The sequence below is a fragment of the Hippocampus zosterae genome, chromosome 2, assembly GCF_025434085.1.
Source record: "Hippocampus zosterae strain Florida chromosome 2, ASM2543408v3, whole genome shotgun sequence".
Classification (NCBI taxonomy): Eukaryota; Metazoa; Chordata; class Actinopteri; order Syngnathiformes; family Syngnathidae; genus Hippocampus; species Hippocampus zosterae.
In genome coordinates this window covers 18,696,598-18,807,624 of record NC_067452.1, presented here as the reverse complement: position 1 = coordinate 18,807,624, position 111,027 = coordinate 18,696,598, and the positions used below count along the sequence as shown (strand labels likewise).

The window sequence follows — 111,027 nt, the reverse complement described above, 5'->3', positions numbered from 1 at the left end:
GCACATATGCACGTATTGAGTCCATATTTAACATAACATCTGGTTAGGAAGTGCCTGGTCCTACGTGGGCCGCCCAGTAGCACTGATGAAAAATGATGGCCCACTCCAGCATTCAAGCTGAATTAAATTGCAATTTTCATTCATTAATTCAGGGATGGGCAACTGAAATGCTGGAGGGGGCCACATTAAGTGTAAATATTTCCTCTATGAGAGTTCATAATTTGAACCCCCTTGAAATAAGTCAAAATGCTGGTGGTTAATGGAACAAGCTTCCGAAAGCGTCAGTTACCCCAAATGTTTAATATGCCAATGAAAAGAGAATATACGTGAGCCAAAAGCACACCAAAAGCAGAGTTGTATTATTCTGCTGCAATTTCATGATGACTGAGTGATTCCGGTGAGAACTAAAGGCACTTTCAAGTGGCATAAATGTTGCTGTTCATTCAACATGTTTTTCAGGTGTGACAATTATGGTTAAATGTCTGCAAGCTGCCAGAGGAACTTCATCATCATCACATACTGCTCTCGTATGTGTGTTTGATCAGGAAAAAGAAAAAGTGGATTTTAGTCCAATGCTCCATGGCCTTAATCTGCCGGATTAGTGCATCAGAAACTTCACTGTGGTGTTTTTATTGTCTTTATGCCACGGCATCTGTGTGAGTCAAAGAGCTTTTGCAGCTTCCTTAATGTAATTGTATGTGTGCACGTTGCACGTGTTGCAAATGCCTTTTCAACCAGCACAGGTGGGATTGATCGTATGAACAGCAACATCCTCGGCCACATGTGCACCAGACAAGATGAAGGGAGGTGCGCGCTGGTTAAGAGCTAAAGCGGCTTGGCCTAGATGAACAGGGGATCTCGGGCTCTCTGCCAATCAAAGCCCGAGCCAATAACTCACTCTTGCTGAAATACTGAGGACACCATGAGCTTGGCCGCACGCATAGTCAATGTACAGTGCCTGTCCAAATGTTTTCCCCCTATCAAACAGCTTTGGAGCGCAATATAACAAAATATATATATATATATATTTTTTTTTTCACGCAGCACAGAGGATGGCCGGTTAGCACATCTGCCTCACAGTCCGCAGGTCCATGTTTCGATTCCAGGCACTGGCCTTTCGGTGTTCTCCCCGTATTTTCCCCGTGGCTGTGTGGGTTTCCTTCCACATTCCAATGGGACATGGGAGAAACTGTTCGGACAATGGCTGGATGTTTTTTCACTCCACGTTCTTACGGGTGACGCAAAATTAATGAAACCAAACAAAAGAAACGTCGGCGGCTCGGTGGACCGGTGGGTAGCGCGCCAACTTCACAGTGCACAGGTTGTGGGCTCGATCCCGGCTCCGGCATTCCTGTGTGGAGTTTACATGTTCTCCCCGGGCCTGCGTGGGTTTTCTCTGGGGACTCCGGTTTCCTCCCACATTCCAAAAACATGCGCGGCAGGCTGATTCAACACTCAAAATTGTCCCTCGGTGTGAGTGTGAGCGCGGATGGTTGTTCGTCTCTGTGTGCCCTGCGATTGGCTGGCAACCGATTCAGGGTGTGCCCCGCCTACTGCCCGAAGACAGCAGGGATAGGCTCCAGCACGCCCCGCGACCCTTGTGAGGAGAAGCGGATCGGCAAATGGATAGATGGATAGCTGAAAGCTAAAAGACACAGCCCAAAGTCTTCCCATGGATGAATTGTTGGATTCAAGTGTCAAAAACATTTCATTTGTTCATCAGTGATAAAGTCTTTCCAGGAAATTAATCTTTCTCTGGCGAGTTGTTAAGATAAGCAGGAGTGAAAGAGAGAGAGAATGAAAGATTTTGACTGGATTGTTTGTACAGTTGCAAAGGAATGCTGCAAGATTCAAGTTGCTTCCTCCCAGGATGAGAATGATACATTGCACCTAACTGGAAGGCTTCAATAAATCTGTGCGTGGGTGGAACAAAGTGAAAAACAACCAAGTATGTGAAAGAGGAGATGAAAAGTTACAAATACGATGTTATGTTTCAATCGTGGCAAGTTGACGTTTGTTGTTCCACTCCGGTCCTGTAAGTGACAGCGGTGCTAATGCTCATTCGTGGGTGACATCTGCCAAAGAAACTCATGGCAAAGACTCTGTCTGCCATGAATTTTCCCAATGATACAGATCACAGGGACAATGATTCATTGATGAACGGACGACTCATCAGTTATCAAATAAATCGATAACTATTTTTGATCACAGATGAATCCTTTAGATACCTTTATTTTTGGTCAGATTGTCAGCTTCTCAGTAGAACTTTGTAAATATTAGCGTATTTCTCCATGAAAGGGGACTTTGTGTTTGATCAGAGGTTCTACTCTAAAACAATAATCGACTTTTTTGCCTACTTTCTCAGTTGATTTGGGCCAAAACTGTAACTGAATCATAATTTATTCATGTTTGCATTTCGTAAATTTGAAAAACTGTCATGTTTTTTAATAAAAGTGTGGAAATTAAAGCATTAACGTTCAAATGTTTTTTTTAATACAATTTATGTTTCTTACCCTGTCCAATGACCAATTTTAACCCGTTCCCCCTGCAGTTCTTCCCGTAAATCAGCTTTGTGTTAGTGCGGTTTGGTGTGTTCATGTTGTCACAGAGGAGCAATATTGTCGATAACATCAGGAAGGACCAAGGTGGGAGGTCATTGAGGATAATGTCAACATGGACAACTGCCAAAACTAAGAGATCATCTCACCACGCAGAAATTGCTGCACAGTTTACTGTGATGTAACACACAAATGCTAATGGCGAAAAGGCTTAGGGTTTCATCTTTCATCCATTTAATGTGCACTATGTTTTGGCCGTGCTATGTTGATCACGAGGCCTGTGGCTTAAAGGGCCACTTTTGATGATCAATGAACCACTATTACAAAAATGTGAAGTAAAAAAAAAAAAAGCAAACAAAAAACACCTGGACTTCACCATCGAGCTTCTCTAATCGGTCTTTTGTATTTTGACATTAATGGTGAGAAGACACATTTGTAGACAAGGTTTACAAAAAGCCCTACAAGCCATCATTCTGTCTTGTACGACCCCCTCCACCCCCACCTCCACCCACCCAGTTTTTTATTTCAAAGAGCATTTTTCTCCTCCATCTTCTTAGGAAGTGCGTGCTTCTTTGTGGCCCCGCAGTGGCACTGGTAAAAAGTTGTGGCCCCCACTACAGCATTTAAATTGTACTTTCCTGAATTAGATGATAGGTTTATATTTTGTTGTTTGGGAGACAATACTGAAGAAATTACATTTTCTTACGATGTAAAGTAAACAGCGTGTATACTGTAAGTGTTAATGTACTGTACCGTAAAAATATCTAAACTGTACATCCCCGCAGTAAAACATCCAAATTGGGACCAAAGTGGCAATACACAATTTTGTAAACCATTTTTCCCCCCACAATGTCTTTAACCGTCTTGGGCATGGAGTTCACCGCACTGGCACGTCATTCCACTAGAATCCTCTTCCACACCTTGTGCTCCTCCAGCTTCTATATGAATTTTCCCCACTGATGCTTTGTCGGGTTGAGGTCTGGAGACATGCTTGGCCAGTCCAACACCATTACTCCCAGCTTCTTTGGTGCACTACTCATACACACAAAAGGCACTGCCTGCAGCCCTTCTGACAGACAATCGCTCAAGGTCGTGCACAGAAATATGAAAAGGGAGACATGCAGTGGGGTCAAAATAACAATTGAAAAGGACGCATAGGTAATGGCAAAAATGAATGGAATCTTTTCTGCCCTTGGAAAAGAACATCAAACGAGAAGTCTAATCTCCGTCTGATACCTCTCTCTAAGCGTCCCGTCCCCATGATGATGACATGGAATATGGTGCATGAGGGAGCCAAAAGAGAGGACGGGAGGGAGAGGGATAATACCAGTTGTGAATGCATGAATGTAGTGCTTGGGCTTAAACTGACTCGAGGGCAAGTGGTGCGCAGGAACAGAGAGAGGGAGCGTATGTGTCATCAAGCTGGCCAACTCGCCCCACGTTGATCCCACTGCCCCTCAACCATCCTGCTGAACAGCAAGTAAAAGGGGATAGATACCTGATCGTCACCATAAAATTGTCGTGCCCGCAGCCGAGTTCACAGTTTGAAAAGGGGAGAGGATGCTTAACAACGTGACAACGGACTGCGAGGAAGGAGAGGGGAGCCCGAACAACCAGGGTGAGTGAGGGGGGTGAGAGTGTGAGGCTGATGAGAGTGCGCACATGTTCTAAGTTTGAAGGAGAAAGGATGCTGTCTGTGTGACTGGAGACCGACAGACAGCGGTGCAGAGTGGCAAACTTTCAGAGGGGGATGTGTTTTCTTTGCAACCGCACATTTTCCTCCTTGGTTATTTTCGGAGTCAGTTCAATCCAGCAGAGGTTAAGCTTTTCAATAAATCCACGTCAAAGGGAAAAAAAACATCATGGTGTCATTCATCTCAGCAGTAAAAATGTCTTGCCAGATGCCAAAGACATGCCTTTAATAACAAAGCGTTTCTAGCACTTAATGTCTTAGCAAACATCATGCTCAGTTTTAAATCACCGAATCAAACAATGTGTGGCAGGGTGGTTATCACAGATGTCTCACAGCTTTGAGGTTGTGATTTTAAATCTAGGCTCTGGCCTTCCTGTGTGGTGTTGACATGACCACCCCAAAACCTGTTGATCAGCTTTAACAGACAGCTGTGACACAGTTGTTTTTTGTTGTTGTTGATGTTGTTTTTCAAAATAGCTATACTTTATAAGCATAATGAAATGTCTTGGTGAAGCGGGTTGTCCCATATTTAGTCAATCAAAATTCCAACAAAGTCCCTACATGCTTGTATGTTTCTGTATGTATGTGGCCCACAGGAAGACATTTGGACTCCCCTCATGTTAACTGAAGCTGATAGACTCAAATCTGAGGAGGTGAAAGAGTAAATTGCTTGAAGCAGTATAAATGTGCACATTGGATTTTGTCAAGTGGCGAATGACCTGGTCATGAGTGGAAGCCCATCACACCAGGTGGAGTGACATGCAGTGGATTGTGATCGCTACGTAGGAGTCACGCATGATGAATCCCGGAAGGGAGAGATCACACTTGATTCTTGCATCCATTCTTGAGTAAAAGAAGCAGGCAAGATAACAAGTCTCGGTAGGTCCCACGAGAGACCTTGTGTTCACTGGTGAATAATGACTGCAAGGTTAAGTGAGCAATTTGGCATCGCCGAATCAACGGTGGCTCACCAATGTACTGTCCAACGTTCAAGTTCTTGTGATTGTGTCTTTCCCTTTAATTGCATTGCAATGCAATACCACATTGACCAAAGCATACACCCACCAGTTATACAAATCAACATTCCAATTTATCAATTTGAATGCTCGTAACAAGATACTTGTGGTACAGTGAATATCCAAAGTCTGTAAACCTTGTTCAAATAACTGTTTTGTGTGATTTGGAAGAAGAAGAAGAAGAAAAGACAAATATGAATCGTTTCAAAATGTTTTACACCATAAAGGGCAGTGTTGTGTCCAAGGACCGGCAACCCGAGGCCAAGGCCAAGGACCAAGGACTTGACTCCGAGGCCAAGGCCGAGGACCGAGGACCGGCCTTTGGTCCTCGAGCCGGTCCTCGAGGCCAAGGACCGGCTCGAGGAACACATCACTGATAAAGGGTAAATCAAAACAATTGCTGTCTTGATGATGCCTGAACGTTTTAGTGCTTACACTGACAGCTATTTGGAACTCTTCATCATTCCCTCCACTCCCACTTCCAACCGAGGAAAAATAGCTCCAATGCGTGCTCCTTGTCACCACCAGATCGAGTTTCCCATCGCAATCATTGTGTGCAGGAACATTCAGGCTTCTTACTACATGGTAAAAAAAAGGTCAGGAAAAGCCCCTAGAACAACTGTAATTCATTTGGGGTTAATCAAACGCACTTGAAATGGTGCCAGGTGTGCGCTAACGTCCATTTAGCATTTGATTGTTCAATCTGGACATTGCAGGTGTGCACAGAGATTTTAACGTCCCGTCTCTTAATTTTAATTCAACTGAGTTGGAATGTCAAAGTCTATATTAATGGTGGGACAGGTTTTTAAATGATTTATCTTGACCTCATTTTTTTTTACATCACATTACTTCCTATTTGGGGATTGTTCTGCAGTCTTCTGATCAGTACAAGTAGTGGTCAATTTTCCTGCCGAAGGTTCTTTTCCTTTCTTTCTTTCTTTCTTTCTTTCTTTCTTTCTTTCTTTCTTTCTTTCTTTCTTTCTTTCTTTCTTTCTTTCTTTCTTTCTTTCTTTCTTTCTTTCTTTCTTTTATTTATAAGTGTCATTCAATGGTTGTGTATTGGCCACTGGAGATGATTCACAACATAATTCATTAATGCATCAAGGTCGAACTAAGTTGAAATTCTTTTGTATTGATAAAAGCCATTGTCATGGATGAGTCATCGATCTGGATGCACTTGAATCAAGCGTTCAAGATTGTACGTGCTCATATTTTTCAAACCTAAAGAGCAACAATGAAAATGTTTTATGCTCAAGTATGACTTTTCAATGCAGCAAAGTACATCGTAATATCTTCAATGTTAACAAAGTGGCGGGATTCAAAACAGTATGGTGGAGGCCAAGGCAGGTGAACCAATAAAAAAATCTGAATGTTAACACAAAAGAAAAAGAAGTCCCAAACTGAACATCGCCACTGCAAAACCCACCCTTCAACAAAAGCACAGATCTGAACAAAACCAACCTCAGTGAAACATTTGTTGGAGCATGTTATTTCCCTAATAGTCCTGCAGTTGATTAACATTTTTACATTAAGTGGATTAGTGATTTTTCAAGAGGTTCAAAGTACTCCAAATCATCTGGAGCAGCTTGTGGAGGGGAGCAAAGATCATTTGCATGACAAATATTTGTCAGTGTTTATATAACAGCATAAAATGGCACAATGTGTGATTAATGTAGGGTCATTGGCGAGGCTTTGTGACCGTGTTATGCAAGTGAAGCACAGATACTACAAATGAAAAATGAATTGAAAATCTCAAAAAATACACAGACATGTCACACGTTCAAAGTTTTGATCAATTGAAACTTACTTGCGTGACACATGACAAGTGTACAGTATAGGATGAACAAATTTTCATACACACAGAAAAAGCAAATGTTGGGTGTTCCGTCACCTATGAGCTGGATGACAAAAATGATTACACAGAAGTGCTTGAGTGACCTTGATGGTCTTGAATCGTTCCCCTGGATTCAACTGTGATTGGCCCGAGAAGGGAAAAGCGTTGGTCCCTCTAAGAATTTAGGGAAAACTGTCAGTCTATGTCCAAAAATGCTGAGGGTTTTTTTTCCTTTGAAGGTTGTTTAAATATAAGCTGCTCCTGCCTGAACTTGAAACATACACAGGCAGCTGCGATGATCTAATCCACTTACCAGATGTCATAAGCCTATCCGCTGGCACGTGAAAAGGAGACCATTTCCCTGATTGCCCATACGTTAAAGGCAACCCAAAAAATGTCCTTCCAGTCATATGTTCTATGCGCCTCCATGTGTCTAAACACGGCATTCTGACTAATATTGCGTTTGTGAAATATGAGTTAAATAGCTTCAGAAAACAGGTGAGCTTTGATTTCTCGCTACCTGAGCCCTGAGCAACATTTTCAGTCGACATAAATTGGCATAAGATGGCTAAAAAAGGATGGATTTTACTTCTCAACTCATATCCCACCAATGCAATATTAATCAGAATGCCGTGTTTAGACTCGCAGGGCTACATATTATTGTTAAGACAATGTTGACTTCCCTTTTTGTGAAATATTGTTTATGAATGAGAAAAATTCATCTGAAATGGTCACTGAATGTGGCTTGGTGATGGACGGCTCCAAGGTTTTATATATATATAATCAAGAACACCTAATTTAATAAAACATTACGGTTCCCTTGTTTGTTGTTGTAATTCAAATGCATTTACAGTGTTGCCTTGAGATACAAATGAACCTTACTTACACAAGATATGAGCCATTGCTTGGCCACTCATATCACTTCACAACAAGCACTTTGATGAACAATGTCTTCAAAAAAAGAGGTTTCAAGCTCTTCGTCACAATCACAGTTCACGTTTACTGTCAAACAAAACATACAACAGGGAGAATTACATGTTATGTATTTGATACACCAACATAAATTTGCATGAGGAAAGTCAATTTTGCTTCATGCTAACTAACAATGCTAAAGGATAACAAATACTGTACAGGTAGCAACTGTGTGTGTGATAACGTTTAAGAAATGGATTTGAACCCTATGTGTGGATGTTGGGGAGAGTCAGCTTTTCGTTTGTTTCTTCCTCTCCTTGGACACAAGTCCTTTTATACCTCTGTAAGGCGGAATAAAGACCCACCACCACGTCGTAGTTTTTCAGTTTATCACAGCACAACACAAATCGATTTGGGCTTCTGAGAGTTTCAGATTTCTTTCGGAAGCCCCGAACAACTACAGTCCTACGTATATATAGGCATAATATGTAAATGAGGGGCGGGCAGTCCTTCCCCTTATGTAAAAAGCAGAGACAAAGAAGGTCAAGCATAGTTCGATCTTTGACATGATGACAAAGTACCGACCATATCTGCTGGCCACAAACCTTGTGATTAGGGTCCCTCTTCGAGGGCACATGACACCCTTCAGGGACTAATCACGAGGTGGTGGAGGCAATAAAACCCTCGGGGGCTGTTAATTGGTGAAGGAGAAAAAGGAAGAAAGCATAACACTACCCTTTTTGTTTTAAGTGCTACAGCAGACGTACAGGATAGGGATTAGTTTCAATAGTTCTCATGGTAAAGCGAAATTCCTCAATGTTCTACTACTACTTCTAGCGGAATAATTCCTTAACAGTGGACTAACACATGTAGACAGAAAATGTAATAATACTCAAAGGCATATTTTCTTTACTCGCGGCGATAAATGACTAAGATTACTGCTGCTTACTAAGTCGTTGTGACCGTCTCCATGTAAAAGTTTGTGTATGTCTGTTATTATAAAGTGCAATATCATATGGTGCTATTTCCAAGAAAACACATAACAGACTTTTTTTTCCTGAGGCTAAACGGGGGAAATATGGTGTAAGTTGTTTTGATTGTTTTTTTGTTTTGTTTTGTTTTTAGTTTCAAGCGTGGTCAAGGATTGAGTCAAACTCATATCTCAAGGCACCATCAAATGGCAAATTATGTCAACGTAATTTTTCATAAATATTAAGTTTGCACCACATTGATATAGATAGAGGGCGAGAGAGTGAGAGGTTTCTTTGGGCAAAAATGTATCAAGATGACAAATGTATAAGAGCTTTTTTTTCCCTTCCATCCTGGTATTTCGCCCTCAACGTTGTACCTCAGGAATGTGAAGGACAGCCAAGGTGGTGTTTCATCAGGGAGCGTGGAAAGGATAAATCCTGTCAGTGATGGTCAGTAATCCTCATAATGTGTTTTAGTGCCTCTTCAATGAGTCCACTTAAATGCAGAGTGCGTCACATCGTGATTTTAATCTATACACAGTGAGTATAGGTCAGAATGTCAAAATTGGATTACAGTGGTCTTGACATATTCTCCTCATTTATACAAATCCAATTCATTTTCGGGATTATGGATTAAAATGCGCATCATGATGGATATGTACTTAACACATTTCTTTTACAGTTCTGAGGTTCTGGGTTTGAATCTTTGCTCCAGTTTCCCTGTAACGGGAATTGGAAGTTTTCATTGTCTCCGGTTACTCATGTGCATTTGCTTCCCACATGCCAAAAACATTCATATTAGGTTAAGTTAAGGTTTTCAATTGTGCTCAGGTGCGAATGTGAGTGTGGTTTGTTGGTTTGATTTTCCTGTTCAAGTGATTGGCAGGTAACCGTCAGTATTTAGTGGACTACTGGGAAGGACTCTACCAGACCTTCACCAAGACAAAGCAATGCTCACTGAAATAGAGAAATGCTGAATATTTTGAGATTTCTCACAAGATTAAATGGTTCTACTGCTTTTTTTGCTTGACAGTCCATCTGCTTAGTGATGCTGCCCTAGCCTCTTGTTCACAGACATTTTTTCCCATCTGAGCTGTATCATTAACATAATAGAGGACTATAAAACATCAATTTTATTTTATTGAAACAATCAAATGGATTTATTTGAACATTTCCTGTAGATTTGCTTCAAATTAAGGCTGTATGTGGATATGGGCCATGGCCGTAAAAGAGTAAAAATTCACAGTGTTTACCTTGTCTTGTCTCTTGACTGGTACTCGTAAGAGGGACCATATAACTCCTACTCTGGCATCCCTTCACTGGCTCCCCATTCATTTTAGAGTTATTTTCAAGATCCTCCTCTTTGTTTTCAAATCTCTGAATAATCTCGCGCCACCTTACCTCTCTGAGCTCATCCGCCCCTACACACCTGCCCGGCACCTCAGGTCTGTGGACCAGTCTTTGTTAGAAGTACCAAGAACTAATCTGAGGCTCACAGGGGATCGAGCCTTTTCTGTTGCTGGTCCATCTCTCTGGAATGACCCCCCACCACTGAACATTCAGCAAGCCTCCTCGCTGCCCATCTTCAAAGCCCTCCTCAAAACTCACTTGTATTCTTTGGCGTTCGATTCAGCATGACTTATATTTGTTCTTGATTTTACTGTCTGGTGCTTTCTACCGCCTTTATTACCGATTTGTCTTACTGTTTATTGTGCATGTTAAATCGCTCCATGTACAGCACTTTGTATGCAGCGATGGCTGTTTGAAAGTGCTCTATAAATACTGTTGACTTGACTTGACTTGTCATTGTCAGTCAGAAATCATGTTCACTACTCTGTTGTCATTTGTGTTTCTGAGCCAGTATGTGTCACTCAAATGGAAGTATTGTAAACACACTTTGGAAATACATTTGCAGTCACAGCTTCCTCTTGCTCATATTACCGGTAATTACTAAGTCATTCACAAGTCATTGGGATCACCCAGATGAGAATGTTTGTCTGCGATCCAGAAGGAGAGCAATGAGCAGTGACAGAGATTTCATTTAATCCTTCGACTGAGCTACAACAACACCCAGTTCTCTTAGACGAGATAGTTGGAAATACGGTTTAGTGTGTATTGGATTCAAATTAGAATCTGGCATATCAGTGGTTTCCGTTGCAAAATAATATTGTCTCTATTGAAAAACCTCAGCACCTGCTTGTTGAAATGAATGTAGGAAATGAATTGTTTGTGAATAATTTCTCAACACCCTGTGGATGGAGTTTTCACTAACGATGCTCAGAAAACTTGGAAGGATTTGCGTTAGCTGTTGAATGTCACTGATGCTGTAATGGTAGACTCACATGACTTGAGCATGAGTTCAGTTCTTACTCAGTGAAGGGCAAGCTGTCAATATGTGTCCTGGGATTGACTGGCAGCCACTTTCGGGTGCAGCGCACCTTTTGCTTGAAGTCCTCTGCGATAACTCCAGCTCTGTCACTGGATAAATGGAGTAGATAATGGATGGATGGATAGTTGCTGGCGATTCTTTGTTTAATTTTTCAGGCAAATGCAATAGTTGCGGTCCAAGAGCTTCAAAAATTTGTTGATGTGTGTTATCATGAATGACAAGATCACATTGGGTACAGGCTGAGAAGATGATGGGATAAGGTTTTCTAAAACAGCAAAATGATACCATGTTTGGATTGATCTTAATGTCCAAAATACCGTATATGGCTCCATTATGTTGTTTCTTTATGACTTCATTCATTCATTTATCTGGACTGGGGATGTTGGTCGCAACTTGACAGCTGATATTATGACAGACAAAATGCCAGGGGTGAGCAATTTACAAACTTTTGCTGGTCCGTCATTTGTCTTTCGTCAGCGGCTTGGACACCCATCTGTCATTGTCAGTGCGTCATTATTTCATGCTAAATCAAACTAATTGTCAGTCGTTCAGTCCATTGTGTTACTTGAACCGAATTTCCATCATCGCTTCCGTCAGTAAATCTCACTGGTCCACCAGTCCGTCTATTGTCAGTTAGCTAATCTATTGAACTGTTAAGCACACTAGAGGCAGGCTGGTGGCTGCCTGCCACTGTTTTAACTCCTAAAACCTCAAAAAGTTTTACATTTGTTTGTCGTCAGCAAAACAGGCATCTCTTAGTGATGGCCTTGGAATGCCCAACCCCGCAAATTTTAATGTACCTGTATTGAAATAGTTTGAATTACTGGTATTCATTCATTCATTCATCTTCCGTACCGCTTGATCCTCACTAGGGTCGCGGGGGGTGCTGGAGCCCATCCCAGCCGTCTCCGGGCAGTAGGCGGGGGACACCCTGAATCGGTTGCCAGCCAATCGCAGGGCACACAGAAACAAACAACCATTCGCACTCACACTCACACCTAGGGACAATTTAGAGTGTTCAATCAGCCTGCCACGCATGTTTTTGGAATGTGGGAGGAAACCGGAGCACCCGGAGAAAACCCACGCAGGCCCGGGGGGAACATGCAAACTCCACACAGGGAGGCCGGAGCTGGAATCGAACCCGGTACCTCTGCACTGTGAAGCCGACGTGCTAACCACTGGACTACCGGGCCGCCCTGAATTACTGGTAATGTTACATTTATGTTTGGATCAATGAAGTGATAGCCAGAGGGCAAATTCGTGCACCAAATGTTTTCCATTCATCCGTTTTTCACGATGCTGTCAGCAGCTAAGGCCAAATTTGTAAATGGAGCTCTTCAGGGCTGAAACTGATCCCAGCTGAGGGTGAAATGCAGACACCATGTCCAAGTAGCCAGTCAGTTAAATCAGTCAGACCAATATTCGCCTACACCAGGGATCACCAGTTTGGTGCCTGGGGCGATTTGAAACCTCAGATAATTTGATCAAACGTGTCATTTCAGAAGTGTGTTTCAAACTGGGAGAACTTTGCATTAATCACTGCCGAAAGACATACTCTTGTGCTTAGTTTTAGACAGACGTTGGGTACCCCTGCCCTACACCATCAGTGATTTGGGCCAAATGTTTTGTTTTGTGTAATATAATGTGGTGTGTGTGAGTGTGTGTGTGTGTGTGTGTGTGTGTGTGTGTGTGTGTGTGTGTGTGTGTGTGTGTGTGTGTGTGTGTGTGTGTGTGTGCGTGTGGGTGCGTGCGTGTGTTAAATATGGTTTGACAAGAGACCTGAGAATGTCTTTTGGACGAAGTAACAGTCTACACAGAATATTAAAATCTTTCCATAAGTGTATATAATAATCAATTTTTTCTCGGTATAATTGACCACGACAGAAAGCCACATAAATCTGTGTCAACTCCGCTTAGAGGAGACCTCGGATGGTATTAATACAAATCTTCAATTACAGGAGGCAGGGTGAATAGAGGAGGTAATTGTGGGACTGATGTAATTGATGTAACTCGAGTTGACTCGCTCACTTATGCAGCTGATTGGTGCATTTTGCTCACATGCACAAGTTGAAGTTAGCCTTCGTCCAGCAGTTGTGGGATAATCCCCTTGAGCCTACGTACTATTAAGCTTTTAAAAGCTGGAATAAACTGTCCATTTTGTAATAACCGTGTCACATGGAGGGTACAAATCTGCCTCATATTTCAAGTTTCAGGATGCAGTATCATTTAACAGTGTTTTGGTGCTGTTTTTAAGTCCATCTTTTTTCATTTGAGGCAGCTGGCTAAAGTCAAACCTCTCCGTTCTCTTGAGCACCTTGAGACAGTAATTCATGCCTTCGTCACATCTCGGCTCGATTACTGAAATGCACTTTACTTTGGAGTCAGCCAATCCTCCATTAAGCAGCTGGTCCAGAATGCTGCTGCTCGCATCATGACTGGTATTCGTAAGAGGGAGCACATAACTCTTACTCTGGCATCTCTTCACTGGCTCCCTATACACTTTAGAGTTATTTTCAAGATTCTATTATTTGTTTTCAAATTTTGAAATGACCTTGCACCACCTTACGTCTCTGAGCTCATCCACCCCTACACACCTGCTCGGCGCCTCAGGTCTGCCTGGACCAGACATTATTAGAAGTACCAAGAACTAAACGGAGGCTCAGAGGGGGTCGAGCCTTTTCCGTTGCTGTTGCTGGTCCCTCTCTCTGGAATGACCTCCCACTGAACATTCGACAAGCCTCCTCGCTGCCCATCTTTAAAACCCGCCTCAAAACTCACTTGTATTCTTTGGCATTTGACTCAGCATGAATCAGACTAGTTTTCCTGTTTGGTACTTTCTACCGTCTTTGTTACTGATTTATTGCTTTATTGTTGTATATATGATAGTTGCTCCATGTACAGCACTTTGTATAAATCGATGGCTGTTTGAAAGTGCTCTATAAGTACAGTTGAGTTTTGTTAGTTGAGTTGAGAATGTTATTTATAAGATCTGTAACAGGTATTTTTTAGGATCAACTTTCAGGGCTTACAGTACAAGTACCACAGTGGGTACTTGAAGAAGGCACTTCAGGAGATACTTGAGATTAAAAAATAAATTAAATCAATCAATAAATCAATAAGGCGGCCCGGTAGTCCAGTGGTTAGCACGTCGGCTTCACAGTGCAGAGGTACCGGGTTCGATTCCAGCTCCGGCCTCCCTGTGTGGAGTTTGCATGTTCTCCCCGGGCCTGCGTGGGTTTTCTCCGGGTGCTCCGGTTTCCTCCCACATTCCAAAAATATGCATGGCAGGCTGATTGGACACTCTGAATTGTCCCTAGGTGTGAGTGTGAGCGTGGATGGTTGTTCGTCTATGTGTGCCCTGCGATTGGCTGGCGACCGATTCAGGGTGTCCCCCGCCTACTGCCCGGAGACAGCTGGGATCGGCTCCAGCACCCCCCGCGACCCTAGTGAGGATCAAGCGGTTAGGAAGATGAATGAATGAATGAATAAATCAATAAATAAATAAAGACGTTGGAAAAAGTTGCGTCAATGCGGAAAAAAAAATAGCACAAAAAATAACCTAGATTATTCTGTACAATAACATCCAGTCAGATTTCCACACTCATATATGATATAATTATAATTAGGTCAACCAGTGGCAAATAAAATCAACTTGAGTACTGCGAGGAGTGCCAGACTCTAAGCCAGCCAGACTCCTTCTTTCGCAGCCGACGAGTCACTTTATGTCACTCGACCTTTGCACCAGATGACAGGCTTCTAACCCCACAACTTGAGCAAAGTTGTACACTGACAGACAAAAATGATTAAAATTCCTACATTTAAACACATTTTTGGAACTTGATTGGTGCGTCAGGTGATGGAAACCCCAAGGAGAGCAGTCCTTTCATCAACAGCTGTGCCTCTAGTGATTTGGAGAAGAGCCAGCAGTATGATGGCAAGAACATGGCCCTGTTTGAGGTCAGTGTGAATTCTTTTTCCTCCTCAATGAGTACTCTGAGAACATAAAATGATAGCAATGCGTGTGTGTGTGTCTGCGTGTGCGTGTCTGTGTGTGCATATACGCTTGCAGGAGGAGATGGATACCAGTCCGATGGTGTCCTCTTTGCTCAGCAGCCTTGCCAACTACTCCAACCTGCCAACAGGGAGCAAAGAGCATGAGGAGGCTGAGAACAATGAGGAGGGTACACGTCCATCTAAAAAACCCATCAAGGTAGGGAAGTGAATGGGAACAACATTACATGAAAGACAAATCTCAAATTCCAAAATTGGAAGTCAAGAAAATCTTTGATATTTTATCATTATTAAATATTTACTTTTTACATTGTTCCCATTTTGTGTTTGTCAGGCTCCACAACTGGGAACACTGATGGGTGTTTACTTGCCATGTATTCAGAATATTTTTGGTGTGATCCTCTTCTTGCGTATGACCTGGATGGTCGGGATTGGAGGCGTCCTTGGGTCCTTCATTATTGTCTTCATGTGTTGTTCCACAGTGAGTAGACGTGCATATGGGTTAGGGTGAGGGCTTTGGTTAGGGTTAGGCCAGGTTAACCCACTCATTCCTAACCACTGTGCCAAAATCAGCCAACTTCACTGTATTTGTTAAAAATGTATTATTTATTGAGCTGAAAGAATGCTTTTTGTTTATTTATCAACAATGCCAGTGACTTACGATCAAAGGCAGAACAAGTCACACTTATCTTGTGTATCCACCTATTGCTATTCATCCAATAAAATAATAGCTTTGTTTATATATATATATATATATATATAATATATATATAATGTGTGTGTGTGTGTATATATGTGTGTGTGTATATATATATAAACACATGTACACACACACATACACACACACACTTGTATATACACTTTGTCACATTTTTGTTTGGTGGTTTGCTGCAAGATTTTTCAAATGTAAAACATGTGTCTTGTCTCAATACAGCTTGGGAAACACTGCTTGATGCAATGTTGTTAATACATGTTAACTTTGAAGATCTTTTTGAATTTATAGCAGTACCAAGTAGTCTGTACGAGATGATGTTTTAGGTGACTATTTAAAGCAATTATTTGCAGAAAAGAAAAAATGGTTAAGATACCAAAAAGAAAAGTTTTTTTGGGGGGGGGGGTTGTTTTTGGGCTCTACATTTTTTCAAGACTTGTATATACTAGCTGCACAATGTATTCTTGGCTTTTGACAAGTATTGTACAGTATGTATTCCAACAAAAACCCAGCCTAATACTGGTGGCAGCCGTGTAAACTGGCAAGCAATTCAAAGATTCTTGCCCACTTCAGTATGCCCACAAGCAGTCAGAAGGATGACTGTGTGTTTACTGAATCAGGTCACCACTGTGGCTCATTGGGTATTATGGCAATATAGCTGAGCATTTCCTGAAATTTCACTCAAATCCCGGCAACCCAATGAAACCGTCAGAAAAGAATGTCTCCCACAATGTCTGCTGTGGTTACAAATGGATTTACTAGGAATTACGAGAGCAAATTCAAGTCACATATTTTCTGTTATGAGTTACCAGTCAGCATGCAGTATTCTTATTCTATAAATGAACAGAGTAGGCTAGACGACAGATACTGTGTAGTTGGTGAATTGCAATTTCCCAAGCAGAGAAAATCACGCAGGAAAAAAAATCGATTAATTTAATAATTCAATATCAAATAGGACTGGGAAAGTTCAGCATAAAAAAACAGTTTGGTGCATTCCATGGGTAAATAGCCTAATTTGAAAGTGGTGAATATAATGATTGGGTTAAAAGGGAGTACCCTCAGTTATTCACAAGCACAGCTAGGGCAATGTTAACCACTTTGTGAACAAAGGCATGAGCAAATAGTCCAACGTACAATCGCAAGGAATTTAGGGGGTTCATCATATAAGGTCAAAATATTCAGACCATCTGTGGAAATGTTATCATGAAAGCAACAAAACTCACAACCATCATTGAAGTGTGGGTACAAGACTGGCCTGCCAGCAGTTCAGAACTGTCTCCCATTGAATATGTGTGGCGCAGTATGAAACGAATCTCACTTTTACAATACAATACAATACATACAATACATGCTGATTTATATAGCGCTTTCACAACAGCGGCAGCTGTAACAAAGCGCTTAACAAAACAGACTTGATCAAATATATTCATTTCCATAACAACTCTAAATGCAACGACTGAATGCTTTCATTGGTTGCAGTTATTTGTAATTGTAAATGACCATAATAATCAATTAATTTGCTTGCTAAGAATCTTGTACAATGCGTCGATGACTAATGGTTTAATTCTACGTAATGTACTTAATTATTTTATTACTGTTTGTTTTAGAAAAGGTACCACTGTACTATTACTCTTTAAAAACCAGACAAGATAAAGGATTCCTTCTTCTTCTTGTTTTAACCTCACTAGCCAAATGTTTTGGTATTGTTTGTAACCAGCCTAAAGGCAACAACCCATGATGGAGAATTCACCAAGTACGGTCGATGAATTCATTTGTTCTTCTTCCATGTACAGTACTCCCTTTTTTGTGGTTCACTAGTTAGACGTACAGTATTTCTTTTATGTTTTTCTTTTGTCAGACTATGCTCACGGCCATCTCCATGAGTGCCATTGCCACAAACGGAGTGGTCCCGGGTGAGTGGATGTCTGGAAGTGTTGAACAATACTGAGCTGACACTGACTTCTCTCTGACTGACTGACTGTTTCCTCTCCAAGCTGGGGGTTCCTACTACATGATCTCTCGCTCACTTGGGCCTGAGTTCGGTGGCGCTGTTGGGATTTGTTTCTACTTGGGCACAACCTTTGCTGGTGCCATGTACATACTTGGTTGTATTGAAATCCTCCTGGTAAGTCAGCAGTTATCCTGTTTATTGTGTGTTATGCAACACCGTTTATTTTAACGGCGGTGTTTGACTGTGTTGTGCATGTGTAAATGACCCACGACAGCACTGCTTCAGAGTTGCAATTTGTTTATTTTTAGTGGCGAAGTCAGCACAAAAACAGAAATCCTGTCCGATGTGATCATGTGCCTCTGCTGATAAAGTGAAACAGGAATATGTCAGTGTATTTCAAAAATAAACTTTGAACTCGCTAGCAAACTCGTAAATGTAAACAAACAATGGACATTTCTCTGACCTTAATTATAATTTCCCCTCCACTAGAGGACTGTAGTGAAAGGAGATTCCCTTTTTTCTGCATAGGGGCTACTGTCACAAATTTGAGTTTGGAATTAACAGTGGCTGCATTCCATTCAGGTGTCCTATTTATATCCAGTAGTTGGATACACAGTGCAAATTCTTAATTGTCATACATGTTCAGTCATGGTTGAGCATCTTCATTGTTAAAGTTTCAATTGAATTATACTTGAGATACCTGCAAAGGTTTCACAAAAATGTTTTGGGAGATGGAATATCACCAGGACAAGTAAATATTGGCATTTTGTAATGTTGATGATATTGCAATCTGGGCCAAATATTTTAATATATTGTCACCATGGAAAAACTACAAAAGCAGACAAAATATTCTAAACTGGCAACTACTTACTATAGCTGGGGTTGTATTCCCATATCTTTATTGAACTGTATCATAATGTATTGCGTATCATAGGAGAAGATGAACCGATGTATTCTGTTCTACCTTTCTCCTCCATTAACCTCCACATCTTGCCCATTCTTGCCTTGAACCATCTTCCCATCTGTCAGATTTATATTGTTCCTCAGGCAGCCATCTTCAAGATCGAGGGCTTGGAAGGGCTGGAAGCAGAGGCCGCCCTCCTAAATAATATGCGGGTATACGGCACCATAGTTCTCAGCTTCATGGCTCTGGTGGTGTTTGTCGGGGTGAAATATGTCAACAAGCTGGCGCTGGTCTTCCTCGCTTGTGTCATCCTCTCCATCCTGGCTGTCTATGTCGGAGTCATCAAGACCGCCTTTGACCCACCCGTCTTCCCGTCAGTTGAATCGATCTGATGATGGATTTTATTTTAGGTGTCACGAGTCTGTGACATTTATTCATTCTCCTTGACTTTGCCTGCAGTGTGTGCCTCCTGGGAAATAGAACCCTCGTCTCCAAGGGCTATGACGTCTGTGCAAAAGTCATTGAAATCGACAACGAGACAGTCACCACCCAACTGTGGCGCTCTTTCTGTGATTCTGACTACATCAACGCCACTTGCGATGACTACTTCCGTGACAACAACATCACAGAGATACAAGGCATTCCAGGAGTCACTAGTGGAATCCTGGCAGGTAATAGGTGCCTCAAATGTCCTTACCTGACTCAATTGAGCAAAAAATGAAACAAAAAAAATGCAAATGACCAGCTTGGTGGATTCCTCTTCCAGAAAACTTGTTCGGCAATTATTTGGAAAAAGGAGTGATTGTAGAGAAGAGAGGACTTGCATCCCAAGCCGACCCGGACAGTTCTGCTTCCAGCACTAACCGCTTTGTGCTCGCTGACATAACTAGCTTCTTCACTTTGCTGGTGGGAATATACTTCCCATCTGTCACAGGTAAGAGGCATGCTGGAGGTAGACACGACTGTTTTTGACATTGGGCAACATAGCTCTCAAAAACAGGAGTCATGGATACAGAAAATACACTACAGTACAGTACAGTACAGATCCATGCGCACCAAATCCAGTAGACACTTAAACAGCTTCTTCCCTCTAGCCATTAACTCCTTAAACAGTCACTGACATAGTCACTCTTCTTGCACCAATGATTTTGTTGTTTACGATGATACTAGTGCAGCGTGTTATACCGGAGACAAATTCCTTGTGTGTTCTACATACTTGGCCAATAAAGATGATTCTGATTCTGATTCTGATTCTGATGTATCCATTATCTATATAAATACAGTAAAAAGACTAAAGAGCTGGAGCGTTCTGATTAACACTGACACACAAAGCATATGTAAAAGAAAACTGTAGGCATTTGTGGGTACATAATGTACAGTATACCATAGGCTCTATTTTCGTAGACAGCAGCTCGGGTGTAAAATCTGGCGTATCTTGGGTTTTGTGCAGGTGTAAGCCTCGCCTAGTGTGTTTGGAACTTTGGCAGACCCCACCGTGCCGTGCTAGGTGCTCCGTTGGACCTCGGGCGTTTTTTATTTTTTATTTTTACACACGTATTCGATGCACGTTACAAGTTGGTGGCTCAAATTAGGTGATATTTTGCACCTGTGAAAGCAGGTTTGGGTTGTGGTGCATGTAGTATAATGCAGTTTTGGTGAATTTGATTGAGGTGCTAGCAGACAGATTCTGTGTTCATGTCCACAACACTAATTTTTTACTGCACATGTCTGCAAAAACAACAAAAAGAAAGAAAGCTCCATCTTTGCCCGCAGTTAGACCGTGCTCTGCTCTGGCGAGACTTGTGCTGGACATGAAAATAGGGCCCTATGTGTTTGGTCCATGAATGGCCCAGTTGATGTTGGTAACTAAACAGTGCCATTCATCGTGCCATTCATATTTTGGCATCAGGAGACACCTTGCAATTGGTCAACAGATTCTCCCCATTGCGACGTTTCAAACGGGAAGTGATCGTTTGTCACAAAGTGTCACACAATGTCATGAGCAGGTTGCAACAGAGGTACAGTGAGACTGGAAGAGTCACAGAAAGACACATAGAAAGAGATGTTTTGTTTTTCATTTCAGACCCTTGTTGGAGAAGACAAAGTTGTGCATAAACTATTAAAACATTAAAAGGTTGGACATAATATATTCAAGAGAAGCTCGGAATTAACTTGTAACAGACATAGTAAATTTGAGGATGATGCTGAAATTTTACCTGAAAGCTGAAGAGCCCTATTTTCGTGAGTAATTTAAAGTCCACATCCAGGCAGGCTGTTTAACCCGTCTCCTTTCACAGGTATCATGGCGGGTTCCAACCGCTCTGGAGACCTACGTGATGCTCAGAAATCCATCCCCATTGGCACCATTGCAGCCATCACAACCACATCTGCTGTGTGTATCCTTCACAGAGCAACCGTAGTCTATAAAACACAATCTGAATGGATTCCAACGAGCCAAGCATTTGTTTGTCATCGTTTTCTTGACATTTCCAATGATATATTCCTTAGGAGACTTTTTACTCAGATATGTCCTGTGTGGTGCTCTTTGGTGCTTGTATAGAGGGTGTGGTCCTCAGGGACAAGTAAGTCCCACTTTCGAGACAAATAACTAAACCTAGTAGTCCTCTAAAGTGTAAGTACAGTCTTATTTATTTCATTAAAGGTTTCTTATTCGTCTTCACCTTGCAGGTTTGGTGAAGGGGTGAACGGTAACCTGGTGATCGGGACTCTGGCATGGCCATCTCCGTGGGTCATTGTTTTTGGGTCATTTTTCTCCACCTGTGGAGCTGGGCTCCAGAGTCTTACCGGAGCGCCACGCCTTCTGCAGGCTATCTCAAGAGACGGTATCATTCCATTTCTTCGAGTGAGTTCACTAAGACCAGCTTTCAGCCCACTAAGAGAAATTAGTCCTCACGATAAATATCAGCTTAGTGTGACACTTCTATCCTACTCTAGCAATGTTTCTTCTGCAAGATGGTAATAAGATGTGGTTTACCAAAGCCCATTTGTTATCCCTGCAGGTCTTTGGACATGGTAAAGCCAATGGGGAGCCCACCTGGGCCCTCCTGCTCACAGCGAGCATTTGTGAGATTGGCATCATCATTGCTTCTTTAGATGCCGTTGCGCCCATCCTCTCCATGTGATCTTATTTTGTTGTCAAACCCAACATAGTGTACCTAGAGAGCATTCATGTTGAACAGGTCCTTTCTCTTTTTCTTCTTCAGGTTCTTCTTGATGTGCTACATGTTTGTTAACCTTGCCTGTGCGCTCCAAACCTTACTGAGGACTCCAAACTGGAGGCCACGTTTTAAGTTCTACCACTGGTGAGCTATATGTTTAACATTAATACAGAGCACTTCTAATTGTCATTTAAACGCTGAGAAGTAACTAGTTTAGCACTAGCAAAATGACAAGACTATTGAATTGCCCGGACGCGGGTCACTGGGGCCTCCCTCTGGAGCCAGGCCTGGAGGTGGGGCTCGTTGGCAAGTGCCTGGTGGCCGGGCCTACACCCATGGGGCCCGGCCGGGCACAGCCCGAAGAGGCAACGTGGGTCCCCCTTCCCATGGGCTCACCACCCATGAGAGGGGCCAAAGGGGTCGGGTGCAATGTGAGCTGGGCGGCAGCCAAAGGCGGGGACCCTGGCGGTCCGATCCTCGGCTGCAGAAGCTAGCTCTTGGGACATGGAATGTCACCTCTCTGGCAGGAAAGGAGCCCGAGCTGGTGTGTGAGGCAGAGAACTTCCGACTGGATATAGTCGGACTTGCCTCCACACACAGCCTGGGTTCTGGTACCAGTTCTCTCGAGAGGGGTTGGACTCTCTTCCACTCTGGAGTTGCTCATGGTGAAAGGCGCAGAGCAGGTGTGGGCATACTTATTGCCCCCCGGCTCAGTGCCTGTACATTGGGGTTCACACCGGTAGACGAGAGGGTTGCCTCCCTCCGCCTTCAGGTGGGTGGACGGGTCCTGACTGTTGTTTGTGCATATGCACCAAACAAAAGCTCAGCATACCCACCCTTTTTGGAGTCCTTGGAGGGTGTGCTGGAGAGTACTCCTGCTGGGGACTCCTTGTTCTGCTGGGGGACTTCAATGCTCACGTGGGCAATGACAGTGAGACCTGGAGGGGCGTGATTTGGAGGAACAGCCCCTCCGATCAGAACCCGAGTGGTGTTTTGTTATTGGACTTCTGTGCTCGTCACGGATTGTCCATAACGAACACCTTGTTCAAACATAAGGGTGTCCATATGTGCACTTGGCACCAGGACACCGTAGGCCGCAGTTCGATGATCGACTTTGTAGTTGTATCATCGGATTTGCGGCCGCATGTTCTGGACACTCGGGTGAAGAGAGGGGCGGAGCTGTCAACTGATCACCACCTGGTGGGGAGTAGGCTCCGATGGTGGGGGAAGATGCCAGTCCGTCCTGGCAGACCCAAACGTATTGTGAGGGTTTGTTGGGAGCGTCTGGCGGAATCTCCTGTCAGAAGAAGTTTCAAATCCCACCTCCGACAGAGCTTTTCCCATGTTCCGGGGGAGGCGGGGGACATTGAGCCTGAGTGGACCATGTTCTGTGCCTCTATTGTTGAGGACGCCAATCTGAGTTGTGACCGTAAGGTGGTTGGTGCCTGTCGTGGCGGCAACCCCCGTACTTGCTGGTGGACACCAGCAGTAAGGGATGCCGTCAAGCTGAAGAAGGAGTCCTATCGAGCCTTTATGGCCTGTGGGACCCCAGAGGCAGCTGACGGGTATCGACTGGCCAAGCGGAACGCACCTTCGGTGGTCGCCGAGGCAAAAACCAGAACGTGGGAAGAGTTCGGTGAGGCCATGGAAGCCGACTTCCGGACGGCTTCGAGGAAATTCTGGTCCACCATCCGACGTCTCAGAAGGGGGGAACAGTGCACCACTAACACTGTGTACAGTGGGGATGGGGCGCTGCTGACTTTGACTCTGGACGTTGTGAACTTGTGGGCAGAGTACTTCGAAGACCTCCTCAACTCCACCAACACGTCTTCCTTGGAGGAAGCAGAGCCTGGGCACTCTGAGGTGGGCTCTCCTATCTCTGTGGCTGAAGTCACCGATGTGGTTAAAAAGCTCCTCGGTGGCTAGGCCCCAGGGGTGGATGAGATCCGCCCAGAGTTCTTCAAGGCTCTGGATGTTGTGGGGCTGTCCTGGTTGACACGCCTCTGCAACATCGCGTGGTCAACAGGGAGAGTGCCCCTGGATTGGCAGACCGGGGTGGTAGTCCCTCTTTTTAAAAAGGGGGACCGGAGGGTGTGTTCCAACTACAGAGGGATCACACTCCTCAGCCTCCCTGGTAAGGTCTATTCAGGGGTGCTGAGAGGAGGGTCCGTCAGGAAGTCGAGCCTCAGATTGAGGAGGAGCAGTGTGGTTTTCGTCCCGGCCGTGGAACAGTGGACCAGCTCTACACCCTTAGCAGGGTCCTCGAGGGTATGTGGGAATTCGCCCAACCAGTCTACATGTGTTTTGTGGACTTGGAGAAGGCATTTGACTGTGTCTCTCGGGGAGTTCTGTGGGGGGTGCTTCGTGGGTATGGGGTACCGAACCCCCTGATACGGGCTGTTCGGTCACTATACCACCGATGTCAGAGTTTGGTTCGCATTGCCGGCAGTAAGTCGGAATCGTTTCCAGTGGGGGTAGGACTCTGCCAAGGCTGCCCTTTGTCGCCGATTCTGTTCATAAGCTTTATGGACAGAATTTCTCGGTGCAGCCGAAGCGTTGAGGGGGTCCGTTTTGGGGGCCTCAGTATTGCATCCCTGCTATTTGCAGATGATGTGGTGCTGTAGTCTCCTTCAAACGGGGCTCTCCAACTCTCACTGGAGCGTTTCGCAGCCGAGTGTGAAGCGGTTGGGATGAAAATCAGCACCTCCAAATCTGAAACCAGGGTCCTCAGTCGGAAAAGGGTGGAGTGCCCCTCCGGGTCGGGGAGGAGATCTTGCCCCAAGTGGAGGAGTTCAAGTATCTTGGGGTCTTGTTCACGAGTGGGGGCAGGAGGGAGCGGGAGATCGACAGGTGGGTCGGTGCAGGGTCTGCTGTGATGCGGACGTTGTATCGGTCTGTCGTGGTGAAGAAGGAGCTGAGCCAAAGGGCGAAGCTCTCAATTTACCGGTCGATCTACGTCCCAACCCTCATCTATGGTCACGAGCTATGGGTTGTGACCGAAAGAACGAGATCCCGGATACAAGCGGCCGAAATGAGTTTTCTCCGCAGGGTGTCCGGGCTCTCCCTTAGAGATAAGGTGAGAAGCTCGGTCATCCGGGAGGGGCTCAGAGTCGAGCCGCTTCTCCTCCACATCGAGAGGAGCCAGATGAGGTGGCTTGGGTATCTTATTCGGATGCCTCCTGAGCGCACCTGGTGAGGTGTTCCGGGCATGTCCCACCGGGAGGAGACCCCGAGGAAGACCCAGGACACGCTGGAGAGACTATGTCACCCAGCTGGCCTGGGAACGTCTCGGGAGAGCTGGAAGAAGTAGCTAGGGAGAGGGAAGTCTGGGCTTCCCTGCTCGAGCTGTTGCCCCCGTGACCCGGCCCCGGATAAGCGGTAGATGATGGATAGATGGATGGATGGAATCCAAGAGGCCTAGTGATGATATTGTGCATTTGCACCACCTACTGCATCGTTGCTGGTGCCCGTCAAAAGCATTAGAGGGGCGTGGAAATGACAATGGGATGGCCTTGGCTAATGCCCGCTTTGTGGCGTTGAAAGCACGTTGCTCAGCATTGTCACACTGCTATATCTCTGGTTTGCCAGTCAGGACCACATATAGCGGTGCGGTGACATTGTGATCGCTATGCTGGAAAGGAAATGGTGGTAGTAATTCACCATAACAATGAATTCCTATAGGCACTTCATGGTGGCCAGTGTTGGGAACTCACTAATATCAGCAACTTTTCTTGGGAGGGGGTGTACACCGGATGCCGAGATCTCGTATCCCAGGAAATCAATCTTTGACATGCGGAGGATGCACTTGTCTCGGCGCACAATCAGGCCGTTGTCCTCAAGCAGCTGCAGAATGCCGTGCACGTGGCCTTGGTGTTCCTCTTCACTTCTGGAGTAGACCAGGATGTCGTCAATGTAGACACCGCAGAAGGGAAGGTCGTCGAATATCTATTCTATCATCCATTGGTAGGTCAAGTCAAGTCAAGTCAATAGTATTTATAGAGCACTTTCAAACAGCCATCGCTGCATACAAAGTGCTGTACATGGAGCGATTTAACATGCACAATAAACAGTAAGACGAATCGGTAACAAAGGCGGTAGAAAGCGCCACGCAGTAAAATCAAGAACAAATCTAAGTCATGCTGAGTCGAACGCCAAAAAATACAAGTGAGTTTTGAGGAGGGCTTCAAAGATGGGCAGCGAGGAGGCTTACCGAATGTTCAGTGGGAGGTCATTCCAGAGAGAGGGACCAGCAACAGAAAAGGCTCGATCCCCTCTGAGCCTCAGTTTAGTTCATGGTACTTCTAACAAAGACTGGTCCACAGACCTGAGGCGCCGGGCAGGTGTGTAGGGGCGGATGAGCTCAGAGAGGTAAGGTTGCGTGAAATTATTCAGAGATTTGAAAACAAAGAGAAGGATCTTGAAAATAACTCTAAAATGAATGGGGAGCCAGTGAAGGGATGCCAGAGTAGGAGTTATATGCTCCCTCTTACGAGTACCAGTCAAGAGGTGAGCAGCGGCATTCTGGACCAGCTGAAGGCGCTTAATGGCGGACTGCTGACTCCAAAGTACAGGGCATTGCAGTAATCCAGCCGGGATGTGACAAAGGCATGAATTACTGTCTCAAAGTGTTCATGTGAAAGGAGAGGTTTTATTTTGGCCAGCTGTCTAAGGTGAAAGAAGCTTGATTTAACAACGGCACCAATTTGCCGATCGAGTTTGAAATCACTGTCCAGTTTAAGGCCCAAGTTTGAGACCGTTGATTTCAGATAAGGAGACAGGGGGCCCAAGTCTTCAGGATGGAATGTACAAGGGCCACTGGGACCAAACAATATCACCTCTGTCTTCTTTCCGTTGAATTTCAAGAAATTTTGTGCCATCCAGGTTTTGATTTCTTCCAGACAGGATAGAAGTGGCCTTAATGAGAAGGCGTCTTTCTTGTTCAGTGGGACATAGATCTGGCAGTCATCTGCATAGCAGTGGAAGGGAATACCATGTTTCCTTAAGATGGAACCCAATGGGAGCAGATACAGCGAGAACAGCAGAGGCCCCAGAATTGAGCCCTGTGGAACACCACATGACAGGGGAGCAGTGCGTGACTCAGAGCAGCCAAGGCTGACACAAAAGGTCCTGTCAGCTAGATACGACCTAAACCACTCAAGAGCACTGCCGCCAATGCCCACCAAGTGCTGCAAACGAGTCAGCAGAATACTGTGATCCACTGTATCAAATGCTGCAGTTAAGTCCAAAAAAAACAGACACACGTGGTCTCCAGAGTCATTTGCCAGGAGGATGTCATTAGAAACGCGTAACAGGGCTGACTCCGTGCTATGCATCGTCTTGAAACCTGACTGGAAGACCTCCAAGATGTTATGTTCATCCAAGAAAAGTTTCAACTACATGTGCACCACTTTTTCCAGAATTTTGGAAATGAAAGGCAGTTTGGAAATGGGCCTGTAACTTGACAGCACATCTGGATCAAGACCAGGTTTCTTGATCAAGGGTTGGACCACAGCATGTTTAAACTGTTGGGGAACTACACCAGAAGAAAGGCTGCTGTTGATGATATCCAAGACCGATGCACCAACACTCGGGAGAACCTCGTGAAAGAAACGTGGGGGAAGAGAGTCACAAGGGGAGCCAGATGGCTTCGTCTGGCGAACTACATCCTCCAAAAGCGCCAAGGACACAGTATCAAAAGAATTTAGTACAGCTGAACATGGAACATGAACAGAGGGGTCAGATGCGGTATTTGAGACCGGAGTCCTAGCTGTAGAGAACTTATCAATGAAAAACTGAAGGAATCTGTTGCACATCTCGGGTGAAGAATCCGAGCAAGTAGGCAGAGGGGGTTTGAGTACAGAATCTATCGTTTTAAATAGTGCGCGTGGGTTGTGACGGTTAGCTAGAATAAGGCCCGACAGATATTCTCTTTTGGCTTCTTTTACTGTGAGCTGGTAGTTACGCCAGCAGTCTTTCCAAATTTGATAAGAGACATGCAATTTGTCTTTTTTTCACTTGCGTTCAGCTTTGCGACACTCCTGCCTAGCTGCGCGGGTAATGTCGTTAAACCATGGCTCGGGTTCAGGCTTTGGGAGCACAATTTTTGAAGGAGCCACCAAATCCGGGATGGCACGGCATGACGAGTCGAACCAAGAGGCGAGTTCCTCTGTGTTAGACGAGGGTACGCAAAGGTTATTAAAGGCATCAGAGAAACCACTAGCAGTGCGAGGGTTAAAAAATCGGCGTTTACAACTAGGGGCGCCAGATTTCACAGCAGCATGCGATAAAACTACGTCAAATAAAACTGCCATGTGATCAGAAATCCCATTATCAAGGACTTCCAGATTTGACACCGGTAGACCATGAGCAAGGACAAGGCCTAAAATATGTCCTTGTTTATGTGTCGGGCTGGTCACATACTGCACAAAATTAAAAGAGTCAAGAAGTCTTTTGCTAGCGGTTTTTCCGGACAGCACACATGGATATTAAAATCCCCCATTAGGAGGATATGATCATATCTCAGCCTGATTTCCGCAAGAAAGGTTGAAAAATCGCTTTAAAAGTCTTTGTTGTATTTAGGAGGACGGTAAATGACAGCACAAAGCACCGGGAAAACACGACCAACTTCAAAGAAGGTTGCTTCAAAGCTGTTGGCCGATGTGGTGAATGTGCACCGTTTACATTTGAAATTGTTCCTAAAGATGCTTACCGTACCTCCACCATGTCCCGATGTCCTCGGGGTATCGAGGAAACCACAGTCAGGTTGTAACAATTCAATCAAAGCGTTGTACTCACCAGTACCTGCCCAAGTCTCCGTAAGACACAGAAAATCCAAGTCATTGGCAAGGAAATACTCCCTCAGAATATGGGTCTTGTTCGTCAGCGACCGGGCGTTTAACAACGCGATCCTTGTGGAAGTAACAACGGGAGGGATTGCCTCTGTCGATCGCCGAGCCCGGGGGAATTCCCTCAAAAGGTTTCGCTGGATTCCTCCCCGAGAAAGGCGCGCAGGGTAAAAATGCCGTGGCGCGATGGGAGAGCCAACGACCGTTAGCACGCACGAGGCGACGGGGTCCAGGGCACACCACGCCGGAGCGATCGAAGTTTGTCTCAGATTCCGTTTCAGCTTCACAAGCTGATGATGGAGGTCTTGGCTATTTCGTCTGGATGTACGGGAACATGGAAGTACCCTTTGAACAGGACCACCAAATTCTGGCACTGTTCAACTGAGATGTGAACTCAGCCATGTTGGGCAGCAGGTAATGGTGAGGCACTGTTTGGAGGTTCAGACACGAATAGTCTCCGGGATCCATGAGGATTCCTCACCATGTGTAAAGGAGATGCCCAGGCGCTGGACAACTTCTGGCACAGGCCCATCTGCTCCATCTCTGAGAAGGCCTGTTTGGCACATCCGAGCTTCTCGCCAGACAGGTGTCGGAAGCTGGAGGGGACCAGAAGTATGACTATGCTGGTAGATGCCTTGCTTGGCCGGGCTTTTGACGAAGTTCTGCCTTGAACACGTGAATGCCCACGTCAACCAGAAACTCGCATCCAGACGGGGCGTCAGTCAATCCGCCATGCTGCAGAACAGCATCCATGTGCATTAACAAATATTATAGAAAGTATATTTGCTGGATCAGTTGCAGGACCTTAATCATAGAAAGAATTTAAGAAGAGGGTCAGAGATTATTGGAAGCCTAAAAAGTTTAGCTGCGAAACCGCGAGCAAAATACCAACAATGATAACATCGTCAGGCTGGTGGAAAACACCAATTTGATGAAAAATGCAATTTATTGTCCCCCGCAGGGCTCTATCATTCCTGGGTATGAGCTTGTGTCTGTCACTTATGTTCATCTGCTCCTGGTATTATGCCATTGTTGCCATGGGAATTGCCAGCTGCATCTACAAATACATTGAATTCTGTGGGTAAGTATGTCCTCATAGGATAGAGACTTAAAAAAATAAATAAAGTTGTACTGAGACACATACACTACATCCAATATATGTATAAACGCATTCACATTCAATAAAACTGCTCTATGATTGTGTACTGCACACTCCCCAAAAGCCATTTTACATTTCATTTGACCAAGGTGGGAAATGGGAAAAAGATCAGCACAATTTATTTCAGGTGTATGCAGCACAACAGTTCGTTCATCATTCCTCTTCTTCCCAGAATGTCCCTATTTGGGATCAATGTTATAGAGGAGCCTTCTCCAAATACAGACATCCCTTTCATCCATTTAAGATATCCATCTAAATACAGTCTTTCCATCTGGTTCTTGGTTGTCCTCATATATATGTCGTCTGTACATCCTTTTGCATCACTTCTCTTCCTACCTGCGGTCCTTCAGTTCTCCTCATTAGATGTCCAAACCAACCCAGTCTAGCTACTTGTACTTTCTATGAAAGTTTTTTTTTTCCTTCACCAACCCCGTGTCGCATCTGTTCCTTATTCTGCCTTTTATAGTAACTTTGGACATCCGTCTAACTCATTTTTTTCTTACTTTCTTGCGTAGTGCTGCTTTTAATCTGTACATCATGGCCTCTCCGTGAGCCGTCACCTTACCGTGGTGGAGGGGTTTGTGTGTCCCAATGATTCTAGGAGCTAAGTTGTCTGGGGCTTTATGCCCCTGGCAGGGTCACCCATGGCAAACAGGTCCTAGGTGAGGGACCAGACAAAGCACGGCTCACAAAGCCCCTTATGAAAAATAAAATCGATGGTACTCAGTTTCCCTTGCCCGGACGCGGGTCACCGGGGCCCACCTCTGGAGCCAGGCCTGGAGGTGGGGCTCGTTGGCGAGCGCCTGGTGGCCGGGCCTACACCCATGGGGCCCGGCCGGGCTCAGCCCGAAGAGGCAACGTGGGTCCCCCTTCTCATGGTCTCACCACCCGTGGGAGGGGTCAAAGGGGTCGGGTGCAATGCGAGCTGGGCGGCAGCCAAAGGCGGGGGCCGTGGCGGTCCGATCCTCGGCTGCAGAAGCTAGCTCTTGGGACATGGAATGTCACCTCTCTGGCAGGGAAGGAGCCCGAACTGGTGTGTGAGGCAGAGAAGTTCCGACTGGATATAGTCGGACTTGCCTCCACACACAGCCTAGGTTCTGGTACGAGTCCTCTCGAGAGGGGTTGGACTCTCTTTCACTCTGGAGTTGCTCACGGTGAGAGGCGCAGAGCAGGTGTGGGCATACTTATTGCCCCCCGGCTCAGTGCCTGTACATTGGGGTTCACACCGGTGGACGAGAGGGTTGCATCCCTCCGCCTGCGGGTGGGGGGACGGGTCCTGACTGTTGTTTGTGCATATGCACCAAACAGCAGCTCAGCATACCCACCCTTTTTGGAGTCCTTGGAGGGTGTGCTGGAGAGTACTCCTGCTTGGGACTCCCTTGTTCTACTGGGGGACTTCAATGCTCACGTGGGCAATGACAGTGAGACCTGGAGGGGCGTGATTGGGAGGAACGGCCCCCCCCGATCAGAACTCGAGTGGTGTTTTGTTATTGGACTTCTGTGCTCGTCACTGACTGTCCATAACGAACACCTTGTTCAAACATAAGGGTGTCCACATTTGCACTTGGCACCAGGACACCCTAGGCCGTAGTTCGATGATCGACCTTGTGGTCGTGTCATCGGATTTGCGGCCGCATGTTCTGGACACTCGGGTGAAGAGAGGGGCGGAGCTGTCAACTGATCACCACCTGGTGGTGAGTAGGCTCCGATGGTGGGGGAAGATGCCGGTCCGTCCTGGCAGACCCAAACGTATTGTGAGGGTTTGTTGGGAGCGTCTGGCGGAATCCCCTGTCAGAAGGAGTTTCAACTCCCACCTCCGACAGAGCTTTTCCCATGTTCCGGGGGAGACGGGGGACATTGAGTCCGAGTGCACCATGTTCCGTGCCTCTATTGTTGAGGCGGCCAATCTGAGTTGTGGCCGTAAGGTGGTTGGTGCCTGTCGTGGCGGCAACCCTCGTACTCGCTGGTGGACACCAGCAGTAAGGGATGCCGTCAAGCTGAAGAAGGAGTCTTATCGAGCCTTTATGGCCTGTGGGACCCCAGAGGCAGCTGACGGGTACCGACTGGCCAAGCGGAACGCAGCTTTGGTGGTCGCCGAGGCAAAAACCAGAGCATGGGAAGAGTTCGGTGAGGCCATGGAAGCCGACTTCCAGACGGCTTCGAGGAAATTCTGGTCCACCATCCGACGTCTCAGGAGGGGGAAGCAGTGCACCACTAACACTGTGTACAGTGGGGATGGGACGCTGCTGACTTTGACTCGGGACGTTGTGAACCGGTGGGCAGAGTACTTCGAAGACCTCCTCAACTCCACCAACATGCCTTCCTTGGAGGAAGCAGAGCCTGGGGACTCTGAGGTGGGCTCTCCTATCTCTGTGGTTGAAGTCACCGATGTGGTTAAAAAGCTCCTCGGTGGCAAGGCCCCAGGGGTGGATGAGATCCACCCAGAGTTCCTCAAGGCTCTGGATGTTGTGGGGCTGTCCTGGTTGACACGCCTCTGCAACATCGCGTGGTCAACGGGGAGAGTGCCCCTGGATTGGCAGACCGGGGTGGTAGTCCCTCTTTTTAAAAAGGGGGACCGGAGGGTGTGTTCCAACTACAGAGGGATCACACTCCTCAGCCTCCCTGGTAAGGTCTATTCAGGGGTGCTGGAGAGGACGGTCCGTCAGGAAGTCGAGCCTCAGATTGAGGAGGAGCAGTGTGGTTTTCGTCCCAGCCGTGGAACAGTGGACCAGCTCTACACCCTTAGCAGGGTTCTCGAGGGTATGTGGGAATTCGCCCAACCAGTCTACATGCGTTTTGTGGACTTGGAGAAGGCGTTTGACCGTGTCCCTCGGGGAGTTCTGTGGGGGGTGCTTCGTGGGTATGGAGTACCGAACCCCCTGATACGGGCTGTTCGGTCACTATACCACCGATGTCAGAGTTTGGTTCGCATTGCCGGCAGTAAGTCGGAATTGTTTCCAGTGAGGGTAGGACTCCGCAAAGGCTGCCCTTTGTCACCGATTCTGTTCATAACCTTCATGGACAGAATCTCTAGGCGCAGCCGAAGCGTTGAGGGGGTCCGTTTTGGTGGCCTCAGTATTGCATCCCTGCTTTTTGCAGATGATGTGGTGCTGTTGGCTCCTTCAAACAGGGCTCTCCAACTCTCACTGGAGCGTTTCGCAGCCGAGTGTGAAGCGGTTGGGATGAAAATCAGCACCTCCAAATCTGAAACCATGGTCCTCAGTCGGAAAAGGGTGGAGTGCCCCCTCCGGGTCGGGGGGGAGATCTTGCCCCAAGAGGAGGAGTTTAAGTATCTTGGGGTCTTGTTCACGAGTGAGGACAGGAGGGAGCGAGAGATCGACAGGCTGATCGGTGCAGCGTCTGCTGTGATGCGGACGTTGTATCGGTCTGTCGTGGTGAAGAAGGAGCTGAGCCAAAGGGCGAAGCTCTCAATTTACCGGTCGATCTACGTTCCAACCCTCATCTATGGTCACGAGCTATGGGTCGTGACTGAAAGAACGAGATCCCGGATACAAGCGGCCGAAATGAGTTTTCTCCGCAGGGTGTCCGGGCTCTCCCTTAGAGATAAGGTGAGAAGCTCGGTCATCCGGGAGGAGCTCCGAGTCGAGCCGCTTCTCCTCCACATCGAGAGGAGCCAGATGAGGTGGCTTGGGCATCTGATTCGGATGCCTCCTGAACGCCTCCCTGGTGAGGTGTTCCGGGCATGTCCCACCGGGAGGAGACCCCGAGGAAGACCCAGGACACGCTGGAGAGACTATGTCACCCAGCTGGCCTGGGAACGCCTCGGGATCCCCCGGGGAGAGCTGGAAGAAGTAGCTAGGGAGAGGGAAGTCTGGGCTTTCCTGCTAAAACTGTTGCCCCCGCGACCCGGCCCCGGATAAGCGGTAGAAGATGGATGGATGGATCATGGCTGATTTCGCCACTTCTTCATCGCTTTTAATTTTATGGGGACTCATCTGTGACATATCAACCTTTCTCCAATTGTTCCAACTACAACTGATTCACAATGGTTAAGAAGGAAGCTCGTACGTTACCCCATTTGTCTCGATAATGTACAAGCTACACTGAATTACAGTCTGGGTTGGACATATTCTTTATGAGACCGACTTACAAACCGTACAAACAACTGTGTGACAGAGCTGAGAAAGAGTGGGGTGATGGGATACGTGGCATTTCCCTGAGCGCTGCTCGATTTGCTCTCATGAGGTTGGAGGAGGGACCACCACATACCAAGAACTGGAGGTCAGTCACAGTCAAGCTAAGTTGTGATCATTTAATGAAAATGATGCTCAATTTCTTCTCAAGCTGGCTGTGCTTTAGCTGTGTACTCATTTCGCTGCTCAGGCCTCAAATCCTGGTTCTTGTCAGTATGGATGCCGAGCAAAATGTCGAGCAGCCTCGTCTGATCTCGTTAACAAATCAGCTGAAAGCAGGGAAGGGTCTCACTATCGTTGGCACCGCTGTTCAAGGAAAATTCCTTGACAACTACACCGAGGCTCAAAGGGCAGACCAGGTCTCTGTTACACAGCACACATGCCACTAAGTAACCACACCGTTTGTGATCATGTCTAACAACTGCCGTTGATTCTTTGCCACATTCAAGTCTTTGCGGAAACTGATGGAGACAGAGAAGGTGAAGGGCTTCCCCCAAGTGGTCATATCCTCCAATTTAAGAGATGGGACATCACACTTGATCCAGGTTGGAGGGCTTGGAGGTTTGAAGCACAACACAGTGATGGTCAGTTGGCCACATAGCTGGAAACAGCCTGAGTCCCACCAACAATTCCGTGATTTTATTGGCAAGTTACTCCTGACTTAATCACTATCTTTTAATGTTTCGAATTTGGTATGACCATTGTCTACTCTACTGCACATTCTACTCCAGAAAGTATTTTACTTTTTCTCATTTTAAAAAAAAAGAGAGAGCCCCACTTTTGAGTGTAGAACTAGAGAACAGACGGAGCCATTTATCCAGTCACTTTTTGATTGCAAATATTTCCCTACTGTTCCCGTGTAGAGGTGGTCAGAGAGACCACGGCGGCCAGTTTGGCCTTGTTGGTTCCCAAAAACATCTCTAGCTACCCGTCCAATGGAGAGCGCTTCACTGAAGGACACATAGATGTGTGGTGGATAGTCCATGATGGAGGCATGCTGATGCTTCTTCCCTTCCTGCTGCGTCAGCATAAGGTGACAAATGCTATGCTGCAAAGTATGCTTTGGGTTAGGTACGTCATCATCTTGATCTGATGCTCTTCCTTTCCTGTAGGTGTGGAGGAAATGCAAGATGCGCATTTTCACTGTGGCTCAGTTGGATGACAACAGTATTCAGATGAAAAAGGATGTCATAACTTTCCTCTACCACCTGCGCATTGATGCTCAGGTGGAAGTTGTGGAGATGGTAAGATTGACACGTGCACTCACTGGCCACATTTATTTCCAATATGATAGGTAAATATTCTTCGTCATTTCATAAGTCTGCCAATAAAATTCCATACTGAACAGGGCAACGTGTCAAATATACGGCCGCGGGATGGAACTGGCCCTCAAGGAGGTTTGATCAGGCCCGCAGAATCATTGAAGAGTGAAAAAATATATAAAAGACGCGGAATGAGTATGTTTAATAAGGTGCAATTCATAGAGTGTCCGCTTCGGGGCCGACTGTTTTGATCATAGTATAAAATACCATTGTTTTGATCAGAAAAGAAGACCACAGCAGTCTCAGTCTGTCACTGAGACAGACGCAACACAGCAGACGCTATCAAGGACATGTGAATACTTTATTCTTTACACATTTAATAGAACTCTCCTATAGTACTCTCCTTAGGTGTAGGCAGGGATTAAATTTAGATTTTATATCATGGTTTAAAAATTCCTTTCTTTGTAAATCTCATTTAATCTTAAAATGCATGCATGTATTTTTCAATACCAATTACATGTTCAAGTTTTGTGAGTTTGGCACCCCTGGTATAGGGTATGCGCTCCAACTTGTTTGCTTGGGGAGTCAATATCACAATAAACCAAAATCACAATACTGTAGTTGCATGTCAGCTCACGTGTCATATGTAGTAAGCCAAAAGACTGATGAAAAGAAAGTAAAACTGCCTGTTAAAGGGTACTTGTTCAAAAGGGCTTGTTTTTTCCGTGGGAAATGTTTTCAGTTACATATAACAAGGGGGAGGTTTGTTTTTTGAAGTTGATTTTGATTTGTAAAGAAAAAAAAAAGCTGTGTGGAAGAAGCATAGTAAGTGAATGCTTTTGTCCATCAAATCAAGCTGCCTTTGTTCTTCATATTATTCACTGTCTGCCTTAATCTGCTGCATAACATAAATATTCACATAAAAGAAGACACGACCATCAGACACGGGAGACGAATGGCACGTCAAAAACTTTTCTTTCATCTTTGTGATACCTATCGCCCAGCACGACAGTGACATCTCAGCCTACACCTATGAAAAGACACTTGTAATGGAACAGCGCTCACAGATCCTCAAGCAGATGCATCTGACCAAGAATGAGATGGAGCGAGAGGTAAGCATGCATTTCACCTACTAAATCAAGGAACAAAGCATTATTTTGTGACGAACCAATGCTTTTGAAAAGTATGCTCTCTGATCATGAATTGAATTGGTTGAACAGCAAGGCAAATTACCAACTGGAAAATCATCCATTGCGTTCTTTTATTCCTCTACAGATTCAGAGCATAACAGATTCGTCTCGTGGGTCCATTCGGCGTAAAAAATCCTTTGCCTCACGCTCACAACACAGCACTGAGGAAGGAGCCAGAGTGGGCGAACATCCAGAAGAGGAGGTACAGGCCATCTTAACTGATTTTTCACTTGATCTTGGACGGCATCCCAAGCTCACACGACTGCACCAATTATCCAGCCTTTCCATTTCGAAGCTGACACTGAGCAAGAGGCAAAGTAAACTTCGGATTGGTCGACAGTCAATCACAGTGCTCAAAACAGACACACATGGGTGATTAAGTCTTCAAATGCATGTCTTTGGCCTGCGATTGGCTGTCTGGTACGTGGAGTCTTCTCCACATTCCTACATAGGTTTTCTCTAGGGACTACAGCTTGTCCCACATCCAAAAACATGCAGTCAATGGTTCATTGAAGACTGTCCTTAAGTGAGAATGCCGAGTGTGAATGCTTTTTTCTCCATATACTCTGTGATTGGTCCATCACCAGTTCCGCGTGGACCCTGCTGCTTGGTGAAAGTCAGTTTGGCTCCAGACGGCTGCGAGCAGCCCTGACGGCCAGGTCCGACCATTTGGGAAAATTAATATATTTTTCCGAAATTTCCTATGGCCACCTCGCCCCTGGCCGACCCTAACTTGACGCCTTTGCAGATGGGTCTGTCTGTTTGCTTTCTTTCTTTCACTCTGTTATTATGCCCCGTCTGTGGCTGTTTGCAACTCAAAACAGGTGCAGCTCATCCACAATAAGAACGCCTCAACACCTACCAGCCCTACCAGCCCCACTGCCCCTGCTGGGGTTGGAAGAACCTGGACAGACAATAAGGAAGTTCACAAGGGGAAGAATCTGGAGGCGGGCAAAGACCCCTTCAGCATGAAACCGTGAGTTGGCTACAAGCTTATTATTCAAAGTAAACTATCAACAAGCCACACATGTTGGATTTATACACGAGTCCTGTAACATGACAACTTTTTATCTTGGAAAAAATTGTGACTTGACTCTCACAACATTACCATTATTATTCAGTTTTAGTTTAAATCGAGGACAAAACCAAGCTCGGACATACGAATACGTAGGTTTGAATGAAACAACTGAATGTAAATAAACATTACTTGGTTAATTCAACCTTCATTTATCCAGTTCAGCAAGGAATCTCATTTGCAGTGCCAATCTAACAGCAGACCACAGAATAAAACGCAGCAAAATAAATACAACAAACAAAAAAAATATATCTAGGCACAAAACATATCATCATAAATAACCAAACAAAATCTCCACTCAAAATACATCATGCCTCCCATCACGTTGGCACTTCTCATATGGGAAGTGCAACGTTTAATTGCCTCTTGTTGTACATTGTTTGAAAGTGCTACAGATACAGATGAGAGAGGATCAAGATTGAAATCTCCTTTGACCAGTCTGAGAGCGCCAGGATCACTGATGTTATGATCACAGCCTGCATAACATCACTGACAATTGCGACAAGCAAAGTTTCAGAGTAAACATCCATCCATTTTCCGATCCACTTATCCTCACAAGGGTCGCGGGGGGTGCTAAAGCCTATCCCAGCCATCATCGAGCAGTAGGCGGGGGGACGCCCTGAACCGGTTGCCAGCCAATTGAAGGGCACACTTAAGACAAACAAACATCCGCGCTCACACTCAAACCTAGGGATAATTTTGAGTGTTCAGTCAGCCTGCCATGCATATTTTGGGAATGTGGGAGGAAACCAGAGTACCCGGAGAAAACCCACGCAGGCCCGGGTAGAGCATGCAAACTCCACACAGGAGCTGGAATTGCACTGTGAGGTCGACGCGCTAACCACTGGACCACTGGGCCGCCCAGAGTAAAGAAGCAAGTATAATTTTCAAACAACCAAACGCTCATCCATTGGCGAGTTACACACATACAGAAAGATCGATTCAACTCTCCAGCCCCATTTAGTCATCTCTCTCCCTTCACTTTACACTGTTACTTACACTTTACACTCGGAGCAGGAGGGAGCCCCAGAGGTGTTGAGTGCTGGGCCCACGGATGTGGATACGTCCCGATTATTCACCAATCCCTTCCCCAGCTATGGGTCAAACTGGTCCCGCTGCCTTGTGGGTACACTAAATGTGAAAGGCTAAGGGAGAAAACCCTAACAGAAAATCAACGGGCCAGGTGAGCTGGCCTCCTGAAGCGGACTGCGACAGACTGCAGACCCGGCAGCTCACTGCAACCACACAGCCCTCAGCCGTCTTGGACTCTTCCTTGCCGCTGACTCAAGGGTAGTGAGGTCAAGTCGTGGACTGGGCATTGTTCAGGCCCCCTCCACGTAAAACATCATCGAACACCATTTGCACCCCTCCCCTTCACCCCGCTTCATCACAACATTGACAAAGTCCTGCGGCGACGGGGAAGGTGGGCGACGGGGGCAGGTTATGACTAGACTGGAAGCCTTCAGCACACCCCCTGCACGCGGGCGGCTCGGGTCGGCGTCGTTGAGTTGCTGGAAAAATGGGGCAGCGGCGCTCTCCGGTGAGCATCCGAGTGACGAGGCAGCCCTTTTCAGGGTCCGCACTGCCTCCCTCACTCCGAGGAAGGGTCTAGAAAATGTGACCTGGAGAAATGTCTGCCCCAAGACTAAACCCGGGACGGGTAGCCGCACCCGTCGGGAGTCCCCTTTTTAGCGGCCGCAACAACAGGAAAAGTTCACATACCTCTCTCAAGGTAGCAACCTGGAACGTACGTACGCTCCTGGACAACGAAGATCGACCCTCCAGAAAAACCGCACTGGTAGCAGAAGAACTGCGCCGGTATAACATTGACATCGCGGCTCTGAGTGAGACCCGCTTCCATGAGGAGGGCTCTCTGTCGGAGCCTGGAGGTGGCTACACCTTCTTCTGGAAGGGTCTCCCCAATGACAACAGAAGACTATATGGGGTCGGCTTTGCTGTGAAGCAGAGCCTACTAAGATCAATCCCAACGTCTCCAATCGGTGTCTCCGAACGCCTTATGAGATGGCGAATTCCACTGGCCCAAGGACGCTTTGTCACCCTCCTTAGTGTATACGCCCCGACCCTCACATCCGACGAGGCTTCCAAGGACGCTTTTTATCTACTGCTGAGCCAACAGCTGAGTAACATAGACTCGAGGGACTCCATCCTCCTACTCGGGGATTTCAACGCCAGAGTTGGCAGAGACTGGATGACCTGGAACAGAGTCATCGGCAAACACGGTATCGGTTCATGCAACCCAAACGGAGAACGCCTACTAACTTTATGCACGGAGCATGAGCTAGCAATAACAAACACCATGTTCCAGCTCCGTGACATGCACAAGACCACCTGGATGCATCCTCGTTCCCGTCACTGGCATCTGCTTGACTATGTCATCGTCCGTCAAGTGGACCGGAAATTTGTCTCCCTCACGCGTGTCATGCGTGGAGCAGAAGCATCCACTGACCATCGGCTGGTTGTGAGCTCACTACGCATCCGCGTCCGTCCACCGGCAAGAAGAACTCCAGCTGTACCAACAATAAACATCAACAAGATCTTCGACCCAGGGTACAGAAACAAGTATTAGGGAGCTATTGCTCAATGGCTCCAACAACGAGACGACAGCAGTGACCCAGCATCAAACGAAGACCAGAGCCTCTCCGAAAGATGGGAGAACACCAGCAAAGGGATCCTCACAACAGCACGAGAGGTTCTTGGCGTAACTAGTCGCAAACATCGCGACTGGTTCTGCGAGAACAACACTTCCATCAAGAATCTCTTAAAGAAGAAAAACGAAGCACACGACCATGCATTGCGTTCGGGTTCCCTGCAGGCATGGAATAATTTCCGCACGCAACGCGCAGAGGCCCAGCGGCAATTAAGAACGCTGGAGAACACCTGGTGGACCTCCTACGCAAATCAGCTACAACAGCACGCCGACCAAAATCAGCTTCACCAATTCTATGACGGTCTGAACGCTGTCTGCGGCCCAATAAAGGGTTCTGTAAGCCCCGTGCGATCAGCCAACGATGATCAACTACTCACTGACCGCCCTTCTATACTCGCAAGGTGGGCTGAGTACTCTCGGGAACTCTTAAACAGGATCAACCCATCTGATCCCACGATTCTCGACGATATCCCTCCCCTCCCGCAGAGAGAAGAACTAAGCACACCACCAACGCTGGAAGAAACAAAATCTGCTCTCCATGGCCTGAAGACCAACAAAGCATCTGGTCCAGACGGGATTCCTGCCGAGCTATTGAAGTTTGGCGGGCAAGCCCTCCTGGACGATATCCACGGTTTCCTGCGGGAATGTTGGGAGGGGGAAGACGTGCCACAAGCTTGGAAAGATTCTAACATCATCTATATATACAAGCGGAAAGGCGACAAAGCAGCATGCGGAAATAGCAGGGGCATCTCTCTACTGGCAACGGCAGGGAAAGTCCTTGCCCGCATTATGCTCTTCAGACTTCTTTCCACCATAGTCGATGACGTGCTCCCCGAATCACAGTGCGGCTTTCGCAGAGACCGCTGCACTGCAGACATGATCTTCGTCTTGCGCCAGCTACAAGAAAAATGTAGAGAACAACATCGGAACCTCTACATCGCCTTCATAGATCTAGCTAAGGCTTTCGATACAATCTGCAGGGAGCTCCTATGGGGTGTGCTGGGACGCATTGGTTGCCCCCCAAAATTTGTTGCGGTGTTAAAGGCCCTTCACCATGGTATGCAAGGCCGGGTGGTGTGTGGAAGGGAAAAGTCCGACCCTTTCCCAGTGGCTGTGGGGGTCAAACAGGGATGTGTCCTTGCACCCATCCTGCTCAACATCTACCTTGCTGTCATGATGAAACATGTTTACAACAATACCGACCCAATACGAGACGGTATCTCGATCAATTACCGTCTCGATGGCAGCCTTTTTAACCTAAGAAGATTGAAAGCCAGAACGAAGATCAGTAACACGTCTGTGCTGGACTTGCAGTATGCCGATGACGCTGCAATGCTGAGTCACACGCCACCAGGACTGCAGCTGTCCCTTGACGTCCTCACGGAAACGTATACAAAGACAAAGACAGAGATTTTGCAGCAGACCACCGACGCTGACCCCTTTATCTTCCACTCTGGGGAAGATGCTCTGAAGAACACTGGCGACTTCGTCTACCTTGGCTCATCTGTCAACATGAAGCTCGACCTCACACCCGAGATCCAAAGGCGGATCGGGTCGTCAGCTGCAGCATTTGGACGGCTGTCCAAGCGATGCTTCCTCAACAAGAACTTAACTCTTACCACAAAAACTAAGGTCTTTAACGCTGTGTGTGTGTCTATCCTACTCTATGGTTCAGAAGCATGGGTGCCCTATGCTAAACATATTAAGCAACTGGAGCGCTTCTACATGAACTGCCTAATGAAGATCCTGGGCATTCACTGGTGGGACAGAATTCCGCACACGGTCGTCAGAAGCAGACTGCAAGTCCCACCGCTAACGACTCTCCTCCTCCAGCGTCAATTGAGATGGCTCGGCCACATTGTTCGCATGCCACCGGACAGACTCCCGAAGAAGGTGCTGTACGGTGAATTAAGTACTGGGGAGAGGAGCAGCGGCGGGCAGCTGAAGCGTTTTAAAGACAGCATAAAGGTCACTCTCAAGAAGTTCGCCATCGATCCGACCAACATGGAGGAAGCGGCATCGGATCGGGTGGAGTGGCGACGACGCACCCTGGAGGGCGCAGCGCATCACGACGCCTCATACAACCTGGCGGCCCAGCAGCGCAGGGAGAAGCGACATGCCGGACCGGTTATGGACGGCCACTATCGCTGCGACCTTTGCGGGCGCGGCTGCGCTACTCTGGCGGGTCTGAGGGCGCACCAACGTGCGCATCAGCGGCGTCAACAGCGCGGGGATCGAAGGATGGGGGAACGCAACGTCGTCTTCGGCTACGAAGGACTGGAATAAGCAACACTGTTACCACCGACTTTCCTCCGAAGCGCATGCGGCTATACATAGATGACACTCCTTGTGGCCGCGGCTCTCCTCAGCCGTACCATTGCACCACCAACTCTCCTCCAATGAACAGTCCACACGATGTACAATGCAGTCGATTTGGCATCGTTACATTACACATGCAGAAAAAAAGCAGTGGAAACATTTATATGAGAAGGGCAGTGTGAAAGGGCTTACTGCTTCTTGTATAATTTCTTATTTGTATGTCAAACATTATTTTCTCCCTCGTGACACGCTGCTGCAGGGAATGGGAAAACTTGTGAGTATGACGGTGTCTCACTGAGACCAAGTGTTTGATCCAAATAACTACATCCAGAGTTGTCCTATGTCTCCTGCACAAGGAACCAGACTGACGTGAGGCGCATGCACACGGCTTTGCGACTCAATGAGGTCATCATCAAAAAATCCAAGGAGGCTAAGCTCGTCCTGCTCAACATGCCTGGACCCCCCAAAAATCGGACAGGTGAAGAAAACTGTATCCTTGCGGTGTGTACCGTTCCGCTCCACAGTAGCGAAACTGGTGAGTATTGTAGATTAGAAAAGTACACGTAAGGAAGATCAAATTACAAGGGCGAAGCATCTCAAAACACTGCATGGTTTATGGTTGACCGTTAAATACATTCGATTATTTTGTAGCTCTGCCACCCCCCAAAAAAAAAATCGAGCAATTATCAGGATAAGCGGTACAAAATGAGTATTTCATAACATTTACAACAAAGCCTTCATCATGAAATGGGAACAACGTGGAGCAATTCCATCATTTGTATCGTTCATTCATGCGTTAGTCTTTGTTCCTCCTTCACTGAGGCCGCCTTCCAGACATGGAGTTCCTGGAGGTCCTCACAGAGGGTCTAAATCGGGTTCTCCTCGTCCGCGGAGGGGGACGTGAGGTCATTACCATCTACTCCTGAATCTATTTTAGCCAGAGGTTCTGCCCGTGACACCCAGCGAGTCTCACAAAACCTAACCCATGGATAAACCGTGCAGGCGGCTCGATCCTGATTCAACAGCATTTCAATAAGGCTTTTAGTCCCACTCCTTCGTGAGGAATGTTCCCGTCTTTTTCATATTCTCACGTGTTGTTTAAATGTTTGCAATATTTATTCAACTTAAAATGTATCTTTTTCTTTTTGTTGTCGTTGAATTGTTTCTATGGAGGCACACAGGTTAAGTGACATTGGACTCAACATCAACTTGATATGTATTTGTAACAGAGTGTTGACAAGCAGTCAGACTACATTGTAAATTTGGAGAGCTAAAACATGATACACTGGTTAAATATCAACAGTCAACGATTATAATGATCATGTGATATTACCTGAAGGAAGCTCATGTTTGATGAACAGCTCAAAAAAACGTTGAGCCTATGCGCACATCTTTTTTTTTTTACTACCACTTTTATCAGTAGTGATTGTTGAAGTTATTGAACCGCACTGCAGTTTGTTGCCTCAATTGCTTGAAAAATGTGCAAGTGAATGTTTGTGGATGATGGGAGTTTAAGTTCTGTTCCATTAATTAAGCGTAGTGATCAGTTTTCCCTTTCAACAGACAGAAATGAAGGTGCATGTAAAAATGTTATACCCCATTATTGTGTGTATGTGTGCGCGTGTGTGTGTGTGTGTGTCTGTGTGTGTGCGTGTGTGTGTGCGTGTGTGCGTGCGTGTGCTAGAGAGAACCTGAAGAGTGTACCAAATAATTTATGTAAATATTAAATATTATAATGCAATTATCTAAATGTCATTTTAGACGTAGGAAAATAAATTGTGTGGCAAGTGTATTCGTTTTGTGTGTTCCTTTATTTAATTACAAGTCACTGAAAGAAGTGGAGTCACTAAATTAGTGGGGAAAATTGCAACCATGACAAAAGTCTGACAAGTTTCCACCAGTGTTTAGAAGTTGTAACAAACACACCAAAATGGTTTTACAAGCTTATTTAATTATACTGAATCGAGCATAGACCAACTATTTTTGGTGACTTTACAAGCCAAGTGTTTGTTGTTTGTGGGGATTTGAGAGCATAAATAAGCCCTGGAAAAAGTGACAGTGACTGATCCAATGAAAACACGCCGATAGTGTCGGGCCAAGTGAAAGTTCAATTCCTGAACAGCCTAGTGGCCACATTGTCCGTTTTCTCCCAAAAGAAGAGAAAATGCAAACTGGTTTCAAATGGGGACACAAGTGAGAGTGGTGCTCAATAAACAACAGTGTGAAGAGCAGCACATTTTATGAGGCAAGCCAAAGTTCAGACTACTGAACATCTCGACTTGTTTGAGCGGGAGCGAACTTGAACGTTGTCCTCTCTTATCTGTGCTGATTATAATCCCTGCTTCAAATGAAAAAAAACTGCCATTTGAGCTCTGACAATGAAGCCAGGTGCGAGCAGCCTGCGAGTGAGGCTGCCCGTGTTTGTTTTTGCAGTGGAGTTGGTGATTTTGGGTCTGTTTGCCACTTTTGTCACATATGACAACCACGGCGATGCCAGATTTCAAACCAACGAGACTAAGGCCATGGACAATGCAGTATACAAGGATTATCCTTTTTTTGCCGACATTCAGGTGATGATATTCCTCGGCTTTGGATGCCTCCTGGCATTTTTCCGACTCTATGGATTCGGAGGGATGGTTTTCAACTTCCTTGTAGCTACCTTTTCCATCCAATGGGCCATTCTAGTGCAGGGGTACTTCCAGTTCAGCCATCAAGGTAAGATCCAACTTGGTGTGATCAACCTCATCAATGCAGAGTTTGCCTGCGCCGTGGTGCTCATCTCTTTCGGGGCAGTATTGGGCAAGACAAGTCCGCTGCAGCTGCTGGTCATGGCTCTCCTGGAGGTGCCGGTATTTGCAGTCACTGAATGGGCAGTGCTGAAGTACCTGAAGATAAACGACGCTGGAGGCTCCATCCTGATTCACCTCTTTGCCTGTTATTTTGGATTGGCAGTCACCTTTGTGCTGTACAGACCTCGTCTCAATGAAGGTCACGCCAAGGAGAACACCAGCTATCAGTCGGACATCCTGTGCATGATGGGAACCTTGTTCCTCTGGGTCTTCTGGCCCTCCTTCAACTCGGCATTAACCCTGAAAGGCGATGACCAGCACAGGGCCATCCTCCACACCTTCATTGGCCTCTGTGCCTCCACCCTCACGGCATTTGCTCTATCAGCACTACTCAACAAAAATGGAAAACTCAGCATGGCGGACATCCAGAATGTGACCCTGGCTGGAGGCGTGACGGTCGGGGCATCCGTAGATATGATGATTTCGCCTGCGGCAGCATATGCCCTCGGGATGGTAGGCTGCATCGCATGCATGCTAGGCTATAAGTACCTGAGCCCTGTCTTGGCACAACGCTTCCGAATCCAGGATCAATGTGGAATACATAATTTGCACGGGCTAACAGGACTCATTTCCTCCGCTGCTGGGATTTATGCAATAATGGTGGCGAAAGAGGAAGTCTACGGTCCTAGTATGTATGACACCTTTAGGCACAGAGCCCCAAAAGAAGGGGATCCCAAGTTGCTTGAACTGCAGGCATTAATTCCTGGACTGCAGCCAGGTTTGGGGCGGAGTGCCCGAGAACAGGCTCTCTTCCAGGTGGCTGCCATCTTCTCCACCATAGCAGCGGCCGCCATCGGAGGAGTGCTCACAGGCATAGTCTTGAAAATCCCTTACCTCTCCTCACCTTCAGATGATTTATGTTTTGATGACAAACTATATTTTGTTGTGCCCCAGGATAGTTACTCACCTCTGAAACTCAACAAAGACACACATAAAGAGGAAACTGTTGCCTAGCACATCGTTCTCTCCTTATGGAAATAATGAAAATTAAATTGTCTTTTAAAAGTGCTTCGCAATAATATTTTGTGATGAAATGATATGTATAATTTACAATAATTGTATTTATTGCCCCAGTAAATCGAATGTTTTAAAAAATTTAGATATGTATGATCATGAATATTGTGTTTGGCATAGAGACACGTCACACATTTGTGTCATTAACAAAGTAAAGATATTACAATGTGTCTAACTGTAAATGACTGAATGGAACAAATGTTTGTCATGTAATGTTTCTGTTATGACTCAAAGATATCTACTGTAAAGGTATGATGCCCTGATTATCTTATAAGATTCATACAATTCACCCAAGCGTTTAAAGTATTATTTTTTCAGGAAATCGGGGGTCACAGAAATCGTGGCTGTACATATGACGGGTTTAAGACGGGCAAATGATTGACGCACTTGCTTCCTCTCTACTTCTTTGTTGTGTCTAGTTAAATACAAGTTCTTTGTTATCTCTGCGCTTGTGATCCTTTTTTATTTCTCACGACTACGTGAAATTACAAACTCTGTCTAAATATTGTAGTTTCATCAACCCAACAGTGACGTCACTAACGAGTTTGCCACTTAACAGACACGATAGTGACACCTGGTGGACAATGTAAGTGTACGTACTGATTATGTGCAGGAAGGGCTTTATCCTCCGTGGGCCATATTCTCTCCCTTTATTTATAATGTACGGTCATTCCTCTGCTATTTTACTCATTCACTCTTTCGAGATTCCGCGATGACCTCCGAAGACCAAACGGTACATGTTTTGTGTGAATGTGGTGAAAACACAAAGCATTCTCAGGACTGTTCTCAAGCTGTTCGAACACTGTTATCACTGACATAAAAACGACCTATTTATGGCATTTACAGTTACACAACATCAAGTTCTGCTCTTTTTAGCACACGCTCATAAATGTAAAATCCAATTTAGTAAACAGAGGTAAAAATTTGACCTGAAACAACCTAAGTGCACACAAAATTTGGAGCACCTTGTGACTTATCGGGTCAGCGTGGTGGAGTGGCCAGATGAGAGGCAGATCATATTCAGGCAAGAGCTACCTAGCCCATCACAAATCTTCATTCAGGCCACATTTTGGTAAAGGTAAAAACCCTCACGGCTCACCTGTTTTCTGGGTTCGGTCATGTGATGACCTTATATTCATATAAGTCAGTGTATGATGCAAACTGGACCCGAAGGCCCTGTCCTGTAATTTTCAGACACCCACCCCCGAAATGGATAAAACAAAACGGTGGATTTTTATGTGCTTAAATCAAATTCCACAAACGCAATATTACCGGTAATCAGAATACCGTGTCAACACTTGTGGGGGCTCAATGAACGTATTATTCTAAAGAATTGACTTTACTTCCTTAAAAATATGCCCACTTGAACAACAACTATTTTATTTTATACACACCTGATCAGTATTGGTGATATTGTTGAAGGGACGTAGTGCACAATAGTGTGCGAGTTTCATCTCCATCCGCTTGGTGGCAACCAAGACCTTACACTGGAGCGGCTGAAGAATGTCAGAAAAAAATATGAAGAGCAGTATCCACATAGACAAAAGAAAACGCTTTGAGTTCACAACCACATCTAGGAACAATTTAGAGCATTCCATTCACCTGCAATGCATGTTTTTGGAATGTGGAAGGAAACCAGAGTACATGTTAGTGATGGGTCCAGCGACACCGATGCATTGACACATGCGCCGGGCTCACAGAGCAAACCACGTGTCGATGCATGTGCTGGCTCATTACGTCACGTGATTGACACGTGAACTGCATTGACACAGTCTAGGCTTCTAATTGACACACCGGCTGCGTTGACACAGTCCAGGCTGCTAATTGACACATCGACTGCGTTGACACAGTCCAGGCTGCTAATTGACACATGGCTGCGTTGACACAGTCCAGGCTGCTAATTGACACGTGAACTGCACCGGTGCAGTTTAGACTGCATCGGGTGCTTGGCACAGTACAGGCTGCGCCACTTAGTCCAGGGGGCGTCGACTCAGTGCAGAGGGCGTTGACGCAGCAAAAGCCCGCCGCACAGTGTTTATAAGGAAGTGGGTTTGGCGACACAATGCCACTTGCCGAAACAAGCCAGACCTCACTCACGCTCGCTTGTCGAAGTTCGTGTCAGTGCAGACTTCGTGTTCGTGCCTTGCCTTCCTTGCCGATTATGGAGCAGAGACGCAAATCATCCGCCATGTGGGACCATTTTGATGTCCCGGAGAATAAGGTATTATTTATTTATTTATTTATTCAAATCGCCTTCTGTCGCCGAGAGCCTCTCGGCGAGAGGCACTCGCCGAGTGCCTCTCAGATTATTGACATGTGTTGTACCATTCTAATCCGAATACATTTCAAGGTAACTCTTAGTTACTTCTTATTCACATTTCATTACAGGTGAAATGTCGAATTTGCCGGGTCGAATTGTCATACACCAACAGAAGCACCTCCACCATGCTGAGGCATTATCGGGCCAAGCATGAGAATGAAGTTCGCGATACACCCAGTATTACGCCAGGTATACAAACGTTCACTCATCTTTTCACGGTTGCTATGTTGATGATTTAATTGACAATCAGTAATTATTATTGGTTGACTCTCCACTCCATGTTTGACAATCAAGGTTCCACGAAGCAGCTGTACTGGAAGGACCAACACACTTCTTTCCCAAACCTCTCCCACCTCGCAAAGGAGTTCCTTTGTACGCCAGCCTCATCCGTCCCTTGTGAGCGTGTGTTCTCCACAGCAGGAGAAATCGCTTGTAAAAGACGCAACAGGCTGAAGTTTAAAACATTGGAGCATCTTATTTTTCTCAATAAAAATTTGTGAAATAAAAGCCCACAAGCATCCTCATTCAAATGATCTTCACATTATTTGAACACATTGAATGTTGCAAAATGAATGCATGGATGTGAATGATATTGTACACTTCATCATCAAATCGATGAATGACCTTATGAAAATGTTTTGGAACAGTTGTAGATGCAAAACCGTGCTGGCAGCTACATAATAGATAATAAAAGAAAAATATCCCAAACCATAGGGATCCTCCCAAAAACTAAGGATGTGCTGAATAAGAGATCCTTGTACACATACTTTTATTACTTCCATATTTGACCTATTGTGTGGGAATATGGGGAAATGCCAGTAAAACACTGTTTTAAAACTACAATACAAAGCAATCGGAACAATCACTGGTTCCAAATGGACGGAACCCACAAATCCACTGTTTATCAAATTAAACAATGAAATCTCATGACCTGATTGACTTCAAAATCGCCCAATTAATGTACAAAGCACACAATAATAACCTTTCCCAAAAGATCCAGAAGCTTTTTAAAATCTGAGAAAGTTGTCATAATTTAGGGGGTACTAATCTATACAAAAAAATCCAAAACACGAACGAACATCACACAAAGGAGTGTATCTGTAATAGGTGTAAATCTGTGGAATGATTCTGAAACGGACCAGTAAAATGAGGAACTCTCTTGCTGAGATTAAAAATGAATTCGAGAGTAGTACAAGTCAACTACACAAATCAGAATTAAGCTGATAAATTCGATACACTCATGAAATATAGCAATACATCAGAAATACATTGATGAGATTATTTAATATATTAATGAAATGTAGCATCCATTATGAATATGAGAAAATCGACATATACATGTGCTCTAAAGAGTATGTACTGTATATACAAACCTAATGTAAAAATGTATTAGTACAGCATACATAAGGGTAAAAGCATTTGTTGATATTTAGACTTTCTTTCCTATTTAGAAAAATGATCAATTCATATATAAGAAGGGGTAGGACTCGGGGTAGGTTTTTTGCTTCTTTCTACTCCTTTGAACACATATTTGTGATGATGACTATTTTCTTTTCCTTTTTTTATATCTTACCTTCACCTTTTGCCAATTTATTACCGAATTGTATATTTTATGTTCAATATACAAAACAATTTATCAGTCAGTTCAGTCTGTTAAGTGGGTTGGCTGCAGGGATCTTGAAGGTCCAGCAGGTGGCAGTGGTCAGTGACACAGTATCAGCACAGTATCAACACAGTGTGTCAGTGTGTCGACACGCCTCATGAGGCCTCATGGACCCATCACTAGACATGTAGAAAGCCCATGTCGACTCAGAGAGAACAAGCAAACTCCACATAGGAAGGCTAGATCCGGAATCGAACATTGCATCTCTGCACTGTGAGGCAGACGTGCTTGCCAGTCGATCACCTTTCCGCCCTATAGCAGCATTATTCAGATGAATTGATTTCATTTACTAATGGCTTCAAGGTGTTAGGGAGGGGCCAGCCAGGCAGCCTCCTCAGCCAGGGTGCTCTGCACCTCACACCTGAGACTCATCAGCTCATCACCCACCTGTTGCCCATCTGCTCGTTTGGACTGGTACAAATTGACTCACAGACCATTCCCCAGTGCAAGTTCGTGCTGTCACCACACCAGTGGACTCTGTTGCCGTCTCCTGCAGCTCCTTGCTCCTTGTGCGGACAGTTCCTTGTGGACTCCTCGTGCTTCTCCCTGAGTGATTTTGTGAAGACTCTAAAATAAACTACGCCAAGTGTTGACTTCCACGGTACCTGCCTGTTGTTGTGCAATTGGGGTCACATCCAAACCCTAACACAAGGATCAAAACCAAACACGCCGGTGCCCCTTTTAATTACAGAGTATCACTTTGGCATGAACAAGTAAAGAACGGCAGGTTATTTGTCAGTCGCACTTTTAACAATTGGAAGCATTACACTGGATACAGGAAGGTAATCTTGGTAATGCACCGGTCACGTCAGTCTGGCAGCACTCACAAGCATTCGTACTATTGAGTCATGCTGTTTGGAATTAATTTACAGAATACATCATCATTTATACAGGATTGCTCACCTGCAATTTTTTGGTGTCTTTTATAATTTTATCTGTGCTTTAATTGTTTTTATTCTTCCATGACTGTTTTAAAAGGCTCTTATAAATAAATTGTATTGTTATTCAGAACAAACGATTTAGGGCACCTTTTATTTGTGGTCTTGCACGTGTCGCAGGAGAGGGCAATGAAACTGCTGACGTTCTGACTGAGCAAGCTTGAAACTGAATCCACTAATACGGTAGAAACTCAGTTATCTATGGCTGAATACAAAATAATAGTTAAAAGGAAAACACTGGACATTTGGCAAGAGAACTGGGATTTAAGAACTACTGTGTACTACCTATACTATTAATTGCAGAAACAGGTTGGTTTCGGCCAGGACGTTAGATGGGCAGGAATACTGAAGGAATACAGGAGTCCTTTTTTACACGTATTCGGATTGGTCATACTGCACTTAATTCCACACTTTATAAAATTAGAAAGCAGGCTACAGGCAGCTGTGATGTGTGTGGCCAACATAAGCATGTTTGGCATGCGCTAACGGTATGCAGATCTTATAAGGAAAGAAGTCCGTGGATAATAAAAAGGACAATAAACTTGCATTCCGCATTGACAGTCTTAGAAATGTATCAACAACCAAAACTCAGAATTAGTGAATGAATTATTTCAGGGAAATAAGGTTAATGACTAGGATATGATTTTTTTATTTTTCTTATAATTATAATTATTACTATTGTTTTTTTTTCTTTGATTTTTTTTAAAAGACTGCTTGTATACTCTAAAGCACGCCTGTGACGCTTGTGAGGATAAGTGGATGAGAAAAAGGATGGATTATTATTTTTAATTAATACTGTTTTTATTTGCTGCATTTCCGGTACTTTACATTCCGGTCCGTTAGGTGGCGATAATGCATCAAACGTTGGGTTGCCAGCAAAAAAAAAGTAAAACAAGACCACGAAGAAGAAGGTTGGACGTCGAGTGCCGGAAAGGCCACGATCACTTCTGTGCGCCCTTTCCCCTTTCTTGTAGGAACCAAAACGTTTTACATAAGTCACTCATTGAAATTATTTATGCCACTTTTTAGTTGGATCTACCGAACGGGACGGATTCAGAAGAGTCTTTTCAGCGGGACATTGGCTTTCATATTTTGACTCTTCCTCACATTTTCACCCTTTCCAAACGGTAACGTCATTGTCTGCTACGTAGGCTAGCGTTCCAAAGTTAGCTGGGCGTTTTTTAAAGACGCGTTTTGGAACTGTAGCATCTCGCTGTTGTTTCCTAATTATTTCCGCTTACTGTGTTTACATTGTGCTCGGATCACATTCGTGTACATTTATTTCCATTGGCGTCGATTTGGATTTGTATACTAGCGATTGGCCGTTGTTTGCTACAGCAGGCCCAAGCAGGTAATTAGCGTTAGCATGTCATCGTGGCCGCCATTAAGTCTCCACAGATATGGTAGCATGTCTTGGTCGTCAAAACATGTTGAGTGTTCGTTTTTGTTTGGCTTTTCAGCGTTTACAAAACCATAAGCCGTAGTAGAGAGTTAAAATGAATATTGTTAACCCTGACCCCATTCTTAGGTTATATGGAGATTGTTTTGTGTTTATTTTGTGCCGTATAAATCGCCGCGCCGAATAAATAGCAGGTTCAGCAAGTGTGTAAAACACAATCTCTTTAGATTGTGAGTTAATTGTGCTCCACGTGTTCAAAGTAGTTGACGAACTCATTATCTTAATTTTAGGATCGTCATGGCTGATGAGTTTGATGTTGAGGCCATGCTGGAGGCGCCATACAGAAAGGTGGGTGGAGAGGTCAATGAAATAAAGCTTATGTTCTACACTTGACCCGTTCCTAATAATTGCAACGATGACAAAGTTTACATGAATGTTGTGTGGTGTAAAGTAAAACGCTGTAAGTTTATAAATAAATCCGCATCTATCTCTCTTTATAGACTTCCCTAATGATATCTCACCTCTACTCCCATGAATTCATCTTTGATTCCACTGTGAACTGTGAAAAAAAGGAAGGTAGTTATTGTGCATATACTGATGTACTGTGGTTCACCATAGGAATAAAAGAGATTCGACCTAAAACACCCAGGCCCTGTTCGGTTACGACAAGGTGAATACAAATGAGTGACAGGCCCGTCTTACCTGGCCAGCAAAGTTGGCAGTATTCAGATTTATAACATGCATGTACAGCTCAACAGATGGTAATAGGAAGGCTGTCCAAGATTGTACCTGTACTTTGACAACTTTGGAAAGTAGCTAGGGATCGACCGTCTTATGATTAAGACTTAGAACCGTGCCAGTTTCATCCTTACGTTGTTAAACGTGTTTCTTTTACTGATAAATATGAATACTGCCCCTTTGCCTCATTCAGCCTGAATGTGTATCAGCATCGTGATTTTGCATGCTACACAACACCAGATATGAATATAGCAATACTTCTATTTATAATTTGTATATTCACTTGGCATACTTTAAGTCAAGACGCCACAATGGCACACCCTAAGACAATAGTATCTCGTGGAAGGTTTTTTTTTTTTGTTTTCAATATCAATTTCTTTTTCTTGGGCGTCAATATTACTAAGAAGTGTGAATCCCTGTTTGCTTCAGGGCAAGATGTGTGACAGAGGTGGCATCGAGCTCTTACAATCCAAGAACGAAAATGGGTGAAGATCACTGGACTGACACCAACCACAAAGGATCTCTTTTAGCGACCCCCGCATCTTGCGTGGTCACATGTTTAGGCACAAATAGTGACATTGGTACGGCTTGCCATAGGGGGATGGGATGAGATGAGCTTCCTGACCTCAGCTAAAGTTGTTGGGGGACCCTCCATCTTTGATTAAGAGTACTTTGCAGCCAAGTTAAGAACAGACGGGAAGTTGGGAATTGGGGAAGGACACCTGTCCAGGCTCAACAGAAGGACATTTTGAAGTATTATTATTAATTGAGATATTTCTGCATTTTTCTCTTGTCCCTCCCCTCCCCCCTGTACCATGACGACTTGAAATGTTGCGTCTACGTCCTCATGATGTTCTTCTATCAACCTTGCTTAGGATGAGGTCAAGTCTTCTCATGCAAACGGACATGATGGTCACAACAGGAGGTATGTATTTTTGTTGCTTCATTGTGCTGGATTTACAAAGTCATGCATGACAAGAATTGAGCCCTCTATTGAATGGCACACAGGAAGAGGCGCAGCAAGAGCAGAAGCCCAGGCTCCAAGAAAAGAAGGAGCCGGAGCCGAAGCAAAGACAGAAAAAAAGCTAAGAAGAGGAGCAAGAGCCGAGAAAGGAAGCCAAGCCGCAGTAGGGAACGTCCTCGAAGCAGAGAGCGAGCTGGGCGCTACAAAGCTCGAAAGAGCCCAATGTAGGTGACCGTACTGCCGTGTGGCTTGATCCAGTGTTTTCCAACAAATTTGCACATTAAAAAAAGAAAAACTCACAAAAGGTTGCTAAAAGTACACATACTGAAATAATGATCCGTTTTTCTTTGATTCACAAAGTGATGTGTGCGCCTGTTTAATTGAACACACAGCTGATAAACTGCGGTAAATCATGACTTTGTCTTTGTTTCAGACGCAAGCGTTCCAAAAGTCGCACTCCTGTCAAGAAGGAGAAGAGTCCAGTCAGGTACAAAGTCATTTCCTGTTCCTGCTTGGTGTATGCTTATATTCATATAGTCAGCCCCTCTGCAAAATGCCCGATTCTCAGCAGCATTGTGCAAAAAGGCCAATCGGGTATCAGGCATTTCACTAAGACCTTTTTTTCTTTTGCGAAAAATCTCACCATTAAACAGTGAGTTCCCACTTGCCTTTCTTCATTGACATCTGATATACCGTCCTGCATTACAATGAGGAATACGAAACAGAAGCGGAATTCAAGCACCTTATGAAGTATTCGGGATCATCCCCACTGTGTATGCGGTGTGAAACTTGCTGCGTGCTCGACAGCCACCCCAGTTGCTGTCAACAGTTGGGCATCTGTTTTCTATTTGCCAAAAGTGTCTCCACGAGGCTGACATGAATGTCTATGTCAGGCCACTGTAGGTGTGATATTGGCGCAATTCATTTTGTGGAAGGGTTGCCGTGATTGGATAAGGTTTCAAGCTTAAATGATTGACATTGCGAATTTGTTGTCTCTTATCTCATGGAGCTTTTGTTTTATGTTTCTAGGCAACCAATTGACAATCTAACGCCAGAGGAGCGAGATGCCCGCACAGTTTTCTGCATGCAACTGGCTGCTAGAATCAGAGCCCGAGACCTGGAGGATTTTTTCTCGGCTGTTGGAAAAGTGAGTTCCTGGAGAATTTGAATGTGAACTTTGTACTACTAAGGTGCTTTGGGGGAGGGGGATCCTTGCGAAGCAGTTTTGCTTATCGGTGACTGCATATGAGATGCAAATTTCCAGTTTTCAGAAGCAGTTTTTTGCAGACTAATCCCACGGCATTGACGTTTTTTTTTGTTTGGTTTTTTTTTTGGCAGGGGGGGGGGCGATAAAAATACATTTTGAAAACACATTGTTTATAGAAGCAAGCTACATTTTGTTGTTTAAAAATCATTTTCAGTGGGGGGGGTTCAAACAATACACATTTGTCTTATTTTTCTGAATTGGTTTGTATGGTGTTTGCTAAAATATGAATTTTAAAAAAAGAGCTCTGCAATAATGTAGACACACACTGTATGAATACTTTTAAGCTGATAGGCCACTCTTCCTTGCTGATGTACACCTTAATGGAACATGATTCATTTCTGGTCCGTATTAATTTTTCTGTTCAAAGTTTGATGTTCTGACTTGGACACAGTTCCAGCCAGACGTCTGTGAAAAGTGGAGTCCCAATACCCAGGCACGAAATGCCGGTGTTAAAACGCGCTAGCTGTGTCAATCTTCTAGCTAGCTTAACAATCAGCAAGATTTCTCCATCTTTGCTCATCATCCATTCATGAGAATGCTACTTGTCAGAAGTGTACCTTATTCGCTGCCACAGAGGTATTGATTGCGGACTTCAGAGTGACTCTGCAACGCGGCGTAAGCAGTCAGAGTACCGAGCTTGACTTAACCTCCAACTCGCCGCAATGGGTGATGTGAGCACCTCGGCCCATCGAAGCTTTCGGAGACATGTCGGCGGTTGATTCTCAATTTCAATGTGTTTTAATCAGGCCCAAATTGTACCTCGCAAACTGCGATGTAAAGGCGCTTAATTCAAGCCTCGTCTTGCCTCGAGTATATAAAATTGATGTCTGGAATGTTTTCGTCTCTCTAGGTGCGAGATGTGAGAATGATATCGGACCGGAATTCACGGAGATCGAAGGGGATCGCCTACATTGAGTTTGTGGAGTCGTCCTCGGTGCCCCTGGCTATCGGGCTGACGGGCCAGCGGCTTTTGGGAGTGCCCATCATTGTCCAGGCCTCTCAGGTCAGTGGGCACACATCTTGCTTCCAAACGTTAGACAGACACGACTCAGGTTTCTCACATACGCATTCACAGGCTGAGAAAAACCGGGCTGCCGCGGCGGCCAATAATCTTCAGAAAGGCAGCGCGGGGCCAATGCGGCTCTACGTGGGTTCGCTGCACTTCAACATCACTGAGGAAATGCTGCGAGGGATCTTTGAGCCCTTCGGAAGGGTCAGAATGGACTTGCACATCCGAGAGAACGCTTTGTGCTTGTGCAGATGAATGATTGTCATCCTCTTTTGTTTGTGCAGATTGAAGGAATTCAGCTCATGATGGACAGCGAAACCGGACGTTCCAAAGGATACGGCTTTATATCAGTAAGTGCTCGTTGTCCTTTGACATGTTTTCTGTGTGTTCATATGGCCGGCTATCCGTTATAGCTTGCCTATTTATAGTGTGCGTTCATGACGACGATCATGGTTATCTACCTTCATCTTCAAGTTTGCAGATGCCGAGTGTGCAAAAAAGGCCCTGGAGCAACTGAACGGCTTTGAGCTGGCCGGCCGGCCAATGAAGGTGGGCCACGTCACGGAGCGCTCGGACGCCTCCACCGCAAGCTCGTTCCTGGATAACGATGAGCTAGAACGGACCGGCATCGACCTCGGCACCACGGGACGACTGCAGCTCATGGCTAGACTTGCTGAAGGTTTGGAACATTCCAATTGGATTTCAGTATTTTGTTTTCCATTCTCTCCCCTTGACCCAACATGTTTGGTCCTGCAGGAACGGGTCTAAAGATTCCCCCGGCTGCTCAGCAGGCGCTACAGATGACCGGCTCGGCGTCTTATGGAAACATGGCCACCCCAGCAAGTAAGTCAGAATGACTGCTGTAGTCAGTTTTGTCACATGATTGTTTGCTCAATGTTGAGCCGTTGCAGCTCCTACGCCGAGCCAAGCTTTAAACCTACCATCTCAGCCACTGGCCACTCACTGCCTTCAGTTGTCCAACCTCTTCAACCCGCAAGCGTAAGGCTTTCAAAGTGTTTTGAAATACTTACATTATGACCGACTGCTGGCCTTAAATGTTTTTGGGTGGTTTTGTTTGTTTTCTCTCTTCTCAGGGAAAACGATCCCAGCTGGGCCATCGAGATCCAAGATGATGTCATCGAGGAGTGTAACAAGCATGGGGGAGTCGTTCACATTTATGTTGACAAGAACTCTGCTCAGGTGAGAACATTCCTTCGTTTCTCATTTGTGGAACAACTGCAGGAGATCTGATAGAATGAATCGATATCGTTTTTACCTTAACACAAACATATTTTGGGGAGGTGCAGGGTAACGTGTATGTGAAGTGTCCCTCCATACCAGCAGCAATGGCCTCTGTAAATGCGCTTCATGGACGCTGGTTTGCAGGTATGTGCACAAGCAATTTTCCATGCAAATGAGCACAAATGACATGATTCCAGAGGAACACGTCTTTTTCCTGTTTGTCTTGTAGGGAAAATGATCAAGGCGGCCTATGTTCCCTTACCAACCTACCACAACCTTTTCCCGGATTCAGTCACAGCGAAGCAGCTTCTAATGCCAACGCGTCGATAGTGAGGCATGCTTCTGATCATCAGTGTAAATACTTTTTTTTTGCATTGATTAAAATGTCTTTGAAAAGGCCTCATTGAAGTTGGTTGGCTCAAGTTTGTATGTATGCCCTCTCCAAAAAAATAAGGGCCACTTTGAGTTTCCTTTGTGGCTTTGTGCTGTCAAGTACCACTGAAGAAATCTGCAGATCTGTTTTTAAATATTCCCGTCTCATCTGCTTGTTTCCTTGAGTACTTGTAGATTGAAAACAAATAGGATTACATAAATGTGTTGGAATATTGGGTCTTGAATACCAAAAGTATATCAATGTTAACAAAATGCTTTGTAATTTTTTACAGACATTCATTTTTAGTATGAAGGCTCCCAATAAACTATTTGAAAACAATTCCTTGATATGTTTTGTTCCTCTTAGAACAAGCCTCAAATTGCTTTCAATCCAAACTTTCAAATGAAGGTCACATTGTTTGAAACCATCATTGACATTCAAATATTCCGACAGTAATTAGGGTTGAATTTCAGATAAATTATGCGGCAGGTCTATCCACCTGAATGACTAGTTATTCCATGATTTTGTCTCTACACCATATTACATTTTAAACAAAACATGAGTATGCAGGTTTAATTTATTATGGTTCTTACCATTCCTGTTATTTTCAAGTCTGAATAATTATTTGGACAAATTAACAATTGTAAATAAGACTACAACTCAGTAACCAGACTCCAAAGATAAATTCTAATTTTTCTTCCTGCAGATGCTTTGTCACTAATCCCACGTGAATGGAAGTTGTCACATTTTATTTTCCACTTTTATTATAAATGAATTCTAAATCAGTCATTTTATTTTGAACTTAATTCTCTCTGGCAATGACTGTCCTTATCCGTAATTGGTTGAATAGAAATTTTATGTATCAAAAGTATGTGTGGTATCGGTGAGTACTAAGTGTTATTTACTGGTCAGAAAAAAAAGTGGTATTGAACATCTCTACGTGAAACGCTACATGATGTTCAGTGTATGTTTGCTTTTGGCCACAGTGCTGCTTTAACATGTTGAAATGACAAGACGGGTTTAATGCCTATTTTGTGAACTTTATAATGTAACAAAAGACATTAACAAAAAGACCAAAAGAGCTGCTTCTCCTGTCAGTTACAGTGAACATTCCTTTGTTTTTCTTCCATTTTTTCGAGAAAGTTGTCTCCACCTGTAAAGAAAACGACAGTTACATTTTAAACAAATGTCCAGATAAGCAAAGAGACATCACACTGAATTTAATATCAAAATTCACTTATTTAAAAAACAAAAGATCAGCAAACACAGTGGCATCCATCCACTAAAGAATCTTAATAGAATTAACATAGCTGACCTTAAGGGATTTCTCACTTTTTTGGGGAGCAGACCTTGGCCTGGTGGGCTTGTAAGACAGCGATGGCCTCGTCCACCTGATCCAAAAGAACCAAGAAAAGAATTATTTGAATGCGCTTTTTTTTTGCTTTTGCACAATCATGGATCAGTGTCAGTTTTTTTGCCTTGCAGTGAAGGGACTCTGGTGACTCCAGCATGTGTAGCAGCTCTGAGTTGTCAATTTCTAGCAGCATTCCGGTGATTTTTCCAGCCAGGCTTGGGTGAAGGGCATGGATCAGAGGGTACAGACGCTCACCTGAAGCACAGCGCGCGCGCACACTCAGCATACAATATGTTGAAAAGAAGCCTTTCTTTCATTCAGTCATTCAGAGACCAGACCTTTTAGAACAAGGGCGGGCAATTCATTTTGAGAAACTGAAATGTTTGTTGAAGGCCACACCAACATGCTAATCTCAATCCATCCGAGCAAACGCCTGTCCTACGTCAGCTTCACAAACTCGCTGTGTACTAAGTGGATATTAATATGCAGCAGACACATACCCCCAGGCTCTCGAGGGTCCTTCTGCAACAGGGCACTACAGCGATGGATTTTAACAAAATAAGCCAACTTAAATGAATCCAACCTCACTTTGTTCAGTCAATACTATTGAAAAACATCCAGACGTTAGATACCGCTGCTCCTTCTGGTGAGGGCACCTTACCCACCTGGGGGGGCAGTATCATCCAGACATATGGAGAAGATAAAGAACCTACCTATGAGTCTTGTTCGTGTCTGTTTACATGTGTTTCTCCACCGTTTGTTCAAATATGGCAACGACTGTTCTGCCCGTCGATGGCATTTGCAACGTTTGTTAGCATGAAACTGAAACAAGACTTAAAAAAGATCTATGTGGTTGTTTATACTACACAAATGTCATTTTATTTTGCGTTTGAGAATCAACTTAAACTGGGAGTGGCAAGAAACAGCTGGAGGTCTTTTTGAATAATTGTTCACATGTGCCCAACTCCTGCTTGTTGAATGAGTCGAGTTCACTCACTCCATACCAAAAAGCTGCTTCTGGTCCACAAGTGGTGCTGCAGCCAACATTGAGGCAGTTAGTGGCTCCATTCCTTGAGCATGCACGGGCTGCTCCATCACAGGCGCAGGACCAACCTAAGAAAAACCTTGCTCAATCAGTCAGCATGAGCACAATGCGGTAAAAATAGACAACTGAAAAAAAATGAGGGGGGGGGGGGGGGGGGTCTGTGATCATCTCTAGCCGTTACATCCGCTGCATTCCAATGCTGTCCACCACGGATTCAAATATTAAATCACAGCAAAAGCAGTGGCCGACGTTTGGCCACTTATGTCGTCAACGAGTTGACAAACCTCAGTTCAAACGGGTTTGGCTGCATGTGATTTTTTTGCACTTGCACTTGAGTAGTGGAGTGTCTGAAGTGCAATCATCAGTCACATTTTAGCTCCCAACGCAAAGCCAAAAATGAAATAAAAATTGAGCGATGGTTCGCAACATGAAAAACTTGTGAGTTAAGGTACCACTGTATTTCAGAGCTCGGTCCTGAAATAAGCAGAGTACCTGCAGTCTTGTCATGGTGGGTAGAGAGATGACCTGCTGAGGGTTCCGCACCGCCGACGAGTACTTAAACTGACCGCTTCTCGACACACCGGACATGTCAGCTCGGCCACATGACGTCTGGGTTCCAATGTTATCTAATTAAAGACAAGCGCGTTTCGAGCTGTGCCAACCATGTCCTGGCGGGCACTAGAAGCTGGGACTGACTTGTCTTTTGTGTGGAACTGCTGATACGTGGAGCCTGAGTGGAGGCCTGTCTCACAGTGGCGATGGGAGTGGAGCCCTGGCGAGGGGCAGAGCCGCCAGCGTATTGGGATGAGTACGGACCTGAAAACATACAGGCAGCACCATTTGTGTCTACATGCGCCTTCAGCGTTTCAACACATCCGCGTGGTCCCGAGTTATCACTTCACCGTGCACTCTTGGCGGCTGTCCTGTCCAGCGAGGCACCGATCTCATGTTGCTGACAGCACCGTGCTCATAGAAGGTGCGCGTGGACGCCTGAAAGACAAATGCCGGTTTCAAATGAAACGACAAGAAGCGCATGAATAAATTATACATTGGGGGGGGAATCAGCCTACCTGCGGCACTGTCATGTAATAGCTGGTCTGATGGTACGAGTCGATGAGGGGACTGTTCATGCTCCTCAGGGTGGCCAGTCTCTGCATATACTTGTTGGTGAGAATGGCTTTACGCTCCTCCCTTCGCTGAGCCAGTGCCACGTAGAGAGGCTTGGTAGCAATAATTCTTCCATTCATCTCAGTTACTGCTTTTGTCGCCTCCTCGGGGGAAGAAAAGCAGACAAAACCAAAGCCTTTGCTTTGGGAGCCATCGGTCATGACCTACAGGACGAGAGAGGTCAAGCACAATCAACACGAAGGGCCGTCACACCTGGGACTTTCTGCTCGCAGACAGCACGGGTCCGCTCAAACTCCAAAAAGTAAAGGCACCGCCTAATGTGCTTCTCAATGTCTCATCCCAGCACGTACCTTTGCACTTGTTATGGTACCATAGGGGGAGAACTCCTTCCGGAGTCTCTCGTCATCGATGCTGTCGTCCAAGTTCTTCACATACAGATTGACACCCTGAAAGCAGAAAGTTCAGATGTGTGCCCCTTTTCAAGACAGTCAATTATGCTAATTGCCATACAGAAGTCAGAAGTCAACACAGATGTAAGGCTAGGCATATAATATGGCTGTTGGGGGGAAAAAAGGAAGAGAAAATGCCATTTCAATGTATTCCCCCCCACATCTGAATTAGCAAAAGTTTTGAAATCATCGACCCGACTTGACTTTGTTGTGAGCGGTACCTGATAGCGCTGGATGCGGTCCTGTTTGATCTGGTCGAACCTGCGCTTCAGCTCTCCCTGACGCTCCAGCCTCTTCTGAGCCCGTCCAACATAGAGAAACTTCCCGTTGAGCTCCTTACCATTCATCTCATCTACCGCCTGGCGAAAACAAAAAGGGGTCACCACCACCATGACTTCCCTTCAGCTAGACCCACTTTGCCATTTGGCTTCCTCCATCTTGTGTCAATCTCGTTGTAGGTTACAAAATAGTTCTTGTACCATGTGGTACCATGCTCAAATCACTCTCATCACCTTTCCCCATTAAATAATGGATAAGATCCACTTTTTTTCCTTTTTTCAGTCATTTTCTGAAAACCCAGTTTACAAAAATCTGTTTAATACCTGCACCAAACCTGAAAATGCAAGCAAAAAATATATATATATTACAAGTGAAGGTGGTCAAATGTGGAGTTTGCCATCACTTTGTAGTGGTGGTGTGCCTGTAGCTAACAAGTCCAAAATTTGTTCGGCACGCACACACACATCGGCTTGTATCTCCAAAAATGTTTAACTGGAGACACTTGTTAATAAAAAGAACCACTGCATTTATTTATTTTTATTATTATTATTGCTGTCTCATCATTTCTGCTGAGCTGCATATTCCCTGTCGTCGTTTAAACATGGACATAGTAGCACAATTAAAATCCAATCACAAAGCCACCGAGAAAGTGAACATAGCCACGCTACCTTTTGCGCATCTTCATGGTTAGTATAGTTTACAAAGCCAAATCCACGCGAACAGCCTTGTTCATCCTTCATCACGCGCACACTGAGAGTCTTGCCTGAAAGGAGACACAGTCATTTCATATCCCACATTTTAGGTCACTTGGCTCAGGCAAAGGGCTGATGGGGACATTCACTCTTACCAAATGCAGAAAAGACATCTTTTAGATTGTCATCAGTGTAGTCTTCACCAAAGTTTTTAATGTAGACATTGGTGAATTTCATAGCTTTGGTGCCATACTCCTGCTCTCGGTCCTTGCGAGACTTGAAGTGGCCAACAAAACTGCAGACAGCGCCGCAGTCAAAGTTAGCTTGGGGGAAGGGGAGGGGGGAAGCACGTCATTTAATTGTCCTAAGGGTAGAAAGAAGCCTTTTGGGAGTAAACATTCTCGGTACTTCCCATTTTGAACACAAACGCCTAAACTGAGTTTACATTACTTACTTTTTTTTCTTTGTCAATCTGTCCAAATGAATGATTTCTGGTTCCCTGGCATGATCTCTTCCTATCCGCCGTTTACATGTTGCGCTCCGTTATTCGGATCAGTCATGTGACAGGCGAAGATCGATGTAAACATCACATGATTTAGCAAGATGCTGGTTTTTTTTGCCCAGTCGTTGATCATTTTAACACAGTACTGCTAAGCAAGATCTTAGAAGTACTTGAAAACAAGTTTGCCCATCTCAAACAAGCTCAAGTAAGATGCTATTTGCAGTTGCTGCGGGCCTTGATTATGTTACCTTTATTACTGTATGTCATACAGGCACAATGTCGTCATATACACACAGTACTGTTGCTTGAGAACAATTCTTGCCTACTCTACCAACCACTGCCTCTCTGTTTACACAAAGATAACGAACCTATGAACAGATTCAGAAAACTTTATTTATCCCCGTGGAGAAATTAGATCCACTACCAATTGATTGACCGACGGAGAAATCTGAAATGTGTACTCAAGCAAATTGGTTGGTGTGGTGCAGACTCCGCATGATTTTGGTCCCCCGACTGAGCAAAACAAACTCTGCAAAGTGAGTGGTGTCGAGTCATTCGTAGCTGAAATGCATGACTATTCAATCCGCACCACTCTTTTCCTTACCTTGTTATCAGGTTGCTCAACAAACGCAACAGATCAATATCAGACATTAATGTACTCACACTTTTCTATCATTCAGCAGCATTCCATTCATGGTCTTAATGGCACGGTTTGCAGCTTCTTGAGTCTCAAAGTGAACAAAGCCGTAGCCTTTTGAGCCTTTTTCATCACAAACGACCTACGGGGAAACACAGCATTCAACAGTTTGAGTTAGGGAGGGGGCAATTCATCAAAATTCAATTGCGATTTCAATTTTGGCTTGTCTCGGTCTGAAAAACATTATGAACAAAGAAAAACAATGAATATGCGCATAGATGCACACGTTCGCAACGTGAAAGTACCTTTACTGTACAGTTGAACTTGACCAGCGAGCATGTGACGTGATGGGATGTGATTCTGCCCTTCCTGAGCATGCTTACTGTTTAGTAACACCTCAGTTGGAGTTAAAAACATGAGCAGTGCTAATGTTAAAGTCCATATAAAAAGAAAAATCGCATTGATATGCTAACGTGACATTCGTATGGAATGCATATATACAAAAAATATTAAAATTCTAAGGCTTTGTATTCTTCCCAATCTATGAGGAAAAAGTAGATGTATTTATAGAGCTCAATCACAACTTTCTTCTTATCTGTGTACTCCATGCATGCATGGCACTGCACTGCCCCTAAGAGGCTAATACACACATAGCGAGAACCGCAAGTATTTATTGCTATTATTTTAGTATATTTTTATTAGGGCTGTGCAATCTGGCCAGAATTTCATATTAATATTTGTGCCAGATATCCTGATAAAAATATTACTCTGGGTTCAGTGTAAATTAAGAAAAAACAAAATCAATCAATACGAAAGGATGCGGTCAGTGTTATGTTTTTTTTAAAATTAGAACTTATTGAGACCCACCGATATTCACAAAGTCAGCAATACATTTATTTCAAGTGTGCTTTAATGAAATAATTTGACGCTACGAAGTGTTTTCTTGCATTTGAGTGTTTTAACTGCATCGTGTGTGTCAAGTCAAGTACAACTTTATTGACAAATGTGCAGTATGTGCAACATACAGCACAGAGCAAATTTCTTCCATCTCAAACAGACAACAAGAGGAGCCGCTGCGGGTGCCCGCGCCACCATCGTGTGTTGTTCTGTCCCAATTTGTCTGTGCCCTTTAATCGTCCCTAAATGGGGTTAAGTATCTACGGACAACCATTTCACCAACGACTGACAGAACCACGTGTGTAATACGCCAATACGCTACTTCGAATGTGACGTGCCCCTTTCTCGTGCGTGTTCACCATGTTTGTATGCGGGAGGGAATGACTTCACTTTGCTTCAAGCAGACAAGAGGAGGAGTACTCGTCTTCCGTCCCAAAAAGGTTTACACTCCGCAAGTCTGGAGACTGACGGTGTTTGTGTTGGGAGCCAAATGCTATCTTCGGTGACGCTTAAACCATTGAAAAACAATTCAATCCAGCCGGTTAAGAAAGCGCACTTTGTCATGTCTCTCAATGCCCGACCACCAAGATGCTAATGTCCCCAAATTTGAGGTGTGGATTTCTAAAAATAAAGTTTTTATTCATATTTTATAATAGTAGCTATTTGTGTGTTATGAAATACTAATGTTGAGATGGTTATCACAAATACATGAAAAATATACCTGTATAAGAAACAGTGGCGTCATTTTTTGTTTGATTGGCGGCCAGTTTTAGCTGTAACAGCCAATCATGGCATTACTGAAAATAAGGTTCGCTACGCAGACATAGTCTATGCGATGAATACGTCAATATTTTCATGGGAGAGTCCTTCACATTTTTCAAAGTGTGGCATTGTGCACTGTTGCAAGAAATGTCATGTGTTTTGTATTTTAGGGATGACGCCTCTCTCTCGTGAAGTGATAAAAGCTTTGTAGTCAGTGCCTCTATGAAGAGGAAACCACCCTAAAATTCTTAAGACTTGGGCGATCATGCTAATATTTTCCAGAGGTGATGTCAACATACATGTTGGTGATCATCGATCGCATTGTGTCGAAACACCAGCGCTTACCTTGCAGGACAAAATATTGCCAAAGGCTGAGAAGGTATCATACAAAGCCTTGTTGTCAATGGTGTCATCCATGTTCTTGATGAAGATGTTGCCCACACCAGACTTCCTGAGGCCTGGGTCACGTTGAGACCACATAATTCGGATTGGGCGTCCCTTGAGAACATCGTAATTCATCGTATCCAAAGCACACTCCGCTAAAAGACGAAGAGATATTGGTGTGAAATAACATTCACTTCAAAAACTTAAGTTCAGAATACTTATTTAGGTCATATTTATACATAAACCGACTGAGGAAGTCTAGTTTCATTTGCAACCGTTCAAATTCTCTTTTATGTTTTTAGATACTTCTGTCAAGGTGTGATCAACTCAGGTCTGTGTTCTTCCTTCCTTAGACATCCATTCCGGTATGTCTTGTTGACATTGAGAGATGACACTTTAAAATTAATGCTCCTTTACTGAGACTACCCTAAAGATATTTACAGAGAAAGGCGACGTGGCAAGAGGTGCGTCAGAAGGCGCAACAACCATGTAAGTGAATGCAGGCTCAAATATAGCAACCATAACTGAACTCACTGTAAGTGTGACTTAAACACCATTGCTACACTTAAGATGGGACCTTTTATCATTACCTATGAAGTGATTTGAAAAGGTATTCCTATATTTGAAGGCTTGAACTGCTTAAAATTGCTGACCTCATTTTCTAGGACATCAGAGAAACTGATGCTTGTGTTTTTGTTTTTTGAAGTGCCGTGTCACAACTTCACAAGACATTTTCACAGCATACATGAACAGTCAAATCAATTCACGACAAGAGATCTTTTGTGTGTGTGTGTGTCGGGGGGTGAAGGGGAAAGAAAAAAAAACAATGGAACGTCACCATCAGCCGGTTGCTGGAAGTTTATATAGGCATATCCCAAGGACCTCCGTGTGATGATATCACGACACACACGGATTGACATGATTGGTCCAGCAGGAGAAAACTTTTGGTACAGCATGGCCTCTGTAACATCAGGATGCAGGTCTCCAACATACAAAGAGGCAAGGGGATAGGTTGGTCCGCTGCTATTCATCGTTGTTGACGGCTAGTTAAATAAAAAAGTATGCACCCATTAACAACCACATGTACAAAACATTCGGGCAGAGGCTTTGATGACAAAAATACACATTACATTTGTTTAGAAGGGGTGGCGGGGCTCGGGGGGGGTAGTAAAGAAAGCCTCACATTGCTGATATATTGAACATAGTAAAGATGTGGTGTTTTGATTCCCCTTTTTAAACTCCAGTACCAGATGAGAGATGGCAGACATCTATGCTCATCAAAATATAGATTAGCTCCTTTTTTATAAAAAATAAAAGTAATGAGTGACTTGTGTGATTGATACTACCCAATTCAGAATTGCAGTGTGATGGAAGCAAAACTCAACATCTCTTCATGCATCTTGATGCGGTTCAAAACATTCTGTCTCGAAACACTCTCCTTTTCATAATTTCGCTGCTGTAATTTGGGAATTTCTCCATTGTGAGACAAAAGTTTTTTTTTTTTTAATCTTAATCAACACTTTCAGTTAAACTTTGCGAATACAATAACTCAGCTCTGGCACAACTTGTCAAAAAAACAACTTCCAAGTTAAATCTGAGACTTAAGATGTGGATTAAAAAATAGGTAGATAGTGAGAATTATAAGATTATGTTCAATATATATTTCTCAACAACATTAAGGACAATCGGGGAAAAAAACGGGCGTTCAAACGATATCGCACCATGTGCACATATCTGCTAAACATACTTCACATATACGTAGTTCGTAGTGTCTAAATCGTAAATAAACGATGGAACGACAAGATGTGCTGTTACTTACAGGTTTTAAACACCCAGAAAGTTGAATTGCGTTGGGTATTAAGCGTATCTCAGGTAGTGAGGGAGCCGGATCACGTTCCCCAAAAGCGGGAGACTCTTCTCGTTTAATTACTGCGGCGGAACACCTGCATCAGTCCTCAATGTCACTTAATAGGGCCGAGTACTCCGCCACGGAAAGTAGTTCTTGCAACAACAACAAAAAAAACGCCATTTGAAATGGCCCTCTTGTGGACTTCACATGCACACGACCACGATTGCAAAGTTTTGTTAAATGCTAAAGGCAACATTTGACTCAACTTTGCATCGTTATTATGAAACGACAGTAGATTTATCTTAAACGAAACTTTATTTCACTGAATGGTCTTTGACACGTTCCTATGTATTACATGTATAGTGAAACTAGAATGGTTTTAAGATACATAAACACAAAGCTAGAGTTACACCAACCATTGTTTATCTCCAAGTCATCATTGCATTTTAGAACTATTCTAAATTTTCACAACCACGTGTGTGCACTGGGTAATAGACTGTTACAGAAGCAATTTTAGCCATAAGACTTGTTGTCAGTAAAAACAAAGCAAGTAAATACCAGATATACAGACAGGCTTCGTTCCACATTCACTAACTGCATTTTCATCAAGCATAATGAAATTTCCTTTTTTTTTTTAATGAACAAAACATTTCAATTCCTTGGAGCATTGTCAGAAGAAACAGCGTAATAACGTGGAATGGTGTCTTCAACTACAACATGTGGAATGTAGTGGTGATACACAGTATTGTGACACTGAGCTTCTTTCAAATGAGATGAAATGGCACCTTCGCATGATTTAGGAGGTGATCATTCCATCAGAGCAAACCCTGGATAAGGTTGCCTGATCTCAACTCGTATTTGTTAACACCAATGGGAAAATAGAATAAAGAGCATAGGCCAGACACAAAGATTTGTTGTTGGGAAAACAACCACTTTAAGAGGGATTTTTTGCAAGCAAGATTTGATACAGCGGGGTCATACATGTGTAAACAACTTGAGTTTTCTTTATGGATTACATACAGTTGATGGTCGATTTTGCAAAATTATCTGCAGCCACAGGACACATTGAGCATCACTTGAAAAGTTAGTCAAACTAAAAAGTCAATCTACACCAAAGTTTCTGAAAGGTGGGCGTGGTAATGCTTTTCTGGGAGGGCGTGGGGGGCTTGCAATGTGAATGCTTAAACTATATGAACCATGATCATTTAAGGGGCCCCTTTAATTTGTGAACATGTTCGAGGCGCACTACACTCAATATGTCAGTGTCACAATACAGCCTGCCTCCTTTCTGTATGAGCCCACAGCAGAATTGCAATAAGTAGAATACAGGATTGTACGTTTCCAGAAAAGTCGAAACACAAACTGCTTTTTGGGTTGTGAAGCAAATGGAACACCTACCATCACAGTGTTTGCCAGTTTAATTACCATACAAATAAAACCCATACAATAAAGCCTGTAAATACCATGTTGATTCACAATAATAAAAGTAACAAAAAAGAAGGGGGGAGAGAAAATGAGCCACAAACTAGCCGGGACAAAGGAATTTGGAAGGCCCCCCCAAAAGATTTCTCTCACACAGGTGCGCGCACACACACAAAATATCTTTTACTCTCACTCGCTCGCTCACTCCCCACAAACGTGCATACACACACACAGAGCTAACGAAAACAAGACACGTTTCTACAAAGTGACTGAACGTACTAACAACTGAAAATGACCCTGTCACCTCACAGTGACCTGAGAGGGATAAACTAGTTGGTCAGGAGCAATTCAGGCTGCTTGTCATACAGAAGAGGGAGGGGCTGATGGAGTGGAGGGAGGGGGGGATGTATATAAGCTGTCTTGTGTTTTAAGATAAGAGTGTAGGTGGATTAACAGTGCTATTTCCTTTAGTTTTCCCCTTCTCCGGTCTCCCCTTCGTCGCCCTGGTTTTCTGATGTCCACAGCTGCAAACACACAACAGGCACAGTAGAAGTTGTCATGTCAGACCATCCAAACCAATGTGAAAACAAAACAACAAGGCGCAAGTCGGACTCACAGTCAAGTTGTCCCTTAGAAGCTGCATGATCAGGGTGCTGTCTTTATAAGAGTCCTCGTTCAAAGTGTCAAGCTCAGCGATGGCTTCATCAAATGCCTGAAATACAACAAAATGGTTTGAGATCCTCTCATGCAGCATAGATTGTTCCAGGTTGTGATTGAGGTATTTGACATTTGAGCGTTGTCTGGTTTCAGCATGTTCAGTGGACCTGCCTAAATGGTTTGAAAGTGGAGACAATGGCATGATTTGTCATTATTTTGAAGTATTATTTTATATACTTTTATTATTATTTTATATACTACACCATTCAAATTTGGCAGGGTTGTTTGTGACATTGTCAGTGTTTGCTTTTCACTTTTTTTGTGCCTCGGGCTTGGCGATTATATTATTGCATTAGTCGATGCAACAAAAGTCAGGTCCATCACAGTCATATAGGCTTGTTCAAACTTGGCGGAGCTGGCCATGACCACAGCCAATCGGAGTCAACTTGGTCCTGCTCCACTTTCATTTGTGCAGCATTGTGGAGAAAAGATTTGTCTGAATTTTTATTTTGGTTTGTAATACTGTTTGTTTCTAACGTTCGCAGTCACACCACTGTTCTAACATGGTGCAGGGCTCTTGTTTTTTGCTTTTTAAATGAGTCTCTCCTTGGGAAGCACTGTCCTCTGCTGGTCAGGGTTAGTCATGGCATCCTCTTTGCCCATAATACATTTATTTCCCCCTTTGTTATGTTACTTTATATTTTACTTTGTTGCAATATTGAGTAAGAGTTCTTGTGTGCCATTCAAATGGAGAAATTATAGTTAAAAAACACTGGAGATCGAAGTTTAATGCAGCTCTCACGATAAAACAGGATAGCACTATTGTACACCTTTGTCAACAAGAATGAAAATAATATAATCGAATTGACAAAGAATTAAATTACAATGAACTTGTCGAACGCAAGGTTCAACCAAAATTTGGAAACATTGGTGCTGGTCCCCCTTTTGTATGATGCTCTCTTTTTTTAACTTATATAATTTGTTTTTGATGCTTTGTTAGTGTCTGACTTGGACTTTATATGGTACCATGGTCGTCTCTATCAGAACCCAGGGTTTGAAAATAAACTTGATTGATTGATTGACCATGCTAATTAGCAACCATTATTCAAAAGTAAGATTTGTAATTTTACCATTACTGCAAAAACATTTGTGTAATTCAGCTCGTCTTGGAACTCATCGGACTATAGTGTGTATGTATGTGTTGCAGCAAAAAGTTAGATTTCAAAAGTACTCTTAAAAAAATTTGAGTTCACACCGTCTTTGCCAGACTGCAGGCCTTTTCTGGGTTGTTCTGGATCTCATAATAGAATACAGAGAAGTTGAGGGCCAGTCCAAGCCTAATGGGGTGTGTTGGCTGCATATCCCCCTTGCTAATGTCGAAAGCCTGCTGGTATGCTTGCTGGGAATTATCCACGGTATCTGAAGAGAAAAATGTTAGAAATATAGCATTTTTTTTCTTGTGCCATTGAGAGTTATTTAGATTTTTTTTTTAATTTAAAAGATCATACATTTCAAAAAATTCATACATATATATTTATGAACAGCTCAGCATTTGTCTCTTCACTGTAGCAGGCAATGTTGCAGTCAAAATTCATGAACTACAACAATCAAGTGTATCATGCAAGTCATGTCCTTACTTACCCTTCTTAGCATCTCCGGATGCAACCTCCGAGAGGTATCTATAATAGTCGCCTTTCATTTTCAGATAGAACACCTTGCCTTCAGAACTTCCTGCATTAACAATAAGGTACTTGTCCAGTAGCCCCTAAAACGCAGCAGTTGAGATTGTCAAAGTTGTGCAAATGAATGGCTGAAAACCGGAAAAAGTCAGGAGAACCTCACCAGCACATCATGGCAGATTTCCTGCAGCTCAGATTCGATCTTCTCCCGATACTCGCGAGCCATCTGCTTCTTCTTGTCATTCCCTTCAATCTTCTGCTCAATGCTGGAGATGACGCGCCAGGATGAGCGGCGCGCCCCGACCACATTCTTGTAGGCAACAGAGAGAAGATTGCGCTCCTCATTTGACAGCTCTGTGCTTTGCTCTGTCACACTTTTCATGGCAGCTGCCATATCATCATAACGCTCAGCCTGCTCGGCAAGCTTGGCATTTTGTACCAGGTCGTTCTTATCCATTTCGAGACTGGAGGATACAGAACACACAGAGGCAGGGTTAGTGATGTAGCGAGCATGACAAGATACCATACCACAGAAGTGATTCACAACGAATATGACATGAGTGATCATCTGGTCTGCTGTGGGAAATTCATCGATTTCAATTAACTATGGAAACTGGTCACTTTGTTAGTTCTCTGTACTTTTGTATTCTTGTCCTATTGGTATATTTTGTTAAAGTGGCTTTTTTTTTTTAACTGTAGCACTACAGTGGTTCCAATTACCAAACGCAAGTTCCCTGTGTGCTTTAACACACTTGGCCAATAAAGATGATTCTTATACTATGCCAGTTACACATAATGACAGCTAAAACAATTAAATGCTCCTCCGTTAGAGGGCAGAAGCCGCATACCAGTTTTGTGTCCTTTTTGTTTAGTGGTGTGCAGTGAGATTTTTCTCCCACAATAAGATTTGGGAAACACCGTTTTCACTAAACAATGAACTAACAGTTGAATGTTATGGAATTTGTCCAGAAACGGCTGCAATATAATGTGAGAAAGGCGGCATTGGGTCTTAGAGTGCGGATAAGCGCCGCAAACTAGGCCCCGTGGCAAGTGGGTCAACCTTGCATTTGCGGAGGTTAGCCCCAAGGTATTTACAAGCGATCTCCCAATCCCGTCTCTGTTAGTTCAATTTCGGAAGAAAAAAAAGATACTTATTGACCTCTATATCTTTCACGTAGAAAATAGCCGCGTATCGTACAAAATACAAGCCTTTCCACAAGCATCCGAATCCGTTGCACTGCTATCCAGAACTACTGTTGCTAACGGCGCTAGCGTAATGACACATTTTATTAACAAATACTAACGACGTAAATCGGTTTCATACATTTACTTCATGCATTTGATAAAGAACACCCAATGCTAGCGTTGGTGAAATTCATATCGTACGTCGTCCAGCAAGCGGAGCGGCTAATGTGCCAAATACATCATTCTCCAACGTTCCGTTGAACGGTCCGGTAGCAAGGCCACAAAAATAAGGTTGATTAAAAAAAATACAGAATAAACGCAATTGGCAATTCATGTTCCAAACAGAGATAAAGGCGCTGCGTGGGTGGAGGGTGTAATAGCACAGCGGCATCTTAATTTAATTTTTTAAGTTAAATTTATTCTAACACAACACGGCCCGCTAACGCTGGCGAGCCCCTGTCAGAACAAAGTGTCACGGAATCGGAATCGAGGCTATCACGTTAGCCGCTGAGCTAGCTGTTAGCAGGTTTGCTAGTGTTAATGCTAATGCTAGTTAGCATTAACACTAGCAAACTTGCCAGCTAGCCTGCACCGTTATATGATGGCTCCTCAAAAAGGATTCAATTGGCCGCGACGGGGGGAAAAACAGCGTCGTAAATTGGGACCGGCCCATTAGACTGTGATTACAGCTACGGTACAAAATGAATGAAAACCTAAGTACAGAGCTGGAAACACTTACAATATTGGCGACTTTTAATCCTGATTATTCTCAACTCTCTGTTAGACGTTGTAATGCTTCCGTCCTCCAGTCGCGCTCGGCGTGTATATCTCAGGGCAGAACCACTTCCGTTATACGGCTACTTGCATTTCCTCTTTTCTCGCCACACATCTGCTTTACGTAAGACATCACGACGCTCTAGACAAACAATATTGTCCACCTTGTCACGATGGTTTTTTTTTCGACTGTTAATCTCACGAGACAAGATCGCTTGTTATTTGAACGTCATATTACTCTTCTCTTTGTACCCCAAAGTGAGACCATTTATTGTTCACAGCGAATACATTTAAAATGTCAATGTCAGCAAACAGTACCTTAACTCCTAAGACCCAACTCTTGCAAGGCATGCATTTTTATTTTGTTTATATTTTCTCTTTGATATTTAGGCTAATTGGTACCTGATGAGTGTAAAAACAAACAATTATCTTTTTACTTGATGAAACGTTCTCCTAAGTGGACACCAGGCCCTTATAGTCCAAAATTTAACATTATAGTCTTGAAAACCAAAGATGTCATGTCCACACATATGGACGCCACGTCGCAGGAGGACTTGGACCAAAATGTTATTTTTGAGAGAGTGAAAGTACCAATTTACCGTTTTGTTATATTTGGAGGACATTTCTGACTTCCTTCGCAAACATGCATGCACAGAAAAACACATTTATTGTGTAAATTATAGTTGTTCGGATTAATCGCATCTATCGCATCTGTCCATCTCTGCAGTTTCATTTCTGCTGATCCTCACTAGGGTGAGGGATGACTGTCCCAGCTGACACTGGGCGAGGCAGGGTGCGTGATGACTGAATATTGTGTAAAATATCAAATAGCTTGCCTAAGCACATTACAAATCAAATATGGATCATTCCTATCGGCGCCTTTTGGTCCTCATAAAATTTCTTTTGGTATTTACTTCAATAAATTAAAATGCTAATTTTTCAATTCTACTTTATTTGTATAGCATATGAGCATACAAATTGCAACTCCAAGTGCTTTACAGTAACATGTGGCGAGTCAGTGTCACGGTACGTTTCTTGGTTTCCTATCTGTAAATCGACAATTATTTTGCCATCAAAAGCACTTTGGCAATCATGTTTTTGTTATTTATTGTTCCATGCACCACAAAAGCAAAAAACATCGCAGTGATGCTTGACTTTTTTTTGTGGAGTTGAGGGTTTATTTCATCCAATCCCTCCAATGATTTGGCCCATCTGTCAATTTTAAGATTCAAATGTGGCCCTTGAGCACCAAGGTTTTCCCACTTTGTAAGTGTCAAATTAACAAAACATGTTCTGTAACTCTGGGAGGTAGCCAGACAAATTACCATAAACCTTTTATGTGTTTTCAACCAAACATTTGGTTGTTAAGAAAAAAATGCTAAATATCATCTACTGAGGTAATGTTAATGTTCTTCTCTTGCTCAACACGCAGTCATCTGAATAAAATCTGTGTGGAACATTTTCCACCTCTCACACAGTTCAGCTTGAAGCACAGCGGACACCACTTTCTCATTTTTTCAACAGTCATAATGATGCGATTTACGACTTTCATTTTCATGTGTGCAGTGCTGTCCGTGACATTGTCTTTTGCAGAGGGGGCTGAATTTAAAAACGGAGGAACGGTGCAGGTAAGATAAAATTGATCGAAGAGTGATGGAACGCACAACCTGGGATGATTTAGATCATGAGGACTTCTTCATTTCTTTTCAGACTGACGTGCAAGGTTCTGACTTCCTTCAAGATCCAGACCAAGCTGTATCTTCAAAAGCTATTGGTGAGTTGGACTCAACTAACGTATAACTATTTTGAAGCTGATTACAATGCTTGAAAATTAATTACTCCACATTCCTGAATACAACTAATGTCCATGATATAATGAGGGGGATGAATAAGTATCTGTTTCCCTAATGTTTGATAAGTGCATTTGTAGCTGTACAAAAACATCATTGAACATTCCTCCACGGATATGCTGTTCTCATTAACAGGCAATCTAACATGTTTGCTGTGCGTTTGCCTGAGAGAGTCCGTTTATTGTGAGGAGGTGTCTCCTGAAATGTCAGCCGTGCCAGAGTTGCCAAAGGAAACAACTTATTTCTACGCACGCTTCAACAAAATCACCAAAATAACCAATAAAGACTTTGCAGACATGAGTAAGGAAACACTGTTTTGTAAATGAATCCCTGTCTGAAGTTTCTTCTTATTCAAAGCTTCTATTTTTTTCCAGCCTCACTGAAAATAATTGACCTAAGTGGGAATCTCATCACAGAGATAGAGGACGAAGCTTTTTGCAGACTTGCAAATCTCGAGGAGCTCAATCTTTCAGACAACAGGCTGACTAAAGTGCCCGCGCTTCCCGAGATGCTGAGGTTTTTCAGTGCCAATTCCAACAGGCTTACATCAAAAGGTCTAAAGACCGTTGGTTTCAAGGTAGTAACCATCCAAACCCACTTATCCTGCATTTGAATGATGCATGAATACTGCAAAGACAAAAGCTTCAGTTGTGTTGTGTTAAATAAAATAAATATATCATAATCATCATCAATAAACAAAGCTTCTTTGTTGCAGAAATTCACAAGACTGGCATATCTCTACCTTGGATACAATAGGCTGAAAACCGTGCCTCGTCTTCCAGAGTCTCTTCACATTGTGCACCTACATGTAAGTTAATGTACAGTGGAATATTTTAAGACTATTGGCACTCCCATCACACCATTGAGAGATTCAGCGGTGAATTTTGGCATCTGGGGCGGCCCCATGATTTTTAAGACATGACTCTCCACATCTGTGTATTGCAAAGACTGAGCACAGTGGTCGCACGGAGGAAAAAGCAGTGCTAGAGAATAGAACATGTAAAAAATAAAAATCCCAAAGATGTGGGGTTTGTTGTGTGGGCTGGAACATTTTTCCCTCCCATTCATTTCGACTGGTGAAGAGGATTTGAGTGCTTTGGGGGTATGGGTGTGGTCACAGGACAGCTCGTGCTGTTGGCAGTTACGCAAATTTGGTGTTACCGTAAAAAAGGCTGAAATCTTTGATGGTTTTAGTAAAACGGTTTGTTTTTCTCCCTTACATGCTTCACTGGGATAATGCTGCTTCATTTTACTCACAACGCACTAAGAAGTTTGTTTTGCTGGTTGCTACCCTCTTCCTGAATCAAGCCCTTACATGCACAGTAAGAAGATGGAGTAGTCCATTGCATGAGAAGGGCGAGGGGAGCACTCGAACCAACAAATCAAGCATTTTGATGTTTTTAATGTGACTATAGTTGAGAAGAACACAGTCTGCAAAAAGCTTGAAATAATTGAAATAATAATAATAAACAAATTCAATGCAGCATCTGATTCACTGGATGAATTAATAGCTGTTAATGCAACAACATGAATAATTAATCAAATTCAAGTCGGCATTGCATGGGAAGAAAACCTTAAAAAATAATAGCCTATTAAATTGCAATTGCAATATTTTTGTGTGTGGGTGAGAAATCAGATTTAGAATATTTTATCATTCAGTCTAATGTCTGTTTAGCGAAAATTGTTTTTGGTTGACTTTGGAGGGTGCGCTGTTGTTTAATCAGAGAACAGCATTACTACAAAACCTTTAAACATTACCGTTTTTTGTCAGGTGTGCCATTGTGATTTGGTTCTGTGTCTCCTACAGAACAACAACATCAATAAAATTACGGAGACGACATTCTGCCAAAGAAACAATCCTCACTACATCCGGAGGAACATACGAGAGCTGAGACTGGATGGGAACCCCATCCAGCTATGGAAACACCCGAAGAGCTTCATTTGTCTGCTCACTCTGCCAATCGGATGGTACAAATGAAATAACCAAAATGTGATTTTGCTCAAACGGTGAATAAGTTAGACTTATCCATAACCAATGCTGAGTTATAATATTCAAGCATCACCATATACATTGCTGTTGAATTACCGGAAAATCAATCTCCTTTGTCATTATTATAATCATGCACCCTAAAAATACATGTTTTGGGAGGGTTTGGCAGGTGGTACGTTGTATTTAAAACCAGCTCAAGCGCTTCATACATGAATATGACCGTACAATGTCATTTATTTAGATTGTAAAATATATACACAACAAACAATAAAACATGCATGATTTTCCCATAAATTTGTGGATTTTCGATTTCTGATACTGTGGCAAAATTCCAAGGATGTGTCCATGATGAAACGTGTCGAGTCCACACAAGCATCCTTCACTTGGCCGTAGGCTCATTGATAACTATGAAACCATCCGCTACTTTCTGCTGGTACTCCCTCTCTGATCGTTTTCTTCGGTAGACGTCATCTGTCAAGAAAAGGACACAAAACTGACTGGAATCAAGAAACACATTTACAACTTGCTTTTTTTTTTTATCTTGTCCCGCCTTCTTGATGACTAACTTGCATGTCAAGCACCGGACAAGAAAACATACATTTTAAATAGCTTTTTTTTTTGGTATGATATATTTTATGTCTTACTTTGATTTTTGTAAAACATTTGTTTCAACACAGACTTATTTAGTAATGCAGCATTACATTATTCTCTGAAGTTGTCTTTCACAACAAATATTAGCCATCTAGGGCAAGAGAAAAAAAATCAGCCACATAACTCAGGAGGAATGACATCATCAAACTAATTGCTCTGACCATGGAGAAACCTCAGGTATGCTTTCACGTCTGGTTTTCATATTTTTTCAGCCATAATGGAGCATGTGACTCAAACCACCACAATCCTCTTACTCCTCTAGATTTTTTCATTAAATCATTATTTCACGGCAGTTTTCCTTCACTATTGTATTTGTATCGCAAGTGAACTCTTGAGCGCTATATATATATATATATATATATATATATATATATATATATATATATAGTCAGGTCGACTTTGTTCACACAATCCGTGTCGGTCCCACTTGTACAGACCAGCATCACTGAAAAACAGCCATCTTTTACTGGTAGTGTGAAAGAGAGGAAGATTACCAAGTCGGCTTCATACCCCTAAGCCTGCCTTGTGTTGTTTATGCAAAATAGTGATACAATATATATATATATATATATATGGCCCGGTAGTCCAGTGGTTAGCACGTCGGCTTCACAGTGCAGAGGTACCGGGTTCGATTCGAGCTCCGGCCTCCCTGTGTGGAGTTTGCATGTTCTCCCCGGGCCTGCGTGGGTTTTCTCCGGGTGCTCCGGTTTCCTCCCACATTCCAAAAATTTGCATGGCAGGCTAATTGAACACTCTAAATTGTCCCTAGGTGTGAGTGTGAGTGTGGATGGTTGATCGTCTATGTGTGCCCTGCGATTGGCTGGCAACCGATTCAGGGTGTCCCCCGCCTACTGCCCGTCTCCGGGCAGTAGGCGTAAAGACGGGCAGTAGGCGTAGATATATACATTATATATATATATATATATATATATATATATATATATATATATATATAGTCCCTTTTTACTCTTTGGTGTCAATATGTTAAATGGTCAACGCACAACCTATTGACAGCATCCAAATGTATATATATATATATATATATATATATATATATATATATATACATACACACACACACACACACACACACGATTTGGAACCCTTTTAGTGTTATTAGAATAATGTAGATTAAATTGTAAATTAGTATTCCAATTAATGCAGCTTTATTTTTTGAATTGCAAATCATTTCTTCCGCAGTATTTTTTACATGGAATGGAAACAAACACATAATAAGATATTAAATGAATTATGTGATGTAAAAGAATAATAAAAAGCAGTTTTGTCAATACTGTATACGTAAACATACACATTTCTGTGATGTTATAACTGCATTACATTTGGATGCTGTCAATAGGTTGTGCGTTGACCATTTAACATATTGACACCAAAGAGTAAAAAGGGACTACCAAAATAACACAAAAGTGAGTGGTGTCATCTTGCCAAGTTGCACTTACAGAACGTTTCTTTTCCTATCCTCACATTGATCATGATCCACTCCATGACACCTCCAATGCAGAAAAAGACAGGAAGAAATCTATACGGACCAAAACGACGTTTCCCAGGAACGAGACCGAGAAAATATCGTAGCGTTATACTCCTCTGAAGCATGCCAAGGACGTGTAAACAACCAAAAAAGGTCTGACAACTTAAATATGATTTCTGAGTATGGTGGTTTCCTAAACGTCCTTCACAAACGTCGGGTGCGCTTGTTTCAAATAAATGAATTCCCCTGACAAAAACGCGGGCGGTTTATTGCAAATTGTGATCGTGTCTTCGATTCACAATATAATCAAACTATAAACAAGCGCACCCGTAACGGACGTCATATCCGGCAGAGCTTGCGTATTTCCGGTTGAATGAGGCGCTCGAACCCCCGTGTAATGGGTTAAAATATTGTCGATAGATTAATCAGTGTTAAATTAAACAACTAATAAATCATAATTTTTTTATTCGTGAATGACGAGTATCTCTCTCCATGTATATATTGTGTTGTATATTGTACATTAATGCAGTTACCAATTAGTTTGAAGCATGAATAATTTGGCAGACGGCAAATGTAGTTTAAAATGTCAGTTTTCTATGATAATCCATCAGAATTGTAGTTGCACAAATATGCACGCATGCACACCTACTTAAAACTGGGATGTGGTTGTGGTCAGAAAGAACCAATTACATCCTAACCCGGAGATGGGAGTCAGCACATATTAGACAGAATTTAAAATGCATCAAATTAACCCCCACCTCAAGTTCAGATAAGCCTTTCCTGACATTTTCTTGTTTGCTTTCTCGCAAAAGCCTGGAGGTTTTGTGCCAACACTGACTGCTATTTGAAACTGTTCATAATTCCCTCCACCTGGTCTCAGGCCCCAGTCCAGCAGAAGAAAAAACAGCAACAAACCGTAAAGCTGCCTCTACCACGCTTCACTGGAGGCATCGTGTTCTTTTAGTGATGAGCAGTGTTCTGTTCGGGCCAAAGATACCTTTTGCACTTACTATCAAAAAGTTCTACCTTGAGTTAATTGGGTCGTGAAGCATTTTCTAGACGGATGGATAAATACAGGAGATGATACTGTAAATCAGATGGAGGATAGACGAATGATGGTACTTTATTCATACACAAGCTAAATTCATGAAGTGCAAGTAAGGTAAAGGCATAAAATTACATATTGCCAGTAACGGGTTTATTGATGGCAATTGTAACAGCATGACACAAAACTGTACACACATATCTAAACACATACATTAAACACATGCAACAACTACACGGGACATAAGTACCATTACGATTATAAAGACCGAAGGGGCTTTCTTTTAAACTCCACCATGAGCTCACCAGAAATGGGAACAAGAATCAGTATGATTTTTTTCCCCTTTTTTGGACAGAACAACTTGGGAGGCAAAATGCAAATTTTCAACAATCCACCAGGAGGTAAGACTCCAAGAGCTCTTTAACGCAAGAAGGTTGCTGAAGCCGAAAGCAAGCATCCCACTTGGTACCCTTTTCTGAGTGCGTTTATATTTAGCCTCTGAACAAAAGCATCATAGATCAAGACAAAGGCAAGTCAAATGTATAGCAGCATACACGCACAGGCAGCAGTCATCACTCACTGCTTGACATACATGACTTTGTTGCAGAGTAACAGCTGCAGGACATATTGCTCATTTCAAAATGTACAACGTACAAACACTTGTATCACATAGAGTGTTGTGACTTAAGTTTTCATCATGGCTCTTTTTTGTTTGTTTGTTTTAAGGAATCCTTTTTTGAATCCTCACTCCACTATGTTCTCAGTCATGTCTTTGTAATCATCTTTTGATACTACAGTGAAACTCCTTTACAACAAAACCTACATGGTCAAAAATACCCCCTTGTATGAAAAAATGTTCATGCATGAAAGCCATTCCCATTTTTCTGCTCCCCCTACAACGAAAAGTCCCCCTATTCCGTTATACAAAATATTTTTCTCTGCTCTTGCCTCGGAACGAGATTCACTGTGTATGTGTGTGTGTGTTTACATTAAAAAAATGCTCCAGTGAAAAGCCCCCTGTTGTGAAAATGTTCTTGCTGCAAACATGATTTCGTTGTAGAGGAGTTTCACTGTATTACTGGTTTTACACATGGGCAGTATGAAGTAGAGGTAAGATCTGCCCGAGCCTGACCAATGAACTTGATTTGCAGGCACAAGCCTGAAGCAAACCCGAAATTTAGTATTTTATTTGTGAGTATTTTTGACAGAAAAAAACGCAAGATTTCTTATGGTTAAAATAATCTACATATTTTTATGAACATGATAAATGCATTTGCACAACGAAATAACTCTGAAACACAGAATAAGAGGCCAGACAAAGAGAGATCTTGATGTGCATTTGCTTAATTACGCAGAGAAATCCTGCAGCCCACTAGGCTTCAAATCAAATAAATAGGTAAAGATATATGAAATTATTTCTAGTTTTGTTTAAAATAAATTTAACATAAAAGTTTCAATTTTCATCATCTGTAATTTGGTGTGACACGTGCGCAGTGAATGCTGAGCGTCTAACCGTCTGCGCTCCTGTTTAGTAGTTAAATAGCAATTACATTACAGCGCCTTCTGTTTTATCCAAATTGTTTGTTTAAAAAAAGTATTCCTTAGTTTAGTATCCACACATCGTTTGAGTACACATTTTTTAAAACATATATTTATTTTTTTTAAAGTCAGCGAGATAGAAGCCTGACCCGAACCCGAAACAATGATTGACATTTTAGGGCCCGATCTTACCTCTAGTATGAAGTGGGTGGGTCTATAAATACAGTCTTAATTGGTTGTGGACAACGACAACATTCTTATGGAAGAATTGAAAATACTCCGTTTATGCAATGATATGTGTATGGGAATTTTACCATGAAATCACAAGTTAACACAGCAACAATAAATCAGTCTTCAACGATTTGAGCCGGTCTACAGAAAGTCCAGTGATGCTCTACTGTGTTCTCATTGGCCCGCTCGCTCATGTGGTGCACACGCGTGTTACGGATGGTGAAGCCTTGTTTCATAATGTAGTCCATGAGATGAACTCGCAGGGATACCTCCTGATGATAGTCACATGGCCCGAAGGTGAAAGACACCTGGCAGTCTCTGGTGTCCATCATGTGTTTGTTCCACTTGGTGAAGTTGTTGGAAATGCCCTCGAGCAGAGCATGGACCTTTGTCGTTATGGTTAGCTGTGTGATGATGACGGCTACTGGGTTGGAGTATTTGGACAGTTTGCGTGTGCTGGAAAGCTCCACAACCTGCTCAAAGATGTCCGTAGGGTACAGCGGCTTGGGATCGCTTAGGCAGTGGATCAAGGGTTCAATCTGGTAGAAGTCGGCCTCTTTCCTCAGCAGATCTGTCTCTGTGAAGTCAGCCGGGAGGGTTAGCTCCGACGTCCGCAGGAAGTTCAGGATGTACCTGAAAAGTGTCCCGTCGCGGTCAATAAAGTAATTTCCATGGGAGTCGCGAGCTGTTGGGAAGTCTCCCCGGAACATGGCGCCCAACATGGAGTCAGGATAACGCTGCAGTGTGGACAAGCTGGTTGTGTACAGGTGACCTCCTACGTTTAAGGTAATAGGAGTAGTCATCTAAAGCAAAGGCAAGAGAGGGAGAGGACCATTATGATGCATTCACACAAGCCCAGGCAATTAAATCAGAAGGGATGCACTCATACCAATATCAGTGTCAGTGCCAATATTATACGTCTGTTGTGATGGAAAAAATTGTTATGGGTCCGGACAAATATCCGGACCCATCCCCACGATTATTACCACAGTGTACCGCTCCCCCAAACCCCACCGCGACTTTTTAAATGAAGTGTCTACTGTCCTCACCCATCTCTCCTCTCTGTCACCAAATGTAATAATCCTGGGAGATTTTAATATACATATGGACAACACTGCTCTTCCTCTCACCATTGACTTCACTTCTTCAATTAACAGTCTTGGTTTTGATCAATTTGTAGATTTTCCCACACACATCAAAGGTCACACCCTGGATCTGATCTGCTGCTCTGGTATTTCCCCCTCCAACTGTACTGCTGATGAACTTCCAATAACGGACCACTTCCTTATCTCATTCAACATTACACTCCAGCTCTCAACTGCCAAATCACCCCGGACCATTGTTTACCGTAATATTAAAGATATTAACATTGACTCTCTCACTGCATGGCTGACCACCCTGACTCCGGACATTGACTCCACTCCTGATGATTTGGTTTTCCAATATAACTCTGGTCTCACCAGCATCCTCAATACGCTCGCCCCTGTCAAGTCCCGCTCTGTCCTTTTTACTCGGTCTGCCCCTTGGTTCACCCCTCATCTATGTTCCTTGAAATCCCAAACCCGGCAGCTTGAGAGACTTTATAGGAAAACCGGCCTCACTGCTCACAAGGACATCTATGCAGCTCAGCTATCCCTCTACAAGGATTCTATCTCTCAAGCAAAATCACATTACTACTCCGGACTCATCTGCTCCAATGCTGGAAATACTAAGACTCTCTTTTCCCTTTGGAACAGAATCACTCAACCTCCTGACTCCCTACCACCTCACTTTTACTCTCGTGACACCTGCAACGCACTTCTCCTCTTTTTCAATGAAAAAAATCAACAGAATCCACCAGCATCTGGGCTCCTCTGTACCTTTCCCCTCATCTGACCCTCTCATCCCTTGCAAACTGTTCTCTTCTTTTGAACTCCCCCGTCTCTCATTAATTTCAGACCTCATCATTAAATCCAAGACTTCCTCCTGTCAGCTTGATCCCCTCCCCACAGTTCTGGTCAAATCCTGCCTACCCTCTCTGCTTCCCTTCATCTCAGCCATTATCCATTCCTCTCTGTCGACTGGAGTTGTTCCTGTGCTCTTCAAAACTGCAGCTGTCACCCCAATCCTGAAAAAAACTGGTTCAGATCCCAATGACTTCAATAACCTACGCCCCATTTCCCATCTTCCCTTCATCTCGAAAATTCTGGAGAAAACCGTCGCCTCTCAGCTCCACTCCCACCTCACCGACAATAGTCTTTATGAACAATTCCTGTCCGGCTTCCGTCCCCGTCACAGTACTGAAACAGCCCTCATAAAAATCACAAACGATCTTCTCATGGCAGCAGACTCTGGCCTTATCTCCATCCTCATCCTCCTTGACCTGAGTGCAGCCTTCGACACAATCTCTCACCCCATCCTCCTCAATAGACTCTCTACCATAGGCATCACCAACACCCCTCTACATTGGTTCCACTCATATCTCACTGGCCGCTCTCAGTTCATTCAACTTGATTCTTTTACTTCACAATCCCTCCCCGTTTCTTCTGGTGTTCCCCAGGGTTCTGTCCTCGGTCCGCTCCTCTTCATTGTCTACCTCCTTCCACTCTGAAACATTTTCCGCAAATTTGGCTTACACTTTCACTGCTTTGCGGATGACACCCAGCTCTATCTCTCCAGCATACCCGACGCTTCTCTCCCACCCTCGTCCCTCTCTCACTGTCTCTCAGAAATCAAATCTTGGTTCACCCACAATTTCCTCAAGCTAAACAGCAATAAAACTGAACTCCTACTCGTTGGTACCAAATCCACTCTAAACAAAGCCGACAGTTTCTCCCTCACAATTGATAATGCCACTATATCTCCTTCCCCCCAGGTGAAGAGTCTGAGTGTCATCCTTGACAGTTCACTATCCTTTCACTCCCACATCAATAACATTACCCGGTCCGCTCATTTCCACCTTCGCAATATAAACCGCCTCCGTCCCTCACTCACTCCGCACACCACCGCTATCCTCGTTCACAGTCTCGTCACTTCCCGTATTGACTACTGCAACTCACTCCTCTTCGGTGTCCATCAAAAATTCCTCCATAAACTTCAACTTGTTCAGAATTCAGCAGCCCGGATCATCACGAGAACCCCCTCCTTCCATCATATCACCCCCATCCTCCGACAGCTCCACTGGCTTCCTGTCAAACTTAGAATCAACTTCAAAATACTTCTCTATACATTCAAAGCCATCCATAACCTTGCGCCCCCCTATCTGTCAGATCTTCTTCAAATCTCCATTCCCTCTCGCTCACTCAGGTCCTCATCCTCCCTCCACCTTTTTCTACCCTCTGCCCGTCTCAGTACAATGGGGTGCAGAGCCTTCAGTCGCTCTGCCCCCAAACTCTGGAACTCACTTCCTCCCAACATTCGTAATATTGACTCTCTTTCCTTATTCAAAACCCAGCTCAAAACCCACCTATTCAGACTTGCCTACCCGCCTTAAATCTTTATTTATTTATTATTTTATCTGTGTTTTACTATTGGTCTTGGCTGTACAGTGTCCTTGAGTGTTGTGAAAGGCGCTTACAAATGTGATGTATTATTATTATTATTATTATGTTATGATAAGATAAGAAAACCTTTATTTGTCTCACAATGGAGAAATTCCCATGTATGTAATATGTTATTTACCTTATGGGCATGTGGTGTAGAAGCCATGTCAGCCGTGTTGAAGAACTTAAACCAGCCCATGCATGACAACAGATTTTACTTTTAATTAGTTATTTTTATTCAAGATTATTTATTTACACCCCCCTGAAAAAAATCTTCAAAAGATGCAGATAAAAATTCAATATACATTTCCACTAAAAGCTGGGGTAAATGCTGAAAAACATCTAGAAAACTTATATACCTGTGTGTGTATATGTATATCTATACTGTAGATAGAGATAGAGATAGAGATAGAGATAGAGATAGAGATAGAGATAGAGATAGAGATAGAGATAGAGATAGATAGATAGATAGATAGATAGATAGATAGATAGATAGATAGATAGACAGACACATAAACATATATATATACAGTATATAACTGCCATCTTGTTATCTCTGCGTCCCGCGTCCCAGATGCATAATTTTCCCACGGGACGCACAGTTCCAAATAATGTGCGTTTTTGGGACGTAAGGAAATTTCAGAAATTTCAAAAGTCAAAACAACAACAAAAAAACACTACGGTACATCTTTTTTTCCAGCAATGATCGCAGTATGACAATCGCCGCCATTGTTGTTTTGATCTTGCGTTATCTTGCGTGACGAGATTTCCATTCTCGGGAGATGAGATCGGCAGACAATTGCAAAGTTTATTGTGGAGATATCACAGAGGAAGCAGCTAAAGTTGGATAGTTTTTTGCGATAATAAGTTGACTTTGAGAAAGCCTTGCGTCATTGGAAGCAGAGTTAAGAGAGGAGAATTTATGAACTCACAGACTGAACCATGGGATGAAATAAGCAAATCTTGTATGCCTGAATTATTAAAATTTTTGCAGCATTTGTTTATAAGAAATAAATCTATTATCAATGTATATTGTTGTTGTTTGTGATATAGAATTTGAAATTTGGGACTCTCTAAATGCATAATAGGACTCACACTTTCCTGCTCAGCGAGTCCTTGGGACTCGCAGTGCTCAAACTGTAAAATTATCACTGTGTGTGTGTGTGTATGTATATATATATATATATATATATATACACACACACACACACACATATATATACACACACAATAGAGCTGTCAAACGATTAAAAAAATAATTTAATCTAATTTATAGGGGTGTTCACACGCCGAGGCTGCCCCAGTAGAGAGTTCACACGTGCAAATTAGCTCCGGCGTAGCCCCGGAAAACAGCTTACACCATGCACCTCAGGGAGGTGGGTTAAAAATTTGCTCCGGAGCAAATGCGTGTTAGCAAAGCAGCACCGGTGTAAATTTGCACGTGTGAACGCAACTGGGTTAAATTTGCTCCAGAGCAAATGCTTGTGAAGAGTTTACGGCGTACGGCGAGAATGCGTTGCTTTCGCGCTCTGTCGGACGTCCGTCATGTGTTTGTTTAATAATGACACAAGACTTGGCTGGTAACATCTTTCCTTTTGTAGGAGACTGGACTGACTCTGAGTTGTTTGTGTAGTTTGTTCCTTTGTTGTGTGTTCACAACCCCCCGCTGCTCCCCATATAATTTATTTTGTGATTTCCTCTCTTGATTTTCTGTTTGGCGCATTACGTATTTGCTTTTCTGAGTGTCATTGAAGTCATCGTTGATTTACGTTTTCGGAGGCGGTCACTCTCGAGCAAAAGGCACGGAGATTGAGAAAGAGAAGGACGTCCCTGTCCAGTAGTCGCTTGAGTTGTGTATACGTTTTAAAAAGAACCAACACGACAGCTCATTTGTTTTCTGTCGTTTCGCTCCGCTGCAGAAACTGCCATGTGAACGCAAGTGGGGCTGCACCTACGCTCAGCGGCTTTGTACGTGTGAACGCTCCACACAATTTGCTGCGGTGCAAAATATATTGCAACAAAATACATCGGTGCAGCGCCGGAGCAAATGTGTGCCGTGTGAACACCCCTAAAAATTAACTCAAATGAACTAAAAAATGAATCGTGATTACTCACACATTTTTTATCGTTTCTGAATTTCCTTTTACATTTTTTGTCCTATTTCCCCCCCCCATTTAAATGCTCTCATCAACTTGGAATCATGAATCAGTTTTCTATGTGCCAAATGCAAATATTTACTGAAATAACAATTTCGATTTTCAATTTCACATGAACATTTTTCACTTGGAGCAGTTGTTCACACATAATCTCTCTCACACAATATTACTGTCCAACAACAACAGTGAAAAAAATATTTTGTCACACCACAGCTGCTTTAACAGCTTTTTTTTAATGAAATCAAAACAGAGAAATTTAACATTATATAGTGCACGTCTAAGGTAAACTAGTACTCAGCCTATAGTGGATTTAAACCATGGTTGCATACTTAGTTTTTCTCAGGTTTGCTTTGAACACAGCAGTCTGTTTCTGTATGTTTGTTGGAGAATAACGAGACATCGGACACCAGTGTTCGTTATCTGCCGCTGTATTCAAAACTGCTGGCCTTACAAACAAGCGCACTTCCCCCGTGCTGCGGGGGCAAACCATTCTGAAAGAGGGGGGTTTCACTCCCCCTAACACAGTCAGGCTATGGTGCTTGTGTTGGTGCTTCTTGCGCGGAAGTCTATCTACAGTTTTTGTGTAGACCTCATTTCGGATGACTACACTTGGTTCGATGACAACACTGGAGACGTTTTATTTTCGCTACGTCGCTACCACTGCACCGCTGAACTTTCGTTGTCATGTCACCGCCTCTGCGCACCGTCACTGTCAGACGAACACAGAGAAGCTCCACCCGCTCTATTGATATGGACACGGAACGCAGTAACCTTCCACACAAAATAGTTCCAAACAAATAACAATCTGTCAGTGGCATACATCGTATACCTGTATGATACAGAGAGAGAGAAGAACAGGTAACTTTGGTCTTGTCAGTGGAGCAATCTGGCAACTTTTTAAAAGTAAACTTTCCATTCATAAACTCTTTAAGTATCCGTTTTCGGTGTCTCGCGCTGCCGTGGCTGGCAAAACAGACATGGGCGTGGACTTCTGCAGCGCGCTTGTTGTTTAGTTTCTGGTGTATTTATAGAGCAACGTAACATCCGCTTGTGACGTGTGCCACGTTAATCTCGAGAAAAAATTTATCCCGTTAAATAAATTAATGCCAATAAAAACACGCTTAACTGACAGCTCTAATATACACACACACACACATACATATATTACATTTAAAAATCGGCAAATATGCAAATTCCAGGGTCCCGAACTGCAAATATGTTATAGTTTTGAGTCATAATATCACCATTAACCACTAGCTGGCAGACATGTCTGAGTTGCACTTCCACTTGGTAGGCCTCATTATTTTTTGGCAGATTTGGAATGATATGCAGGACAAACATAGTATCTCAATAATAACATTTTGTGTGGGTTCTTGCACTTAAAGTTGTTTTTTTTGTGCCATCTTTGCATGGTCATTTTTATACGAGAGCCATTTGCAGTAGAAAAAAAAACAATATGTGGTGGGTATTTTGTTGTTTGCTATGTTATGCAGTGAGAAATGTATCGGGAAAATTTTAATATATTAAGAACATGTATTTTGTCCATATCTAATGTCACATTTGTGTCATACAGCTGGTTAGCTGGCTATATGTGGCCCCCAAGGAGCACAGAAGAAAAACTACAGCCCGCTCCATATAAGTTTCTCATCCCTGACTTAAACACAAAGGAAGGCAACACTTTGACGATGAACTAATTCGTGATCAGCCCATCGCCGGCGCGGCAATCCCTTTACAAAGCTATGATTGACAACATGCTGCGCTGTGGCACGGTGGCTGTTAAAATGTTAGTAAGGACATGTTGTTACTCTCAAAAAAGTGTATATTTGGATGAAACTAAAACCATGAAAGAGGACAATCAAAGTCTCTTTTCACCAGTGGATCAAAGACACCCTGATCACAGCGTGCATGACGGCACACACGTCTGCTTCAAGCTAGGTGTGGAAGTAAACAAGAAGCTGAAGCATCTCTTACCCTATGGTCCCAGCCTCCATTATCCATTTGTAGACAAATACACACTTGGTCAGGACCAAAACGTGGAGCAGCAAACGTGGTTTGGCTCAATTCACTTTCACATGGAAAACAAACAAAGTTAGTGCGAGGTCAGTCTCATCACTTCCATCAACAACACTTCAATAAATGAAATCTGGCTATCCAGTTATTTCTCAGGCCAAATTAGTTTCCAAGTTAATTGTGCTTCTAACATCATATACAAATCTTTACCATCACAGTGACAGTAAAATGCACAACACTAATTACAATACACTGAAATCACACATATGTTGTTTATTAAACAGTGTTGAACAGGATCCAGCATAAACCCTTTCACCATCTATCTAAATGCTTAACCTTATTTGAGGTGAGGGTGAGCTTCTCCAAGCTGGGGTACACCCTGGATTGCTCGCCAGCCAGTCACAGGGCATACAGTGGAACCTGGAGTTCTGAATGTCACTTTTTTATGACCAAGTTGGGTTACAAACATTTTTTTGTAAAAAAACAAACTATTTATATCTATTCAGATTTCTGATAGATGAACGGTCTTGGCTTGTACGAGCGGATAGATCTATGATTTTTTTTCCCCCCGCTGTGTAACCATCATTGGCAACATGCATCACACATTGCTGTAAACTGAAAATTAAAGCTGTTGCATATGTTGGGAGACACCACATCATTGATCGTCAAATCACAAATCTATTAGCGGTTGGGTTTCTGAATGACGTGGTTTTCACCCCCCAAAAAACCCAACTATTTAGAGTTTGTATGTTATTTATTGAAATGTAGTGTCTCTTTACATGAGACTGATTATATTTTACTGCAGCATTTTCATGAATCCATTCTTCAATCTCTTGTTTTAATCCCCATTTTTGTGGTGTCTTTTATTTAATCTAGACTGATGCTTGGTTTTTCATTGTAATATAATCATTTTTAGACGCCTTTATTATGATGTCTTAATGATACTTTGTTTCTCTTTCCACAATGTGTTTAATGTAAATAATTTTGAATTATATTCTACATGAAGTGGGATATGACAATAAACTTGCATTGCCAACATTTTGGAGAGGGAACGGATTAATTGCATTTTTTTTCATTTTCAATGGGAAAATTTTCCTCAATTTATGAACGTTTCAGGTTTCAAATTTTTGTTGTAAATAAAATGTGTTTGTTTTTTCTTCTTTCTTCTTCCTACCTACATTCTTGCTGCTGGAGGCTGTAAAATTTCCCCAGTGTGGGACAAATAAAGGATATCTTAATGAACTCTTGGAAGCAATTAACTTCTTAACTAGAGGTTCCACTGTATACAAGCGCCGTTGGGCAATTTAACGTCTTCAATAAACTTAAGCGTGGATGTTTTTTTGGGGTGGGGGGAATTCAATTAGGACGGTCTGGATCCTCATAACTTTAGGACAGATGTGCTTACACCGTGTCACCCACCCCTATCTTTCCCTTTCCCACTCCCATTGCAAACGAATGCTGGCTGCGAAGGCCGTATTTGCTCTGTGCTAAGAGGAACACTAAAGCGGGAAGCATTGAAAATGTGAACTTTCTTAATAAACAATGTCATATAAATTTCTATTACAACAAGAGCAGTTAATGCTATCCAGCAGCTACTAGCTAGCCTCCTAGGTAGTGAGGCTAGCGAGTTAACAATGTAGCTGATGTTACTACGAAGGGTTTGCGTCTGGAACGTATTCATTTTAGACGTGACAGAAACGATTAAATGCAAGCTCACCGACTCGCTCTTTTGGATTCGTCTTCTTTCGACCCAAAAGTGCAGCATGACGTTGATGTTTAGCGTTGCAGATGCCAGTCAGTCAATGATGTTCAGCGCAGCCAAGCGATCCTAGACATACGCACTCGCTCACACGCGCACAGACGGACGCACAGGCGCACAGGCGCGCGCAGGGATTTCCCTGCTCCCTTATACGCGTCGTTACGGTAAAACCCAACCGCAGCCCATTTCAAAATAAAAGCTTCATCAATTTGATAAAACCTGCATTACACTTTTACCTGACGTGAACACAAACAGGTTGTATGACAAATAATCTCCATCCGGAAAGGTTGATTCGAGGCAAATGGACTTTCCGTGTTCATGAAACACACTTCACCTTTCATTCAAAGGTCTTATTCAGGTGGTGCGCAATTATAATTTTTATGCCTCTGGTGTGGTTGTTCCCTGTGGATCGTCACAGCAGGGTGTTGTTGCCGCATAGTAAATTCACTCATCTAGTAGAAAAACAGTTTGTTAAGGCCACTCCCATTTAATTTTCTATGTGTATTTTCAAAGTCAAATGTGATTTGATACATTACCAATTTTGTGGCAGTGGTGGGAATTCACAAAGTATTTACTTGGCATATTAAGAAAAACGATTTTCAAATATCTATATTTATTTGTGTATGTTTTGGGAGAGCTCGTATGCTGAACTTGTGCACTGGCTCGAGGAGGTCTGGATGCACTGGGCCAATTGAAATACACAGTATGTTTGGAATCTGCAAGTGTCAGGACAGTTAAACGACTTTTGAATATTTTCTGGAATTTCCAGATTCAAGCACAGAACACCAGAACTGTGGGGCACCCATGCTGTCATTTCCACTTATGATTACCTATTTACTAAAACTGAAATAATCTGTTTTCATACAACTCGGGACTGAATATGTTGTATTATATGGAATTTGAAAAGTACCATAAAGCTTACGTCATCATAAAACCACCCGTCTTTTGACTACTGCACAAAGTTCCCGCATGCTTAAATCAAGCGCACTACCTCTGACCACCATATTTTTTTATTATTTATGAAAAACACCCAATTTAGTTTCAAGATGATTTCTTTGTACCGCCCCTTGCTTCTTGCTGCAGGATAATGAACTCTAGGATGAGTTTGGCTGTCCGACAAGGCCTCTCCATCACCACAGAGTGGCCACAGTTCTCTAGCAGGTCCACTCTGCATCCTGGCAAGATTTCTGCGATGACTGTGGCACCAGACACATCCATCACCTTGGGGAGAGCATTTTTGTTCACATTTATCCTGATATTATCCTGTTTCTTGCACTTTCCAGAATACAACTGCCAGAAACAAGTGTTGCAAATAATATTTGTTCAGTAGCTCATTAAGCCTCACAATAGAGTTTGTGGTGTTTGAATGACAACATTTCTTTTCATAAGTATCATCAGAGACAATACGGTGTACATATTTTAGCTGGGACATGGCAGCTAACCAGCCTATACTTGTTGATCCACAGCAGTTTCTGTTCAGCTATTAATTGATGGACTTTACCTGGTCCCGTTTGCCCCATATCACCTGTACAGGTGCGGTGATAAGATGCAAGTGTTCCTGTAAAGCATATCTGGATTTCTCACTAATAATCTCGAGAAACACTGTATAACAAAAGGAAATTCAATTACCAGGGTGTTTGATGATGACAAACCAAACCTTTGGAATGTTAAAACGAACTAACCTTCTTCATAAAAAGAGTTGTGAGGCTCTCGGACATCCACAAGACCTTGAAGAATCTAGACAACATGACCCACACAGCTTGAAATGGTGCAACATATTGAACACTGTTTAAGAGTAGAAATACTGAACCTGACCTGTTGAGGTATCTTAAAGCGAACATGGGAACACAGTCTGAACATGTCTTCCATCTCCTCAGGCGTGGTTGGGATCAGTGGGATATTGAGTGTGTAATTGCTACGTTCCAGATCTTGCAGATGATTATCAAACTTGGTCTCACATGGGTGTTTGATACCTTCAGGATTGACAAGAAATGATACACACCATAAATGTTTGTTTCAATGGATCCATTTGAAGGAAATCATTGTGTTAGTATCATTGTTTCCCAGGCGGCACGGTAAGCAAATGGTTAGCACGTCGGCCTCACAGGGCAGAGGTGCTGGGTTCGATTCCGGCTCCATCCTCCCTGTGTGGAGTTTGCATGTTCTCCCCGTGCTTGCGTGGGTTTTCTCCGGGTACTTCGGTTTCCTCTCACATTCCGAAAACAAGCATAGCAGGTTAATGGAACACTCTAAATCAGGCGTGTCCAAAGTCCGTCCCACGGGCCAAATCCGGCCCGCGGTCGAATTTCATCCGGCCCTCGGCCCCTGTCATAAAATCAGTGCCGTCTGGCCCGCAGTTTGGGCGCAATGGAACACGTGTTGCATTGACTGAGGTCTCGTAGACTGATGAGTGATGTTTCATAGAGTACTGCTTCCCTCTAGTGGCTAAATGAGTAATAGCATTCACTAAATGAGTAATAGCATTTAGACACTAGAGGGCATCACTCACGAGTTAACAAGACATCACTCCGTGTTTATATTGACTGATATGTCATATTTCAAATGATCCTTGCAGTTGTGGATATGTGTATTGCTTGTTCATTTCCCTATTGTTCGAGTCAAAGGTTTTGTGACTATTGAAAAGTCACGGTGATACATTTTATGTTTCAAATCAATCAATTTGCACTCAGGAGACTTCTGTTTAAGAAAAAGTCAAGTGAATAAGCAGTTGCATGTGATATACCTGTTTCAAATGAACCAAAAGAAATTCTTAAGATTGTTGAAATTAAAATAAAAATGGAAATGTGAAACAGACTGGCTTACTAAAATTTGTTGAACAATATTGTTGTTCAATGTAAAGAATGTCAGCCAAGGTCGGCCCCCCGACATTTTACCACATAAAATCTGGCCCCCTTGGCAAAAAGTTTGGACACCCCTGCTCTAAATTGTCACTGGGTGTGAGTGTGGGTGTGTATGGTTTTTCGTCTCCTTGTGCTCTGCGATTGGCTGGCAACCGGTTCAGGGTGTCCCCCGCCTACTGCCCGAAGACAGTTGGGATAGGCTCCAGCATGCCCTGCCACTCTTGTGAGGATAAAGCGGATCGGAAAATGGATGGATGGATAGATAATATGAGATCTTTGAGTATCATTTCAATATATCGAGGCCAGGCCGAGTGTCCTCTTTTTTTTAGAGGAATACCGAGCTGCTAGCAGAACCCTCCCTAGACCCTGGTCTTGAGGGAGCAAGGGACACATTTATTTACTTTATGAATCTTGTTTGGCTTCAGATAGGACGTCTCACAATTTCCAATGTGCTCAATGCACGTAAACATTGTTTTGCCATATTTGTTGCATGGCGTTTAACATTTCAGTGTTGCGCTGGCTTGCTTTGTCGTAATTTTTGCGAAATGAACACAAACATATAACCTCACTCTGGTTCACAGTCTAAACACACATACACATGCTTCAAGCCTACTTTGCAGCGTTACGGGCTCTGTGGAGATTAGATTCCTATCAAGCAAACACAATTACGCCATTGTTTTGTTTTTAATCGATATTTTTAACGAGAGCCATGCACTCACGTGACTTCACACAAAGACAAACTCCAGCACAACAGGAGCAAATTTATCAAAGTAACTCATTTATATGAAAAACATTTTATATGTATCTTACGGATAGGCTACTGCTCACGTGTGACCTCAATTAGATTAGTTGCTCTATAAAATGCATGGTTGTGTCCGACTAAAAATGTCCACGTACAAGCTCAGAAATATAAAGGAGCCACTTTTATATTTCTTGGTCTGCATTTGTTGAATGCAATACTTTGCGGAATCAAACCAGTAGGTCAACCACAGAATCAGAGAACATTGATGCAAATTGCAGTTTGTCGACCCAGTCAGACACGTTCTCTTTTCTTTACTGTAGAAAGGGTTGGGCACATTTGAAAGCAGCAAATGGAGAAAAAGCATTGCGCAGGGTTTGCACCACACTGAAGATAATGTATGTTGACAATCGGCATTACTCACGTTTTGAGTGATAAAACATTGCTGATAAATATGAGTGAATCCACCAGTTAAAGGTCAATGGAATCAAACTATAAATAAAAATACATAATTACCGGTAATCATCTCAGCCTGGTGAGCCCACAGTGCCATTTTACATTTGACAACAAAGAAAGTTTGTTTAAGACTATTTTTACAGCTGAATTTGCCCTCTGTTAATTTTTTAACAAAATGTTGTCAGAAAGTGATATTGTTGGGCAATATTTGAATTTGCATGACCATATTTTACATTTTTGTCTCGCAGACAATAGACGATTAAGAAAAACATCAGTAGCTACTGACTAGTTACTTGGTATTTGAGTTTTTTCCCCAGAATACTTACTTTGTCTTACTGTAGTGATTATTTGACTGACTATTTTTTATTTTTGTATTATATAGGTCACAGCATTAACTTTTGAGTACAATTTTTGGCTACTCTACCCACCTGTGCAAATAACAGACATATTTGTAAGATTTGTAAGTAAGATGAGTGCACAATACTCAATACAAGAGAGAGAGAGAGAGAGAGAGAGAGAAAAGAAAGAAAGAAAAAGAAGGAAAGAAAAAAAGAAAGAAACAGACACACACACACACACTGACCATCTGGACAAATGAGCGTCATGCTGCAAATTTCAGTCGGGTAGGTCGCGGCATACACTCCGGCTACATTTCCCCCCATGGAGGTCCCAACCACATGGAAAGGTTTCCGAGTTAAGCGAATGGTTTCCACAAACTGAGAGGAATGAGGCACCAAAACTGACTTTTAGAGAGGAAACATAAAGCATTACCGTGTTTCCATTGCATTTTATTCAGTGTGTACCTGATGAATCCTCCTGGCCTGCCCCACAATGGAATAATCCTCTGTGTTGGTGCGGGTTGTCCCCTCGTGGCCTGGCATGTCCACGCACACAATGTGCAGATGTTTTGGTAGGTACTGATGGAAAGAATAGAGCTCATTGTATCATATTGTTAACCAATACACTCTTCATGTACACTTCAAAACTGGTAACACCCACACACAAAGGATGGTACACATCAAAGACCAGACCACTCTAAGTTTTTGGGATAAATTGTTTGGGTTTTACAGCTTTGAGCTCTCAGACCAGAGCTGTCCTGTTGTGTGTGTGTGTGTATGTGTATGTGTATGTGTATGTGTATGTGTATGTATATATATATATATATATATATATATATATATATATATATATATATATATATATATATTTTTTTTTCATTCATTCATCTTCTGAACCGCTTGATCCTCACTAGGGTCGCGGGGGGTGCTGGAGCCTATCCCAGCTGTCTCCGGGCAGTATGCGGGGGACACCCTGAATCGGTTGCCAGCCAATCACAGGGCACACGGAGACGAACAACCATCCACGCTCACACTCACACCTAGGGACAATTTAGAGTGTTCAATCAGCCTGCCACGCATGTTTTTGGAATGTGGGAGGAAACCGGAGCACCCGGAGAAAACCCACGCAGGCCCGGGGAGAACATGCAAACTCCACACAGGGAGGCCGGAGCTGGAATCGAATATATATATATATATATTTACGTGATATTAACAGTTATTTAGACAAAATAACCTCCCCCCCCTCAAAAAACGATCACGAGTCGGTCTACCTGTCTCGACGTTTCAAACCTTGCATGTCCTTCCAATTTGGACCTCCAACATGGCGGATAAACAAATACAAATACAGATCATGAGATCATAAACCTTTGTCACCGCTCTTCCGGCTGACCTTGACAAGTGTAAGCCAAGTGTCTTTGTGAGCAGAGAAGCTGTGCAACATGAGAATGGAAGGCCTCATTCCAGGCTTTCCTCGGCAGGAGTAACAGAAGCGGTAGCCTCTGCAGTCCGCATAATGGACCTGGAGACCCAGAGTTCTCCTCCAGTACCTGCACAAGACCGGTAGTGGTCCAATGGAATTTTATAGCACAAGATTGATGCAGTATTGGGCATCCAAACATTTTGACCCGTGTTGCAACAATATTCTCAAATATGTGGTAAGAAAAGGTGCAGTTATCAACCTTACCAATAGTAGATTTTAATGAGCGCTGACGGCCACAAAAGGAAGAAAGCGATGAATGCCAAAAGGGGAATAGCCAGTGTACCCCCAGCAATTATGAACAGATTCACAATGTCTAATTCTGCTGCCATTCTTATCCTGGATAAAACACAAAGGTTATCCATTTGAATATCTATACAAATTAAAGGATGCCAGGATAGCTTTTGACTTTTATCAAACGTTTTGCCGAGAGAGAGAAGTAGGTGATTGCAACACTTTGATTTTCAAAACAAGACACTAATATCAACGCAAAATAGTGGACTTACTTACTTACTATTCTGGTGATTTTCCTTGCTTGACTGTTGTCACAGGCAGACATACAGGTTGAACTCTGCAGGGTACGTTAAATCATAAGGTGCTTCAATTAATATTTTATAGTTTAACAGACTTTAAAGTTTAATTTCAGAAATGTACAAAAACTAAATCCCTGTAGTGTGCAGTTATTCCCAGCAGATTATGCGGGCGCAAAATAAACTCATTGATTAATAGTCAGCATCGGGAGGGTGGAGGGGTTGCAGGACTGGGACACGAGTCGGTCATTCTTTTAAAGCAAACGCACAAGCTGAGCTTTGCAAATTACCGTGGCAAAAATACACAACAGCAAATTTGAAAATGTGCTGTTTACAACTTCTTCACCCTATAATCATGCTTTATATTGACTGTGGATTGTGGACTAATGATTTTAGGTTTCAAGTACTAAATGCGCCACAGGGTGTCATGAGAGAGACAAAGTGTGTGTAATTTATTGACAAGTTCTCTCACCTGAGGCAGAGGGAACAGCTCCCAGAGCGTACCACCTCCAACACAGTTGAGGTCACATAATAATGTTTCCAAAAAAACATATTTGCATAATTCTATTTTTTAAGTGTGCTTGTTTTGTGCTGACAGTCACTTCAGAAATTTGAGGAGCAAGTACTATGATGCAGCTATATGTGTCGGGGGAACTTGCATTACATGATGAATTTTTATATTATGATAAAGCTGTCCATATTGGTGCAAATCATTACGTTCAAGCTACACAGCTCAGAATTAGCCTGGACCCTCTGATAGCGTGCAGAGCTGGCATTCTGCTGCAACCCTAGACCTCTACTGATGACCTACATACAGAACAAATTGGAGCAGAACAAATGGATAGAGTGCTCACACAGCCGGGGAATTTTTCTTATATTTTGGTCTGTCACGTATATTTAGATAGTTTGCATCAAGTCATTCCACAAACTGTGCAGGTCACTTTAGCTAAATCCACAACCTGGCTGTGACATGGCATAATGACAAGGATCATTCAAAAGCGACCGGCCCTGCCAACATGGCGTGCCAACAAAGTGAACAGCAGCGGGGCATGGTAAGTGATGACGTCGTGGAGCAGTGAGACATCTGAATTTTATCAACGAACCCGTTATCTTGTTGAAAAAGGCTCGACTTCCTCATCTGCAGACTTGCCGTTAGTATGAGTGCTGTCCACTTTGTAGGAGGGACTGCACCAAAAGCACAGCTCTGTCATTTCAGGGCAGAGCCTCATATCACCGCAGCTGTTGCCTGAAATCAGTTTGTCTGACCTCGGAAAGCAACCATCCAAATTGATCATAATTCATGAATGTTGTCCTTTAAAAATGTTTAATTCCATGATTAAACATAATATTGAACACTGACAACAAAACAACAGGCTTATCGAGTCTGGGGACGAGGAGAGGTCAGATAAAAGGTAAGGCGAAAATCTGAATCAGCTGCTGGGGTTTTTTTTTCTTCACGTTCAGGGTCAATTTTTTTGTCTTTTGTGGATTTTGATTTAATTCGAAGAATCTGGGAACTGTTTCTAATTGTGAAAAAAATGTCTGTTAATTGTTTATATTTTGTGCAGATGTGCCTAATTCTGGTGACACTGCCGTATATTTATTCATGACACTAATCATAGGGTCACTTTATTGACAATGTTTATTGTGCTGACAACTACACCCACACACTATCTTTTGGGAGGCCCGAGCTGTAAATAAGCCTTCCAAACTATTATCGTATATAATAATTACAATTAGAGTGTAGACAACATTTACATTCATGAATGGACACCTTACAGCTCATAATATGCCAAAATATATTCCACTAATATTTTGCAAAAATAAACACTCAAAGAACTTTAATGAGCACAAGTGCCAACTGAAATAAACATTGCAAGATATTTAAACAGTGTTAAGTATGACTCCTAATGACCAGTGCAGATAAGAGTATGTGTCACGCAAGACAGTTTCAGTGAGGAGAAATCTTATGACTAAGTTCGCCGTGTGCATCTATATGTGGGAGCTATGTGTATCCCTCAGGTCTTAAAGAGTGCAGCAGCAGTCACAGCTGTTAGAGCCACAGCAACCACAGGACCCCAGATCATCCACAGCTTCTGAAACAAGCGATGACACAAAAATGGAAACATGAGTGTCACCATGGTAAAGCTTCCCTCTGGCAGACGCGTCAATGGAAAGAGACCAAGGCGGTGCAACAGAGAATGCCAGTTATAAAGATGAAGATGAGCTCATCCAAAGTCGCTGGGAGAAAAGCTTGTTAGTGTCCAGACATAACAAACAGATGTCACATGTTGAAGCTGTATGATTAGAAAGGTGAAATTGCCGTGGACCGGATTATTTGGGGAGGTTTGGGGGTTTTTTTGCCAAAAGGAAGGCATTGGGGACGGGGGCGGTACCGAAGCCATGCAGTGATCTGGAGGACGTTGATGAGCATGATAGATGTGGGCAGGAGTAACATATACCTTACTACCACAATGCGCCGAAGCACCATAACAGCAAAGCCAGGACAAGGCCGATGACTATGGCTTGAACAGGCAGCATTAGGGATGTCTACAGAAGGGAAGTGATATTATAATAATCAACTATGTACTATGGGACATACTATTAACTAACACAGGTAAACCCTTCAGTAAGTAAAGTGTTTTTAATGGGATTCACACAGCTGTCAATGTTGTCAAGCAACAGAAAAAAACACCAGATGAGAACAGAGTGGTTCTGAGACTGACATGACTCCTATCATACAAATGGTGGAATTATTTGGGCACAGAGAACTGACAAAAAAAAAAATCTGACATTTTATGTTTGGTAGGTGGTAAAAGCCCAAAGCAAAGCTCCTGTTCAGGGCAAAAGTCATGTATTGTGCAAATAACTGTGATAGGGCTGCTTTTTAGATTCAAGATTCAATCTGTCACATGACAGAGTAGAATTTTCGCAAAAGTCACGTAACTGAGTGAGGTGGAGCAACACTCACCTTTGTTCCTCTCTCCTGTAATTCTTTCATGTTGGCTTTGCACTCCTCCAGTTCATTCAAAAGTGCATGCTTCTCCAGCTCAGTCTTCTCATAATCTTCCTTTAGGTCAGTCAGTTCCATCTTGGTCTCCTCATACTATATAGAATAAAACAAAACGTTACACAAATATTACATATAAATAGCAAAGTAAGAAAAACTGAGAATTTTCCAATGGCAGAATAAATTATTTCTAGTGCTGGATTTTAGATCAAGGTCAATCGAAAAGGATGCAAATCGCAACAATATTTAGACTACACCCAACCAATTCTTCCCGTGCCTGCGTGGGTTTTCTCCAGGTACTCCGGTGTCCTGCCACATTCCAAAAACATGCATGGCAGGCTGATTGAACATTCTCTAAATTGTCCTTAGGTGCGAGTGTGAGCGCGGATGGTTGTTTGTCTGTGTGTGCCCTGAGATATATATGTATACACACACACACACACACACACACACACACACACAGACACACACACACACACTGTATATATAAAATAATCTTGAGTTGTAGTTGCACCGTGAGTTGTAGTTTTCTGTATGATGAGCTTAATTCACACAAATGGCCAAAGTGACATCATTTGTCCTAAGTGAAATGGCCTTGCATATTTTAAATGCTAATCTTGGTTCGGAAGAATTGTTAAGTAAATACTGATATCTACTTTTTGACCAGGCTGTTTCTGGAGATTGTTGCAGAAAGGTTACTGTGAGTGTTTCACTTAAGCTTTTAACAGACAACTGGTTTCTCCTGATCAGCAGGACACTTGAGATTTTGAAAAATACAAGGTGATCCACTGGTCTGTGCCTTTCTCTTTTTTTGTAATCCCTCAAACAACAATAGTTCATTGCAGCTTTCTGTTAAACTCCAGTGAAAGGGATTGTATTGTCCACGCATGCTCATGCAGCCTGCTAAACCTGCCATGAAACATGCCTGTCTGCTTTTTAGGATTGCGTCACTGGATGACAAAACTAGTAGTGCACGTTCGTTTGGAACATCACACATTATCCATGTTGTTTCCTCGTGACAGTCCCCGTTTATTTGTTCTCGATTGTTGGTGCCGGATACCACCATGTTGAGAAACGAAATCGAAAGTGTTAATCTTTAATTATCACATGCTACTTGATCCCATTGACACGTTAAATTACACTATATTGTTTTAACATAACCACTTTGTCTGACTTTCTGACAAAAATAGATTTCCAGACTTAGAGTGAAATCATCACATCACATTTCATTCAGTCCTATACAAGCAAACAGGTGGCTGGGTGTGTGAGCGTCATCATCATGCTCACAGTTAAATGCATAATAGTTTTAAATACTGCATCCTTGTTGCTGCATCTACTGAACCGATTACAAAGCTACGCTAGACTCTAATGAGAATCAACACTTGCCAAGCCACACAAATGATTCATAAATACTTTACACTGTATGGCATGAGGATGAAAAGAGCCTCAGGTGAATTTGGGGTGCTTTTATGTTTGAGGCTCACGTTTTGATTGGTGAGATGGCTGGAAAGTTAATATGTTACAACTCTAATCATTTAAAAGGCATTTGGCACAGACAGTAAGTAATTAGCTTGCATCATTGACTCCCAAACTATCTTAGCGACATACAGTGACAGGCGCAATATCTAAATGAACTCACCCATGTACATCCCTTTTTGTGAAATTTGTTTAGAGGTTTTTCTGATGTAAAGTATAGTATGTGTCTTTACTCACTTAATGTTGGGAAACACTGGCTTAGATGAAATAAAGCCCACCTTTCTCTGCAGGGTCTCCTTATTGTAAACTGCCTCATCCAGTTGGGTCTGTAGCTTGCTGCAATCCAGTTGATGTTGAAGCTCCAAAGATACCAGCTTCTTTTCCAGCTCCTGCTGAGATCTCTCAAGGGCTTTCAGGCTGTTGCTCAGCTCTGCATTCTGGGTACGTGAACTAGCAGCAAAGAAGGAACAAATACACACACTCGTTTCAACAGGAGGTGGATCACAAGTATGAGCGACATGATATACAGTAAAATCAAATCAGACAATTGAGCAGGTCACAAAGCAGGGTTGGTGTTTTGAACTCTGAACACGCTTGTACTAGTGAGATCATGTAGAAGACGGACTTCGCTGTTGTGCAATGGAATCCCCAAAACTCGCAAAAACTGAATGTTTGGAATTAACATTGACAAATGGAAAACTCATTGAAACAATGAAATGCAGACCGAGACAAATCCATGCAAGATGGAACACAGCAGCCAGCAGCAAATTTGACTTTGATTGGTCCTCTGAGGTTGGAGGTCCATATTTCATGAGTGGAAAATTGTTCCTGCAATGACCAAACAGGCCAATCAAAATGTTCTTCTTATAAGTACTGACCTGACGAGCTCTTTCTCCAACTGCTTCAGCTTCTGCTGCATCGCCTCATTTTTAGCACACAGTGCTGTACTTTTTTGCTCCCAGTCGCCCTTCTCTTTCTGATGGGCCTTGTGGAGTTCCTCTTTCTCTGTCCTGAGGGACGTGAACTCACTTTGCAGACTGCCCTTTTCATTCTGATGCTTATTCACTAATTCCTGTTTCTCCAAGCGCAGACTAGAACACTCTTTCTGAAGTCCGTTACACTCCATCTGCATGGACTGCAATTCATTGGCTGTTAAAAGCAAACAAAAAAAAACAAAATACAAATTAATGTACTTTACTGAATTAATATCTATCTATCTTATTGTGTGAAACACACTGAGTTGCCTTAGTTTTTTTTGTTTGGTTTGTTTATTGAACATAAAACATATACAGTAATAATTTGACAGAAAATAGAGTAAATAAAATAGTAAAAAGGAAAGAGAAATCAGTCATCATTCAACACAGTTATTATGTTCAAGGGAGTAGGAAGAATGAAATGTGCTATGTACAGTACATAAAGCTGCCTTGCCTGTGTATCCATCTGTCAATAGGTATGTATGTATCCACCCATCCATCTTCAAACTCAAGATGTCTTGAAATACCAGTTTAATTTGTCCCATGACTAATAATACAAAAAACTCAAATCTTCTTTTACCATTGAGATGAACGGAAATGGCATTAATCCATTCCAGCCGTCCCCCAAAAAACACATTGTTGTGATGATGTGATGATGTCTTTGCTAGACGTACCAAGAACTAAACTGAGGCTCAGAGGGGATCGAGCCTTTTCTGTTGCTGGTCCATCTCTCTGGAATGACCTCCCACTGAACATTCGGCAAGCCTCCTCGCTGCCCATCTTTAAATCCCTCCTCAAAACTCACTTGTATTCTTTGGCGTTTGACTCAGCATGACTTAGATTTGCTATTGGTTTTACTGCTTGGTGCTTTCTACCGCCTTATTACTTATTACTTATTACTGATTCGTCTTACTGTTTATTGTATATGTTAAATCGCTCCATGTACAGCACTTTGTATGCAGCGATGGCTGTTTGAAAGTGCTCTATAAATACTGTTGACTTGACTTGACTTGACTTGATGCTGTTATTTTAATTGGGAATAAAGGCATTCTATAATATTACATTAAAAAACAGAGTAACAACATAATTAACTACAATGTGAAACATTAAGCACTTTGTGCATTATCATTTCATTTTGCAATCCAGTCCAGAGTGCTGTTGCTTCTGGTGTGCCCGCCCTGGCCACTAGGAGGCAGTAATGTGTCAGAAAGACACAAAGGAAGAAAAATACATTTCTTCAACTCCTACTCAGTAACCTTCTGTAATATGAGTATTTTTTTTCATAGAGGATAAAGAATAGATGCCTGTGGGTGTTGTTATATTACCTGTTGACTTGGTTGTTCCACAATTTGTGTTCAAACATCAATTGCTTAAAGGGTTGTAAAACCGCAACTACCATTCATTCATTCATTCATTTTCCGAGCCGCTTGATCCTCACTAGGGTCGCGGGGGGTGCTGGAGCCTATCCCAGCTGTCTTCGGGCAGTAGGCAGGGGACACCCTGAATCGGTTGCCAGCCAATCGCAGGGCACACAGAAATGAACAACCATTTGCACTCACACCTAGGGACAATTTAGAGTGTACAATCAGCCTGCCACGCATGTTTTTTTTGGAATGTGGGAGGAAACCGGAGCACCCGGAGAAAACCCACGCAGGCCCGGGGAGAACATGCAAACTCCACACAGGGAGGCCGGAGCTGGAATCGAACCCGGTACCTCTGCACTGTGAAGCCGACGTGCTAACCACTGGACTACTGGGCCGCCCACCGCAACTATCAATGATAACCAATAGCATGTCAATGCGAACTTACAGTTGTGTGAGCAATTTACGCAATTTTGCCGGTCCGCCATTCGTCAGTGGCCTGGCCTGTGCACCCGTTCATCATCGTCCGGCGAACCAAATTGTAACCATCAGTCAGTCGGTATGTGATGTTACTTTATTCACGCTTCTGTCATTAAATTTAATCGGCCCCTAGGTACCTCTATAATCACCCCACCTCCCCCGCTCCCCAAATAGCCATAGCTCAAAAGATGAAAAATCTGTGTGTTGTCGTCATCTTCTTCTTCTTGGCTCAGTGAGGATTACAGCTCTTTGGTGCATACCGCCACATACAGGAAGCACAAAGCGTTTCCATTTACAGTCAATGGAAGCAACCCTAATTGTATTCAGCCCCACCTACAAACACACCATACAGGTGGTGTGCGTTTCTGTCAGTCATCAGTAAAAACGAGCATCCATCAGTGACGAACTTATAGGTCAGTCGATATTTAAACCGGCTCCTGACAATTTCAGTGACGGATGAAACTCCACTTCCGCCTGTCATTCTTTTCAAGTGTCTCATCATTTGTGAGCAAAACGGGTGTTCGTCAGGGACCTTCTGTCAGTACTGACGGAATGCCCACCTCTGGGTTTAAATATACAACATGTACTTCTCTTTGTTTCATGTTTAGTTTGACAGTAAACTTACCGTAGGTGTGTCAGATAGCCTCAAGACTCTTTTCTGATGAATTGTTCATTATTTACCAAACTGTTGCTTAATATGAAATGACTTGTATTTATTTTACTTCCCACACAACAGCAATTGTATCTTGTTTGCGTGCATATCTTACATCAGCTGAATGATGGTTTGTGTTCGAAAAATGTCGGGTCACCCACGTTTTGAGATGCAACTCTTTGTAAAAATATGAGTATGCAGATTTAGATTCTAGGAAATGTGGAGTCTATACATAATGCATCATACACGCAGCTACGTTTAACATGAGACGCTCTGCATTTCATTTGATCAGCTGTTTCATGAGAAATAATGATAGGCTGCAGCCTGTCACATGGAAGGATGATTTTTGGCCTCACTAATATAGTATGAGAATATTTAAATTAATAGCAATACTTCAAATGTTCTGGTAAGACAAAGTGAACTTGCAGTCTGAAGTATTGTACCTTGTATTTCTGCAGTTTTTTGCCACTGCTTGCCCTGCTGCTGGAGATCCCGCTGCAGGTCATCAATCTCACGCTCATATTTGCTGGCAGTCTGACGCCATTTTTCCAAATCCTTAGAGACGGTTGCCAGGTTAAACTCGATTGCACTTAGGTCACGTTCCCGCTCAGCGGAAGCTGCCTCCAGGATTCGTTTCAGCGATTTCACCTCATCACGTGAACTTTGTAGCTCATCATGTAAACTAGAGGAGACGTCTGTCTGCTCTCTGAGGACATCCATTTCATCTTGGAGCTGCCGCAGTTGGCCTGTTCAAAGAATGTTCATCATATAAAATAGTCAAGTCAAGTCAAGTCAACAGTATTTATAGAGCACTTTCAAACAGCCATCGCTGCATACAAAGTGCTGTACATGGAGTTGGAACAATACATTAACATTTTGCTGGATAGAAGGTATAATTGTAGTTTGGCTTCTTAATTTGACAGACACAACTGCTACAGAATATCAAATGGCTCCGATTATATACCTTGAAGAAATTTGATCTGTTTTGCAGAATCATCAGCTTGTTGTTTCTTGTCCTTTTTCTCTTTATTGAGGATACCTACAAAGCATGAGATAATATTTTATCTCTGGCTACCTGTACTTGATCTGAAAAAAAAGACCACAATATTTATTTAGCACAATTTTTACCTTCTAGCTCCAAGTATTTGTGCCTCTCTGTGTTGGCCTGATCCTGAACCTTTCCAAGTTCGTCGTTCAAGCGCTGGATTGTTTTTTCATAGTCGCTTGGGGACCCCATATTTGTCCCTGTGAGAAAGTGATAAAGAAGAATGGTTATCCAAAATCAAAACAGCTATTCTAACAAGAGAGTGGTCGGTCGTAAATGTTAACATTCCTATCTTCCCACAAAAGGCTGTGGAATGTTGAGCCTGAACATTTGCCGCGGTCATAACGAGGAAGCAAAGATGGCATTCAGTGTCATCATAAAAATAGAAGGGTAACTTAAAGTCCTTCCAAGTTAATTCGTATTCAGTCCCAAATATTTAACTAGGGCTGACGCGTTATTTGATTTCCCAAGCTATTAAAACATGCCCATTACATAATCTAATTGCCGACCCAGAAAGGAAAGGGATTCCATTATGTGCATTTCCTAGTCGCTCTGTCATTCAAAACTGTCTACAAGCTATGTCATTAGCACAGCTACACTACCTTACAGCAGCACGCTGTAATCACCAGACAAGAAGAATAAACTATCTGAGGCTGCCAAAGGCCAATGGCCAAAGGCCTGTTTTTTGTTGGGTGAAAACAAGCTCTGGAAATACTTGGTGGTTTGCACTTCCCAGTGAATATCTTGATCCACTAATCTGTGGTGGCTAGAAAAAGAGGTGACCTCATCTTGGGCCGAGCATTTGGCAGAAGAGAAAAATGAGTCACAACATTTTAAAGCATGCGCGCCATAAAAGGACGCATCTGACAACTGTGCTGTAGTATTTGCCACAGAGTCTCGCTGTATGCCACTCTCGCATTGCTGTCTTAATGTACTGTCCATTTCCACCCACATATACATTCACAGAGGCGCACTTGGATGGCACCAATAAATCCAAGGCAACCAAGTAACGACTGGAGGCTGGTGGTACTCTCCAACTCAAGCGCATGACCACTCCTCTGTGTGCCAGACAAAGGCCAGGAGCTGAAATGTGTCCTATTTTTTTGCGCGTTCCAATATGCATGCATATTTATAAGGGAGAAAGTGAGTGGGTGCCCTGTGAATAGGATGGTCTTTGTCAAGTTGAGAGAAATAAAACAAAAAGAGAGAAACGCAAAACTATCAACCACAATCTCTTTAGCCGCCATGACCCATCATAGCTTGGGTGTCACACAGTCCGAGTATTAATGGGATTAGAATGTATAAAAATACCTTTTCGCGAGATAGGATACTGAGCATCATGCTGCGTGAAGACAAAAAAAAATTGTGGAATTTCTTTTTTTAGTTCAAGTGCTGACGGCTAAAGTCATGACGGCCCAGCTACTCCCCTGCCGCTTTCCACCCCAAAGAATAAACAGCCTGTATTCGATATGGCCCTGCTGGATAAATGTATACAAATTACATAAATCAGTTGACAATGAAGATAATACAGTACAATAATCAATGGCTGTACAATTGGGTGGTGACACATTCTTAAAATCGATCCTGGAATGACAAAAACAATGCTGTGAGGATGCAACAAACACTCACTATGTAGCGCAGTGACAGTGAAGCATAACAAATAAGTCCTCGTGTAAAATGAATTCACTTGTGAATCTTCTTGAAAGTGGTGTCATAACACTTCACCATGACTGCATTATGCTCTGCATTCTATTTTGATTGTCCGTTTTAAATGTCACTGGTTACTCTGCAGACAGGTTCTCAGGTCAAAGAGACTCTTCTAATAGAATAGGCTGTTGACATAAGAGACACTCAAACAAGGACATCAGTTTGTAGTCATTTAACTACCTCCCATGACTGATTCGTCAGAGCAGGTTAGAACCATAGAAGACCGAAACGGTTTCATCGAATTCATGTCTGTCCAAAGATAGAAAAATATTCGGAGTTACCTTTTATCACTGATATGTTGTTCAGGGGATCACTCCGCTCCTTCTTTTCCATTACCTTATCTGTAAAGAAGCATTCATGCAGATTATATCAAGACAAAAGACATGGACCAAAAAACAAACCACAGTGGGTGGTTAAAGATTTGAAACAAATAAACAATAATCCAACGGTGCGTGTTAATTCACGAACTAGAAAGGAGCACAGTATGTATCACGTTAAAACATAGTAAATAAAGTTGAAATTGGCAAACATACAGTTACCTAAATTATTTTAGCCTCTGCGGTTTTGTATTTCTCAGTGGCTACACCAGTCCTTGACAGAACTCTTCTCTAACTATCAGATTTTTTTTTGAGATGCAAAACGGAATAGTCCAACAAGCGAGAGTTCAGGGGGATCTGCATATGACACTTTAGTGGCAAATCTCACCAACATTGTTACATCGAAACCGCAAGCGATAAAGCTGTAGTCCAAAAATGATACAGCAGAGATATTAAGTCTGATTCAAATGCAACGACACTTGTCTTGTAAAATAAATATTCTTAAAACCTGAAACCCCCTGTATTTTGTGGTCGCATTGGCCTGCCCCTCCGCAAGAGGTCATGCATCTGAGTCCCGGCCAGCATCACGGAAGCTGCAGCTGCATACTGACACTGAGGGGTTTGTTTAGAGAGCTGCCCTGTGGCCAACTGCTGCTGATGTAAAAGGCCAGAGAATTTGGACTACTGTTCTCCATACATTGTACGATGCAAAACTATAAAAGCAGTCATAACAGACACAAATTATTCTGCTCTGGGACATTAAAATATAATGTCTTGCATCTTCAAAAAAAAAAATCTATGAATCAATTGTGAAACAATGTCATGGTGGCATTGTAAAATTTAAAGTTTCATCATGTTTATTCCCCCCATAATATGCCTCTATATGTCTTCACACATATATATTTTTTTAAAATCCTCTTCTCACCACCCCTCGGGTGGTGTCCGTCCCTCATTCAGCTCGGGTCCTCTACCAGAGGCCAGGAAGCTTGAGGGTTCTGCGCAGTATCCTTGCTGTTCCCAGCACTGCACATTTCTGGACTGAGATGTCCGATGTTGTTCCCGGGATCTGTTGCAACCACTCATCTAGTTTGGG

At 43.3% G+C, this 111,027-nt stretch overlaps 10 protein-coding genes and 1 long non-coding RNA gene across 23 annotated transcripts; 5 read left to right on the top strand and 6 right to left on the bottom strand.

Annotated features, from left to right (window-relative positions):
• The first annotated feature begins 3,782 nt into the window (after positions 1 to 3,782).
• On the top strand, positions 3,783 to 44,594 carry slc12a5b (solute carrier family 12 member 5b). Of its 3 annotated transcripts, none has more exons than XM_052057517.1 (26): positions 3,787 to 4,176; positions 15,227 to 15,330; positions 15,443 to 15,583; positions 15,719 to 15,865; positions 17,955 to 18,009; positions 18,091 to 18,221; positions 19,077 to 19,324; positions 19,411 to 19,622; positions 19,718 to 19,885; positions 21,249 to 21,347; positions 21,476 to 21,533; positions 21,640 to 21,814; positions 21,972 to 22,090; positions 22,176 to 22,274; positions 29,937 to 30,056; positions 34,272 to 34,376; positions 34,479 to 34,647; positions 34,738 to 34,933; positions 35,152 to 35,321; positions 35,401 to 35,532; positions 36,555 to 36,662; positions 36,826 to 36,942; positions 37,565 to 37,716; positions 43,062 to 43,076; positions 43,159 to 43,292; positions 43,637 to 44,594. In XM_052057517.1, the coding sequence occupies exons 1-26, from the start codon at positions 4,119 to 4,121 to the stop codon at positions 43,726 to 43,728; spliced, it is 3,324 nt and encodes a 1,107-aa protein (XP_051913477.1). In that variant the 5' UTR covers positions 3,787 to 4,118; the 3' UTR covers positions 43,729 to 44,594. The 3 variants fall into 3 exon arrangements, with proteins under 3 accessions (XP_051913478.1, XP_051913477.1, XP_051913479.1); XM_052057519.1 differs by lacking the exon at positions 3,787 to 4,176 and adding an exon at positions 4,195 to 5,650; XM_052057518.1 differs by lacking the exon at positions 43,062 to 43,076 and having other exon boundaries at positions 3,783 to 4,176.
• Positions 44,595 to 45,070: 476 nt separating this feature from the next.
• rh50 (Rh50-like protein) lies at positions 45,071 to 47,111 on the top strand. Its single transcript, XM_052057543.1, has one exon. It carries the CDS (start codon positions 45,181 to 45,183, stop codon positions 46,603 to 46,605), a length of 1,425 nt encoding a protein of 474 aa, XP_051913503.1. The 5' UTR covers positions 45,071 to 45,180; the 3' UTR covers positions 46,606 to 47,111.
• Positions 47,112 to 47,138: 27 nt separating this feature from the next.
• LOC127595787 (uncharacterized) lies at positions 47,139 to 51,602 on the top strand. The gene is made up of 3 exons (XR_007961326.1): positions 47,139 to 48,315; positions 50,780 to 50,951; positions 51,301 to 51,602. It is a non-coding gene; the product is annotated as an uncharacterized LOC127595787 (long non-coding RNA).
• An 872-nt stretch (positions 51,603 to 52,474) lies between these two features.
• Positions 52,475 to 58,917, top strand: rbm39b (RNA binding motif protein 39b). Of its 8 annotated transcripts, XM_052057541.1 has the most exons (17): positions 52,475 to 52,713; positions 53,276 to 53,333; positions 53,486 to 53,561; positions 54,153 to 54,208; positions 54,599 to 54,648; positions 54,732 to 54,911; positions 55,121 to 55,174; positions 55,717 to 55,834; positions 56,805 to 56,957; positions 57,030 to 57,167; positions 57,248 to 57,313; positions 57,438 to 57,642; positions 57,720 to 57,806; positions 57,875 to 57,962; positions 58,058 to 58,163; positions 58,271 to 58,349; positions 58,435 to 58,917. In XM_052057541.1, the coding sequence occupies exons 8-17, from the start codon at positions 55,772 to 55,774 to the stop codon at positions 58,533 to 58,535; spliced, it is 1,086 nt and encodes a 361-aa protein (XP_051913501.1). In that variant the 5' UTR covers positions 52,475 to 52,713; positions 53,276 to 53,333; positions 53,486 to 53,561; positions 54,153 to 54,208; positions 54,599 to 54,648; positions 54,732 to 54,911; positions 55,121 to 55,174; positions 55,717 to 55,771; the 3' UTR covers positions 58,536 to 58,917. The 8 variants fall into 8 exon arrangements, with proteins under 8 accessions (XP_051913501.1, XP_051913502.1, XP_051913495.1 ...); XM_052057542.1 differs by lacking the exon at positions 53,486 to 53,561; XM_052057535.1 differs by having other exon boundaries at positions 53,486 to 53,655; positions 54,153 to 54,648.
• Positions 58,918 to 59,711: 794 nt separating this feature from the next.
• On the bottom strand, positions 59,712 to 68,704 carry LOC127595785 (embryonic polyadenylate-binding protein-like). Its single transcript, XM_052057575.1, has 16 exons — positions 68,527 to 68,704; positions 67,546 to 67,750; positions 66,669 to 66,862; positions 64,691 to 64,806; positions 63,681 to 63,820; positions 63,502 to 63,596; positions 62,776 to 62,913; positions 62,456 to 62,551; positions 62,048 to 62,308; positions 61,880 to 61,967; positions 61,674 to 61,793; positions 61,470 to 61,603; positions 60,937 to 61,045; positions 60,057 to 60,187; positions 59,894 to 59,969; positions 59,712 to 59,731 (listed from the first exon to the last, which is right to left on the bottom strand). Exons 2-15 carry the CDS (start codon positions 67,736 to 67,738, stop codon positions 59,907 to 59,909), a joined length of 1,878 nt encoding a protein of 625 aa, XP_051913535.1. The 5' UTR covers positions 67,739 to 67,750; positions 68,527 to 68,704; the 3' UTR covers positions 59,712 to 59,731; positions 59,894 to 59,906.
• A 148-nt stretch (positions 68,705 to 68,852) lies between these two features.
• On the bottom strand, positions 68,853 to 74,388 carry LOC127595782 (14-3-3 protein beta/alpha-1). Its single transcript, XM_052057571.1, has 6 exons — positions 74,239 to 74,388; positions 72,478 to 72,778; positions 72,277 to 72,400; positions 71,891 to 72,054; positions 70,595 to 70,690; positions 68,853 to 70,502 (listed from the first exon to the last, which is right to left on the bottom strand). Exons 2-6 carry the CDS (start codon positions 72,769 to 72,771, stop codon positions 70,446 to 70,448), a joined length of 735 nt encoding a protein of 244 aa, XP_051913531.1. The 5' UTR covers positions 72,772 to 72,778; positions 74,239 to 74,388; the 3' UTR covers positions 68,853 to 70,445.
• Positions 74,292 to 78,407, top strand: ognb (osteoglycin, paralog b). 2 transcript variants are annotated; one of them, XM_052057558.1, is made up of 7 exons: positions 74,292 to 74,397; positions 75,840 to 75,901; positions 75,984 to 76,047; positions 76,259 to 76,423; positions 76,498 to 76,700; positions 76,839 to 76,931; positions 77,931 to 78,407. In XM_052057558.1, the coding sequence occupies exons 1-7, from the start codon at positions 74,292 to 74,294 to the stop codon at positions 78,099 to 78,101; spliced, it is 864 nt and encodes a 287-aa protein (XP_051913518.1). In that variant the 3' UTR covers positions 78,102 to 78,407. The 2 variants fall into 2 exon arrangements, with proteins under 2 accessions (XP_051913518.1, XP_051913517.1); XM_052057557.1 differs by lacking the exon at positions 74,292 to 74,397 and having other exon boundaries at positions 75,110 to 75,901.
• On the bottom strand, positions 78,320 to 80,548 carry LOC127595784 (small integral membrane protein 4). Its single transcript, XM_052057574.1, has 2 exons — positions 80,222 to 80,548; positions 78,320 to 78,584 (listed from the first exon to the last, which is right to left on the bottom strand). Exons 1-2 carry the CDS (start codon positions 80,373 to 80,375, stop codon positions 78,493 to 78,495), a joined length of 246 nt encoding a protein of 81 aa, XP_051913534.1. The 5' UTR covers positions 80,376 to 80,548; the 3' UTR covers positions 78,320 to 78,492.
• An 809-nt stretch (positions 80,549 to 81,357) lies between these two features.
• On the bottom strand, positions 81,358 to 92,520 carry kctd6b (potassium channel tetramerization domain containing 6b). Its single transcript, XM_052057572.1, has 3 exons — positions 92,470 to 92,520; positions 90,714 to 90,807; positions 81,358 to 83,868 (listed from the first exon to the last, which is right to left on the bottom strand). The coding sequence occupies exons 2-3, from the start codon at positions 90,738 to 90,740 to the stop codon at positions 83,182 to 83,184; spliced, it is 714 nt and encodes a 237-aa protein (XP_051913532.1). The 5' UTR covers positions 90,741 to 90,807; positions 92,470 to 92,520; the 3' UTR covers positions 81,358 to 83,181.
• A 253-nt stretch (positions 92,521 to 92,773) lies between these two features.
• Positions 92,774 to 100,393, bottom strand: abhd6b (abhydrolase domain containing 6, acylglycerol lipase b). The gene is made up of 8 exons (XM_052057556.1): positions 98,590 to 100,393; positions 98,296 to 98,452; positions 97,371 to 97,484; positions 97,151 to 97,283; positions 94,327 to 94,484; positions 94,194 to 94,248; positions 94,013 to 94,113; positions 92,774 to 93,732 (listed from the first exon to the last, which is right to left on the bottom strand). The coding sequence occupies exons 1-8, from the start codon at positions 98,745 to 98,747 to the stop codon at positions 93,553 to 93,555; spliced, it is 1,056 nt and encodes a 351-aa protein (XP_051913516.1). The 5' UTR covers positions 98,748 to 100,393; the 3' UTR covers positions 92,774 to 93,552.
• Positions 100,394 to 100,536: 143 nt separating this feature from the next.
• Positions 100,537 to 110,304, bottom strand: slmapb (sarcolemma associated protein b). 3 transcript variants are annotated; one of them, XM_052057549.1, is made up of 11 exons: positions 110,157 to 110,304; positions 109,899 to 109,958; positions 107,994 to 108,110; positions 107,830 to 107,904; positions 107,514 to 107,611; positions 107,309 to 107,420; positions 104,277 to 104,547; positions 103,677 to 103,848; positions 101,884 to 102,018; positions 101,375 to 101,462; positions 100,537 to 101,008 (listed from the first exon to the last, which is right to left on the bottom strand). In XM_052057549.1, exons 2-10 carry the CDS (start codon positions 109,948 to 109,950, stop codon positions 101,379 to 101,381), a joined length of 1,116 nt encoding a protein of 371 aa, XP_051913509.1. In that variant the 5' UTR covers positions 109,951 to 109,958; positions 110,157 to 110,304; the 3' UTR covers positions 100,537 to 101,008; positions 101,375 to 101,378. The 3 variants fall into 3 exon arrangements, with proteins under 3 accessions (XP_051913509.1, XP_051913507.1, XP_051913508.1); XM_052057547.1 differs by having other exon boundaries at positions 107,309 to 107,611; XM_052057548.1 differs by lacking the exon at positions 101,375 to 101,462 and having other exon boundaries at positions 107,309 to 107,611.
• Between the last annotated feature and the right edge of the window lie 723 nt (positions 110,305 to 111,027).

What these genes read in the sequence shown, in the direction of transcription:
- slc12a5b (XM_052057517.1), top strand. Translation starts at nt 4,119, where the DNA reads ATGCTTAACAACGTGACAACGGACTGCGAGGAAGGAGAGGGGAGCCCG. An exon ending in CACAACCACATCTGCTGTGT is followed by an intron (nt 21,348 to 21,475) that starts GTATCCTTCACA and finishes CTTTTTACTCAG; the next exon opens with ATATGTCCTGTGTGGTGCTC. An exon ending in ACAATTCCGTGATTTTATTG is followed by an intron (nt 34,934 to 35,151) that starts GCAAGTTACTCC and finishes GTTCCCGTGTAG; the next exon opens with AGGTGGTCAGAGAGACCACG.
- rh50 (XM_052057543.1), top strand. Translation starts at nt 45,181, where the DNA reads ATGAAGCCAGGTGCGAGCAGCCTGCGAGTGAGGCTGCCCGTGTTTGTT.
- rbm39b (XM_052057534.1), top strand. Translation starts at nt 53,283, where the DNA reads ATGGCTGATGAGTTTGATGTTGAGGCCATGCTGGAGGCGCCATACAGA. An exon ending in AAGGAGAAGAGTCCAGTCAG is followed by an intron (nt 55,175 to 55,716) that starts GTACAAAGTCAT and finishes TTATGTTTCTAG; the next exon opens with GCAACCAATTGACAATCTAA. An exon ending in TCATGGACGCTGGTTTGCAG is followed by an intron (nt 58,350 to 58,434) that starts GTATGTGCACAA and finishes TTTGTCTTGTAG; the next exon opens with GGAAAATGATCAAGGCGGCC.
- LOC127595785 (XM_052057575.1), bottom strand. Translation starts at nt 67,738, where the DNA reads ATGAATAGCAGCGGACCAACCTATCCCCTTGCCTCTTTGTATGTTGGA. An exon ending in CTGCTGAATGATAGAAAAGT is followed by an intron (nt 63,821 to 64,690) that starts GTGAGTACATTA and finishes CGCTGTCTGCAG; the next exon opens with TTTTGTTGGCCACTTCAAGT. An exon ending in ACCATGAAGATGCGCAAAAG is followed by an intron (nt 62,914 to 63,501) that starts GTAGCGTGGCTA and finishes TGTTTTCGCCAG; the next exon opens with GCGGTAGATGAGATGAATGG.
- LOC127595782 (XM_052057571.1), bottom strand. Translation starts at nt 72,771, where the DNA reads ATGGATAAGAACGACCTGGTACAAAATGCCAAGCTTGCCGAGCAGGCT. An exon ending in ATCCGGAGATGCTAAGAAGG is followed by an intron (nt 72,055 to 72,276) that starts GTAAGTAAGGAC and finishes TTTTCTCTTCAG; the next exon opens with ATACCGTGGATAATTCCCAG. An exon ending in TTCTAAGGGACAACTTGACT is followed by an intron (nt 70,503 to 70,594) that starts GTGAGTCCGACT and finishes GTGTGTTTGCAG; the next exon opens with CTGTGGACATCAGAAAACCA.
- ognb (XM_052057557.1), top strand. Translation starts at nt 75,674, where the DNA reads ATGTTAATGTTCTTCTCTTGCTCAACACGCAGTCATCTGAATAAAATC. An exon ending in AAAACGGAGGAACGGTGCAG is followed by an intron (nt 75,902 to 75,983) that starts GTAAGATAAAAT and finishes ATTTCTTTTCAG; the next exon opens with ACTGACGTGCAAGGTTCTGA. An exon ending in TTCACATTGTGCACCTACAT is followed by an intron (nt 76,932 to 77,930) that starts GTAAGTTAATGT and finishes TGTCTCCTACAG; the next exon opens with AACAACAACATCAATAAAAT.
- LOC127595784 (XM_052057574.1), bottom strand. Translation starts at nt 80,375, where the DNA reads ATGCTTCAGAGGAGTATAACGCTACGATATTTTCTCGGTCTCGTTCCT. An exon ending in GATAGGAAAAGAAACGTTCT is followed by an intron (nt 78,585 to 80,221) that starts GTAAGTGCAACT and finishes TTTTCTTGACAG; the next exon opens with ATGACGTCTACCGAAGAAAA.
- kctd6b (XM_052057572.1), bottom strand. Translation starts at nt 90,740, where the DNA reads ATGGATAATGGAGGCTGGGACCATAGG. An exon ending in ATGGAGGCTGGGACCATAGG is followed by an intron (nt 83,869 to 90,713) that starts GTAAGAGATGCT and finishes CCTTTGCTTTAG; the next exon opens with ATGACTACTCCTATTACCTT.
- abhd6b (XM_052057556.1), bottom strand. Translation starts at nt 98,747, where the DNA reads ATGGATAACCTTTGTGTTTTATCCAGGATAAGAATGGCAGCAGAATTA. An exon ending in GCTTTAAGATACCTCAACAG is followed by an intron (nt 94,249 to 94,326) that starts GTCAGGTTCAGT and finishes CATGTTGTCTAG; the next exon opens with ATTCTTCAAGGTCTTGTGGA. An exon ending in TATGGGGCAAACGGGACCAG is followed by an intron (nt 93,733 to 94,012) that starts GTAAAGTCCATC and finishes GCTCTCCCCAAG; the next exon opens with GTGATGGATGTGTCTGGTGC.
- slmapb (XM_052057547.1), bottom strand. Translation starts at nt 109,950, where the DNA reads ATGGAAAAGAAGGAGCGGAGTGATCCCCTGAACAACATATCAGTGATA. An exon ending in CAACATATCAGTGATAAAAG is followed by an intron (nt 108,111 to 109,898) that starts GTAACTCCGAAT and finishes ACTTTCTCACAG; the next exon opens with GGACAAATATGGGGTCCCCA. An exon ending in TACAGGAGAGAGGAACAAAG is followed by an intron (nt 101,463 to 101,883) that starts GTGAGTGTTGCT and finishes TCCCTTCTGTAG; the next exon opens with ACATCCCTAATGCTGCCTGT.